Source organism: Vicia villosa, linkage group LG4, assembly GCF_029867415.1.
Source record: "Vicia villosa cultivar HV-30 ecotype Madison, WI linkage group LG4, Vvil1.0, whole genome shotgun sequence".
Taxonomy (NCBI): domain Eukaryota; kingdom Viridiplantae; phylum Streptophyta; class Magnoliopsida; order Fabales; family Fabaceae; genus Vicia; species Vicia villosa.
Window position 1 is genome coordinate 60,309,900 of NC_081183.1, and position 128,141 is coordinate 60,438,040.

The 128,141-nt window shown below is 36.4% G+C and overlaps 6 protein-coding genes across 8 annotated transcripts; 2 read left to right on the top strand and 4 right to left on the bottom strand.

Annotated features, from left to right (window-relative positions):
• The first annotated feature begins 8,691 nt into the window (after positions 1-8,691).
• On the top strand, positions 8,692-11,338 carry LOC131594847 (DELLA protein RGA-like). Its single transcript, XM_058867054.1, has one exon. The coding sequence runs from the start codon at positions 9,442-9,444 to the stop codon at positions 10,969-10,971; it is 1,530 nt and encodes a 509-aa protein (XP_058723037.1). The 5' UTR covers positions 8,692-9,441; the 3' UTR covers positions 10,972-11,338.
• A 12,467-nt stretch (positions 11,339-23,805) lies between these two features.
• LOC131594848 (probable ethanolamine kinase) lies at positions 23,806-33,894 on the bottom strand. The gene is made up of 11 exons (XM_058867055.1): positions 33,577-33,894; positions 33,358-33,449; positions 33,157-33,263; positions 32,647-32,752; positions 31,528-31,650; positions 30,910-31,001; positions 29,419-29,503; positions 25,092-25,197; positions 24,949-25,015; positions 24,196-24,288; positions 23,806-24,103 (listed from the first exon to the last, which is right to left on the bottom strand). Exons 1-11 carry the CDS (start codon positions 33,711-33,713, stop codon positions 23,978-23,980), a joined length of 1,134 nt encoding a protein of 377 aa, XP_058723038.1. The 5' UTR covers positions 33,714-33,894; the 3' UTR covers positions 23,806-23,977.
• Positions 33,895-40,412: 6,518 nt separating this feature from the next.
• Positions 40,413-41,960, bottom strand: LOC131597264 (uncharacterized). The gene has a single exon (XM_058869971.1). It carries the CDS (start codon positions 41,958-41,960, stop codon positions 40,413-40,415), a length of 1,548 nt encoding a protein of 515 aa, XP_058725954.1.
• A 9,785-nt stretch (positions 41,961-51,745) lies between these two features.
• Positions 51,746-53,095, bottom strand: LOC131597265 (uncharacterized). The gene has a single exon (XM_058869972.1). It carries the CDS (start codon positions 53,093-53,095, stop codon positions 51,746-51,748), a length of 1,350 nt encoding a protein of 449 aa, XP_058725955.1.
• Positions 53,096-62,120: 9,025 nt separating this feature from the next.
• LOC131599196 (uncharacterized) lies at positions 62,121-64,990 on the bottom strand. Of its 3 annotated transcripts, XM_058871645.1 has the most exons (3): positions 64,842-64,990; positions 62,928-64,224; positions 62,180-62,823 (listed from the first exon to the last, which is right to left on the bottom strand). In XM_058871645.1, exons 2-3 carry the CDS (start codon positions 64,173-64,175, stop codon positions 62,800-62,802), a joined length of 1,272 nt encoding a protein of 423 aa, XP_058727628.1. In that variant the 5' UTR covers positions 64,176-64,224; positions 64,842-64,990; the 3' UTR covers positions 62,180-62,799. The 3 variants fall into 3 exon arrangements, with proteins under 3 accessions (XP_058727627.1, XP_058727626.1, XP_058727628.1); XM_058871644.1 differs by lacking the exon at positions 64,842-64,990 and adding an exon at positions 64,479-64,833 and having other exon boundaries at positions 62,121-64,224; XM_058871643.1 differs by having other exon boundaries at positions 62,124-64,224.
• Positions 64,991-126,848: 61,858 nt separating this feature from the next.
• Positions 126,849-128,089, top strand: LOC131597266 (uncharacterized). Its single transcript, XM_058869973.1, has 2 exons — positions 126,849-127,070; positions 127,226-128,089. The coding sequence occupies exons 1-2, from the start codon at positions 126,849-126,851 to the stop codon at positions 128,087-128,089; spliced, it is 1,086 nt and encodes a 361-aa protein (XP_058725956.1).
• The last annotated feature ends 52 nt before the right edge of the window (positions 128,090-128,141 follow it).

The following is a 128,141-nucleotide window of genomic DNA, read 5'->3' on the forward strand; positions in this document are numbered from 1 at the left end:
CATTTCGCAGACGACATTCAAATGCAACTTCCAACATCTCTTCTGATCAAGGTAAGTTCAAATTTTCAGGGCATCTAAATATTCAATCATCTTCTACCTTCAGATTTCAGACAATCTCTTCAGGTTTAAGAAGATTGAATAGGGGCAACTGTTATACCCCAAAATTTGCCCGCATCTTTTTTCAAGAAAACTCCAATCTGAAAATTAAGAGTCTCATATAATCATGGATTTTTATTTCAACAAATATCCTGACATATGAAATACTTAGTTTTTAGAATTTTTCTTATACAGTAATTTGGCTTGCAGTTGAATTTATTCTTACGCAAACGCCAAATACTGTTTATTACTTCACACATGCTATTTATTTATTTACAGATAAATAGTACTGACACAATTGGTACAGAGTTAAATCTTTTTGCAGGCGCAGAATCAGGAAACTCAGACTGTACTGGTAACAAGTAGATTATTATTATCTTTTGTTTCCCACTAATTTTTGTACTATATTCCATTATTTTCAAAAATCTTTTCAAATCTCTTTTTCAAAAATCAAATCCTAACTTTATTCTCTACATCTCTCTTTTTCCCAACACTATCATACACTTTCTTTCAAATCTTACTTCCACTCAAATTTTCCTTTTGTACGGAATCACATCATTCCCCAACGTCTCTATCCTTCTTTCCACTCTATAAATACCTCTCATTTTTTCATAAAAATCTCACATCAAATTCTAATTCATCTCTCAAATTTCTACTTCATAATCCATCCTTTCTTCTTCCCCGAAAAAATGGCGAAGCGGTGGGAAACGTGTTTTCTTATGGTCATCACCATTGCTACGGTGATCATGTCTTTCTTCTGTCTACATAGCCCGGAACACTGTGGACCTGGGATGCTTATGCTCCCAATCATCTACATGTTACTATTTGTAGCATGGGTTATCAATCGTCATTCTTAAAATTTGCCGTATTTCTTATTTCTTAAATGTACCGTTTATTCGTACTGTTCAATATAGTATGTAATATTTGTACTGTCAGTATTAAATGTTGTACTATTTGTCATAATATTGCTTAATTACTCAGATAATATTTTATGTGTTTTCTGCCAGTCAAATATTCATTTTTCTGTGCATTAAATGATTTTCAGGGTTATTATCGGTAATTTTGCCCGCATACAGTAAATATTAGTTATTTATTATGTCTGTGTTTTTTTTAACAAGTCATGTAAATAAACTTTCATTTTTCACATAAAACAAAAACAAAAACAACAAAAAAGAAAATTAACTTTGACTGTTGATTTTTCACTCTAACTGCTACGTCAATACCTGAACAATCAGTTGACAGCCAAACTGCTGGCAGTACAATTCTCAGTGTTTTGTACCATCAATCAAATCAATCTTTTACAATTCAAAATTTCAAGATTTTTGTTCTAGAAGTCTTCAGAATATCACGCGATTAGCAGAGACTCAACACTGCACAAAAATCAGGTACGCTTAACTGTCTCCTACACAAAAAGTCCCTGACTAGGGTTTTCTTGTTTTTACAGGAGAAACAAGTTTTTGAGACCTCAAATGGATTTCATGCACATCCATATATCTCAAAGTACCATCATACAAATTTTCAAACTTCAATTCACTCAGACGCACCGTCAGCAACTCAAACAGTCAACAGACGACCCGTTTGACCAAAAAGTCAACAGACAGTCAAAAATGAAATTTTTTGTCAAAGTCCATATTTTGTCAAAGGATTCATCATTTGATCATTGGATGATCATAATTCATCAAGGAAAGATCAAAAATCAACAAAACCCTAAGATTCAAAATTATGGGTTTTGCCTGAAAAGTCAACTCAACTTTGACTGGTCATAACTCTCTCATCCTTCATCCAAAAAATTCAAACCAAAGCTCATTTTGAAGGAAATTCAATTATCTTTCAAATGCAATTGATCCCATGGTCATTGCATTCACCATTTGAAAAATATGACCAAAGACATTACAGGTCATTTTCAAAGTCAACAAAAAGACACTTTTTTCAAAAGGACACACAAGCAGCATCAAAAATCATTTTGACATGAGACCAAAAACATTGGTTAGAGGACTCTTTGATGTTTCCAAAAAGTGCCAGAACTCCTTCATATGACAAAAATTGAGGGATTTACACCTTGTTGAAGTTGGCTAAATTTTGGAAAATGCATAAAAACAACATTGCTCAAAAATGTATTTTTTCCAAATGGGGCCAAGTTTTCATGGTTCAAACATCATTTCCATAATATTATGGGCCTCCCACGACCAAGACAAAGCCCACACCATTTTTATCCATTTTTGGTTTAATTTTATTCTATTTTAAGATTAAATAAAAATGGCAAAGGGAAGGATAATGGATAGCTTATTTTCTAAGCTAAAGCCACCAAGGAATCTTCAATTATGCAGCAAGGAAGATACAAGGAAAGCTTGAAAGTTAAGCTTGAAAGTCAAAAATTCAACAAAGGCAACAAGATGCTTCTTAGCTTCAAATCTAAGCACAACATAGTCTATATAAAGGCTATAACACTTCACAATCAAAGGAGGACGAATTCAGAAGCATTCATAAGCATATATCACTCTTGTAACAACTTGTAATATTCAAAGAAACTTGAAATTCGAATTTTAAGTTTCAGTCAATTTCAATACAAACTAAACATTCAAACATCATCTCTGAGCTTCACTGAAACTATTCCAATCAATTGCAAGTCTTGAACCTCATTGAATCGAGCTACACAGGTCACGATTTGCTCAAACAAAAACCAACTCATATTTGATCATACACGCACATTTAACAAGATGTAGATATATATTTGTGTTTAGATTGGTGCTCTGGTCGTTTCTGGAGCTTTAATTAAGTTTTAATGACTGTTTGCACAAAACCACCATTTTAGGGTTTCTAAGCTCAAATTTAGGGTTCTTCATTAGAGCCAAAATTAAACCAAATTAAGGGCATGGTTACATTCAGTGGAACAAGACGAATTTAATGGGCCTATCGCGCCTGATTTCTATGCTTGTTTACACCTATTCGCTATTTTGCAGGGATGAGTTTAATCTATTACAGCGCTTCTAGCCAGAAAGCGCTGTTAAAAGTGGTGTCTGGAGGTTGAAGATGATGCGTGTCCTCACCCCATTGGCCAGCCAGCGCGCGCGTTCTTTTAAATTTTCCTCTAATCAAGTGTTTTGCAGGTATACTGATTGCCATGCGCCTCAAAATCTGAGCCTTCTGATCCACTTTCCATCCAATCCAACGCGCCAGATCATGCATGAACATCATACTCCCTCATAATCAACCACATCTGATTAGTATCCTTTTATTTTCTATTTTTATTTTTAATTTCTTTGCAAAATTAATTAAAAATAGTTTCAAAAATCCAAAAAATACACAAAAAATATTTTTAAGTTTCTAAAATAATATTTTATTTTCTGAAATAAAAATATTTTATTTTTCTTCATAATTTCAATATTTTGCATAATTAATTAGTATATATTTATATATTTGCTTTTTAATTATTCTAACCAATCAAAAAATCATAAAAAAATTGTTCTTTATATAAAATATTGTTTATATATTATAGACTAATTTTGTACATATTTTGAATAATCTTCTCTTTAAGTTTTAATTATTTGTATAATTATTTGTATAATTATGTATTAATTAGCTTAATCAATTTCAAATCAATTTCAAATCAATTTCAAAAATTCCAAAAAAATTAGTTTTGTTTTAAAATTAATTGACAAATACTTTGTACATATTTTAAACTTAATTTCTAGGTTTAAATCTATTTTCATCTTTTTTCTTCATTTTAATTTAATTAATCATGCATTAATTATAATTAAAATCAATCATAAAAAATCCAAAAATATGACTTTTATTTTTCTTGCAATTTAAATTCCTAGATAAATGTATAGGATGTCAAAATCATGTAAATAGGCTTAGTTTACATTTCCTGCACAATCGATGTAATAGCGTAGATTTACTTTCCGCACTTTACATTTCCGCATTTTAATTTCCAGCAAATATAAACTGCGTGTATGTCAAAGATAAAATTGAACCGTTAGATCACTAACTTCAAAGATAAAATATCTGAATCCAATCACAATCACACTTGCACCTCTTAAGGTAATCCCTTCTCATTCTTTTCAAAATCAAAGTCAAAATTCTACTGTTTCGAGTACAAAATCGAACCTTTTGTTTGTATCCGGTGAAAGGATAGATTTTTAAAGGAAATAGGATAAAGACCTTACAACTCAGGGTAGACCTCCTAGTTTGCTTGCTCAAATCAAAACAAACAAAATTCTCATACACTGTTGTTTTTCAAAACAAAACTTTCCAAAAAGACAATATTTTGTATACATCCAAACACGGATCATTACAAAGTTAACGTTCTTTTCAAAACATCTTTCGAAAGATAAACAAACATTTTGTATACATCCGCACAAGGATCATTACAAATTCAATTTACAAAGGTATTTGAAACCACATATGAGCATTCTAAAGCAATTGAAAAGTGATCGAAAAACAAGTGAGCTAAGCAAACTTAAGAGCCCATGGATAACCATGGATACAAAGGGTGCTAACACCTTCCCTTTGTATAACCTACCCCCTTACCCAGAATTTCTTAAAGGTCTTTTTTCTGTTTCTTTTATAAACCTTTCCTTAATTGGATAAAATAAAAGGTCGGTGGCGACTCTGTGAATTTTCAAAAAATGCGAAAGCATAAGCGATAAAAAAGAGTCAGTTCACGTATCTCTCCCGCTCAGAGGTATGGCCCGAAAAACGGAGGTCCACACACACTATATGGTATATTACTCACAATGAACGTTTTCACTAAAATTTGAACAAAAATTTGATTGAGTAATTTTATCGAACACTTGGTGATCGATATTTTACCTAACCTTAGTTTTTGTTCAACAATGGAAATAAACGAAAACGAATGGAAATACGATAAAGTAAAAGCAATAAGGAACATGATATTTGTTTAGGTAGTTCCTCTATCGTCCTCGCAGGAGTACGTCTGCCCCTAATTTCAAATGAAATTAGGAAATTTTATTAGATTGCAAAATGTTTAACAAGGATAGAAAGTATCAATCACCAACTACAATCATGCAGTAAAATTGAAATACAATTCGATCCTCCCCTTGATTCAAGTCGAATCAAGTCAATGTCTAAGATCTTCATGATCAAGACCCCGATCGTTCCTTTCTCAATCCTCCGGTTGTAGTAAGTTTGTTGAGTAGATCTTCAATCTCTCAAACCCTTATGCACGGCTGAATTGATTACCAAAGCGAATCGATCGTCAAAAACCTTCGAACAAAATCTTTGATGAGGAAGGAAAAACCCTAAGGTTTTATACAAGAAACACCCTCAACAATCTTCACTCGAACAAGATGAATGTCTACCGTCGAATCTCGAACAAGACAAAATCTATCGTCGAACCTTATCAACACACGTTCCTTACTTCGATCGAGAAAGACGATTATGTGTGATTCTCGATAAATAAGCGAAAGGTTGAAGATGAGAAGAAGCTGAGTCTATATTTCACGTTTCTTGTTAAATTGTTTGAGAATGATCACTTGAGTATTTATACCACATACAATGCATAGGCCAAAATGAAAACAGCAGAAAACCCAATTTATTAGCGACAGGTCGACTTGCTCTCTGCATAGGTCGACCTATTGAATGCTTTGCACCTGAAAAATGAGCCATGTGTGATACTTGCGTCGACCTGAAGGGTAGGCGTGCGCATACCCGTGGATTCCCCAAACGACCATGCATCGACCTAAGAAAGCAATGCGTCGACGCATTCTATTTTTGCACTTGAGCAGCCAAAGTTTGATGCGTCAACCTGAAGGGTCGGCGTGCGCATTCCCGTGAATTCCTCAAAATGCCAATGCGTCGACCTAAGAGGGTGATGCGTCGACGCATTCAGCCTTCACCTGAATTTTTTCATAAAGGTCTTGCAATAGGTTGATCTATGATGTGTGTGAGTCGACCTATTGGTGTTTTGTGGCAAAAAATGCTTGTCTTGGTTGCATGTGCTCGATTTCTATGATTCCACTTAAGTTGCGGTTGATTCACAATATTTTGACAGCATGAAAACAACACCTTGCCCTCACAGCTTTCTCTGCATTTAACATAGCAATCGGCGCGATTCATCACCTCTTCCATGTCGGAAGCCGGTTTTTGAGCTAACGACACGTTGAAGTGGTCGGCCCTTAGACCATTCTGGAAATCCCCCACGAACATTTCTTGATTCGGATGAGACACCTTAATTGTTTCCTCATTAAAATGTGCCATATACTCCCGGAAGGACTCGGCCCGCCCCTGACGCACGTTTAAAAGGCTGGTGGTGGACACCTTCCGATGTTTGCTGGCTGCAAAGTGTTGAACCATCTTGCGAGCCAAGTCGGAATACCCCAGGATAAATACTCTAGGAAAACTCATGTATCAACGTAATGCGACGTCCTTGAAGGTTCCTTCCATCAGTTTGTATTTCAGAGAGTCGGAGGCTCCAACTATGGCCATCTGATTATTGACAGCTATGATATGCTCCTGGGGGTAGCTCTTGTTGTCAAAGGAAGGCAATGGCAGGTGTTTGACGTTCTCTGACACCGTGTCTTCCCAGACGACCTCTGCCAAAGGTTGGAGGTCGAGGGGTTCTTCTGTAAATTCATCCTCTCGCATTGTTTGGGTTTGCATTGTTTGGACACTGTCCTAGAGGCTTTCATTCTGTTATCTTAATGCTTCCATCATTGTCAGTAGCTTGTCCATGTCAGGCGGAGGATCATCATTGTTCGGCAAAGGTTTGGACATCTTGAAAGTGAAGATGAGTGTGAGAAAATATGTGGCCTGAGAAAGTTTTACCTAGGCCCCACGGTGGGTGCCAAATGTTTCGGCAGAACATGTTTGGAATACCTCCCGGAAGTTAATATAGTAGGTCCTAACTGAATTGGTAGACTTAGCTTTTTAGGTATTTGAGCAATACAGTTTATGCAAGCTCAAGATGAAGCGTGTCTTTCTTATCCCTCATTCGGGAGTCCTATTTATGGTTTTGGAGTAAGGATTAACAACATTGATGGAGAGAACATTGGATTCCCTCCATAATGGCCAATATTCGTAACCTACATCGTCACCCATTTAAAGAGTCATAACTCCCATAACAGAAGCATCCCTTCGCATACGCGTAACCGTCGTGCCCGATTTGGATACGAGAATTCTGCCGAGCTGTAGGTAGACACCTGTCGATCTGGAGGATGAAACCTACCGAGCCAGAGGATAATTCATGTCGTACTGGAGGATATAAACGTGTTTAACCTGCTAAAGGGGTAACCTTCCAGGTTAAGGGTCTTTTGAATTAATCCTAATTCACTGTCCGCCCTGACCAACCTCGTAATCTCGTATCTTTGTGCCGACCTCCTAATCGGCCTAAAATATTTCAAATATGTATATATTAGTTGACTTTTCTTTATATCCAGAATTCATAATTAGACTCATAATTAAATCCAGAATAGTACTCCTTTTTCAAACTCATGATTTAACCTACGGTCATCTAAATCTCTTTAGCTCAACCCTGTCGAGCAATCGAACCTCCCTATGAAATCAATAAATATCTTTCCCTATTCTCTCTCTCTCTCCAAATAATTGTGTATATTTTAAATTCCAACGTTCATATTTTTTTATTCCCAAATTGTTGTAAGCTGAAATAGATCATACAAACTCTTAAATAGTTGTTTGGGAATGCACAACAAATTACTCTTGGCAACAATTAATAACGTAATTTTTTAGTCTTTACGTTTTTATGAGAACGATGGAGGGTAAGATAATTAGTTTCTTTGCTTAAATTTAGTTGAATTAGTCCTCCTCAATCTCATAATAAGAAATGTTTTTATATAGTACTAAAGCATTAAGTTGTAAATATCGCAATTAAATTATTATCTAATTAAACTCTTGTCGTCATTAAGCTAATAGAAGCAAATACTTTACTGTGACGTTACATTTAACTTTATATAAATCAAAATGGATGCTATAGTTTTAAAATGATTTATCAGCAATTATACCTTAAGATGCTTTGTTTGACACATGGTGAGAAGAATATTCTAGTTACAATGACGTTATACTTGAAGGAAATACTGTACTTTAAGTACTTAAGAATGCAAATTAATCTAACTTTTAAAATAAAATTAATTAAGTACTTAATGTTCAGAGCGATACACATATTGTCTTTATACAAAAACATATTATCACTTTACAAGCTTTTATAATGAGTAGTTAGATAATGCCACCTTAAACATTGAGTTCATTACACTCAAAAAATGGTTTCTCATATTTGGGCATGTGTTACATTTGTGCAAATTACTACTTAATTAAAACTCGTAATTATTTGTGGCAAAAGAGAGTGACAATGCTACTAATATTTCCACCTAATGAGTCTAGCATACTCTAATTAGTGAACCGCATGGAATTAGCATATGTAATAGATATTGTAGAAACTGGGAAATTAAATATGACCCATCATCAACCTTTCTGCTTCATTGGGTCGGGTATTGAAAATCACATGACCAAATTGAATTGTTATAGAATATGATAATTTTCTTTATGTGTAGGCTATATAGTACAGTTTATCTGCAGTATACCGTGGGTTCTAAATGAAGAAAAAAAAGAAAAACAAGCTCGTGAAAGCAAGGTGCTGTCAAGTGTGTCAGGGTTCTTTCTCATCTTTGAATTGAATACAAATTATCACCTGCTAGCTTAGCAGGTATAATATAAGAAGAAAGCAAATAAATTCAAAATCAATTTCAAGAGTAGCATAGCATGTGAAATAACAGTGTTCCAAAGTTGGAATTGAAGTAAATCGGATTCAAACAATTAACAACAGCAGTACAGTAATACTTTACATTTTTTTCACAGTTTGGAGTATTATTGTACTGTAGTTTCTGGACCCTGATAATAGTAATAAATCACAGCGGTTAATGGTGGTAGTGTGGTACTATATACTGATAGAAGCTGTAGACCCAAGAGGAACCACTTGTTGAACCCAAATCCCAATATTGGAGTAACAGCATCTAAATTATCAAAGGCTACTTTTGCTCTCTTTAGGCTACTAAAAATTGAAGCCGTGACAATAGGGTACCTTTAAAAAATAAAAAAGCTGAAAATTATATTAGTAGTGGTATGGTATCAATCAAATAGGATGTGCTAGCAGTGCAGATAGCTACTCAACACAAATTAGTAACCCATCATAGTCATACATTTTACAACCCAGCTTCCCCCTTAATTTCCTCAAACATCACTTTCTTTATTTCTTTCTCCTTTTTTCATCACTCCCAAGCCCACTCACTCTATCCTAGCTAAAACTTTATTATAAACACTCGCCTTCTTTGTGCATGTTTTCAAACTTCAACTTTGAATACATCTTAGTTTAATATGGAGATAGATTTAGTTTCTTCCCCCTCCAAGACAAAAGACATCGACGGCCTCCTCGCCGATGTCGGATACAAAGTCCGGTCTTCTGAGCTACATCAAGTAGCTCATAATATCGAACGGTTGGAGAACGCAATCGTGAATTCATCCAGCGACATTTCTCAATTCGCTTCTGATACTGTCCACTATGATCCTTCCGACATTGGCAATTGGGTGGACAATCTCCTCTCCGAATTCGACCACACAGCCTCTTTACCCTACGATTTTTCTGAACTTCCAGATCTCACAGCGCCGCTGCCGCTGCCACCGCCACAAGATCAACACTACCACCATCAATTAAAGGTGGTAACCACCGTTGAAGAAGACTCGGCGATAAAGCTGGTCCAGATGCTGATGACGTGTGCGGATTCCTTGCAACGTGGCAACTTACCATTGGCTGGCTCGTTAATTGAAGGCATGCAAGGGTTGTTAGCTGACATGAACACCAGCTGCGGCATTGGAAAAGTCGCCGGGTACTTCATTGATGCTTTGAACCGCCGTATATTCGGTATAAACAATGTTATCCATGTTTCTCCTCACGAGAACGATATCCTTTACCATCACTACTACGAAGCTTGTCCTTATCTCAAATTCGCTCACTTCACAGCGAATCAAGCTATACTGGAAGCTTTCAACGGCCACGATTGTGTTCATGTTATCGATTTCAACCTCATGCAAGGTCTTCAATGGCCGGCGCTGATTCAAGCTCTCGCTCTTCGTCCTGGTGGACCTCCATTTCTGCGGCTAACCGGCATTGGTCCGCCGTCGCCGGATGAGCGAGACAACCTCCGCGAAATCGGGCTGCGTCTCGCTGAGCTGGCTAGATCGGTAAACGTTAGATTCGCGTTTCGTGGAGTAGCGGCTTGGCGGCTTGAGGATGTGAAGCCGTGGATGCTTCAGGTTAGTTCTAAGGAAGTTGTTGCGGTTAACTCTATCATGCAACTTCATCGTCTTCTCGGATCTGGATCTGGATCTGAATCTGAATCTGATCCGATTTCTTCTGGTATTGAAATGGTTTTGGGTTGGATCCGAAGTTTGAACCCGAAAATCATGACGGTTGTGGAGCAGGAAGCGAACCATAACAAGGATGGGTTTATGGAGCGGTTCACGGAGGCACTGCATTATTACTCGACCGTTTTCGATTCCCTTGAAGCGTGTTCTGTTGAACCGGACAAGGCTATGGCTGAGATGTTTCTGCAAAGGGAGATATGCAATGTGGTGTGCTGCGAGGGATCGGCTCGGGTTGAGAGACATGAACCGCTAGTTAAGTGGAGGGAGCGGCTTGGTAAAGCCGGGTTCAGACCGTTACATTTGGGTTCTAACGCGTTTAAGCAAGCGAGTATGCTGTTGACTCTGTTTTCTGCGGAGGGTTATTGTGTGGAAGAGAACCAAGGGAGCTTGACTTTGGGTTGGCATAGCCGCCCTCTCATTGCGGCTTCGGCTTGGCAAGCAGTGCCTTTGCCACACGCTGAAACACTGCGTTTCGATCATTGAAGAAGGGAGAACTCATTAACCAGAAATGTATTAGCTCACATAACAATACTGTATATTTCTCCTTCTTCATTTAGTCTATTTTTGCCCTTAATCACTTTGTGTACTTAATTTCTCACTTGTTTTTCTATTCACTTATTAATATGGCCTTAAATTTTGAGGGTTTTAATTGTCACCAAACGAAACATGAGCATTTTTTCATATTTCTAATATGGTAAATTCATGCTTATAAATTGCTGTTACGATTCCTAGTGAACGATGTTACTTTGGCAAAATGCAACCAGACGTGGCTGATACAGTGTTAGTTGCCTAGCAATGCCAATATAGTAAACTTTAAATCCTATACTCTTCGGATACTTTTCCTTTCATACAATCTTATTCTGATTTGAATTTCAGCGGAATTTGAAGATTTATAACTATGTTTACTCTCTTTGAATGAAGATGACTCCTTCAACTTGTTGATTTCATATAAAATAACTGCTATTTGCACTTTGATTAAAAAATTTGGACCAAAATGATGCGATGAAGTAGAATCAGAGGTATTGGTGTCGATTACTTGAGAATTTCGAGTCAAGCCTCCAAATGTTACAGCTTGAGACGATTTAGACATGGCGACAAGAGGAAGAAGATGAAGTTTCAATTCTTGGAACTTGAGAAGATTGTAACAAAAAAGTTAGTTATACCCAATTCTTAGAACTTCAGTTCTTGGAACTTCAGAAGATTGTAACAAAAAAGTTAGTTATAACCGAATGAGATTTAGTTAAAGAGTGGAAGAGATCAAACGAGGTGAATGATACCATGATAAATGTGTGAACTTTATTAACATTGTGAATTAATGAGTTCCTTTCGAGGCGCCAAACTCAACTAACGTGACCATCGAAGCTTATTTTCCTTGAAAGCTCCGAAAATATTCTAAGTCTTTATCTTCGTTTCGATGATATTTTCTTCGATAGTATCTGACAAGATGAAAACTCTTCAAACACTTGATACTTTGAATGCTCTTCATGAGCTTGAATTTGCATCTACCTTCGAAATAACTCTTTTCTTCAAAATAACTCTTTTCTTCAATAATCTTCATCTCATTTTATTCGTCGAAATTCCCAGCTAATAGAAGGACATAGCCCTAACAGGGAGGTATGAATCTGATGAAGAATATTGTATTTAAGATCCATCCTTTGAAGAATTAAACTTCAGTTCTTGGAACTTCAGAAGATTGTAACAAAAAAGTTAGTTATAACCGAATGAGATTTAGTTAAAGAGTGGAAGAGATCAAACGAGGTGAATGATACCATGATAAATGTGTGAACTTTATTAACATTGTGAATTAATGAGTTCCTTTCGAGGCGCCAAACTCAACTAACGTGACCATCGAAGCTTATTTTCCTTGAAAGCTCCGAAAATATTCTAAGTCTTTATCTTCGTTTCGATGATATTTTCTTCGATAGTATCTGACAAGATGAAAACTCTTCAAACACTTGATACTTTGAATGCTCTTCATGAGCTTGAATTTGCATCTACCTTCGAAATAACTCTTTTCTTCAAAATAACTCTTTTCTTCAATAATCTTCATCTCATTTTATTCGTCGAAATTCCCAGCTAATAGAAGGACATAGCCCTAACAGGGAGGTATGAATCTGATGAAGAATATTGTATTTAAGATCCATCCTTTGAAGAATTAGTTGTCTCTTATAAAGAAATGTGAAAAGTAAGTGAAACACAGAAGAAAGTCTTGACTCAACTTCACGAAGAAAAAGAAAGACTCCTAGCCACAAATCTTGAGCTTCAAGATAAGGTAAATCTATTAACTTCCAAACTTGAAAGCTTAACTAGTAAATCTGGCATGGTAGATGAAACTATTTAAACTGGAGAAAGAGGTAGAAACTTCATTAGTATATGCTTTAACTATCAGTCTTTAAATAAAAAAGGAAAAGTCTATGTTACAAAAGATATCTCTAATGAAAAAAGGATGAATTAACAATGTCATGCCTAATGTTCCAACATCCAGCTCAGCCTCAAAAAGGTCAAACTAGAGTTAAGTCTAGATTGTGGAAGTGTAATTTCTGTGGAAAGTATGGTCACGTCAAACTGTTCTATTTCAGATTATATAGCTATCCAAGACATTCCCCTCATCACAGAGATAATCATGATAAAAACTGGCAAAGATGGAAAGAAAATAACTCTACTAGTAGACCTATAATTGATACCTCTTCAAAAAAAAAACATCTGAGGATGTTGTCTGCCTATTCACATGTTCAAAAATTGAAAATGATGGAATCAAAAAGGACAGACAGAATCTTGAGATTCAAAATCTAATATTGACTAGAAGCAAATGGAATCAAATTTCTAGGTCAAACATGTACGATGTCAAAATGAATGTCTTGACAACATAATATGAACATCATGTTACCAAGAAACAACGATCAAAACCCCCCCAACCGTCTTTTAAAAGTAGACTGTTATAAGAAAAAGTGTTTTAACCAATCGATGAGGCACGTTATTTTAGGCAAATTATTGCATTCACTGTATAATCCCTCTCAACATAACTTTATATCATCATTTACCCTTTGAATTTCCAAATCCTCTTCAATAAGGGAAACATCCAAGATGTCAAGCGACTCTATCTCCAGTATTGATTCCTTTGAGGCCATCCTGAATACGCATCCTCTTGCCTCTAGTCCTCCTGCTGGTCCAATAAAGATGAGGACCAAAACTGCTGTAGTCAGAATGGGTGCAACCTCTAGGGTAAAAAAATTCCCTTCATTTGTGTCCACGCCTAAGGAAAGTGCAAAAAATAACCCCACTCTAATGATAACATTAGGTCCTAAGAGCAACCCTAATACTATTAATATTGTCTCGATCGATCATACCATTCGTAGAATAGTCTCAAATGTATTGGGAACTAATCTTGATGATGTGTCGGATGTTGCAACATCCCTAGCACAACTTGGCAAATCTACTCAGGAACCAAACATCACAGGTGTCTCTGAGCCCTCTAAACAACCTCTGGAAGAAAGAATTATTGAAGACACTGAAGATAACGTAGTTGTGGAAGAAGACAAGACTCTTGATGATCATGAAATTCCTGCTGTAAATAAGGGTCAGATTACTGAGGTTGTCCTTTTTAATGATTCAGATACGGATGATGAATCTATTGTTCATACATTGATCCCTGGAATAGAAAAGAGGTTAAAAATAGAAAAGGCAAAGTTGTTGAACCCTCAAGCAAATCCTAAAAGACTCCTAAAAGAAGATTGGGTGCTGCTCCTAGAAAGAAGTGGAGCAAAGTGGAACTTCTACTTCTCACAAGAAGTCCCTGATAAGAAAAAAGGCATCTCCTAGTGACTCAGAGTACGAGGAGGATGTTGAACCAGATGTTAAAGACATCATTCCATCACTTAGAAAGATAGTTGTTGGAAACAAGGTTCGTGATAATATTCTAGAGGTAGCAACTGACAACATCTATTTTTACTCTACTAAAAACTTAATGAAATGGAAGTTTGTAAGCCATAGAAGGATAGCCTTAGAAAGAGAATTAGACAAGGATGCTCTTGAATACAAGGAAGTCATCAGCCTCATTAAGGAAGCAGGACTAATGAAGACTATTTTTTGTAATTGGTGAATGTTATGAAACTCTTGTGAAGAAATTCATAGTAAACATTTCTGGTGATTGTGTTAACAGAAAAAGTAGAGACTAAAAGAAGGTATTCGTAAGAGGAAAATGTGTGAATTTCTCTCCTAAAATAATTAATAGGTATCTAGGAAGATCTGAAGTGGAGAATAGTGAGGTAGAAGTAACTGACAATGATATTTGCAAGGAGATTATTGTAGGACAAGTGAATCAATAGCCAATGAAAAAGAAATTGTCTGTGAGATAGTTTAGTGTGAAGTATGTTGTGCTTAACTAATAGGAGCTGCCAACTAGGTTCCTAATAACCACACATCCTCAATAGCTACAGGGCTAGGCAAGTTCATTTATATTGTTTGCACTAAAATAAATTTTGATTATGGTACCTACATCTTTGAACAAACTATCAAGCATGCTCATTCCACTACTGTAAAAATGCCCATTGTTTTTCCTACTCTCATTTGTGGAATAATCCTCAACAAATATCCTTGGATTCTGAACAACTCAGATACAGTAAGCAAGAGGGAATCTCCTTTATCCCTACACTATAATTTTTTCAAAGGGACACATGTCCCAGACAATGTCAAACTTCTGGGAAGGAGGCTGCTGATCAAGCTTCAAAAGAGAGATTCATTGATGAGCTCCAAGAAACCTGTGATGAACTGACTGAAACCATCAAGAGGAGCACTAAGAAAAAAATCATATTGGAAACCCTGCTTAGATCATTGAAGGAAGACAAATGTGTGACTTAGAGATGAAGACATTAAATAAATTAAGGAAGAGCATAATGGAAGTAAAGAGACCAGTGAAGAAGGAGATCAGCTCTAGGTCTTGACTGAATGTTCTCAGTCATTTTCTTTTGTGTTTGTATGTTTTTGAAAACATTTTTGTAAGCGCTTATGTCCCGTGATATTTTGGGCTTTTGTATTATTGCTTTTGTAGTTCTGAACAATGTGCTTCCATGAATGAATGATTTGTGTGATTCCATTCGATTTGTGTGTGTTTCCATCTGTGTGTGTTGCTTGATTGCAATATTTATGTGCTTCCATTTGTTTACATTTACTCTAATTTTTTTCAAATTGTGGCTAAAAAGAGGGAATAAAATGTTAGTGTGTTTTTGTTTGTCTTGATGTTAAGACACATGTTCTTCCATGTTGATTAGCATACTGATAGGATTGTGCTACTGCTAAGGGAAGAGTAGCTATTATGGTTTCTTGCTAAATGCAACTATTTAGGGGGAGCATGATAGTCTGTCATGCTGGTTGATTGTGTTGCTGCTGGAACTGACGATTGGAGACTGGAGACTAAAGAGTGTGTGCAAGATGTTCTGATATCCTTCCTAATGTGAGGCTTTTTATTATTATCTTCTGCTGCACATGCCTCTGATGTGTGAACTTGAGTAGTTCATGTTCTGGTATCCCTTTGAGGGGGAGTACTGGTTCTGCATGACAAGAGGAGTAATGGACTTGTTTGTTTGTACAAGCCCCAAAGAGATTTGAAGAAGAAGATTTTTATGTAACTATTGTGCATCTATAATATATCTTTGCAGTTTGATGTAAATTTACATGCTATCATGTAAATGTGGTTTATCTCTAGGACTTAATGGTGTTTTGGTTGTTTTAGCCAAAATTTGCCAAAGGAGGGATTATTAGTTCCATGCTTTTGTGATTGGAATAATTTTTCTAAAACATGGTTCTTAACTAATTTTGAGCAAGATGTTGAAACATCTTGATCAAATGTCATAACTGGTTCAGGTGTTATGTGTTTTGACATATGTTTTACCAGATGTTGTGACATCCTACACTAGAACATTCAGACAATTCATACTAGATTTTTAATCCTTGAATATTTGATTGAAAAATATGAGAATCTGGAATATTCATATACTCATTACAGGCGCATCAAATCAAGGAGTTTTTATGACAAATGCATATTTGTTTTGGTTTTTAGAAATAGAATCTTTGAGTTTTTTTTTTAGAAAACTAAGATTTGATTTCCTTCCAGCTGTTTTAGAAAGGACAAGATTGAATTTATTTTAGAGTCCAAGCCCATACTACAAGAGTTTATAAATAAGGACTTGTTCAACCATGTTTTGCAAGAATTCACAAATAGAAACCGTGTGTGCAAAATAAGGGTTGGTGTTTTGGGAGTCCTTTAAGTTTTTCATGTGTTTTTTCTTTGTGTCACTCATGTATCTTGTGATACATTGAGGTGGACGTGTGTTCTCACACTTGAAGATTTTAAGCAAAATGGTTTAGTATTGTTCTTTATCAAAGCTTTTAAGCAAGATCAAGTATTTTTCTTGGTTAAGGTTTTTGACCAAGTATTTTGTATTTGAAAGTGTAAACTTTCTATTTGGTTCCTCTGGTCACGGGGTGTGTGACTGTTTGTTTATCAATGCGGTGATTGGGAGTGGGATGACAATTTCTAATATCTATTTGAGTTCTATGTAGAAGTTGCATTGGGTAGTGATTAGGAGAGAAGTTGTAAATTGGGACTGTTTAGCCTTTGAACTAGTACTGCTAATAGTAGATTTCCTTCCTAGCTTGATAGCCCCCATATTTGGTGTTGTTGCACTGATTTGGGTAAACAATTACTTGTTTTATTTATCATTCTGCAAGTTTATTTCAGTTTTGATAATTGTGTTGTCAGTCAGTAAATGTTATAACATTTGTTTTGACATTGTGTGTTGTTAGGACATATGTCTTGACATCTTTTGTGTAAGTGCCAGAATTTCAAAAACCATAAAAAATGTTCTTTTCTCATCCCATCAATATTTTGCACATAACTCATTTGTTTTAACACAAATTTTCAAAAAGGTTCTTGTGGATTACCATAAATGTGAGGGGTGCTAATACACTTCCCTTGCATAACAAACTCTCGCACCCTTTTCTCTTTGTATCATTAGTTTTGTTTTAAAATTTCTTTGGGTTTTATTCTCTCTTTTCTCTTTCCTTTAGAAATAATAAAGATCGATGGCGACTCTTGCTTTATTTGTGAGTTAAGTTAATCAATAGCTGAATCACTAATTTTCCCGCTGCGACAGACTTGCGACTCTGCTGGGGAGTAATACCTAAGTGGGTTAAGCCTATTTTTGTTTATCTGTTTATATTATTATTATCTGTTGTTATGTGATTTCACTGTTTGTCTATTTTTGGGTGCTTGATGATTCCTCTGTGGTGAGATAAGTCATATACCCGGACTTGAGTGCACAATAAGATAGGTTGGTGGTATAGTCATGCTTGGCTTATGTGAAGTTAATCCTTAATAAGCTAACTTGAGATCCCCGACTCAGTGGAGGTCTTTTTGAAGGTGGTAGTGCTGAACAACTCAATTGTAAAAGCATTATTACTTTCGACCTGAGAGTTTGAGAAGCTGAGGACCTTACAACCCCTTAACCCATCTTGGCCTTATTAGGACGTAGGGCGAAGACTATTTGGGTGTAGACTTGATTTAGTTGTTATGCGATACTACACTCAGATGAGTTTCTCTTGAGAATATTGATGGCTGACAAGTTAATTGAATTAGTCGGTAATATCCAAAAGATGGATCTATGACTCTGAGAACTTTATAGAACCTTTATTTATAGGTGATTACCCTTACTACATACCTTGTGGAATGTTTTGACCCATGGCTCCATGCTCGTGATGTTGAACATTTGAATCCTGTGTGATCTTGATTGTGATTGTTGCATTCATGCATCCATGCGCATTCATGAAAAAACTATTTCATTTGAGTTTCGAGGAACTTAGAATTTCTCTTTACAAATATCGCAGGTTTAGAGATTATAGAAACTGGAAGGAGGAATACCCATATGTACAGTTTCAAGGATCTTGACCTAAAAGAACTGAGGAAGTTGGCATCTTTGATGACCAATACTGAGGACTTCAGAAAACATTATGGAAGACTTCTTTATATACTATATATCAGAGTTGCATACGGACTTCTTAATACCTTAATTCAGCTCTATGAACCTGTTTATGTGTTTCATATTTCTCGATTATCAGTTGTTACCCACCTTGGAAGAGTATGCATACTTTAATGGTTTACCTGTTTCTGTTAAGGCTTTGTTTAGTGGTTTGGAAGAGATTCCTAAGGCTCAAGTACTTGTTGGTGTTCTTCATCTAAAGAAATATGATATAAAAGCTAACTTCATGGTCAAAAGATTATGTAGCCAAGGAGCCTTACACAAAATGGGGGAAGGAGAGAGAAATTGAGTTGAAGATGCCATATGCATTTGAGAGACCTTTGTCTTCCACATCATCAAGTCCCCCTATTGATCCTGTTGTTCCTATTACTCTTATTGAAGACTCATTAGATCATCATATTTCTCTAGACCAAGTGAAGCTTGAAAGAGATAAGTGGATCAGGAAATTCTATGCTTCTGATGTAGAGAAGATGGAATTGCTAAAGCTGTTGAAGGAAAAGGATAAGTTACTTCTTCAGAAAGATGCCCTGCTTCTCCAAAAAGATGATCAGTGCTCTAGTTGAGAAGGCAAACAAGAAGAGAATAGTGCAAGAGGATTCATTTTCCTCAAGTATTGTGCCACTTCATGAGTATTCAGACATTCCTCCTACATCTGGTGCTTGGAAAGGTGTTGTTGATAAGTTGATAATGGAGAAAGCTCAGATATAGAAGGACTATGACTCCAAGATTAGAAAGCTCAAGAAGATGTTGCAGACCGCTGTTAGGACTTCTTTAGATTTGGTTATTCAAGACCCTAGGACTTAGTATTCCTTTTCTTTTAGATAAGGGTTATCAAAACTATGTACTTTGATTGTAATCCTTCTTCTGTTAATAAAATGAGTTATTCAGTTATTTCAATTGTTTTCTTTTATGATGTTTTCAATTTGTTTATAATTATCTTAAAGTTCCTTGAAACTCAAATAATAAAAACAAACCATTTACATTACATCCCATGCATCATGCTGCGTTTTGGTCTTTCTTTCGAGAGTTTTGTGGAATCGTATTTAGTGTCTACTTCAAACAAAATCAAGTTGTCGCACCAGTAGTTGTGTGGGGTAGCTCAATTGGCACTTGCTAGTTGGGTAAAGGAAGCTGTTGGTTCAGGGTTCAATACCTGGCAGCAGCATTTATTTGTAAACAGGTTATTGATAATTTATAAATCAACAACTTTAAAAAAAATGTCGCACCGGTATAATACCAAAGCCAATTGCAAGAAGAAAATGAAAGGTCTTGAGCAAGAAAATGGGAGGTCTTGAGCAAGAAAATGGAGAGTCTCACTACTATAGTTGGATCTTTGATTACTGCTCAGGCTCAGGTTCAAACTCAAGCTTCTCCTCCACCTCCAATTCCTCTTTATTCTCAGTCTCAGAATCAGCCACATGTTAATACTACAATGATTTGTGAATTTGTCTCTGCTACAATTCCTACTATCTCGGTTGTTGCCACTACTAAGCAGATGCCCAATAGTTATCTCTGGGGCATGCCTTACAATTTCACTCCTGAGGGTTACCAAATTGCTGCTGAGGTGATTCCTCCTATTTCTCTTATTATGGTTATTGCACCTCTTATTGTGTACACTGCTCCTTATGCTGAAGAACTTAAATATCATGTTGTTGCGCCAAGTGGAAGTCTTAACCTCTATGATAGGATGGATAGTTTTCAAGATCAGTTTGAAGAACTTCAGAAAGAGATGAAGGCCCTTCGTGAAAAAGAATATTTAGGAAGAATGTGCATGACCTTTGCCTCGTCCCCAATGTTAAAGTGTCGGTTAAGTTCAAATTGCATGAGTTTGAAAAGTATAAAGGTAGTTTGTAACACCGTTTATTTTATTTAATTATTTAATTTTATGTTTGTGAATTCAAGGATGGATCTACTCTAGTAGCTCTGTGGGCAGCTGCCCCCACTATAACTCAACAATTGTTAAATATTGTATTATATGCATGCTAATCAAAGATTGCATAAGAGACAGCTATAATCTGTACAATTATATTTATATGTTGTAAATGTATCTATGCTAATCAAAGACAGCGATAGACATGAATTATATATATTTAACATGAAACAAATATATGTTGTAAATAATTGATTCGTTGCCTGTATGGATAGAACATTAAAAAATGTTTTTTCTAGAAAAAACCAACTAAATATATAAAATAAACATTGTTAATAAATATCAGCTTACTTATACATTGTAATTATTTTTCTTAATTAAATATTTAGTTGGTAATATATATTTTTATTAATTGATTCTATAATATAAAAATTTACTGAAACCAATAACAATATTTTTCACAATTTTAATCTAAAATTTTACGTGTTTCTTTTTACAAAAGAATCATGTTATTTTTTAATATTGTAAATTTATATAATTATTGCCCCCACACTCTAAATATTCTGGGTCCGTCCCTGTGAATTATTTGGTGAAATAGTGGTTTATTTGTGAATTATTGATAATTATGCTATTTTATTATAGTTGAATAATAATAATAATAATAATAATAATAATAATAATAATAATAATAATAATAATAATAATAATAATAATAATAATAATAATAATAGGATAATGGATTAATTAACAATTGGGCCTATTATGGTGTTATCATTAGAATAAGTGGGTGTGTGATGTTAAGCTCATTAGTAGAATAATAGTTAGTGAAGGATTAATAAAATAAGGTGAAAAGAGAGAATTAGAAAAATATAGAGAAGTTGGAGAAAACGTGAAAGAGGAGAAGAACTCAAGAGGCTAGGGCAAGACTCCGTTGAAAGAGTAGAGCACCTTCAATCCAAAGGTAAGGGTGAGGTTCTAACCATATAAAATTGGGTATGATGACTAGTAGATAGGAATGAGTTTGGATTTCTATGTTGATGTTTTAGGTTTTTCTTTGATTTCATCTTCTTTGTGCTTCGTATGGATTTTGCATATGAATGTTGTTGTTGACTTGGTATTGGTATGATGATAATCTTGATGAATGTATGATGTTAATCCCTCTAAATAGGTGTTATAGGCTGTTAAAAATGTTATATAATCGTAGGATTTTGAACTCTGAAACTGGGACTTTTTGCAGAATAGAATTCAGAGGTACGGAAAATCGCACTTTTGAGTTTGTCGTGTTGTCAGGCTCGCTGGGCGAGAGAGGCTTTGTCGGCTGAGAGAGGCTTCGCTGGGCAAGGGTTTCGAGAACGTTAGCTACTACCTTGCTTCGCCAAGCGTGTTGTCCCATTCTTCGGGCGAACCGAGTCAGAATTAGAATTTTGTAAAGGCCATAACTTGAGTTTTCAGCCTCCGTTTGATGCGTCGTTCGAAGCATTAGAAAGCTAACGCATTAAAAATCAAACTCGATATTTCCCGAATTTCCCGAATGTCATCACTTTAAGAACATACTAAAAGTGATGAAATTAATGCGAGAATCTCAAGAATTTTCGTAACACAGTTAAAGAGTGTGTATTAAAATACATTAATCATTGTTCTTACTAGTTTTGTTGCATGTTTAGCTAGGGTATTGTAGTTTGACAAGTTGCATATTTAGCTAGGGTATTGTAGTTTGACAAATTAATAATGTATCTTTATGTTGTTTCATGTATTTATGTCAAATTTTTACTTCTTTTGGTGTAACATTACTAATATGTTGGATACTTCAAACTGATCATTCTAGACACTATTATTTGGAATATCACAATTTTTTCTCTTCAAAACATTTAAATCTAAATAAGATATTTTATAATTTTATAACGTTTACATTATTTTAATAATTTTTCTTTCCAATTCACAACTAAACCTCGTCTAAATCTGATCTCTCAGGAGTGTCACCGCTTCTCAAATCGGCTTAATAATTACCAATTTTTGTTATTCAGTTTGATTTACTTGCAATTTTTAAAACTCCTCAGATTCGACACATTCTAATTTAATCTAATATATTATATATTAATAAATTTAATTACAGGTTCACTCAAAATACAGGTTCAGGAGATATATCTCCTCAGAAGTTGTATATCTGATTTTTAAATACAGGTTCACTCAAAATTTAATTAAAAATATATTATTAATAATCTAATCTAATATATTACTAATAATCTAATCTAATATATTATTAATAATTTACTAATATTATAAATTCCAAATATTATAAAAATATTAATGAATTTCATTCATAAAGCCATTCAACCCGTGCTAATAGAAATTAATTATTTAGTACTGTTTTGCTCAAAAATATAAATAGTCATAATATAATAAATGGACATTAAAAATTCTCTGTTATTCTCTTTTCATTATTACATTCCCTAAAAATATGAATGGAAATAAAATTATAATGGATTGGATGTATGAGAATTTTTGTCATTTACTTTAAGAGATTGCAAAAATTAAAACTATGCTTTAATGTATCATGTAAATGGAAGACGTTTTAACAAGTCTAAACATGAAGAATGTGAAGTGGCTTTCGTTGTTTGATCCACTGTCGCGCATAAATAAAAAAAACAAATTAATAAAAAAAAATGTAGTTTAAGGAAGTGACACAAGTCATATCGCAAGAACTTCACATTCAATTACTTAAAATTAGAAATGAAAAAAATTTATAAAGGTGGGTTTTCAAATTCTATGGATTATGAAAAAAATTGAAAATTTTGAATTTTAAATATCATTTCAAAATCATAAAATTTAACTTAGACCAAAATACTTCATAAAATTTCATCATTTTAACAATTTTTTTATCCAAACAATAAATATTGTCCCAATCATTTTAAATTCTCTCAACATTACACTCCCTCGTTAAAATAAATCAAAATTTGTCAATGTGAGTAAAGAAGCATAGAGTGTAATGAACAATCCTCTTAAATTCAATAGGATTGAAATGGTTAAATTATAAAAAGTGTTTTTCACTCAACTAATATAAGAACATAAAGTAATTGAAAATGAGATTCCTACTTAAATAGTCATATTTTGTGTAAATCATCTCGACAATCTTAAAACAGAGTAAATGATAAATTAAAAAAATAAATCTAGTTAGAACATATCAGTAATTAATAAGTATAATTTAGTAAAATCAAAACATATCAATAATTAATAAGAATAATTTAGTAAAATCACTATTCTCTCAATTATTTATCATATTTTCAGAATATGTGTAAAACTGTCTATATGATACTTATAGAAAGAATAGTAGATCAAAATACATGGAGAAAGAATGGTAGATCCATTTGAATGCCTAACTTCCAGTTAGGACTAAGGAGCTACGAGAGCTCTAACTAAATGCCTAAATTTTCCTTTATTGCAATGAAGGTCTACAAAATATATTTTACAACATTGAACTACATTTTTTTTTTATCAAGAAACATTTAACTATATGAATCAAGGTCTTGTGCTACAAACATGACATACAGCAACCCATGAGTGATTGATGAAGTGGAATCAATCTCTACTAACTCTTACATTCTGAAAGGTAGGATAGCGCCAACAATACAAATTTTTCTTTCTGCCTTTTGTACTCCTTGTATCGATCGAAAAAATAACTAAGATAATCAAAATCTATTGGGGACATCTTTGCCTGTTTGTCATAGAAAGAAATATCAATAGTCATGGATATAATTTTAATTTAATATGAAAGCAAAACAAGCACAAGAGAAGGAAATATATTACCTGAATTAGCCCCCACAAAGACCAGAAAAGGTGTGAGGCCAGTGCATATGTATTTGCCTCAACATACAAGGTTTTAAGATCATTCTCAGACACCTGTATTGTGAATTGGTATTAAAGATCTTATAGAGGAAAAAAACATATATTACTGAATTATATACCAATAATTTACATTTTCTCAAGTGCAACAAGGCAATCAAATCAAGTTCAAGTTGCAAAAGTGTGACTGTTGAGAATAAACGCGCTGAGGTTACAAAAAGATTATGGATTTATGTCACAGATACATCAGCCTCTTGACAAACTGCATAGTGAACCTAATAAAACTGATGCACAGAAGGACTGTAGCCTGGCTAGAAGTGATCAAACAATTTGCATAATGGAGTGACAAGTCACCACCACTAGCCAAATAAATTTCTTAAGTATCAGTTAGACATTTTCCATTCACAGCAAATAAAGAGATTAATCACAGATATATCACTAAATTTTGTAGCAAATATGAAAAAGAGTTGGCCAATGTGACCCCCCTCCGCCACCCAAAAATAAAAAATATACCTTATAAATAATAAACAGCACTGAACTTGTTTTTTTAATCTAGACATTACAAACCTAAATAAACATGCCTGACTGAAGATATTGAACATGGCCAACGGCGGTAGTTGATAGACTGTGCATCTCATTTTACTGATGATTGATTATTAGGAAACAATGAAATAAAATGCAATTTTAAATATTAATCCCCTTCACTATGATTATTACCTCTTGAGGTCTGTCCGGCTGTAAGTAATGCCTGAAGAAATGATATTGTTCATTCATATTTGGGTACCTGCATGATAAAATGTGAAATAAATAAAATTGATTGTGATCATGTAGAGCAAGAAAAGCAAGCATAAAGAACTTACAAGGAGTAGTCACATTCAAAACCGGCATATTCTGCAAAGTGATTCCCTATGTCATAGCCTCTGTAGTTGTATGATGCATATTCATAATCAATGAAGTAAAGTTTATCTGGACATTTGTCAGAACAAAATCAAAGATTAAAATCCCAGATGTATTATTAATAGGTCGGTTATCTAACCACTCTCTCTTGACATGAGAGACGTCTGTCTCCTTATGACTTTGTCATAAACTAATAGAATATTCACATTTATTGTATTTCTACTATATAAACCAGCACTAGGTTAGGGTTTTACTATAAAGCTTCCTACAACTAGCGGGGTTTGGGGTTTTACTGTAAAAAAATTCTGCTCGACCCGCTACACATACCCGTTTATCCCCCTATGGCGAATCAGAACAACAGGTAGTCTTCTCCATCACAGGCCTACACTGGATCCAACCATGGCGAACAACTACCACCTGAGTCGGACAGTGGCCGCGGTGACGGCGGTGGCCGTGCATTTCAACTTCTGCTCAAGGGCAACAAATCTCTTCGACTCAGTTTCCACTCACTACAGAACAACAAGACAAACTGTACAAACTCCTCGAGTCTCCAACTCCTTGCTCTATAGCAACAAAAGGTAATTATGCATTTTTTAGTGTCAGTCTCAATCATACTTGAATAGTAGATTAGTGTCAGTCTCAATCATACTTGAATAGTAGATTCAGGTGCCTCTGAAGACATGACAGGTGAATCTACTTTGTTCTCTTCATATAGTCCATGTGCAGGTAATCAAAAAATAAAAATCACAAATGACTATTTTTCAGCAATTGCAGGTAAAGGGTTTGCTGTGTTGTCTCAAGTGTTAACTCTTAAAAATGTTCTTCATGTTCCAAACGTATCATGTAATTTAATGTTCGTCAGTAAATTATCCCAAGATATGAATTGTCAAACTAATTTTTTTTCGATCTCACTTTGTCTATCAAGTTTTGAACTCGGGGAAGATGATTAGCAGCAAAGAGAGTGAAGGACTCTACTACCTTGACGTTGGATCTGCATCATAACCACCTTCAAAAACAATAAGTTCTTGGTTTGAGTCTTTTTCTGTTTTGAATAATAAAGATGACAACATTATGGTATGGCATTTAAGATTAGGTCATCCTAGTTTTCGTTACTTAAAACACTTGTTTTCTATGTTATTTCAAAATAAAAACTTTTCTTCGTTTAAATGTGAAGCATGTGAGTTTGCAAAGCATCATCGTTCTCAATTTTCAATAAAGCCTTATAAACCATCAAAATCGTTTTCTATTATTCAAAGTGATGTTTGGGGCCCTAACCGTACACGTACAGTCTCTCAAAAAATAGTTTATCACAATTATACAAGAATATGTTGGGTGTACTTGTTAAAGGGGAAATCAGATGTTTCTCAGGCTATAAAGAATATTTTTACAATGGTGCAGAACCAATTTCAAACAAATATCCAAGTCTAGAGAAGTCATAATGGCAAAGAATATTTTAACACTATCCTGGATGATTTTTTTCTAAAAAATGGGACTGTACATCAAAGTTCATGTCTTAATACTCCTCAACAAAATAGAGTTGCCGAAAGAAAAAATAGACATTTATTGGAGGTCGCTAGAGCTCTACTTTTCTCGAGTAAAGTACCAAACTATTTCCGGGGCGAAGCTGTTTTAACAGCTGCATATTTAATTAACAGAATGCCCTCCAAAATTCTCAATTTTCAAACTCCAATTAATACCTATTTTCCTAATAATCGTGTTTTAACTGATCTGACATCAAAAAATTTTGGTTGCACAGCTTTTGTTCATGAACATAAAAATATTAGAAAACTTGAACCACGTGCTATAAAGTGTGTTTTTGTTGGATACTCCCCAACCCAAAAAGGATATAAATGTTTTGATCCAAAAAACAAGAAAATGTTTGTCACTATGGACGTTACATTCTTTGGGAAAAAAACCTTTTTTTATGACACTCATCTTCAAGGAGGGGATATAAAGGAAGACTTGTTTCAAATAGAGGACATGAATTTTTTAAATAATTCCTCTTTGCATGTATCACAAAGTTTTGAAACTTATACTTATGCACCAACAAAAAATGGTCATGATTCTTTATCTGATCTTACTCCTGTTATAAGTAAGGAACTTTGTGAATCTAAGCCTACGTTTTCTCATGTAGAAAACAATGAGAATCCTAAAAACAATGATAATGATGATCTAATTCAAATGCCACAAAATAATGAGTCACTTTAAGAAAACATATTTGAATTAGTGAACGGGACTTGGAAGGGAAGGTTTTTGTGAAAAAGCACCACAAAGGAAGGGATGAGTCCACATCTCAACATTATCAGGAATCTGAACCGAGGAATGATCAACCTCCTAAGAATAGGAAAGGTAAGTCCATCTTTGTTTCTGAAAGTTGTATTTTGTATCATGATATAGATGATTATGCTGACATTAGAAAACCAATTAGATCTTGTACTAAACACCCCATGTCCAATTTTATATCATATTCAAATTTGTCTTCATCACTCTCTGTCTTTACCTCAAAATTGTCTAGGGTAGAAATTTCAAAAAATGTACAGGTTGCTCTAGAAATTTCAAAGTGGACGGAAGTTGTACTTGAGGAGATGAAAGCTCTTTAAAAGAACAAAATTTGGAGTGTTACGACACTACCAGATGGCAAGAAGACAGTTGGATGCAAATGGGTGTTTAATGTGAAGTATAATTCACATGGGTCAATTGAAAGGTATAAGGCTTGCTTGGTTACTAAAGGCTTTACTCAGACCTATGGTATAGACTACTCAGAGACATTTGCTCTTGTTGCAAAAATGAACACTGTCAGAAATTTTTTATCTCTTGTTGCAAACCTGGATTGGCCCCTACATCAGTTAGATTTAAAGAATGTTTTTCTTAATGGCGATCTAGAAGAAGTATAAATGGACATTCTTCCTAGTTTGGAAACTAATTTGGATCAAATGCATGCAAACTAAATAAGTCTTTGTATGGATTAAAGCAAAGCTTGGTTTGAAAAATTCACTCAGTTCATGAAAAAAGAAGGGTACATTCAAGGACATGCTGACCACACCTTGTTCACAAAGTTCTCCCACGATGGAAAATTTGTTTCCCTGATTATTTCTGTTGATGATATTGTCCTTATTGAAGATGATACAGTTGAAATGGCAAGAGTAAAAGCGAAATTATCAGTAGACTTTGAAATCAAGGACTTTTAGGATCCATGGGATATTTTCTTGGTATGGAGGTTGCTCGGTCAAAGATGGTATTATTGTTTCACAGCAGAAATACATTATAGACTTACTGAAAGAAACAGGAATGAATGGATGTCATCCTGCAGATACCCCTATGGATCCTAATGCTAAACTTTGGGAAGGTAATATGCCTGTTGATACTGGAAGATATCATAGATTGGTTGGGAAACTGGTTTATTTGTCACACACCGACCTGATATTGCTTTCTCAATTAGTGTAGTAAGTCACGTTATGCATTCTCCTTACGAGGAACATATTGAGGCAATCTACAGGATACTAAGATATTTGAAGGAAAATCCTGAAAAAGGCTTACATTTTAAGAAAACGAGAGAAGGGAATGTGTCTATCTTCACCGAGTTTAGAGCTATGTCTCAAGGTATTTGTGAAGGATTATGGATCCTTAAGAGTCCTAGAAGAACTTAAGATGAAAATTGAGCTTCCATTGAAATTATACTCTGACAGTAAATTTGTCATTAGCATAGCTCATAACTCAGTTCAACATGACAAAACCAAGCATATTGAGATTAATCGACACTTCATAAAGGAGAAGTTAGATGCAGGAATCATATATCTCCCTTTTGTGACTTCAAGTCAGCAAACTACGGATATCCTGACCAAAGTTTTGGCAAGACCTACCTTTGAGCATTTATAGACAAGTTGGGCATGATAGATATCTATGCATTAACTTGAGGGAGTGATGGAAAATATTTTATTTCCTTGTTTTATTGTTTCGTTTATTCTCCTTTATTCTATAGTAAGGAGTGAATTAATTATAATTATTGTATTTCTACTATATAAACCAGCCTAGAGCAGAGAAATAAAATCAGAATAGCATTTTATCACTCTTTTCAATACACATCATAAATTCCTGATATCAAACAAACCCAGTAAGCTTTAGAGCACCATTAATCTTGTATAATCCATTTTTCCTGCTTTAGATCTCCATTTTCAATACACATCTTTTATATATATATATATATATATATATATATATATATATATATATATATATATATATATATCAAGACAGAGGCATAATTATTCCATAATTGAGGTATGCGGATACCTTCTTCGTGATTAACCATTATGTTTCCAGAGAGCAAGTCATTGTGAGAAAAAACTACAGGAGATTTAAGACGATCACACAACACCTGCAGCAAATTTAGAAGTACAAGTATATGTCAAAAGAATTTTTTTTACAAATATAAAATGCATCAATCACTGTCACTATTTCACTTACAAAGAAGAATACCAAAGCTTATTCGTAAATTACAAATATTAAACTGGAAAGGAAGACGACCATATGTTATATCCCTAAGCTTGGACAATTGAGCATGATAAATCCACTTCATAAATGGATTTATAGTATGATTTTTTTAATCCAATTTCCATTCAATTGGTTTTCAATGAGATAGATTTCTTTGTTCTCTTGCAATCAAATTTTCACATTTTAACTGATGTAGGAATCACTTGAGACAGAGAAGACAGCAAATTGGAAGATGAAAGAAGCAAGTGTGGCCACAGAAGTCTTTCGTGTGGCAACATATTAAAAAGAAAAGGAACATTTCATTTTTTATACTGTTTATTAGAGATGTATTAGGATTAGCTTAGCTAAGAGCTTTGTATTCTAGCAAACTGACAACAACTGTCAGTCATCTTGTATTCTATCTGCTTATAGCAGGTCACCTGATTGGTACTATAAGTACAATTAGGTGGCAACTCGTGTAACTAACTTTTCTATTTCAATACATTTCAGTTTCAACTGAAAATGAAAAAAGTCATTACACTTTCTAATACTGTGCAAGTGGACAAAAGGCAAGTTAGCAGATGTGTGCACAAGAACCACTGTTTACCAATTGCAGATAGCGGAAAATAACAGATTGTAAAAATTCCACTATGCAATAGTGCTATAGCACCCCCATAGAGGCTATTGGATAATGTTCTCTTCTAATTAATAAATAGTATATTGCAGAACAATAGCGGATTGTCCAAATTCCGCTAGGCGATGGCAGTATAGTGCTGCTATAGCTGCTATTTAACAAAATTGTTAAGAACACAAGCAGGAATTTAAAAGAAACAACTTTTTGTAAGCCAATTGTAGAGTGAATATAATGCAACTAGTTCTTGATTCTCTCAAATCTATAGCTTAGGGATTTAGGACTCTCAATCTGAACTATATTTCTGATTTATCTGATTAAGTAGAATTTTTGTTTACAATCACTCTAGAATTTATAGTTGATAGTTGGAACCACAATCTCGTAGGAAGTAGGAACGAGAATCAACTCATCTACATTACTTGTACAATTTGGAGCACTTGGTAATTGCATTCGTCCGGGCACTTTCTGTCTTAGCCCAGTCCTTAGGTAGTTCGAATATTTAGTAAAATGATCGTAAATTTAACATGACAAAACATGACAAGAGCCGATCTTAAAATTTATAAGTTTTCACACTAGTGGTTAGCATTGGACTTATGGTGGTAAGTTATCTGATCATATATTTTACATAGAAAGAAAATACAAAGATAACATCAAACATACATATGAAAAAAAACAAGCACCTGGAGCTCATTAATTTCGTCTTGAACTTCCCTGAACGAAACTGTCTTGTAAGTCTTTTGCATTTCACTATCATCAAATTCTAGAACAGATGCTGCAAGTGAAAACAAAAAAAAAAACAAAAAACAAAAAAGTTGAGGCAGCTGAAATACTAATAATACAAACCTTTCAACCAACATACATTAACTCATGAGTCATGACAAACGAAATCTGCACGAGGTAACTCTATTGATAACCATTTTAATATTTTGATCAATCAGTTTTTGCATAGATAGGACTAGGGAGAAAGAATAACAATGTAAGGACCTTCTAAGCAAAATAAGTGGACACCAAATAAATGATTTCTAAGTCAATGAGGCCAACAATCCAAGAGATTCTTCACATAGCATAACAAACCATTATAGTATAAAAAAAAATATTTCTCTCAAACATGAAACCAGGGAAAGTGCTAAGAGTAAGACACAGCTAAAAATTTGGTCTAGGAGATATGGTTGAAATTCTACAACTCCGATCCACACAAGTCCAACTCACCTTAAACAAAATTACAGAAATAAAATAACTAAAACAAAAGAAAGAGAAGTGAACAAATATCACATTAGTTACGGGGAAGAAGAAAGAACCTTTCTCAAAAAACTTCCAGATATCATTCCATAACTGAGGTTCCTTAGAACCTGGAATTTCCACATGGTGAAATCTTTGAAACTGTTTGGCTATTTTAGGAACCAGTTTTGGGTCTCGCATATCTGCCATCAAGGAAAAACAATCATGATTCATTAATCAAGTTGTATTTCTGCAGGTTGTCAAAAGTATGTAACTGAATGAGGGCCAATACCATACTATAAGTTTATTCCAAATGATACTTAATTCAGACATTTCAAAGAAGCAATATTCTGTGTGTGTGTGTGTGTTATCGATGGCGGCTGGCGGAGAGCCAAAATCCGGCCATACCGGCCGATTTACGGCGCTGTTATAGCAAATTATGGCAGAAAACCCCGCAAAATCGGCCGATATTTACCATTGCGGCAATCCCAAAAAACCGCATGTATATCTTCCATTGGGGCCATGGTGCCGCTATTTGATAACACTGGTGTGGGGTGTGAGTGAACTTGGAAATGGATTTGAAAATATGGAGGAGAAGCTCCTTACAAGTAAAAGCACGAAACAAGATAAAAATCGCAACTCTAAAACTATTCCATACTACTCAATTATTTCCTTCCTTCCCTCTCCTTGACAACTGACAATGTACTTGCTGTTATAGCCTTCCCACTCACTTCCAAGTTCCAATAAACTGTTCCTTTTTACATTTCCTCTATGTTCTTCAACTCCTCTGTTGCATCTTCTTATAAAAGTTGGATAAAATAAAAAAATGTCATAATGCATACTAAGTTACTAATTAGTAAGAACGTCAGCTTAGAGCCTTATCACGGTTAATTGTTGGGAGAAAATAGCCCAAGGTTGGGGGAGACAAACCAAGCAATCCCAATTCCCAATACAATACAAGTTCATCCAGTAAGGAATCTATTTCAAGACAATGACATCCTAAGGTTAAAATCCAGTCACCAATTGGACATAAAATGAAAATGATGGAGAGGATAATTTTTGGTACAACTCTAAAAGCAATCCCTAATATTATCCCTACATGTGCTTAATTTTTTTTACAAATAATATCAATGACAGAAAAATGCTGGCAATCTAACAAAATCTATTAACGTTTATCAATTTGGAATTGTCATTTGTACCTGATGGTGTAAGAGTATGTGCATTGATAAAAGATTGCACTATGCCATTTCCAAATATTCCAAGCCACTTGGCACCAAATCCTGCAGCAGTGATGTATTTGATGGCCTAAACACGAGTTGACAAGGAATTATAATGAGGAAACTTCAAGTAAGCTATTGAGTATATTAAAAGACGCGATTAATCTATCCTACTGCCCGATTTAGTTTCAAGAACCAACTAAAATTAGATATTAGAATTCATATTTTTCTCCAATCAACTAAAGTTAGCCATTAGAATACATATTTGTTATGCCCCCTCCTCTAACCTTAACCACAAAAAGAAGGCTATAAAGATATATTAAATAAAAATAACAATAACAAGTATAATTAATAAAGGAAGGAATTGTTGTTACTATATGGGTTAGCACCATGAATAAAAAATACTACAATATCCTACTATGAATTATGTCAAATAATAATTCCAAATATCTACTTTATGGTTTGAGTTGAAGAAAACAAGGTTTGCTTAACCTGTAATTCTCGATGGCGATCAATAATATGCTCAGTGTTGGGTCCATACAATCTGATAGTTATAATATCATTTACAGAATCACCTTGTTGAACCGTAACCTTCAGTACTGAGAGATAATAACAAGTTCATGAAATATTATTCAGTTGTATATGTGAACAAGAAAATAGCATGGGAACGAGAAATGATGAGGAAAAACTGACATAAATTAGTAATGCCTCCAGAAATCTTGTCAACTTGAAAGCAAGAATCGTGTAAATTAGACCAATCCTTGAACATGTCCTTGCACAGATTACTGCATCGAATGAGAAAGTAAAAGAAAAATAAATAAATAAATAAATATCTGGAAAGAGACCCCAAAACCTAACGAGTTAAAATGTAAAGGAAATGAAGAGATAGAAGAAAGGTAAAGAGTTACAAACATGACGAGCGGTGTCATTTGAGCAAGGGAGAGAGAGGGGTCAATTGTAAGAAGAGAGGGAAAAATCTGCGAGGCGTAATCATTTTTGGCTTCTTCTGCGATTTCCACGGGATTCCAGATCTTAACCTTTCCACCCATTATTAAAGGAATTCGACCAGAAATGTAAAACGAAAAAATGTGAAAGACAAAGGGAATGGTGGATTGTGGTGCTGGGGATGGTGGTGACAATAATGCTTTTCGAATCGACCGCTGTCTTGGGAGGTTTTGTTTCTGTACTCCAATCGACACTTCTTTCTTTCTTTTTTATTCAAAAATAATTATTATTTGTTTCGAGATATTTTAACACATTTTATTTCTTTGTAACAAATTACTCTACGTGTCATCAATCAACTATCTACTAATAAAATAATATGTTTTGGAAAAATCTACGATACTTTTTTGGTTTAACCCAAAATTTGAATTTGTGTTTTAAAAGCCAAAAAATATCTTTTTGGCATGATAATTCGAAAAGCCAAAAAATATCTTTTTTGCTATTTATTATTAAGTATTCTCATTGGAAGAAATCAAATGAATGGCATGATATTTGGAAAAGCCAAAAAAATATTTTTTTTCTATTAAATTATAATTTTTATTTTCACTTTTTAAAATGTCTTTCAATAAATGTTGTGCATCCTATTCAATCTATTTTGTTTTTCAATGTACAACTTTCTAAATTTTAATTTAATTTTATGTGATTACGCGTGATATTGTTTTTTAAAATTCTAAATGCATTCCTCTCATTCTCCACATATTTTTCTCTTCATCAATCTCTTTATTCCTCTTCTCTTCTTCTCTCTTCCGCTTCCCCTTTCTTCTTATTTTTTTTCTTTCTTCATTTTCTTCGCTTTACCAAAAATGATACTTTTTAATCTTCTCTGTTTATATATACGAAACACCGATGATTATGTTATTATTGATTTTGTGTTGCAGGTCTAGATAAATTGGACCTGACAACGTCTCCAACCTACTGTAACTTGCCGGATTAGTTTCCGAAGTAGCTAAAATTTTATTTTGGCCTTTGATTGCATTATTTTTTGGGTTAGTTTTAGTGTTTAATTTTTCCTTTATCCCGATTTGGAGTAGGATATCATGAATACTAAGATTTTAATTGAAGTTTATGTCCCTACGAAAATGGAATTTTTATTTGAAGTTAAAACTCTCACTTGTTAATATATTATGATTTGTCTCTTTTAAATTTAATTTGTCCATTAGTATTTTCTCCTTCACTTTTTTCGTGAATCTAATCTTATTCTGGTTGTTTTTATTCTTTCCAAATTTAATCCAGATGTTTACGCATAACTAATTTGGCTATAAAAGAACTTATATATTGAAAATTTTAAAAATCTTGAAGGTTTGCAATATTTTTTGGTGTATGTTGTTTGATTTAGTTTATAAATCTTTTATTATAAATTTCATTAAATTCATTAATGTTGGTGAAAATTAAATTAGGTTCCAGTTATCTTAATATTTTAGTTGTTTTAGGTTTATTTGTAGGAGCGACTGAGGTTGCTATGTTGGAACATGGATATCGGATTTGAAAGATAGCAAAGGAACATGGAGTTTGAAAGATAGCAAAGGAACCTTAAGAATATAGCAAATTATTTTACTAAGGCTCTGTTTGGTAAAACTAGCTGGTAGCTGATAGCTGATAGATTTTAGCTGGTGACTGGTAGCTTTTAGCTGGTGACTGATAGCTGATAAGCTAACATGAGTGTTTGGTAAATTAGCTGTTTCATTAGCTGATAGATACAAAATGACATAAATGATCATTTTAATTAATAAGAATAATAATATTTTATTAAAGTAATAAGGGTATAAATGGAAAAAAAAGTCACAAGCTAAAAGCTACAAGTTCAAAAGCTACTTCAAATAGCTTTTGATAAAAAAGCTAAAAGCTAGTAAAAAAGCTACAAGCTAAAAGCTAAAATAGCATTACCAAACAGTGCTTTTTCATTAATGTTAGCTGAAAAGCTAAAAGCTAAAAGCTCTTTTTTGCGTCTTACCAAACAGACTCTAACTCATGAAAGTGTTGATATTGAAAATTTGGTAATTCGTTTTCAGTGTGTCTTATAATGTATTAGATTACATTTAATATTTTGTGAATGTTAATAGAAAAATGTAATGATTTTGTTTTTAATGGAGAAATGAAATAATATTTTTTCGATATAGTATTTATTTTTATAATTTTTAAATATTTAATTACAACTTTTATATATATATATATATATACTATAAATTTCAATTGTGAGATATTGGATCGAACTCTAGTATGGTCGAACGGTAGCTTCTTGGTTCGACAGGATTAAGCATGAAGTCGAATGTTGTTCAAATGCTTGTGTCGAATATGCTAGGGTTGTTAGCAAGTTAAATTAGGTTTTAGTGTTTAAACCCTAATTTGTTAAGTTAGCTTGTCTAATAAGTTGGCTTGTGTAATGGGTCTTGCGGTAAAAGCTCATTAGTTAGTATGTTAGGTTTTATTATAAATAGCATACTAGTCTCTCATCATTGCATACAGCAAATCTTAATTTAGGGTGAGCGAGGTTATTTGTTATTCTTGTAAACTTGTAATCTTGTTTTATAAGAGAAAGTAAAAGAATACAGTTATAACCAATTCTTATGTTCTTCTTCTTCCTTGTTCTTTATTCTTCCCTTGTATTATACTTTGTTCTTGGCATTGAATTCACAACAAATTGGTGCGGTGAGCATGGAGAAGATGCCTTCAAAGTATGAGATTGAAAATTTCACCGGAGTGAATGATTTCGGTCTGTGGCGCTTGAAGCAGGGTTGCTTGGAAGCGTTGAAGGGAGAGGCAGCCATGAATGCTGAATTAACGGCAAGGGAGAAGACGACTATGATCGAGAAAGCACACAGCACAATTTTGTTGAGCCTTGGTGATAAGGTTCTCACACAGGTATCAAAGGAGACGACGACATTAGGGTTATGGGTGAAACTTGAAAGTTTGTATATGACCAAAATCGCTGGTAAATCGACTCTACCTGAAGCAACCTTTGTATTCATTCAAGATGATTGAAGAAAAAGTGTTGGCTGAGTAGTTGGATATGTTCAACAAGCTGATTCTTGATCTTGAAAATATTAATGTGAAGATCGATGATGAAGATCAAGCGTTGTTACTATGGTGCGCTTTGCCTCGATCACATGCTCACTTCAGAGAGAACTCTCGTGTATGGAAGGGAGTCCCTGACCTTTGAAGAAGTTCAATAGGCCCTGTATTCTAAGGACTTGAACGAACGAAAGGAGCATAAATCTTCGACTGTTGGTGAAGGTTTGGCCGTTAAAGGAAAATTCCTGCGAAAGGATGGTAAGTTCGGCAAGAAGAAGGGCAAAGGCCAGTCGAAGTCTTACAGTGCCGAAGCATCCGGCATTTGATGCTATCATTGTAAGAAGGATGGTCATACAAGAAAGTTGTGCCCTGAACGCCTGAAAGATCATGGAGGTAAGGATAATGGCAATGCAGCCATTGTTCGAGATGATTTCGAATCATCTCATGTTCTTGTGGTTTCAAGTAGTGACTCGAGAGAGAGTGGATTATGGATTCAGGTTGCACTTGGCACATGACTCCAAACAAAGACTTGTTCGAGGAATTATGTGATCAAGATGGTGGATCAGTACTGCTGGGAAACAACAAAGCTTACAAGATTGCAGGTGTTGGATCTGTGAGATTCAAGCTCCATGATGAGTCAATAAGGTTGTTGACTGAAGTCAGGTATGTTCCTGATTTGAAGAGAAATCTGCTTTCTCTTGGTGAATTCGACAAGAAGGGATATGTTTTCCGAGGAGAGAAAAGTATCCTAAGAGTCATGAAGGGGTCGAAGGAAGTCTTGAGAGGCGTGAAGAAACAAGGTTTGTATACCCTTGAGGCTGAAGTTGTAAGTGGTTCGACAAATGTTGCATCCACGAAACCGTTGTCGAAGACAGAAATTTCGCACATGAGATTGGGCCATGTAAGTGAAAGGGGTCTGGTCGAATTAGGGAAACAAAATCTGCTTGGTGGAGACAAAGTCAAAAAGCTGAAGTTTTGTGAACCCTGTGTACTTGGAAAATCTTGTAGAGTGAAGTTCAACAAAGGCAAACAAAGAACACATGGATCCCTTGATTACATCCATGCTGATCTTTGGGGGCCTGCAGGGTGTCCGTCACATTCAGGAGCAAGGTATTTTCTATCCATAGTTGATGATTATTCCAGGAAGTTATGGGTATTCATCCAGAAGACTAAGGATGAAAATTTTGAGAATTTCAAAAGTTGGAAGACTCTGGTTGAAAATCAGATTGGCAGGAAGGTAAAGAGGTTGAGAACTGATAATGGCCTTAAATTTTGCAATGAGGCGTTCGACAGCTTTTGTGTTGCCTCTGGTATTGCAAGGCACAGAACTACTGCAGATACTCCACAGCAAAATGGTTTGGCCGAAAGGTTTAATCGAACTATTTTGGAGAGAGTCAGATGCATGTTGACTAGTGCTGGGTTATAGAAGGTGTTCTGGGCCGAGGCTGTTTCGACAGCAACATATCTGATAAACAGATGTCCTTCGACAGCGTTAGATATGAAGACACCTGAAGAAGTATTATGTTTCAAGTATTATGTTTCTCGTGAAATTTCATCCATACACCACTCAATACACACCAAGCAATGAATCTAAACTCATGATAATTATTCATAAATCGATAGCATGTAAACTCCCAAGCCAATTCAAGAAAATAAAAATGTTTCACTTCCAGCACATCCGTGCTACGCGCCTAGAAGCATGCACTAAGTGTGCTACCTTCTGTTAAGAAGTCTGCGTGCTTTTCATTAGCGCGCTACGCGCCCTGCACACACGCGACGCACGCACTGCGAATTCTGTAACATACTACTGCGATGACAACAATCTCCCTTCTCCCATTTTCACCCAAAATCAATCCCAGTTCATATTTTATCATGAATTTCATGCTTATATCATATATACATCACATATAGACAATGATAAACATCAATACATAACTCCTAAATCACTTTCATAAATTCTAGCATAATCTGCAAAGTTAGGGTTTCACAAAATCAACATACATTCATCAAATCATATGCTATCTTCATACCCGTTCATAGAATCATACATAGAATCATTATATCAAGTTAGGTTTCACACAATTTATAAATTAACATACCAATGATGGAATAAGGTGCGACACAACAAGGGGGGTTGGATTGTGTCCCTTTTAAAATTTATCTTAGTATTTAAAAAGGTTGCCTTTAATAAGAAGAAAGTGATTAGTAATGTCTTTAGAGGTTTAAATAATTAGTGTTAATGTGTGTGATAAAATATAGTGTATGAATAATATAAGAACAAGACAATAACTAAAGAACACAAGAAAACTTATCCTGGTTCACCAACTTGGCTAGTCCAGTCCCCACACCCTGTGAGATTATCCTTTATCAAATACTTCTTACAATGGCTTTTTCTTCTATGTATTCTTAGCCTCACCAGGCTTACACTTCTGAATGGTATAGCTTACAGATAGCTTACAAAATGATTGGTTTGTATATCTATGATATACTTTGTGATCTTAGTAGGTTTACAATAAGTTCCTAAATACTCTCCATATGGCAGTGAGTATTTAAATATAGAATGTGTATGATAACTCTTAATATATTTTGATCACTGTATGGTAGTGAGAGCTAAAGATAATATATAGAGAGTATGATTGCTTTGTGAATAAAGACTTTGGTTTTCTTTGTATGCTTGTGGATATTTTCGGTGCATGAGAATGAAGCATAAGTCTTGTATTTATAGAGCAAAGCAAAGTGAGAAGGAAGTGCCGAGAGTTTCTCATGAGAAGTGCTGGCAGCTTTGGACTTGGTCTTGGCTTGACTTGGTACTGCTGACAATCTGCAAGTTCTGACATTTGACCATTTCAACAAAGACTTATTCTTGGCAAAGTAAATCTGGAGGAGTAACTCTGGGACGAGTAACTCTGGGACAAGTAACTCTGGGACGAGTAACTCTGGGACGAGTAACTCTGGAACACGTAACTCTGGGACTAGTAACTCTGGGACCATGATTCTGGAGAGTAACTCTGGGGCCATAATTCTGGAGAGTAACTCTGGGACTAGTAACTCTGGAACACGTAACTCTGGGACTAGTAACTCTGGGACCATGATTCTGGAGAGTAACTCTGGGGCCATAATTCTGGAGAGTAACTTATTTAACTTCTGAGAATCCATATGTTCTTAAAGCTTTGTTCTTTGTCAGCACAGTCTTGAATCATCATTTTAACTCTTTGTTTGATAGAGACCATAAAATATTTAGATGATAAATTGATGAAATCACTTTGGAGTTTCTTTAGATAAAATAGTTTGTAATATTCAAAACATTAACAGAATATGTTTCAACATTCTCCCCCTTTTTGAATGGTGACAAACTTTTTATTTTAATTTCTTTGAGTAAGGACTTTGAAACTCCCCCTGAAAAGATGCATACTTTGAAAGGGCAAATGCTCCCCTCAATATTAGTTCATATATAGTAAATAAATTTATCAGCATTTGAAACACATGTTGATTAGATAGCAGTTTTTTATTAATGTTTGAGGAACAATATATTAATTGATTTACATCAATATTTTGATACACAAACACAAAAAAATCCTAGAGGATTACTGCTAAATATAATGCAAAGTCCTAGTGAACTAAAGATAAATAAAGTACAAAGAACTTAAACAAGACAAAGCTTTGGTCAAAGCTTGTTCTCCCCCTTTTGTCAAACATACAAAAAGAAAGGGGGCACCAAAAGATAGAGGACGAGAAGATTAAGAACCAGATTGTTCATCATCAGATGTTGCCTCAGAAGATAATGGCAGAAATGGAAACTGAATCTGAGAGGGATCCGGAGGAGGCATTCCTGGAAACCTCGGGCATACTTGTTCAGTGACATAATCAATCCAGAATTTTTGGTAAGCCATTAACTGCTTTTGGAGAGCTGTGTAGGATCGAAGGTTGACGCCCTGATGGGGGTTAACCGTTTCAGATGAGGTTGCAGATCGAGGATAAACGGGAGGACGATTACCAATGCTGGGGAAGTTGTTAAAAAATGAGGATGTGATGGAAGTGATGGGAATCTGAGGAAGGGTATTGGAATTATCGGTGGTGTTTCTAGGAGGTGATGAGTCATACCTCGGAGCAAGCAGTGTTTGAACATTGAAGGAGTTATCATCATCTTCCTTTGGAGAAGAAAATATTGGAGAGTTTGTTTGGAAGACATAAGGATCAGGTTGTGGAACAGAAGGCATGGCGTGTGATTCTATAGGATCATCTTGTTCAGATAGCTGAACGGAGTTATTAAAAAAAGCTTCAATCTGAGCAGTGAGATCATTGGAGTCTGTATGATTGATGGAGGAGAGTTGAATTCTTCTAGGAGAAGGTTCTTTGTAGGAATTTGGAGAGTTCAGAGGTGAGGTCGTGGAGAGAGGATTTGTTGTCATAGTAGGGGAAGTGTATGTGGCAACATGGGGAATAATTGAAGTTTGTTGATTTGAAGTGGGTGGAGTTAATAATTCAGCCTCAAGCATGGATATGAGTGAGGACAGCTGAGCTGAAGCAGGAGTGTGAGGAGATATTGGTGAGGGTGGTTGATGAGCTGAAGCACTAGGAGGACTTGAGAGAAGGTTTTCAAGAGCGAAAATGTTGATCATGTCAGTGTTAGAAGTCTCTAGGGTTGGAGGACTTGAAACATTTGAGAGAGTTTCAGTTTGGAGAGAAACTGGAGCTTGAGTGATGACAACTGTTTGTGGTGAGGATTCTACTGGGATTGGTGATGTAGATGTGAGGTCAATGCATTGTGTGATTACAGGAGATTGTTTATTTGTTTCCTTTGGGTTTGGAGATACGGATTTAGAGGCATGAGGAGAGATCGGTGAGGGGTCTTGTGGGGATTCTAGGTCAGCAGTGTTTGGAAGAGCCACAGATAATGGAATGGGAGAATTTGTGGTCAGGCTGTTTGGAGAGTTAGGAGATTCAGTACCTGTTGTTAAAGGTTCAGTTGGAGCATATTGCTTAACAAGACGCCTGCGCTTTGATTTGGCCTCAGGTTTAGGTGATGGTGCACGCTTGAGTGAAGGAATTTTCATGCGCTTCAACTTGGAGGCATCCAGGATTTTGTTGATCTCGAAGGAGTCCTCATCGTCCAGAGGAACATTAAAGTGCTTGAATATTTTGGTAAGAAGCATACCATAGGGGGCGCTTCTTGCTCTAAGACCAGTGTGTTTGATATAGTTGAGCACCAAATATCCTATATTGAGAGGAGTTTTCTTTGAGAAATGATAGATAACAAGGAGGTCTTTATCAGTGATTCGTTCCATACTGCCTTTTCTTGGAAGGATAGTGTGAATGCAGAAGTTATGAATGATATGGCTGAGGGGTTCAAGGTTGGCAGACACAAAACGGTCAGTTTGATGTTTGGTGATGGAGAGTCTGTAGGATTCAATGTCTAGGTCATAAGATGAGGGTCAGTCATCATTAAAGAGATGAAGTCCATTGTTTGGGACATGCAAAATGTCGCAAAGGAGCTCTGGAGTTAGGGTTATTTGACGACCCTTTACAGATGAGATTAGTTGTGTATCACTTTCAGAGGGTTTAATAGCAGCAAAAAAATTTCTAACTAGTCTAGGGTAGAAGACATTAGAGAGTTGGAGAAAGTTGGTCCAACCTGTGGCTATTGCGAGTTCGTTTATGTCGTAACCCCAGATAGAGTAACTATCCAAGTCGACGGTTTTTCCGGCAACAATAGGGAGTGAACGCCATTTTTCATTGTAGAGAGAGCGAACATCATTATCAGAGATGAATTCTTTTGTTGAGATTTCAGATGGATGGTCATAAGCTTGGAAAGACGAGGAGACGAGAGAGGTTCCTTCGCTTGATTGAGTGGAAACGTGTGAGGAGGATGGTTTGGTGGATTGAGGAGCAGAGACGATCTGGGTTGAGGGAAGAGGAAGATTAGGGTTTTGAGATTCTTCTGTAGTTTGCTCAGAGGGAGTTGGAACGTGAGAGATGTTTGCATGTCGTGCTGAGCGACGGGTGGGAGTGGTGGGTGTTGGTCAAGAGTCAGTGGTTTTCATGGTCGTTTTTTGTCGAGTGGTGGTGGTGCGACGCTTGGTGGGTGGTTTTTCCATGGAGAGGGTTTTCTGTGTTTTGGAAGGAAGAGAGAATATAGTATCAGCAAATGGAACAATGGTAGTTATAACTTTGAATACCATTTGAAAGATTTAAGAGAGATTAAGTTGAATCATTAGAGATCGTTGGGAAGAGCAAGGATTTGATGGGAAGTTGGTAGAAGGTGTGCTGATTTGATTGGTATGGGAAGAGGCAGCTTTTTTTGTAATGATGAAGAGATATAGAGAAACGAGAAAGACAATGAGAAACCACACGTGAATTTTTGAAAACTCTAATATAGGCAATATTTTGATTAATATAAAAATCTGATATATATATTACTAAGAGCAAAAATATATATATATATATATATATATATATATATATATATATATATATATATATATATATATATATATATATATATATATATATACTCAAGAAAAACACACGTGATATATTTTTTTTATTTATTATTTAATTTTTTTTTATTTTATTACCTAATATATAAAAAAATATTTACTTAGGTATTTTGATAATAGATAATTTTGATTTTAGAAAATTAAATCTATCTTCCACTAGAGGTTTGGTGAAAATATCTGCTAATTGGTTTTCTGTATCTACAAAAATGAGTTCTATATTTTCTTTCTGAACATGATCTCTAATAAAATGATGTTTTATTTCAATGTGTTTAGATCTCGAGTGTTGAATAGGATTTTTTGACAAGTTTATAGCACTAGTATTATCACAAAAAATTGATACCTTGGAGTATTGAAGTGAGTAGTCTTCTAGTTGATTTTTTATCCATAAAATTTGTGAGCAGCAATTTGCGGCAGACACATATTCTGCTTCAGTTGTTGATAGAGCAATTGTATTTTGTTTTCTGCAAGACCATGTAATAAGAGCTTGTCCTAGAAATTGACAGGCTCCACTTGTACTTTTTCTTTCTATTTTGTCTCCAGCATAGTCAGCATCACAGTAAGCTATTAAGTTGATGTGATTTCCTTTTTCATACCATAAACCAATGTCAGTGGTACCAACGAGATATCGAAAGATGCGTTTGACAGCAGTCAAATGTGATTCCTTAGGGTCAGTTTGAAAACGTGCACAAAGACCTACTGAAAAGACAATGTCAGGTCTACTGGCAGTTAAATATAATAATGAACCAATCATACCTCGATATTCTTTTTCTGATACGGATAGTCCTTGTTCATCTTTATCAAGATTAGAAGATGGATGCATAGGTGTTACCATAATTTTTGCTTCATTCATTCCAAATTTTTTTAATAAATCTTTAATGTATTTTTCTTGACATATGAAAATGCCATTTTTGAGTTGTTTTATTTGTAAACCCAGAAAGAAGTTGAGTTCACCCATCATACTCATTTCAAATTCACTTTGCATCAGTTTTGAAAAATCATCACACATTTTTTCATTGGTTGACCCAAATATGATGTCATCAACATAAACTTGAACTATTATTAAGTCGTTTTTGTGTGATTTTTTGAAAAGAGTTGTATCAATTTTTCCTCTGAGAAAATCATTTTTAATGAGAAAAATACTAAGTCTTTCATACCAAGCTCTAGGAGCTTGTTTAAGACCATATAATGCTTTTGTTAGTTTAAAAACGTGATTAGGATGAGAATGTTTTTCAAAACCAGGTGGTTGATGAACATATACTTCCTCGTTTAGGAACCCATTTAAAAATGCACTTTTTACATCCATTTGAAAGAGTTTAATATTTTTATGAGCAGCATATGCTAAAAGAATTCGAATAGCTTCTAACCTTGCCACGGGTGCATATGTTTCATCATAATCTATACCTTCTTGTTGATTATAACCTTGAGCTACGAGTCTAGCTTTGTTTCTGATTACTTTTCCATTTTCATCAAGTTTATTTCTGAACACCCATCTTGTACCAATAATAGTTTTATCTTGAGGGTAAGGAACTAGTTTCCAAACTTGGCTTTTCTCAAACTGAGATAATTCTTCTGTCATGGCTTCCATCCAAGATTCATCTTTTAATGCATCATTGATATTCTTTGGTTCTACCTGAGATATCATTGCCATGTTATTAGAGTTATCTTTAAAGAAATTTCTAGTTCTTACCTGATCAGAGGTGTCTCCTATTATTTGTTCATGAGGATGATCAATTACACTTTTCCATCCTTTTGGAGGATTTGTTGTAGGTTGTTCAGAGTTGTTTTTAGCTTCTTGGATAATGTTCATAGTGTTGCTTGTATCTGTTGGTTGAGTGTTAGGAATTGCTTCTAAATCGGTTACTTCATCCTCGTGAGAATTTTCTAAAGCTGCAACATTTAGTTCATCAAACATAACATGCATGCTTTCTTCTACACATTGATTTTTCAAATTGTAAATTCGGTAACCTTTTGATGTTGAGGAATAACCAAGAAAGATGCCTTTGTCAGATTTTGAATCAAATTTTCCTAGAGAATCTTTGTTGTTAAGAATATAGCAATAGCATCCAAAGATATGAAAATATGAAATATTTGGAGTTCTATTTTTCCATAGTTCATAAGGAGTTTTCTTCAAAATTTTCCTTATGGTTACTCCATTTAAAACATAGCAAGAAGTATTGATAGCTTCAGCCCAGAAATATTTTTCAACATTTGATTCATTTATCATAGTTCTAGCCATTTCTTGTAAATTTCTATTTTTCCTTTCTACAACACCATTTTGTTGAGGTGTTCTTGGACAGGAGAAATTGTGAGATATACCATTTTCATCAAAGAAGGTTTTAAAGGAAATATTTTCAAATTCTCCTCCATGATCACTTCTTACAGCAACAATATTTGAGTTTCTTTCATTTTGAACTTTTTTGCAAAAGATTTTGAATGCTTCAAAAGAGTCATCTTTATTTTTTAAGAAAAGTACCCATGTGTACCTTGAGAAATCATCAACAATGACAAAGCCATATCTTTTTCCACTTAGACTTGAAGTTTTTACAGGACCAAATAAATCAATATGAAGGAGTTCCAAAGGTTTGTGTGTTGACACAATATTTTTGAATGAAAACTACTTTTGACCTGTTTGCCTTTTATGCAAGCTTCACAAATTAAGTCTTTTTCAAAATTGAGTTTAGGAAGACCTCTAACAAGATCTAATTTTGAAAGTGTTGAAATATTTTTCATACTTGTATGACCACATCTTCTGTGCCATAGCCACTTATCCTTTTCCCTAGATAAAAGGCAAGATTCAGATGAAAGATCATCTAAATAAAATGTGTAAAGATTTTTGTGCCTTTTTCCTAGAAAAAGAATTTTGTCAGAAGATGGGATTTTTACAATGCATGAATTTTGATTAAAACTAACTTCATAGCCATCATCACATAGTTGACTAATGCTAAGAAGATTGTGTTTTAATCCTTCCACATATTGCACATTGTTTATAAAGATATTACCTTTTTTACCTATGGAACCAATACCTTTGATTTTTGCTTGTGAGATATTGGATCGAACTCTAGTATTGTCGAAGGGTAGCTTCTTGGTTCGACAGTTCGACAGAGTTAAGCATGAAGTCGAAGGATTGTTCACATGCTGGTGTCGAAGTGTGCATGCTGTAGTCGAAGATGGGTCTAGCATGCAGATGTCGAAGATGCTAGGGTTGTTAGCATGTTAAATTAGGTTTTAGTGTTTAAACCCTAATTTGTTAAGTTAGCTTGTTTATTAAGTTGGCTTGTGTAATGGGCCTTGCTGAAAAAGCCCATTAGTTAGTATGTTAGGTTTTATTATAAATAGCATACTAGTCTCTCATCATTGCTAAGCTGCAAATCCTAATTTAGGGTGAGAGAGGTTATTTGTTATTCTTGTAAACTTGTAATCTTGTTCTAAGAGAAAGTGAAAGAATAGCAGTTATAACCAATTCTTGTGTTCTTATTCTCTTCCATAATTCCCTATTATACTTTGTTATTAGTATCGTTTTTCACAACAAATTGGTGCGGTGAGCGTGGAGAAGATGCCTTCAACAAAGTATGAGATTGAAAAGTTCACCGGAGTGAATGATTTCGGTCTGTGGCGCTTGAAGATGAAAGCTCTACTGGTTCAGCAGGGTTGTTTGGAAGCGTTGAAGGGAGAGGCAGCCATGAATGCAGAATTGACGGCAGCGGAGAAGACGAATATGATCGAGAAAGCACACAGCGCAATTTTGTTGAGCCTTGGTGATAAGGTTCTCCGGCAGGTATCAAAGGAGACGACGGCATCAGGGTTATGGGTGAAACTTGAAAGTTTTTATATGACCAAATCGCTGGTAAATCGACTCTACCTGAAGCAAGCTTTGTATTCATTCAAGATGATTGAAGACAAAGTATTGGCTGAGCAGTTGGATATGTTCAACAAGCTGATTCTTGATCTTGAAAATATTGATGTGAAGATCGATGATGAAGATCAAGCGCTGTTACTATTGTGTTCTTTGCCTCGATCACATGCTCACTTCAAAGAAACTCTCTTGTATGGAAGGGAGTCCCTGACGTTTGAAGAAGTTCAATCAGCCTTGTACTCTAAGGACTTGAATGAACGAAAGGAGCATAAACCTTCGACTGTTGGCGAAGGTTTGGCCGTTAAAGGAAAACTCTTACGAAAGGATGGTAAGTTCGACAAGAAGAAAGGCAAAAGCCAGTCGAAGACTTACAGTGGCGAAGCATCTGGCATTCGATGCTACCATTGTAAGAAGGAGGGTCACACAAGAAAGGTGTGCCCTGAACGCTTGAAATATCATGGAGGTAAGGATAATGGCAACGCTGCCATTGTTCAAGATGATTTCGAATCATCTGATGTTCTTGTGGTTTCAAGCAGTGACTCTAATAAGGAGTGGATTATGGATTCAGGTTGCACTTGGCACATGACTCCAAACAAAGACTTGTTCGAGGAATTATGTGATCAAGATGGTGGATCAGTATTGCTGGGAAACAACAAGGCTTGCAAGATTGCAGGTGTTGGATCTGTGAGATTCAAGCTCCATGATGAGTCAATAAGGTTGTTGACTGAAGTCAGGTATGTTCCTGATTTGAAGAGAAATTTGCTTTCTCTTGGTGAATTCGACAAGAAAGGATATGTTTTCCAAGGAGAGAAAAGTATCCTAAGAGTCATGAAGGGTTCGAAGGAAGTCTTGAGAGGCGTGAAGAAACAAGACTTGTATACCCTTGAGGCTGAAGTTGTAAGTGGTTCGACAAATGTTGCATCCACGAAACCTTTGTCGAAAACAGAAATCTGGCACATGAGATTGGGCCATGTCAGTGAAAGGGGTCTGGTCGAGTTATGGAAACAAAATCTGCTTGGTGGAGACAAAGTCGAAAAGCTGAAGTTTTGTGAACCCTGTGTACTTGGAAAATCTTGCAGAGTGAAGTTCAACAAAGGCAAACAAAGAACACATGGATCCCTTGATTACATCCATGCTGATCTTTGGGGGCCTGCAAGGTGTCCATCACATTCAGGAGCAAGGTATTTTCTATCCATAGTAGATGATTATTCCAGAAAATTATGGGTATTCATCCAGAAGACTAAGGATGAAACTTTTGAGAATTTCAAAAGTTGGAAGACTCTGGTTGAAAATCAGACTGGCAGAAAGGTCAAGAGGTTGAGAACCGACAATGGCCTTAAATTTTGCAATGAAGCATTCGACAGTTTTTGTGCTGTCTCTGGTATTGCAAGGCATAGAACTACTGCAGGTACTCCACAGCAAAATGGTTTGGCTGAAAGGTTTAATCGAACTATTTTGGAGAGAGTCAGATGCATGTTGACTAGTGCGGGGTTAACAAAGGTGTTCTGGGCTGAGGCTGTTTCGACAACAACATATCTGATAAACAGATGTCCTTCGACAGTGTTAGATATGAAGACACCTGAAGAAGTTTGGTCGGGACATCCACCAGATCTCGACAAACTGAGAGTATTTGGCTGCGTAGCCTATGCTCACATTAGGCAAGACAAGGTCGAACCTAGAGCTCTGAAATGCATGTTCATGGGATACCCTGAAGGAGTCAAAGCTTATAGGCTATGGTGCCTAGAGCCAGGTCACAGGAGGTGTATCACCAGTCGAGATGTAGTTTTCAATGAAGCTGAAATGGCTTTTAAGAAAACTAATGATGTTGGTCAAAGTACAGAAACATCTGACGAAGAGCTGGAACAGGTAGAGATTCCTGTTGAGGTGGAGCATGTTGATGCTGAATTGCATATCCCAGATGAAGTCGAAGAAGAAGCAGAAGATGCTGAAGTTGAGGAAACTGACGATGACTACCTATTGTCGAGAGATAGGTCGAGAAGAGTCATCAAGCCACCTCAGAGACTTGGATATGCAGATCTTATAGCTTATGCCTTAATCTCTGCAAGTGAGGTTCTAGACGAAGAACCTAGAGACTATAAGGAAGTTATGAGGAGTCGAAATAAGACTGAATGGCTGAAGGCCATGGATGATGAGATGAAATCTCTTCATGATAATCATACTTGGGAACTGATCAAGAAACCTGTTGGGGCAAGGTTAGTGAGCTGTAAATGGATTTTCAAAGTTAAGGAAGGAATTGAAGGAGTGACGTCGAAAAGATACAAGGCAAGGTTAGTTGCAAGGGGTTTCACTCAGAAAGAAGGTGTCGACTTCAATGATGTGTTTTCTCCTGTTGTGAAGCATAGGTCCATTCGAATGTTGCTTGCCATGGTGGCACAGTTCGATCTTGAACTGGAACAGATGGATGTGAAGACTGCGTTCTTGTATGGTGATCTAGATGAAACGATCCTGATGAGGCAACCTGAAGGGTATGTCGAAAAGGGGAAGGAAGATTATGTGTGCAAGTTAAAGAGATCTTTGTATGGGCTGAAACAATCTCCTCGACAGTGGAATAGGAGATTCGACAAGTTCATGGCACGCATAAGTTTCATTAGAAGTCAGTTCGACCACTGCGTTTACTTCAGATTTCGACCTGGTAATTCATTTGTTATTTTGTTGCTTTATGTGGATGATATTCTCATAGCAAGCAACAATGTTGAAGATGTGATGAGGGTGAAGGCTGAACTCAATAAGGAGTTCGATATGAAGGATCTGGGAGCTGCTTCCAGGATTCTTGGAATTGACATTCGAAGAGATAGAAAGAAGTCGAAGTTATGTCTATCTCAAGAGGCATATCTACGGAAGATTCTTGAAAAGTTTGGTATGTCGAATTCGAAGTCAGTTGTGACTCCAACAAACCCTCAATTCAAGCTGAGTATTGATCAGTGTCCCAGTACTGATGTCGAAAGAGCCTATATGAATAGCATCCCATATGCTAATATAGTTGGTTCTTTGATGTATGTTATGGTCTGTACTAGACCCGACATAGCATACGCAGTAAGTCTTGTAAGCAGGTACATGGCGAATCCTGGAAAGGCTCACTGGCAAGCATTGAAGTGGATTCTAAGGTACATAAATGGATCTCTAAACAGAGTCTTAATTTATGGTGGAGCCTTGGGTGAAGATAGTAAAGCAGCAATAGAAGGATATGTCGACTCTGATTATGCAGGTTGTATGGATTCTAGAAAGTCTATTTCTGGATATGTTTTCACTATGTTTGGCACAGCAATTAGTTGGAAAGCAACTCTTCAGAAGGTTGTTGCTCTATCAACCACTGAAGCGGAATATATTGCTCTCACTGAAGCTGTGAAAGAAGCATTGTGGCTTGAAGGTTTTGCGAAAGAGCTGAAACTTCAAGGTCGAGGTATCACTGTTAAATGTGATAGTCAAAGTGCAATACACCTGTCAAAGAATTCAGCCTATCATGAGCGAACTAAGCACATTGATGTGAGGTTGCATTTCGTCAGAGGAGTAATCGAGCGTGGAGAAGTCCAGGTGCTGAAGGTTTCGACTGAAGACAATGTTGCTGATATGATCACCAAGACATTGCCGAGTTGCAAGTTTTTCCACTGTATGCAGTTGATAAAGCTGCATGAAGAAAGCTAGTCTGTTCCTTGACGTTGTAGAGTTAGGTCCAAGGTGGAGATTTGTGAGATATTGGATCGAACTCTAGTATTGTCGAAGGGTAGCTTCTTGGTTCGACAGTTCGACAGAGTTAAGCATGAAGTCGAAGGATTGTTCACATGCTGGTGTCGAAGTGTGCATGCTGTAGTCGAAGATGGGTCTAGCATGCAGATGTCGAAGATGCTAGGGTTGTTAGCATGTTAAATTAGGTTTTAGTGTTTAAACCCTAATTTGTTAAGTTAGCTTGTTTATTAAGTTGGCTTGTGTAATGGGCCTTGCTGAAAAAGCCCATTAGTTAGTATGTTAGGTTTTATTATAAATAGCATACTAGTCTCTCATCATTGCTAAGCTGCAAATCCTAATTTAGGGTGAGAGAGGTTATTTGTTATTCTTGTAAACTTGTAATCTTGTTCTAAGAGAAAGTGAAAGAATAGCAGTTATAACCAATTCTTGTGTTCTTATTCTCTTCCATAATTCCCTATTATACTTTGTTATTGGTATCGTTTTTCACAACATTGCTTTATCATTGTTTCCAAAGGTTACAGTTCCTCCTTCTTTATTTTTGAAAGAGACAAAACTTTCCCTATCTCCAGTCATATGTCTTGAGCAGCCACTGTCCAAGTACCAAGGCTTTTTCTTGAGGGTCAGAAGACATTCCTGCATTATGTGTTAGTAATCTTTTAGGTACCCATATTTCTTTGGGTCCTTTGTTGTTAGAAATATGATAATTTGATATATTGGTTTTCTTTTTGAAATAACAATGTTTTTCAAGATGATTGGTTTTCTTGCAATAACAACATTTTGGTTTGATAATGTTTTTCTCCTGTAAAATAGTTTTTTCTTTTGTTTGAGTCTTGGTTCTATTTTTATTTGGAAGAAAAAAATTCTCATAAATCATTTGATTTTCAGATTGTTTAAATCCTAATCCAGCTTTATCAAAGACCCCTGATTGAGATCCCATTATTTTTTGAAATGTTTCAGTAGATTTTACAAAGGAGGTTATATCTTTGGTGAGAGTTTCTACTTGATTTTCAAGACTTTAAATTTTATCTTGATTGTTAAGAGGTTTGATTTTTTCATTAATAACTTTCTGATGTAATGACAAATAAGAATATGCCTTTTGTAACTCCTTAATGGTTTCTAAATGTTTTAAGTTAGATTTTATTAGATCTTCTTTTTCAGTTTTAAGAGTATGAATTTGTTCTTTTTGAAATAAGCATTTTTGAGTTAAGATATTTGAATCTTCTAATAGGTTGTCAAATAAAATTCCTATATCTTTGCAAGTATAACAGGAGTTTAGTGTACTTACCTCTTCAGAATCGGAGTTAGTCATCAGGCATAGGTTAGCTTCCTCATCTTCAGCTTCAGAGTTAGAGTTCTCTGAGTCATCCCATTGTGCAAGCATAGATTTCTTTTTAGAGGAAAAATTCCTATGAGTTTTGAGTGGGCATTCTGTTTTGAAGTGTCCAAGTTTGTTGCATCCATAACATGTAATCTTGCTTTTATCAATCTCAGGTTTCTGGTAATCTTTCCTGGGTTGAAATGACTTTCTGTTTTGATTTCTTTTTAAAATCATTTGTTGAATTCTTCTAGAGATTAAAGCCAAATCATTTTCATCCTCAGATAGAAATCCGGTCTCTTCTTCAGTTATTCCTTGTGAGGTGGAGATTTGAGATGCAGAATTATGAGAGGTTTTAAGAGCTATCATTTTACCTTTTCTTTGTGGTTTATCTTCATTGAGGATACTTTCATGAGCACGAAGAGATCCTATAAGTTCTTCAACTTGTAGAATCTTTAGATCTTTTGCTTGTGAGATAGCTGTTACCATAGGTCTCCAAATCTTTGGGAGACATCTTAGAATTTTTCTAATTCTTTCATGAGCAGAATAAGCTTTTCCCAGTGATCTTAGTTCATTGACAATTATAGTGAATCTAGAGAACATTTCATCTATGGTTTCTTCTTCCTTCATCTCAAAGGTTTCAAATTTCCTGACTCCTAGATCAATTCTTTCTTCTTTAACATGATTTGTTCCTTCATGATGTATTTTGAGAGCATCCCAGATTTCTTTGGCAGTTGTGCATTCTTCTATCCGGTCGTATTCTTCCCTGCTAAGAGCACATGATAATATAAATTGAGCTTTAGATTTTAGTAGTACCTTGTCGTTTTCTTCTTTTGTCCATTGTGACTGAATTTTTGGAACTGACGCAACTGTGTCTGTTGCAGTAGTCATTGGTGTGTAGTTGCCATTTTCAACCATAGACCACATGTTGTTATCTTGAGATAGTAGAAACAATCTCATCTTACCTTTCCAGTAGTAGTAGTCAGAACCATTAAAGTAAGGAGGCCTATGTGATGATCCTCCTTCAGCTATAAACTTTGTATCAGCCATTTCCTGTTTGATCGATTAACTCTAACACGGTTAAGTGTTCTGTATATTCAGAGCCCGGAGCTCTGATACCAATTGATGGAATAAGGTGCGACACAACAAGGGGGGTTGGATTGTGTCCCTTTTAAAATTTATCTTAGTATTTAAAAAGGTTGCCTTTAATAAGAAGAAAGTGATTAGTAATGTCTTTAGAGGTTTAAATAATTAGTGTTAATGTGTGTGATAAAATATATTGTATGAATAATATAAGAACAAGACAATAACTAAAGAACACAAGAAAACTTATCCTGGTTCACCAACTTGGCTAGTCCAGTCCCCACACCCTGTGAGATTATCCTTTATCAAATACTTCTTACAATGGCTTTTTCTTCTATGTATTCTTAGCCTCACCAGGCTTACACTTCTGAATGGTATAGCTTACAGATAGCTTACAAAATGATTGGTTTGTATATCTATGATATACTTTGTGATCTTAGTAGGTTTACAATAAGTTCCTAAATACTCTCCATATGGCAGTGAGTATTTAAATATAGAATGTGTATGATAACTCTTAATATATTTTGATCACTGTATGGTAGTGAGAGCTAAAGATAATATATAGAGAGTATGATTGCTTTGTGAATAAAGACTTTGGTTTTCTTTGTATGCTTGTGGATATTTTCGGTGCATGAGAATGAAGCATAAGTCTTGTATTTATAGAGCAAAGCAAAGTGAGAAGGAAGTGCCGAGAGTTTCTCATGAGAAGTGCTGGCAGCTTTGGACTTGGTCTTGGCTTGACTTGGTACTGCTGACAATCTGCAAGTTCTGACATTTGACCATTTCAACAAAGACTTATTCTTGGCAAAGTAAATCTGGAGGAGTAACTCTGGGACGAGTAACTCTGGGACAAGTAACTCTGGGACGAGTAACTCTGGGACGAGTAACTCTGGAACACGTAACTCTGGTACTAGTAACTCTGGGACCATGATTCTGGAGAGTAACTCTGGGGCCATAATTCTGGAGAGTAACTCTGGGACTAGTAACTCTGGGACGAGTAACTCTGGAACACGTAACTCTGGGACTAGTAACTCTGGGACCATGATTCTGAAGAGTAACTCTGGGGCCATAATTCTGGAGAGTAACTTATTTAACTTCTGAGAATCCATATGTTCTTAAAGCTTTGTTCTTTGTCAGCACAGTCTTGAATCATCATTTTAACTCTTTGTTTGATAGAGACCATAAAATATTTAGATGATAAATTGATGAAATCACTTTGGAGTTTCTTTAGATAAAATAGTTTGTAATATTCAAAACATTAACAGAATATGTTTCAACAACCAATTCCACAACAAAACTCATGAATAGTAATCTCCCAACCTAAAATCATGCATTTTCTAACCCCACATACATTACCCAATTATATCTATCTATAATCACTTGGATTCACACCCTTACCTTGAATCTCTAGTCCTTCCTCTTCAAGAATCTCCAATTTCCTTTCCTTTCTCTTCTTTCTTCTATTCCCTTTCTCTCTAGCCTCTTTTTTTTTTCTCAAAAAATTGTTATGTATCTAAAAACCTAATTTTCCTTACTAACTCATTTTAACATATTGGGCTTAATCCACCTAATTCTATATTCTAATTAATTAGGCTCATTACTAGATATATATACTAGCATTCACATACTCACTTAATTAATTAAATAACACACATATTCAAATAATCACCAAAACATAACAAATAATTACTTATCACACACATAATAATTAATAACATAAACGTCAAATAATTAAATAAGGAAATAAAAATCGGGTCGTTACAGCACATCTCGTCTACACTAGACTGTGCTTATGGGGAAACTATTTCAACCCAGTCCGCAACCATTATCTCGACCTAAAGAGGTTTGAAGCCCAATAAAATAATTGACATTCATACTAATATATCCTAATGGTGTTAGACCAATGACAGTTGGGTATAAAATACTATATCCATAGATGTAAATCAAAGGAATTTTCTAGGACCTTAAGAACAAGCTAGACCTCCTTTAGAAAAGCACATGATATGGGCAACTGATTGAAGAAGGGCTATCAGATGACAAAACTAAATAAATTCTAACATCTATCTATTCGTTCAAAGATTGATGGCCTCCAAAAACTCTAGAAACCCCATACGTTAAATCAAGGTACACAAAAACTACTAACCTAAATACCTTTCACTTTTGATAGTCTAATCACTAACCTTTTGCATTGGAGTATTTGCAGGTACCCTTCTTCATGCTAATAGCGATAGATCATAGAGGGTCCATATTCCCGAAGTTGTTTGTAGTTGACAGTATTCCCGATAAAAAAGTGATTGATTCCTGACTAGAAGGATCACACACGAAATTGAGAAGCACCAGCCTCCATGAAAATCTTCTTCAAACAACCAAGTACACCAAATCTTTTATTGATTCTTGATCAATCCTATCGTTTAAATTTCCAAAGCATTAGAAAGCCAAATCGTATCATAGAAATGTGCCGCTGAGTAAGTTTTTCAAGTAGTTATGTTATGATTCATTCTAAAATTCTTGGCCTTTATTATTGAGTAAAATTATTATTTAGTAAAAATAAAAATAAAATTAATATTAATATTAAAAATATTATTTATGAGTTGTGTGGTTTATATTAAAATTATGAAAAATGATATCCTTACACCAATTTCATACACCTACATCCAATACACTGTTCACAAATACATGAACAGTGTTTTTTATTATTATTTTAACTTTTTAATTTATTTTCTTATTTTTTAAAAATTACTCTGGTTAATGAAATATCAAAACTTGGTTAATACAATTTAGAGTTTGGTTAATATATATTATGACATAACCAAATAGTTTTAAGTTATATAGTGAAGTTGGTTAATTGAGTGTTATAAATTGGTTAATATAATTCATAATTTGGTTATCAAGTGTTCTGATATCAAAGATTAAATCTTACGTAGTAAACTAACTTTGGTTAATATTATGTATAGAGTTAAAAGGTAGTGCACTGACAATGTAAAATAATTTTATAGTGTCATCCAATAAAATATCATAAATGTGTCATGTCATTAATTATTTTTAAATAAAAAAATGGTTTAATTAAATACATGGGTGGTGATTGGTTGACAGTGTAAAAATATTTTACACTGTCAGTGCATCACCCCTTTTTTCTTATGTATAAAGTTGGTTAATACAATTCATAATTTGGTTAATGAGTTCTCCAACATAAAAAAAATTAAAGAGTAAAATAAAGTTGGTTAATACATTTATAATTTAGTGTCAGAATATGGTTAATAGTATCTTTACTTGCTTGGACACTTTATGTATTTTATTTCTCATCATTATGTATTTAATATTATTTTTATTATTTATGTTTTTTAAAATTTACTATATTTTTATATATTAATTATAATTGAATTAATTAATTTAATAGATTCAAAATGTTGTGTAAATAAAATAATATAAATCGGTGGAGTCAAATATATATATATATATATATATATATATATATATATATATATATATATATATATATATATATATATATATATATATATATATATATATATATATATATATATATATATATATATATATATATATATATATATATATATATATATATATATATATATGGAACATATTAAGTGAGAGTTTTTTAAATGAGAGATGAGAGTAAGAAATATCAACCATTCGATTCATCAAGAGAGAGAATGTTAATACATTAATGAGGCTATTAATTTCTCTCTCTTGATAAATTCAATGATTGATATTTCTTTCCCTCTTCTCTCATTTAAAAATGCTCTCACTTGATATGCTCCATATATATATATATATATATATATATATATATATATATATATATATATATATATATATATATATATATATATATATATATATATATATATATATATATATATATATATATATATATATATATATATATATATATATATATATATATATATATATATATATATCTTATTTACAATTATTAGGAGCAAAAATAATTGAAATTTAGGCCCACAAAATGACATAACTTAAACAACCAAAATCAGTCCTCTCATCGGAGATGCTACAAGCCAAAGTGCTATAGGATAACAATTCTATAAGATGTCATATAAAGAGGTGCAACACAACTTTTCAGGTCATTCAGTAATTGATGTAGGAAGGCTGGCCACGCGTATTGAAGAAGAAATCGCGTGACGGAAAGTATTTTAATATTTAAGAATTTTCTTATTTTAATATTTCAGCAATTTATTTTTTATTATTTGTTTTATTAAATTTCTGTTTTGGATTAAAAGCTCATAAGGCCCATTAGGATTTATTTTATTTCCTGTATTTAAAGACCTTTGGCATGGCCATAAGGATTATCTTTCATTATAATAGAATCCAAAGTTTTCTTTATTCTTGGTGGACTCCAGAGCTTATCTATAGGTTTGCGCTTGCAACCCTGTTTTCATTCAAGGTTTAGCGCTTGCTATTCCTTTAGGGCTTCCGACTGCGTTAGTTGGCATCAGAGCATGTTTTCTCATGTTCTTTTCGTAACTTGACAACTATGGCGGATCAACCGGTGACCAAAGAAGATCTTCAAGGAATTACCACGACTTTTACCGCGGCTCTAATTGCTTTGATTGAACAAATGGCGAATTTAGCAAATCAGGCGAACAACGCCAACAATAATGGGAATCGGCGAAGAGACAAGAGAGAGGAACCAATTAGTGTTCTATGGGGTGGAAACTGTGTCGATGATTCGAGTTCTGATGAAGAAGAACCTTACGATGAAGAGGATAATCGTGGAAATCTACAAAACAATCATGACTATCGAGTGAAGGCTGATATTCCATTGTTCTACAGAACGATGAGAGTGGAGGAGTTTCTTGATTGGCAGATCGATGTCGACAGGTTCTTCGACGTTATGGGTGTCCCTGAGAACAAGCAAGTCAAGATGGTTGCAATCAGGCTTAAGAGTACTGCAGTTGTCTGGTGGGATAAACTTGTTGTTCAAAGGCAGAGGCAAAGAAAGGGGCCAGTCAGAACTTGACGAAGAATGAAACAATTGATGCTGGAGCGGTTTTTACCGGAAGATTATGAACATATTCTTTATAAGATGTACATTGAGTGTGTTCAGGGAAAGAGAAACGTGACTGAATACACAGCTAAGTTCCTTAGGTTTTCTGAGCGAAATGAATTGGGAGAATCAGAGAATCAGAAAGTGGCTCGATACACCAGTGGCCTAAAGGGGTCCTTATAGGAGAAGATGGGTTTACAGACTGTATGGACTGTAGCTGAAGCATCCAGTTTAGCTTTGAAGGCAGAATTGATGGAGAAATCTCCTCGAAATTTCTCGTCTATTAGAAGGTACTCACCCCAAAGTAACTTTGATTCAGCAGGTGATAAGGAAAAGAATGCAACATCCCGGGATTCCAACCTTGGGAATAAGGGGGCTAGCAGTTCTAGCGCTGTGCAGCAGGGAAAAACACCAATTCATAGGCAAAATAATCCATATGCTAGACCCTCGATAGACACATGTTATCATTGTAACAGGAGAGGCCACAAATCGAATGTTTGTCCAACAAGGAGAGTCGCTGTTGTTGTGGAAGAGAGGGAGGAAGATGAGGAAAGAGAAGATCTTACAGTTGAGAACGATGAATATGCCGATGTTGAATTTGCAGAAGAAGAATCTGATGAGAGGGTAAATTTTGTGTTGCAGAGAATGTTACTAGCATCCAAAGATGAAGGACAACGCAAGAATTTGTTTAAAACAGATTATTCTATCAAGAATAAATTATGTAATCTGATTGTGGATAATGGCAGCACAGAGAATCTGGTGTCGCAGAAATTGGTAGAATATTTAAAGTTGTCCACATAACCCCATGAGAAGCCGTACACTCTCGGTTGGGTAAGCAAGGGCTCCCAAGTTCGAGTAACACTAGCCTGCAAAGTTCTTATCTCCATCGGAAAATATTATAAAGAAGAGGTACTATGTGATGTTCTTGATATGGATGTATGTCATATTTTACTCGGTAGACCTTGGCAGTTTGATAATGATATCACTTATCGAGGACGAGATAATGTGATGATGTTAACATGGGGCACACATAAAATTGCCATGGCTTCTGTTTTAGACTTTGATAAGAATCCAGGAGGAAAAAAGTCTAGTTTCTTGGTGATGACGAAGAGTGAAAAGGAGCTTGAGGAGGCTGTAAAAGAAACTGAATGTTTATGTCCAGTGGTGATCAAAGGGTTGATGAATGCTGTAAAGAAGGAAACAACGATTCTAGAAGAAGTACAAGAGATCCTTGAGGATTCCAAGGAGTTGACTACAGAGGAATTACCAGATAATTTGCCTCCCATGCGAGATATTCAACATCAAATTGACCTCATCCCGGGGTCTAGCTTGCCAAACCTTCCTCACTATCGCATGAGCCCCAAGGAGAATGAGATTTTAAGGGAGCAGATTGAGGATTTGTTGAAGAAAGGATTTATTCGTGAGAGCATGAGTCCATGTGCAGTACCAGTCCTTTTAGTCCCTAAGAAAGGAAATCAGTGGAGGATGTGTGTTGACAGTCGAGCCATTAATAAGATAACTATCAAGTATCGATTCCCAATTCCCCGTTTGGAAGACATGCTTGACGAGTTGGCCAGTTCTAAGGTATTCTCGAAGATAGATTTGCGCAGTGGCTATCATCAGATCAGAATCAGACCTGGCGATGAATGGAAAACCGCTTTCAAGAGCAAAGAGGGATTGTATGAGTGGTTGGTGATGCCTTTTGGTTTGTCAAACGCCCCTAGCACCTTCATGTGGTTGATGAATCAAGTTCTGCGCCCGTTTACCGGTTCTTTTGTAGTAGTTTATTTTGATGATATTATGATTTATAGTAAGACCAAGACAGAGCATTTGCAGCATGTAAGGCAAGTGTTACAAGTCTTACAGGAGAACCATTTGTACATTAATCTGAAAAAAATGTACATTCAGCGCCAATAAGTTACTTTTTCTAGGCTTTGTTGTTGGAGAAGAAGGGATTCAGGTTGATGAAGATAAGGTGAGTGCTATAAGGGAGTGGATTGCACCTAAATCCATGACTGAGGTTCGTAGCTTTCATGGTCTGGCCACCTTCTATAGGCGATTTATCAAAGATTTCAATACTATCACTGCACCTATTATTGAATGTTTGAAGAAAGGGAAGTTCAATTGGGGGTTTGAGCAAGAGCAGAGTTTTGCACTAATTAAGGAGAAGCTATGTACCGCACCAGTATTAGCACTTCCCAATTTTGACAAGTTGTTCCAAATTGAATGTGATGCTAGTGGTGTGGGAATAAGAGCTGTGTTATCTCAGGAGAAGAAACCTGTAGCCTTTTTCAACGAGAAATTAAGCGATGCCCGCCAGAAATGGAGTACTTATGATCAGGAATTATATGCTGTCTTTAGAGCCCTACGTAAGTGGGAACATTATTTGGTTCAAAGGGAGTTCATTCTATTCACTGACAATCAAGATTTAAAGTTTCTCCATAGCCAGAAAGTGATATACAAGATGCATGCTCGATGGGTGAGTTTTCTGCAAAAATTTCCTTTTATTATTCAACATAAGTCAGGGGCTCTTAACAAGGTAGCAGATGCATTAAGTAGGAGGGCTTCTTTGCTAATTACCTTAGCGCAGGAGATAATAGGTTTTAAGTGCCTGAAAGAGCTGTATGAAAGTGATGTTGAGTTCAAGGAGTTATGGGCCAAGTGTAGTGGGAAACATCCTTGTGCAGATTTTCATATTCGAGATGGCTATTTTTTAAAGGGGATCGACTATGCATTCCTTGCTCCTCTTTAAGAGAGAAGCTGATTCGAGACCTGCATGGTGATGGTCTTAGCGGTCATCTTGGTAGAGACAAGACCATTGCTAGCCTGGAGGAGAGATATTATTGGCCACACTTGAGGAGGGACGCTAGTACTATAGTCGGGAGGTGTTATACTTGTCAGGTTACTAAGGGTCAGTCTCAAAATACTGGTCTTTATATGCCTTTACCTATTCCTGATGATATTTGGCAAGGCTTAGCCAATGATTTTGTGTTGGGTTTGCCTCGTACACAGAGAGGTGTAGATTCTGTGTTTGTTGTAGTAGACAGATTATCCAAGATGACCCACTTCATTGCTTGTAAGAAGACTGCTGATGCGTCCAACATAGCCAAACTGTTTTTAGGGAGGTTGTGCGTCTTCACGGGGTTCCTAAGTCAATTACTTCAGACAGGGACACCAAATTTCTTAGTCATTTTTGGATTACTTTTTGAAGATTGTTTGGAACTGCGCTGAACCGGAGTTCTACAACTCATCCTCAAACAGATGGACAAACTGAGGTAATCAACAGAACTTTGGGAAATATGATTCGGAGTGTTTGTGGTGATAAGCCGAAACAGTGAGATTTAGTTTTGCCTCAGGTCGAATTTGCCTACAATAGCGCTGTGCATTCAGCTACAGGGAAATCACCATTCTCCTTGGTCTATACCTCTGTTCCTAAGCATGTAGTTGATTTGGTTAAGTTGCCTAAGGCGCCTGGAGTTAGTGCGGCGACTGAGAATATGGCCGAGGAAATGGTGACTGTTAAAGAAGCCGTCAAGGCTAAGTTAGAGGCTATTGGGCAGAAGAATAAAGCAGTTGCTGACAAACGCAGAAGAGTCAAAGTTTTCAATGTAGGAGACGATGTGATGGTGTTTCTGCGCAAAGAGAGGTTCCCGGTTGGTACTTACAGCAAACTGCAGCCATGCAAATATGGCATGTTCAAAGTGATCCGAAAGATCAATGATAATGCTGATGTGGTAGCTCTCCCAGATGCCATGAATATATCTAATACCTTTAATGTTGCTGACATTCATGAGTATCAACCAGATCAGGCTCTTTATCAAGAAGAGAACTCGGGGTCGAGTTCTTCAGAGGTGGAAGAGACTGATGTAGGAAGGCTGGCCGCGCGTATTGAAGAAGAAATCACGCGACGGAAAGTATTTTAATATTTAAGAATTTTCTTATTTTAATATTTCAGCAATTTCTTTTTTATTATTTGTTTTATTAAATTTCTGTTTTGGATTAAAAGCCCATAAGGCCCATTAGGATTTCTTTTGTTTCCTGTATTTAAAGATCTTTGGCATGGCCATAAGGATTATCTTTCATTATAATAGAATCCAAAGTTTTCTTTATTCCTGGTGAACTCCAGAGCTTATCTATAGGTTTGCGCTTGCTATTCCTTTAGGGCTTCCGACTGCGTGACTAATCTTGCCATGAACTCAAATGACATTTGACATGTAGATCGTTGTTCGGATAATTTATATGCTTGACAAAATTATGCTGAAGAAGAAATTTGAGTAACTGTTCTGTCACAATCTAATACTTTTGTTGAGAATTAGCTAAAGAAGCAATGAAACTAGGTTGAGAAATCCCATAAACATTTCTCTAAGTACACAGAAAAATCCTGGAGTTGAAGGCACTCAATTATTTGAGTCCATTTCAAACAAGGAAAACATGAAACTTTATTAATTTATAACTACAAGACATTCAAATTGCCTACATAGAGAGCCTAATGTAAAACATGTCTGTATGGAAATGTATACATTTTTCAATTATAAAATTCAAATCACAACATAAATCTGTGGGTAGAGAAAGCATATGATGCAGTGCACTGAGTTGATCGGTCGCCTGAGGTGGTCATTAAGCAGTTATTTGATCAAATCCAAAAGTGCACCATTGCCTGTTCATATAATTAGTTAATCATTAGTTCCTTGTATTTTCTATAAAAAAATCATGCATGTGATCAATGGGAATTTATGTTCTGTTTCTCAACCACCACATTACCTCTTGGAGAAAACCGAAAGCCACAGCATCATCCACAGGGGTGTTATTTTTGGTTTTCAAGCTTCTCATCTCTGACTGTATTAGTTTCAGTTCACTTTTTATTTCCCTCAAAAGCCGCAACTGCTCTTCATTATCCCCTAATTCAAATCCAGAGGTAACCTCCTGATACCTTCTACTGGTTTTCTGCCTCTGAAGCCTTGCAATTTTTTGATGAATTTCAGCTTGAGAATTACAATCCACACCCATCCTTTCTTTCTGCTGGCCAACAATTGTCACTGTGCCCTTTTGCTTGTCTGCATCATGTTTAAAAGGCGATTCAATCATTCCCTCAGAAACAGATTTTGGTTTAGTTAGTATAATATCTGCCAAAGAATTCCATTTCTCATGCCTTCTTCTGACCTCATGCTTTACTGTGGCTTCTGGGACTTGAAATAAATCGTGCGCATTAGTCGAACAAGGACGACTGGTGAGTGTTTTACTGTCGTGTGCAAGTTGACAACGATTTACTACTTCAGTAGAATTGGCAGAGTTCATTCTATGTGTTTGGCCACACTCACAGACTTTTGACAGTGTTGAACATGACCTCCCTCCTCTACTTTTCAAGTTTTCTCCTATGTTATTACAATCTGAAATCAGTCCCGCTTGTGCATGCAGCATTTTTATCTTGTTCCAGTATGAATTAATAGTTCCACTTGCGCACACCAAGCTAGGTTCCTGGTCAGTTGAAACAGGCGCTGGACTTTCAGTTTTGTGAGCATTACTCTCACTGAGGGTCACGGTCTTTTTAATCGGAGTTGAGGGAAATGACTTTAGCCTTCTCATAACCTTAATGCTACTTTGGTCACTTGTATTTGGGTGCACGTACTGAAACTCACTTGCATTGAGATCACATCCTAAGCTCACAAGTTTGTTTTTGTAAGCCTGCAATTGAAACTTGAGAGATGCAGTTTCCATCTCCTTGTCATACATAAGTTGTTCGTAAGCTTCAAAGGTTGCTTCGGCGTGGTCTATCATCTCTTCTGTCATTCTCTTGAACTGACTCGCCTCCATCTCCACCATAGCCTTCTCTCCCTGTAGACGCAGTATCATATCCATTGCTTCTATGGCTGCTGTGGCTGATGCTTCCCTTTCTTCATCCAACTCAGCATACAACTTCTGCAGAAGTTGCCCTTGAGAACCAAGTGTCTCTGTCGCGCCTAACACCGTTACTTCACTTCTAGTTCGACCTATCAATGTTGTTTGTGCCATGCTGCTTTGCCTTGTTATTGAATTAAATAATCACCAATCAGTCTTCAAGCTGCAAAACAAAGTTTAATGAGTAAAGACCATAAAAATCAATCTCAATATATGAAGTTAATATAGCAAACGAAACCAAGAAGTTAACTACTAATGAGGTGTTTGGAAAGCCAGTTTTGAAGAACCCATCATACTACTAAGTAGTAGTCCTGGACCGAGTCAAGGCCCAATCCAGGTGCGAATAAGATCATTGAAAAACAAGCTACGGACTGCCTTAATGGCACAGTATAGCAAGCCAATTGAATGCATCAATACCACGTGAGATCGAGATCAAACGATGATCTGGAAATGACGCTGGATCCTACTCAACCATTTCAACAGAACTAACTAACTTGACCGTTTAAGTGTATGGGAGACAACCTGGAGTCCTCTGCTGCACTATCTAGATCCACGGCGGATCTGGATACATTCACGTCAAAATGAATAGAACTAAAATAAATCTTTGGAAAAAAAACTCTAAATCTCACGTTCAAATTAGAACTCATACTCAGGAGACTCAGATATCCAAATCAGTTTGCTCGTACAAAAAAGTGAAATCAAAACATGCACTAACTACTCTGTCGATTAGCTGTGAAAATTATATATGAAAATAAAGTGAAATCCAGTAATGTTACGTACCTTCCGAAACGAGTGCAAAATTGTGAATAAGAATAAGACGACCATGAAAATATCGCTGTTTCTGCGTCAAAATGAAATGGGGAATCCGCACGCGGTTTGCGCTCCAAAACATTAAATTACTACTAAGATATTATACTTTTAAGATTTTTTTTCTTTCTATATATACTCCTTCCGCTTTAATGATAAATTAAAACCAGTAAGAAACGTGTGCGAGGATTCATATTCAATAGCTGTTTTCTGTTGGATAATATTAATACAATTATAATTAAATATTCACCTAATTTCAATTATATACTAATAATATATATCCACCACCACAGGTGGGCCACTAATCCGGCTCGTGCGGAGAGGCATGCGCACTGGCCAAGCAAGATTGTTCCGCCTGGGAATCGAACTCGGTATTCCCCGAGTACGTCCTTGGACGGGGCTCCTTGCCAATGGAGCTCAACCACTTGGTTACCATTTTTAAAACTTTAAATATATAAAACAACAACAAAAAAAATAGTTAAAAGACAGACGTTAAAATGATCCATTAATAGTTGGTATCTCATAGATATGTTCACGTCATCGATAGTTAACTCTAAAAATTTATTAAACCTATTTTACATATTTACCCATTTTTTCAAACATACCATGTATGACAGTTTTCCGTCAAAGTTCAGTTTTAAAACTTTCTTAAAATTGTAATATAGCTTTTTATATTTTATATAAACCAAGTATTTTGACAAAAAAAAATTATTAAACCTATTTTAAATGTACTTTGGTAGGCAGTGTTAATGAATTAGAAGTAGAATCGTCTTAAGTTTTTAGAGGTCCTGTGTTATTTATTCATAATTTAACTATGGCAAAACAAATAGAGGCCCTATTTAATCATAATTTAACTTAACAAATATTTTACGAGATCCTATTTAATTATAATTTAACCTAGATAATTTTGAGACCCTGTACGATAGTCTTTCTTACAGCCTTAAAGACGACCCTAATTAAAAATATGGAAAGTTGTGTGACCTCTCATTCTTCAAGCAAAGTCAAATCAAGGTGATAATGTTTTCCACTTAAAATGACATTATCAATGGCTGCTCAATTAACCAAAATGATTTAGAGAGTGATATTTAATATAAATAAAAATTTTAAACTTTATTAGTCCAACTAATAATGGAACTATATATATTATGCAAAAGTAATATTTCAAACATGTAATAAATATTACTTCCAAACAGTACCGTATAACATAGAAGACACAGGAGAAATGCTAAGATAGCATATGTTAAATTAGAAACTAAGTTTAAATTTGAGTCTAACATGGCTCCATTATATCACTACACAAAGTGATTCAGATAACAGACAAATCAAACCAAACTCACATGCAAAATTGTGAGGGATTTATATTAAACTATAGAATTGAATATTCTCTCTTCCTTAGAAACAAAATTTACTCTCAAATAAACTCCCCTTCAAAACATGGTTTAGAGTGTTAATATTTTTGATTGAAGTGACTAGAAGATTGAGACACTATTTAACATAATGTCATTTTTAGATCATACATTCATGTAGTTGTTCACGTGTTTAAAACAGTAGCATATGTTTTAAACTCATGTATTGTTTCTATAAAATAACATGATCTAAAATTGTCACTTACATAAGTTATAAATGAGTAAGTTTATAGATATATTTTACTATCAAATCATCATCACTCAAACTTGAAGTGAAATACTAAGATTTGTATAAAAAAATATTTGTCTTATGTTACACAACATATTTGTGTTACCGCCAAAGTTACGACTAATATATTTCATCGAATGTCAAAATAAAATTACAAAATGATAACTAACATAAATGTTTCCAGTAGGAAACAACATCATATCAAAGATAATACATAAACAACATTACCAACTTATTCAAATTGTGTATAGAAATTAAGATTATGTATAAAAATAAAGATTACTCACAACTGAGCTAATACATAAACAACATTATCAACTAACTAAAATTGATTCATATTAAGTATTTAAAAAAAATCAATTTTTTTAAAATTATATATCTATTAATCAAAAGAAGAGGTAGAATAAGAAATTAAACAATATATATATATATATATATATATATATATATATATATATATATATATATATATATATATATATATATATATATATATATATATATATATATATATATATATATATATTGATTATCTCCTAATCAACCAACTAAATCAATTTCAAGAACTTCTTTAAGCCCTTAACTCAAGTAAGTTCAAAATGATTATCTCACATCAAAGACATAAACTTTAGTTTTCAACAACAAAAAAAAAACTCTTCAAACCCTTAAAAACCATACCTTTATCTTTGTATCTCTTGTAAAGTTTAGTTAACTGGGTATAACTGAGATTCGTAAATCCCATGTAAACCCAATAAAAAATTACGTAAATTAGCTAAACCCCGTAAAAATTAAATAAGAAAGATTGAATTTTGATTCTAAAAACATGAAGAAAATAGAAATAGAGAAAGTGGGGTTGAACCATTTTGAAGCGATGTTAATTATAAGAAGAACTTTCCCTTTGTATAAGTTGAGGTTCACATTTTTCCCCTTAGCATCCTGAGGCAACCATGAAAAGCAAAATTTTAAGATATTTTGATAATGATGAAAAAAAAGGTTTTTCTGAAGAGTTTTAGGGTTTGAGAAAAAGTGGATTATCTTAAGTGTGAAATCAAAGATAAATTTTTCAGAGAGCGATTGTGAAGCATCCATTTGTTTTTCTTGGGTTTTGGTTTGGTTCAAGATGTGAATAATCTTGGGAAAGGGTGGTTGCCCATGAAAATTGTGTACCTTATTACATGATCCCGCCATTAAACCTATCAACATCATAAATTTATCGTCATTGATAGAAGTGCTGGAGAAAGAGGGATACCTAAAATTCTCGATTGTTTTGGGACAATATCAGCGAAGAATTCTATTTTGATTCTACTGACGGGTATGTTTCAGATGATAACATCGAAGAAGAAGATTGGGTTTTTAGGAAGAGTGAATATTATAGGGGTTGAAATGTATTGTTGCATATTAATATGAAACCCATATTGCAGAATTGAAGAATGTAGAAAGAACCGCTTGGGGAATGAAGAGATACATAATCGTATATTTATGATTGGATTGGAAACTACCAAAAGTTGAAAAGGTATGAATAACTCCATGTTAGAAGTTGCGTTGTTTATGGTTGCACATAAATTGTTGGGTCTTTGAATCGTAACTGGAATTGTAAATAGGAGGATATAGGGTTTAACAATTGAAGTATGAGTAATGGAAGGGTTTTGGAGTAGTGGAGCATTAAAGAATAAAACAAATAAATAAAATATCTAACAAAATATGTAGTGATGACAAATCAGTAAAATTTATTACCAAAACAATGTGGTGAGGGTGGTTAAAAAACTTTGATGTCTTCGTAATTAGTCTAAATTAATTTTGGATTAGTGAGGTTAAACTTGGTTATTTCAGGTACTTAGATTTTTATAGATTTATATTAGATAAATAAAAAACGTTCATATTAATATTAATTTATCAAGAATAAAATATTAAGTTTTTTTAATTTCAATGTGGTTTTTTGTGTTGACTCCTTTATATTTAATGTTAAAGAAAATTGTAAACTTTTTTTTAAAAAATTATTCCTGATTTGTAAATATCAATTATTTATTATATTAATATTAAAATATGAATAGATCATGTCACCTAATATTCAAAGGTTGCAAAGGAAAAAAAAAAGATAAAACAAAATATTAGAATTTTCATTGATATTTAACATTACAACTAAAATACTTAGATTTATGGGCTTGGACCACTTTTAGAAAAACATCATAAACTATTATAATAATAATAATAATAATAATAATAATAAAAAACAATAATAATAATAATAATAATAATAATAATAATAATAATAATAATAATAATAATAATAATAATAATAATAATAATAATAATAATAATAATAATAATAATATAGAGGCGATTACTAATGCACCCCCTGTAATACTAAATGCAATTTCCAAGTCAATTGAGCTTTTTGTGTTACATTTGAGCCTATGATCTGATCTTCTAACAATACTCTTGGGCCTAGTAGGAACCTTGTCCTAAAGGTTCAACTCCATAGTGACATGTGACAGCTTGGTAGTGGTTGAATGAAAAAGATATTTTTTTTAATATATTTTAGTTAGTGTATTCAGTTGTTTTTTAGAAGAGTGATAGAGTTTTGGTGGAAATGGTTGATCCAATGGTTGTGACAAATTTGGGTAAAATGGTATTTGATCATGTGGTTGAGGATTGTGTGAAGAAATAAAGTTGGTATTAGTAAGGGGTGTTAGATGCGTATTGAGACTTGGTGGTATGGGAAAGTTGTAACATCCCAATTTTTCTATTTTATTTATCTAATAGTTATTTTATTATTAGTATAATTACTTACTTATTATTTTGGGTGATAATTATTTAAATGTGTATTGTTGTGTTAATTTGGCGTATTGAGTTATTATAATTGCTGGTGGAATAATGAAATAATAGCTAATGGGCCTAATTAGTTGAGATAGAATGGGTAGCTAAGCCCATTAGAGAGAAAGGAGATAGTAAGAGTTGAATTAGGTCATTTCATAACATTAACATTTGGTAAGAAGAGAAGAGAAAGAGGGAGGAAGAGCAAATTGGGGGAAATCTTGAAGAAGAAGGATTTTGATTTGAGGTAAGGGGGAGAATTTTCATTATCTTGAATGTATAAGTATGCAATGAGTAGTGGTATACTAGGTATTTCATTTCTCTTCATTTCATAGATTTTCACATGTTAGGGTTTATGTTGAATCCATGGAATTTATGGTAGTAATCATGTTTGATGATGTTTGTATGTGAATCCATGGTTAGAAATATGTTTAGGAATGAAGAGATACCTATCCTAAGTTTAATTTTTCTGTTCTTTAAGACTTTTGTTTGAAAGGGCTATCCATACCATAAAGAGGGCAGATAGTCCTTTCATTGGATTTGAAAAGGGTCATCGTGGATTATCGTTTGCCACGAGAATGTCTCTACCATAAAGAGGAAAGGTAGTCTTTAGGGGAGGATACAGAGGTCATTTTAGGCAATCAGTAAGGATACCTTAGCAATCGAAAGAGACTATCATCATTAATCATAGGCAACATCGAGGGGCAAGATCATTTTGGTTTAGGCAACTTCGAAGGGACTTATGATCTTTTTATGATGATAATGAATTGAGGGAAACATTTATAAGGCATCCTCGTTGTTATACCCCAATATTTGCCCGCATCTTTTTTCAAGAAAACTCCAATCTAAAAATTAAGAGTCTCATATAATCATGGATTTTTATTTCAATAAATATCCTGACATGTGAAATACTTAGTTTTTAGAATTTTTCTTATACAGTATTTTGGCTTGCAGTTGAATTTATTCTTACGCAAACGCCAAATACTGTTTATTACTTCACACATGCTATTTATTTATTTACAGATAAATAGTACTGACACAATTGGTACAGAGTTAAATCTTTTGCAGGCGCAGAATCAAGAAACTCAGACTGTACTGGTAACAAGTAGATTATTATTATCTTTTGTTTCCCATTAATTTTTGTACTATATTCCATTATTTTCAAAATCTTTTCAAATCTCTTTTTCAAAAAATCAAATCCTAACTTTATTCTATACATCTCTCTTTTTCCAACACTATCATACACTTTCTTTCAAATCTTACTTCCACTCAAATTTTCCTTTTGTACGGAATCACTTCATTCCCCAACGTCTCTATCCTTCTTTCCATTCTATAAATACCTCTCATTTTTTCATAAAAATCTCACATCAAATTCTAACTCATCACTCAAATTTCTACTTCATATCCATCCTTTCTTCTTCCCCGACAAAATGGCGAAGTGGTGGGAAACGTGTTTTCTTATGGTCATCACCATTGCTACGGTGATCATGTCTTTTTTCTGTCTACATAGCCCGGAACACTGTGGACCTGGGATGCTTGCACTCCCAATCATCTACATGTTATCATTTGTAGCATGGGTTATTAATCGTCATTCTTAAAATTTGCCGTATTTCTTATTTCTTAAATGTACCGTTTATTTGTCGTACTGTTCAATATAGTATGTAATATTTGTATTGTCAGTATTAAATGTTGTACTATTTGTCATAATGTTGCTTAATTATTCAGATAATATTTTGTGTGTTTTCTGCCAGTCAAATATTCATTTTTCTGTGCATTAAATAATTTTCAGGGTTATTATCGGTAATTTTGCCCGCGTACAGTAAATATTAGTTATTTATTATGTCTGTGTTTTTAACAAGTCATGTAAATAAAATTTAATTTTTCACATAAAACAAAAAACAACAAAAAGAAAATTAACTTTGACTGTTGATTTTTCACTCTAACTGCTACATTAATACCTGAACAGTCAGTTGACAGTCAAACTGCTGGCAGTACAATTCTCAGTGTTTTATACCATCAATCAAATCAATCTTTTACAATTCAAAATTCCAAGATTTTTGTCCTAGAAGTCTTCTGAATATCACATGATTAGCAGAGACTCAACATTGCACAAAAATCAGGTACGCTTAACTGTCTCCTACACAAACAGTCCCTGACTAGGGTTTTCTTGTTTTTACAGGAGAAACAAGTTTTTTAGACCTCAAATGGATTTTATGGACATCCATATATCTCAAAGTACCATCACACAAATTTTCAGACTTCAATTCACTCAGACGCACCGTCAGCAGCTCAAACAGTCAACAGCCGACCCGTTTGACCAAAAAAGTCAACAGACAGTCAAAAATGAAATTTTTTGTCAACATCCATATTTTGTCAAAAGATTCATCATTTGATCATTGGATGATCATAATTCATCAAGGAAAGATCAAAAATCAACAAAACCCTAAGATTCAAAATTAGGTTTTTCTCCTAAAAGTCAACTGAACTTTGACTGGCCATAACTCTCTCATCCTTCATCCAAAAAATTCAAACCAAAGCTCATTTTGAAGGAAATTCAATTATATTTCAAATTCAATTGATCCCATGGTCATTACATTCACCATTTGAAAAATATGAACAAAGACATTACAGGTCATTTTCAAAGTCAACAAAAAGACACTTTTTTCAAAAGGACACACAAGGAGCATCAAAAATCATTTTGACATGAGACCAAAGACATTGGTTAGAGGACTCTTTTAGGTTTCCAAAAAGTGCAAGATCTCCTTCATATGACAAAAATTGAGGTATTTACACTTTGTTGAAGTTGGCTAAATTTTGGGAAAATGCATAAAACCAACATTGCTCAAAAATGTATTTTTTCCAAATGGGGCCAAGTTTTCATGGTTCAAACATGTTTGCCATGATATTATGGGCCTCCCACGACCAAGACAAAGCCCACACCATTTTTATCCATTTTTGGCTTAATGGATAGCTTAGTTTCTAAGCATGAGTCATCCAAGAATCTTCAATTTTCTGCAGAAGATTGAGGTACAAGGCAAGAGCATTGAAGAGAAGCAAGACTTGGTCAACAATTCAAAGGTTTTAATATAAAAAAATCAAGAATTCAACAAAGGCAACTAAAGGCTTCTTGGCTTCAATTCTAAGCACAACATAGCCTATATAAAGGCTATAACACTTCACAAATGATAGAGCACGAAATTAGAGCCAAACTTCTGCTTGTAACACACTTGTAATCACTTAATTTTTTCAAAGAAACTTGAAATTCTAATTTTAAGTTTAAGTCATTTTCAATACAAACTAAGCATTCAAACATCTTCCTCAAGCATCACTGAACATATTCCAATCATTTCCAAGTCTTGAAACTCACTGAACCAAGTACTACAGGTCACAATTGGTTCGAACTAGAATCAACTTGTATCTCGTAATCCACGCATGCTTAGCAAGATGTAGACATATATTTGAACTTAGTTTGATGTGTAGATCATTTCTGGAAGTTTAATTGAGTTTTGGATGCTTGAACACGAATCTACCATTTTAGGGTTTTCTAGTTCAAATTTAGGGTTTTTAGTTAGAGCCAAAATTAGAACAAATTAAGGGCATGGTTGAATTCAGTGGAACAAGACGAATTGAATGGACCTATCGCGCCTAATTTCTATGCACGTTTACCCCTGTTCGCTATTTTTGCAGATTTAGGGTTCATCAATTACAGCGCTTTTGCATAAAAGCGCTGTTAAAAGTGGTGTCTGGAGGTTGAAGACGAAGACGTGTCCTCACCCCATTGGTTCACACGCGCGCGTTTTTTTAAATTTAATTTTTCTAATCCAGTGTGCTGCAGGTATATCACGTGTCACACGCCTTCAGGCCTTCCACCATCTGATTTCATTAATCTCCTCATCCAACGCTCTAGCCTTGCCAGTCCATGCTATAGACTCTATAACCCACCACATCTGATCACTGCTTATTTATTTTTTCTATTTTATTTTAATTTTCTTGCAAAATTAATTAAAAATAGTTTCAAAAATCCAAAAAATACACAAAAAATATTTTTAAGTTTCTAAAATAATATTTTATTTTCTAACATAAAAATATTTTATTTTTCTTCATAATTTCAATATTTTGCATAATTAATTAGTTTATATTGATATATTTGCTTTTTAATTATTTTAACCAATCAAAAAATCATAAAAAATTTGTTCTTCATATTAAATATTGTTTATATATTATAAGCTAATTTTGTACATATTTTGAATAATTTTCTCTTTAAGTTTTAATTATTTGTGTAATTATTTGCATAATTATGTGTTAATTAACTTAATAAATTTCAAATCAATTTCAAAAATTCAAAAAAAAAATAGTTTTGTTTTAAAATTAATTAGCAAACATTTTGAACATATTTTGAAATTAATTTTTAGGTTTAAATTTTATTTCCACCTTTTCCTCATTTTAATTAAATTAATCATGCATTAATCATAATTAAAATAAATCATAAAAAATCCAAAAACATTTCTTTATTTTCTTGCTATTTAAATTCCTAGATAAATGTATAGGTTGTCAAATCTATGTAAATAGGCGTAGTTTACATTTCCTGCAAATCGATGTAATAGCGTAGATTTACTTTCCGCATTTTACATTTCCGCATTTTAAATTCCAGCACATATAAACTGCGTGTATGTCAAAGATAAAATTGAACCGTTAGATCACTAACTCCAAAAGATAAAATATCTGAATTCAAACACAATCACACTTGCACCTCCTAAGGTAATCCCTTCTCATTCTTTTCAAAATCAAAGTCAAAATTCTACTGTTTCGAGTACAAAATCGAACCTTTTGTTTGTATCCGATGAAAGGATAGATTTTTAAAGGAAATATGATAAAGACCTTACAACTCAGGGTAGACCTCCTAATTTGCTTGCTCAAATCAAAACAAACAAAATTCTCATACACTGTTGTTTTTCAAAATAAAACTTTCCAAAAAGGCAATACTTTGTATATATCTAAACAAGGATCATTACGAAGTTAACGTTCTTTTTTTCAAAAAAAACATCTTTTGAAAGATAAAAAACACTTTGTATACATCCGCACAAGGATCATTACAAATTCAATTTACAAAGGTATTTGAAACCACATATGAGCATTTTAAAGCAATTGAAAAGTGATCGAAAACAAGTGAGCTAAGCAAACTAAAGAGCCCATGGATAACCATGGATACAAAGGGTGCTAACACCTTCCCTTTGTATAACCTACCCCCTTACCCAGAATTTCTTAAAGGTCTTTTTTCTGTTTCTTTTATAAACCTTTCCTTAATTGGATAAAATAAAAGGTCGGTGGCGACTCTCTGAATTTACAAAATGCGAAAGCAGAAACAATAAAAAGAGTCAGTTCACGTATCTCTCCGCGAACGTGCACGAAAATGCAATTAAACATCCAGAATCATTCAAAGCATCATCACAAACCATAATATGCAATCAAGTTATGCAATAGATACATGAACTATCGTAATCGATTTCAAAAAAAGTGGCATATCGTGAGCTTATTGGAGATAATTTTGGAGGTGCTGATCGCGTGTGAGGACTTGGTAAGCTTCAAAAACCTCCAAGGAACGTGTTGCAATCTTCAGAATGCTTTGAATCTTTTCCAAACTCCAAAACCGATTCCAAGAAATTTGTGAGAAAATTGCACTTGAATAGAGTCCTTTTGCCAGCAGATTTTCGCCCCCTTGTGTCTTGTGCAAGTTATGTACTTATAGGAGATGGAATTAGGGTAACAAATTTGTACAAAATCTCTTTGAATCATGATATTGGAAATTGATGAAATTTGATTTTTCAATCTTACTAAAACTAGTCAATTTGTTCTTTCTTGTACCAATCTCAATCTCCATGAAATTAAATCAAATATTTTGTTTAATTGATGATTGAATTTGATAAAAAAATATATCCTAATCAAAATCTTTGATTTTTATTTGATTTACATGAGTTATATTACATTTTAAATGAATAAAAATCCATATAAAACTAAATAAAACTCATTAATTCGTGGCAACTGGATTAGATACTTTGGATAACTTGAGGATCAAGATTTAAGAAAAAAGGGATTGGGCCCATTTGTAAGAAAACTCATTTTGAACCATATTTGTTTCACATTTTTCACCCAAATTTGTCCAACTTTGACAAGGCATATCTCCCTCAATTTTTAAGATATGGGAGGGTTCCAGGACTTTTTGGAAACCTCAAGATGTCCTCTACAAGCCACTTTGGAATCTTTTTTGCATTTGAGGATTTTATCTTGATGATATTGGCTTTGACAAAAAACTGATTTTGATTGACTTTCAAAAAGGACCTATAATGTTTTGGCTTACATCTCCCAAATGATGCATTTTTGGCCTTGGCTTTAGAGAGACAAAGTTGTAGAGAATTCAATTTTCTTTAAAAGAGAATTTGGTTGGGAAAAGATTTATGATCCATGTGAAAGTTATGGTTGGTCAAAGTTCAGTTGACTTTTAGGTCAAAAACCCTAATTTAGAAACTTTGAGCTTTGTTGATTTCTGAACTTTCCTTGATGAATCATGATCAACCCTTGATCAAATGATGAATATGACCTAAAAATCTTGATGTTGACCAAAAATCAGAAATTTTGACTGTATTTTGACCACAATTGGCTTTTAGGTCAAACTAGTCGACTGTTGACTTTCTGAGCTTTTGACTGAGCAATCTTGGGAATTGAAGCTTAAGTTTTTTCATAGGGATAATTTGAAACCTAATAAGTTATATGAAGTGCATCGGAGGTCTTGATTCATCAATTTTCCTTCAAGGAATTCAAAACCCTAATTTAGAAGCCTTTGATTAGGAGAGTGTGTACTTAGTCAAGCCTTGAACCTTTGATACTTGGATGTGTTCAAAAGAAAAAATGTGATGGGTAAATTTTGGGGTATGAGAACAGGAATTCATGGGGAGATTGTACTCCGGTTGGCTTTGATCCTTGTGTGGAAACATAAGCGGCTTTGTTCCTTTTGTGGATTCGGAAGCGGTGAACTATATGTTCATATTTTGAGGGCTTTGATCTTGTCCGGATCCGAAGCGTGGCTCTGGTTTTTAATCCGGAGCAGTGAGCTTGATACTCACATGGTACCACATGCGTGAGACACATTAATTTTCATCTTGAGTCACATTGTTGATATGTGTATGTTTGAATTGATGTATTTACTTGTGTGATAATTGTATTGGTATGATGTGCAATATTTGTGAACTTGTTCAAATTATGAAGTGTGATGAATGATTATGCTATGGTATGGTATGCTCATTGTACATATATTATGCATTCATTATGATGTGAATTCTCACCCTTCTGTTTGAATGATGTTCATTGTGACATTGTGCAGGTTCCGACGAGTAGCGTGCTTGCACTAGGATTTAGCCGAGGAGTCTTTCAGTTTTATCGTTTTGATTAGGTAGTGAGTCAAATGCTCTTATAATGTAATGTTAGTTCCAAGATTTTAGGATTGGCTTAATTTTTGTAAAACAAATAATAACAGCAATAATGTAGTGTAAAAACATGCTAAGAACAGGTACAACAAAGAGTCCCACTAGAATGCTAGAATACGTTGTGTTGAACTATTTCAAAATCTGGAATAACATGTCACATGGGATGTCATGACATCATGCCTGAACTGAAGAGAAGAGTTTTAGTTAAATCAGTTACGATTTAACTACTACAGAAGAGCGTAGAATATTCCTGAATGTTGTGCAAATCATATACGACATGATTTATTTAACAGGTCTAAAGAATCAAGAAGAATATTGAAGAAAAAAGACTTTCTATAATTGGATACAATTTAGAATGATTTGATTGAAGACCTATTTTTTAGCATATTTTACTGATTTGTAATAGCAAATATACTGCGAGTAGAAGCCCAAGTCCAGTTGGGTATAAGTTATGTTTAGGTTATAAATATAACAGGTTGTAACCTAGGTCGATAACGACTGAAGATGTAGAATCCTAGGGCTTGGAAGGGTGAACCTCCCGGGTTGTGGGAAGGTCACCATGTCTGTCTCAAAGCTATGAAGCAAGAAACATATTGTAATCCTCGAAGCTTGTAGGTAAGAGGTGTATTGTTCTTGGAGGAAGCTTTGAAGTAACTCCAAGTTTTTGTTCATAGTCAAGAGTCTTAGCTAGGGATTGTCATGGAAGTGTGTCTTCCAAACTGTTTGTCTGTGTGATAAGAATGTTGGGTATTAGGTCGTTGCTACAGCTCCTGGGACTGCAGAACTGTACAACGTCACTGCAGTGTTAGGAAGTGGGATGGGTATATCCCATATCTAGAAAGGATCTAGGTAGAAGGGTCATTGGGTAGGGATTAAGTGAAGGGTTGTAAACGGGGATAATTTAACTCTGAATTATTATTGCTGATAGTGGACTTCATTTCTGGCTTGGTATGCCCCTAGAGTAGGTGTGTTTGTCATCAAACTAGGTCAACAATTATTGGTGTCATTTATCTTTCAGTTTGGCAAAAATCTGTGTATATACCTTACTAATGTTTCTTGGCAGATCAAATGTCTCAACATCTTTCAAGACATCTGGGTCTATTATACCAGAATTTCAATTGGTATCAGAGAAGACATCCTGTTATGTCTCTGGATGAGATCCTGGGAGGATACTTTTTGGTTTGGCAAGAAAAACTCTTACTGAAATGAGGTATGAACTTGGACAATTCATACTGCTATACGGGTGATCCCTTGGCAATGATCACTGGTTATCTAGAGCAGAAGTTGTTCCTATTTGGTTGCCTTCAGACCTGTAGCTTGGTGGAAAGCTACTGTATGTAGGGTTGATTTATTTTCAACCCTATGTTAACATGCTTATATTGGATTGGTGGTATAAGCACTATGTGTGAATAGTGGTGAGGAGCACGTTCTTTCCGCTGCATGGTATCTGATATAACCCTGAAAGTATGGGAAAGATACTAGTGTTGATGTCCTTAACAGAGTATATGCCAGTTGTCTTAACAGATTCATTGGAAGTGTCAAAGATACTTGAGATCTCTCTTAAGTCCACTCATGAATACATTTATCAAGAAGGTTGATGAGAATATATTAATACTCATGTACATCCATCCACATATGGTTTGAAGACCTTGAAGTTTTTCAAGGATGGTGTAATGTTCTATGGAAAGTTAGAACATTATTTCAATAGGTATGCAGCTACCCGTTGAAGGACAGATATTTTGTGTGCTGAACAAAATACCTTTGTTTGGAACCTACTCCTGATCTGGAACAGGAGACATCTGACTGGTGAAGGTTGATCTCATCTGTTGTTGCAAGGGTTAGAACATTGTCATACCCCAAATTTGTCCTACCCTATTCATACGGCTTATGATTCATGTACATACATCACTTAGGTCATAACTCTCACTCATGCATTCATATCATGGGTGCTATTCGAAGGCTAGCAAGAAAAAGCTCTGTTGCAAAGAATTTTGATCAGAGAATAAGGAGACTGAGGTATAATCATGTGGTTCTATGTTCAAGGAAGTCCTCCTGGATTGGGGTTCCTCTCTGTCCCAAGTCAAGGCATTGGTTGAAGGATACTGGCTTGCAAATCACCCGGTTCTTTAAATCAGGGTTTCTTTGACCAAAGTCAACCAGTTGACTTTCTGGTCAACATCTAATCAGGAATGGTTTCTATGTGTGAAAAGCTCCTCACACCGACTATGTGGATGTGTTTGTTTGACTGGATTTGACTGGAAGAGATTTAATCGGGAATTTCACCAGTAGTCGGAAAATCAGAACAATTGACTTTCGGGTCAAAATCAGAAGAATTATTCAAATATTGACTTTTGGTGGAAAATCGGTCAAGAAAAGTCAAAGAATGAATAAAATCGAGAGTTTGACAAAATTTGCCCAAAATAGGAAAAATCAAAAAAAAGAAGGTTTTTATACTTAGAAAATTTTTTGATCCTCAAAAGCTTGATGAACAGTCCACTTCACCATCAAATTACACGTGTCAAAAGTCCTTATTTCAGAAAATTCCCGACATCAAAAATGTTCAGATCACGGCATGCTACAACTCTCTAGTTGGGAGTTTTTCCATTTGAAGCTTGATTCAAGAGTTATATTAGTTTGAAGTTAGAGGAAATGCATTTGTTCAAGTCATTCAGCTAGGCAGATTTCTGGTCACGCGCGAAGCATTGTGTCAAACACCCGGCGTACCACATTTGAAGTCAATTCTAGAACAATTCAGGAATCCTACAAATGCAAACATGGCATGAATCCACTCTTTGCCATGCCCTTTACACAATAAAACAAGAATTAATCCATTTGGGTAAGTTTTGAACCAATTATGAGTCTGCAAAGTCGTGCCCTCGCAAAGCCCATATCACGCGTTCAGTCAAGCCAGGATTCCAGGTCACGCGCAGCATTTACACAAACAGGTGGTGTGCCATAATGGAAGTCAGTTTTAGAGGAATTCAAGGGTCCATGGACTTCTAACGTGATACTATTCCCTTCATCTCCATTTCCTCTTTCCAATAATACCAAAATCATGGGAATTAGACGTGTATCGAGTGAGTTACGAAGCCTTAAAGTCATGTCCTCACAAAACTCCATTTTTGATTAAGGCACGGGCCAACTTTCATGCCACGCACGCGCCAGAAGCAATTGTGTGTAACCATACTTGTAAACAATTTTCTTAGACCTCCAGGAATTGTTTCAAGCAACTCCCAACATCAATCTTCCTTCAGTCCACTCCTCCTCCTCATAGAACTTGAAAATGGAGCAATTGATGAGCCATAGTGGGAGCTATGTGTACACAAAGTAAGCCTCATGGACATTCATAAGGTAAAACTGTGGTCTGAATTTCCGGGGCAAAGATGTTGAGTAGAGCTGCAGCATGCACACGTGATTGTCCCATACTACACTGTATCACTCCACACCATCGGCTCAACACCACACCACACCATGATACGATGCAACGCACACCACTATAACTCCCATACAACCCATGCACAATATATAGAGCCACACACGCTACACACTTTTCACGCTCTCAAAAAAAAACCTCTCATCATTCTCTCACCCTCACTTCACGATTCTCTTCACTCTCTCTACAAAAGAAAGAAAGTTTGTTACACTTTGTAACAAACTTCTTCATCTCAAAACCACCACCTTCATCTTCTTCTTCCACCTTCAACCATTACCGATCAGCATCATCACAAATCAACCTCCTAACCACCTTCATCACCTTTCAACCTCCATCATCGATCATCTTGACCTCACTGCCTCTGCATCCACATTTTCCTTATCGTCGCACTACAAGTCTTACGAATAGCAATGAATTGAGTTCACTTCGCGTTGGAAGATATATCCTGAAGCATCATCACCATCTTCATTGAGAAAGATCCTCGGTTTTCAGGCATCAGAAAGAAGATCTCAGGGAATCAGGTCCACTCCATAATTGTTCATCACTGGCGACAAGGAGCTTGAAGAGTGTGAAATACTCCCTCGGCGATTAATCCAAGATCTTCCTCAGGTAAGATCTGAAACTCGTTATATCTCATGTAGCTTACCGTAGATGCATACACATTTGAGATTCAGTTTTTGTTTGACTTCGGTTTGCATAAAACCGTTGGTATTTTGACTGTTTGAATGAGGTATGTGAGTTCTAAACATTGTGAGAATCGTTTCTGTACCACTAGCTTGCGTTTTCACTATGCTCATAGAAGTTAGGTTTTTTGTTTTGGCTTCTGTTATGATGCTAGAGAAAGAATTAGAGGTTTGTAATGAAAGATTTGGAATCAGCAGCAGATTCCGAGTTGATTGACATTGATTTCGTGTATTTCTGGGCACGGTGAGTTTGCGCCACCATGGGACTCGCCGGAGAAGACGACCGGAGTTTGTCTCCGGCGTCTGTGCATAGGCCAAGGGTTTATCCCGTTTTGGCTGACGTGGCAGTAATTCAGTGGTTTAGGCCTCGTTATTTTGTTCCGTTTTTGTCTTTTATGCAATGATTGGAAGCGTGTGGTGTACGCCTGTGATTGGCCAGGGTACGTTTTTGTCTTATCTGACTTGAATAGAAGGTGACCAATTGATGCAGGTTCTCCTAATTACCATATCACGTTCCACATAGATAACATTCCACATGCATGAATAAGAATAAATGCTGAAGCAAAAAACAACTAAAACAAGTGAAATAAAAATGATATTTGGGCCTTGCGCTTCACTTTTCACACCCCCTATTTTGGGCCCTGTATTTTGCTCACAACTAATTTTAATTCATTTGAAAATGCTAGTGCACCCCCTGGTAGTTTAGTTCTAGTTTTCATTTTAATTTTTTGTTTTCTTTTATTTTTGCTTCTTAAAATTTTTTAAATTCTAATAAAAGTACATAAAAGTTGTTCATAGATATTTTAGGGTATGTAAATAATTGTCATGATTTTTGTTTTAACCCTTTTAACAAATCTTTTTCTTCACAATATATTTGAATTTTCTTCGTATCGATACTCCCTTGTAAATAAAACTTGTTAATAGACTTAGGAATTAATTTTAGTCTTGCTTTTTTATAGAACTAATTGATATAGGTGTGTTTGTGAATACCGTTTGTTTGCTATAATTCTCAATTTTATTTGTCGCATATTGATTTTCCTTTACCTATCTCATGTATAGTTTTTGTTAATAAATTGTATAGTTTTTTTATTTTAATCCCCATGTGTAGACAACTTAGACTAGATTTAGAAATAGTTCCCTTCTTTCATTCTTTTCCCTTTCAACTTTTAAAATACTTAATAAATATCGATGAAGATCATACCGTTACTATATTTCATAGTATGAAGGAAATGATTGGGGTGTAGGCCCCGATGTATGTTCTTTCCTACTTAGCAGAGAAGAAATGATTGAAGTGTGAAGCTTCGATGTATTTCTTAACCGTTGTTTAGAGAAACGATCGTGGTGTAGGCCTCGATGTGCATTCTCTAAATATTCACAAAAAAACTCTTTTTGTACCTCCTTTACTTAGCGGAGAAGAAATGATTGAGGTGTGAAACCTCGATGTATTTCTTAACCGTTATTTAGAGAAACGATTGTGGCGTAGGCCTCGATGTGCGTTCTCTAAATATGCAAAACAAAACTCTTTTTGGTATGATCTAAGTCACAAAGTTAAAATCCCCTAAAAAACACCAACCAAAAACACTTCAAAAAAAACACTAATAAATGGTCAGATTTAAAACAAAGTAAGGAAGTGATGCGAAGCCTTGTAGTAGGTTCTCGTCATCATGGAATTACCCTTAAAAGATACAAACCAATTCTCTCTCTCTTCCCTCTTTTCTTAAGGGCAAGTTATCTCCGCTCCATTGCATCCTAGGCGATCCCTTATGCATGAGCGTGAGCGTTAACGCCGCCCAACTAAAAAACACAAAACAAACAGAAAATCTTTAGCCGAGCTACGGTAACTCTGATTCCTGAAAAGGATACGTAGGCAGCGGGGTAGGGCCCGTGCGAGTATAATTCTTTATTTTCCCTACATTTTGCATTCATTTCGCATTTAGACATAGACATAGTACACACCCTTTAGATAGAAACAAACATAGGTGGATACCATCGAGTACGATGGGCGTGAGGGGTGCTAATACCTTCCCCTCGCGTAACCGACTCCCGTACCTTGATTCTCTGGTCGCAAGACCTTGTTCCTTCCTTTGTTAGGTTTCCTGATATTCCTTTCCCTTATGGGATAAATATATTGGTGGCGACTCTGTTCATTTTTCGCGAGCGTGCGACAGCTGGCGACTCTGCTGGGGATGTTGCTAGACCTGTTGCTGGTCCATCCATAGCGAGTCGATCCTAGCCTGCGTTTGTTTGTTTATTTACTGGGTGTTTATTTGTTTTTATGTCTATACCTTGTATATATGTTTGCATGTTTATTTTTCTGCTTGCATATCATGTTTATTTCTGTTTGCACATCACGCATATGGATTATATTCTGTGTTCCTTGGGGTCTTCTGTTCTGTTTTGCAGGTTGGGTGGGATGTTCTATGAGGTAAAAGGCCCAATACCCAGGCCATGAGTGATACCTTAGGAACTAGGAATAGAGTGGCCATGACGGACAGAAGACGTATGTCTGATTGATCCGATCATGTATCCACGGACAGAGCTTGGTTGAAAGAGGCAATATCGTATGATTACGCCTACTTTCAATCCTCTGTTGGCTTTTTTGACCTACCCTGACCTAGATTCACCTGTGAGTGGGGAGGGATATACATGACAGGTACCGTTGGTGACCGTTCTGTTCTGTTGGTGACTTGTGTTCTTAATGGTTTCACTGTGCCTGTGCCGGACCTTTGATCCTGCAACGTCCGATCTCATTCAGAGGCCACACACACTTCTCCTATGTGGGGAAACCTCCATTGCATCATTTACATCATGGCATGTTTACCTTTCAAAAAAAAAAGAAAAGAAAAGAAAGAAAAGATGTAATAAAAAAGAGAAAGAAAAAAGAAAAGAAGAAAAATAGTATTATTTCTCATATGCATGCCATTTTTCAGGGTATCCGAGGCTATTACCTTTCATCCAGGATGGCTAACAACGTGACCGCTACCAGAGAAGCTACAAGGCGTACTCACACTTACAGTTTCCATCGCGAAGGCTTGATTCAGTTGGGGTAATTGGGTGGATTGATCACTGGTCATAATAAAACTGTGTTCACTGAGAATTATGGAAACATCTTGACTCTTTTGGACTCACACGTCGACGAATGGGGTTTGTCTACTCTTCTCCAGTTCTATGATCCTGACTTGCATTGTTTCACCTTCTCAGGCTATCAGTTGGCTCCCACTCTCGAGGAGTACTCTCACTTTCTCAATATCAAGATTCAACACAAGGTTCCTTTCGTGTGTGTCCCAGAGAAACCTGATTTGAACAACATTGCCAACGCTCTTTATTTGAGCATAGAAGACGTTCTTGGGAATTGGAAGAAGAATGGTAACACTCATGGTTTCTATATGAGTTTCTTGGTTGAGAAGGCCCAAGAGTTGGCCAACAAAAATATGTGGGAGGCTTTCAACGCCCTTCTGGCCGTTTTGGTCTATGGGATCGTGATGTTCCCTAACATTCACAAGTTCGTTGATCTGGCCGCTATATGTCTTTTCGTGGATAGGAATCCGATCCCTACTTTGCTAGCCGATACGTACTATTCCATTCACTCTCGATATGGGAAAGGAGGAGCCATAAGAAATTGTTTGCCGTTGTTATACACCTGGTTTAAGTCCCACCTACCTACAAGTGGTCCTTTCATTACTTCTACTCAGAAATGGCCTCAAAGGATCATGGGGCTTACCGGAAATGACATTGTCTGGTGTCCCACTGGAATGGACGTGGAGAAAGTTATAACTAGCTGTGGTACTTTTGACAACGTTCCTCTCATAGGAACAAAAGGTGTTATCAATTATAATCCTAAGCTAGCGTTGCGTCAGTTGGGTTTTGCACTTGAAGACAAGCCTTTGGACAAAGAGATATTCGAATCCGTTTGCTTTGAAAAGGGAACCAATCCAAAGGGTCTAGAAAAGGTGAGGAGTGCTTGGAATAGCATCCATATAGATGATCAGACTTCTCTAGGTGAAAAGAATGCCGTTGCCAAACAAGCCTACACGGATTGGGTTGAGGATAGAGTTAAAGATCGTCTGTTGCCTTTCCCGAAGGTTAATCCATTGTACAAGCAACCACCTAAAGTTCCAATTGCCATTATGCCTGCTGAGAATTGCATCCCAGTAAATATGGAAAGCACCCAATTGCACGAAAAGAAGTCGGATGTGCAACCGAAACATTGTCTTGTGGACCAGAAAAGAGTTGAGTTGACACACGAAGCCAAAATGCTGAAGGGAGGATCTTCCAGAGTTCAAAAGAGGGCTAGAACGGAAAAAGGTGAAAGAGACACTACTGGTATTGTCGAGGATCACCAGAAGATCCTAAAAAGGGCCATGAAAGAGGCAGAAGAGAAACTCAAGCGAGAGTACCGAGAAGACTTGAAAGCTTATAAGCTCAAGATAGAAAGGGATGCTAGAGTTGAAGTGAAGAATCTGAAAAAGAAACTGGAAGAAAAGACCAGTAAAAGAATGGCAATTGAGACTCAACTGAAAGGAAGTCACCTCCGTAACGCTCGACTAACAGAAGAAAATGCCAAGCTCAGAGACCGAATGATGGGTATGGAGGACGTATCTGAAAAGGATTATCTCCCAGAATGCAAAGGATGTGACGAACTCAGGGAGTGCTGCAAGAAGCTAGATGGGCATTTGTTTCGCAAAGATGAGGTGATCCAAAGCCTTCTTAAAGGAAGAGATCGAGAAGCAACCAAGAAACTGTTTGATGAAACTAAGAAGTGGAGCGATGAGCACTTCAGACAAGGAGGACCTCTGTTTTATATTCAGATGGATTGATGTTTAAGTCTGTATGTTTCGACCACCACCAGACTTGTTGGATGGGGTCTTTATTTCCCTTGTTGAACTATCTTGTTGATGTATGGCTTGCCCAAGTTTAAATTTCTGTTATGAATAAAAAAGAACTAGTTTCTCTTGATACTTATCTTTTGTCACATTGTTAGCTATTCTGGATCAATATTGAATCTTGGATACTCTGAAAATGGCACATCACGTCATACGCACACATGCACTCATACATTCACATTATCACATTGCATTTTTCAGGTTATTATACAAGAAACTAATTGGGGTCCCTTTCAGCAACAGATTTCTGCTTCAACAACAAAGCTGACTTCCTTACATCCTTACCGCACCAGAAACAACGAGAAGAGAATCATGGAACAATTCGAACAGAATCAAGCTGCCCTCCGTAGGGATATGGATGTTATGGGGGAAAGAATGGCCCAACTTATGGAGACTCTCCATGCCGTTGTTCAAGGACAGGATGAACTCAGAAAGAGTGTCGCTAGTTTGGTCAAAGATACTCCTACCAATTCTGCTGACGGAGGGGTGAAAACTAAAGAGACTCCTATTAATGAGACACTTAAAGTGGTGGACGACCACCATGAGGTTATTGATCTTGAACATGATCTCACTGCTGAGTTGACCGAGACTGCTAAGATGTACCAAGCTCTTGAAGAACGTCTTAAGGCTGTCGAGGTTGCTAAAACTTCAAGCTTCGACACCGCTGCTATGTGCTTGGTACCTGGGATTGTTATTCCCCCGAAGTTCAAGGTGCCAGATTTTGATAAGTACAAGGGAGTTACCTGCCCAGAGACTCACATTCGTTCCTACTGCCGTAAGATGGCCGCTCACGCTGAGAACGAACCTCTGCTTATGCACTTCTTCCAGGATAGTCTCACTGGAGCCCCGTTGGAGTGGTATATGAAACTCGAGAGGTCTAATGTCAGTACTTGGGGAGAACTCGTTGATGCCTTCTTGAAACAATACCACTACAATACTGCTATGGCCCCTAGCCGTGCCCAGCTGCAGAATATGTCACAGAAATCCGAAGAGTCCTTTAAGGAATACGCCCAGAGATGGCGCGAACTTGCTGCTCGAGTTCAACCCCCCTTATTGGACCGAGAATTGATTAATCTGTTTATGGGAACTCTGAAAGGGCCGTATCTTCAGCACATGGTTAGTAATACTTCTCCTTCCTTTTCGGATGTGGTCATCATTGGTGAGAGGGTTGAGAACTGTGTCAAAGCTGGTACCATTCAAGGTGTTACTAATCCTGGCAACTCAAGTGGTAATGGTAAGAAGCCGTATTCTGGGTTTGTGAAGAAGAAGGAAGGTGAGACTAGCACCGCTTCTGTTGACCAAGGCCGAGCTCCTGCATATTCTGCTGTTCCACCTCCTTATTATCCGATGCCTTATGCTGTTCCTAGCCCATATGTCCCTCAGGCATATGCTGCTGCTCTTCCACAACCATGGATGGCACCCCAACAGCCTTTCGTACCACAACAACAAGCTGCTGCTCCTCAGAATCGTCAACAGAACCCTAGGCCTCAAGGTCAAAGGGGCCCGCAAAGAACAAGATTCCAAGATAGGCGTATCGATCCAGTTCCGATGTCATATGCTCAGCTTCTCCCTCAGTTGCTTGCTGGTCAATTGGTACAACTCCGTGAACTTGGACCTCCACCTAGTCCTCTCCCTCCCGGTTATGATGTTAATGCTCGATGTGAATTTCATTCAGGGGCTCCAGGCCATACTATCAAAAAGTGTAGAGCATTCAAATTGAAGGTTCAGGATCTCCTTGACGACAAGCTTATCTCGTTCGCTCCTACTGGTCCTAATGTGCAGAATAATCCTATGCCTCCTCATGCTGGTACGACCAATGCTATTGAGTTATGTGATGATCAGATCCTGGTAAATGATGTTAATGAGGTTAGGATGCCGCTAGCAGTTGTCAGAGAGTATCTTATGCAACAAAAGGTTTTGTGTGAACTACATGACTACTGTTTGCAATGTTCTTCTAATCCTGAGGAATGCACTAGGTTGAGAGAAGAAATCCAGAAACTGATGGATGAAGGTGTTCTTAGAGTGGAAAGGGTCGTTCCTGTCGAAGATGTGGCTACTTTAGAGATCCCTTATTACCCTGCTGAGATATCAAAGACTCAGGACACTTCTTTGGTCATTCATGCTCCGAGTACTCCTTTGGTCATCCAGGCTCCGAGGACTCCGTTGGTTATTCAGGTCCCAAATGTTCCTTCAACTCCTTCAACCTCGTCTCTTGTTCCCTCTCCTGTGAATGATTCTAAGGCTGTTCCTTGGAGTTATAATGCCGTGTATATTCGAGGGAAGAAGTTTGACTGTCCTCCAGTGGGTAATTCTAGCATCACTAATATTACTGGCACTAGTGGCATTACTCGCAGTGGGCGGATCTTTGTTGCCCCTCCTCCGCCTCCTAAAGAGACCAACAAAGAGGCTAGTACACAAGCAAAAGGAAAGCAAGTTGCTGTTGATCCTCCTGTAACACGTAATGCCCAAGATGCCGAGCAACTCTTGAAAATCATTAAGAAAAGTGATTACAAAGTGATTGACCAACTTGATCAGACCCAAGCCAAGATCTCCATCTTGTCTCTCTTGGTACATTCTGAAGCTCATCGTGATGCTCTGATGAAAGTTCTGGCTTCCGCTCACGTGACTCAAGACATTACCGTGCCTCAGTTTGAAGGGGTTGTGACCAACATTGCTGCTGGTAATTGTTTGGGTTTTTCTGATGATGAACTTCCACCTGAGGGTAGAGCACACAACAAAGCATTGCATATCTCCGTCAAGTGTCTGGATGCTGTGTTGTCTCGAGTTCTGATTGATACAGGTTCTTCTCTTAATGTGATGCCCAAGGCCACTTTGTTTAAGCTGAGTATGGATGGGATTATGATGAGACCATGCACTATGAGTGTTAGAGCATTTGATGGTTCTAGAAGGTCCGTAGAAGGAGAAATTGATCTGCCTGTCTTGATTGGTCCTCACATGTTCTACATTGCCTTCTACGTTATGGATATAAACCCTTCATACACTTGCCTCTTGGGTCGTCCTTGGATTCATGCTGCTGGAGCTGTGACATCTACTCTCCACCAGTGTTTGAAATTTGTTGTGAATGACAAGATTGTTGTGATCACTGGTGAAGAGGATTTGATAGTCAATAATCTGGCATCATACCGTTATGTTGAAGTGGAGGGAGAGATACAAGAGACACCTTTTCAAGCCTTAGAGATTGTGTCAGTTGACAAACTCCCTGTGGTCGAGAATAAGAAGGAACTCAGAGCGCCCCTCTCGTCTTTAAATGATGCTAAGGCTTTCTTAGAAGCTGGTACTCCCCATAGTGCCTGGGGCAAGCTGATTGACGTTCAAGAGAAGCGAGACAAGTATGGCCTTGGGTATCAACCATCTTCTTCTACTCAGCTCAGCATAATTCCTGGAAAGAAGGTGATTCCCCCCATTTCTCAAGTGTTCGTCAGTGCAAGCACCAGTTCTGGAAGTCAAGTTCTCGCCGTGGATGATGATGATGAAGAAGATCTCTCCAAATTCATTTGCCATGCTGCGCCTGGACAGGAACTCAACAATTGGACTATCTTGGACATCCCTAGAGTCACTTTTATGGAGATGTAATTTTCTTGTTTCGATGAGTCATGTGCTTCGCCCTAAGCATTTTGACCACTTGTATAAAGAAGGGCCCCCATGTTGTTTCAATTTGTTTAATATTGAATGAAAATCATATCTTCGCATGCAATTACTGTTCCATTTCTTTCATTTTTGTTTTTACTAAAAAAAAAAACTTTTTCAAAAATGGCAAAGATTTCCTTTTTTCCCTTTTTATGTGTTGCATTCTAAGGCATAAATCGTCCATCGTGCAGATCCGGCTCGAACTCCATCAAAAATGATAATGTTACAGTTCCACGTCTTGATATCTTTGAGAATCCAATTGACCAAGCTGATGAGGATAGTGGGGAAGATTGTGAAGTCCCCGAGGAATTGGCAAGACTTTTGAGACAAGAGGAGAAATCTATTCAGCCACATCAAGAAGCCATAGAAATCATCGACCTCGGTACAGAAGAAGCAAAGAGAGAAGTCAAGATAGGGGCTGCTTTGCAAAGTGATGTAAGGAGAAGGTTGATTGAGCTGCTTCGAGAGTATGTTGACATCTTCGCCTGGTCATACGAAGACATGCCTGGTTTAGACACGGATATAGTTATGCACAGGTTACCGCTCAAACCAGAATGTCCGCCTGTAAAGCAAAAACCACGAAGAACACGACCTGATATGGCTTTGAAAATCAAGGAAGAAGTTGAAAAACAGTTGAAGGCTGGTTTCTTATCTGTGTGTGAGTATCCTCCTTGGATTGCAAACATAGTACCTGTTCCTAAGAAGGACGGAAAGGTACGCATGTGTGTTGACTACCGAGATTTGAATAGGGCAAGCCCGAAGGATGATTTCCCTCTGCCTCATATTGATGTGCTAGTCGACAACACTGCTCAGTATTCGGTGTTCTCTTTCATGGATGGTTTTTCTGGCTATAATCAAATAAAGATGGCTCCTGAAGATATGACCAAGACTACTTTTACCACTCCGTGGGGTACATATTGTTATAAGGTGATGCCTTTTGGTCTTAAGAATGCTGGTGCAACATATCAACGAGCAATGGTAACCCTCTTCCATGACATGATCCATAAAGAGATTGAGGTGTACGTCGATGATATGATTGCAAAATCCCAAACTGAGGAGGAACACTTGGTATATCTTGAGAAACTGTTTGCTCGTTTGCGTAAATTCAAGTTGAGGCTTAATCCAAACAAGTGCACTTTTGGAGTGCGATCTGGAAAGTTACTTGGATTCATTGTGAGCCAACGAGGGATTGAGGTCGACCCTGATAAAGTAAGAGCAATACAGAACATGCCAGCACCGAAGAATGAAAAAGAAGTTCGAGGGTTCCTTGGAAGATTGAATTACATAGCCAGGTTCATTTCTCATCTCACTGACACTTGTGAACCCATCTTCAAACTGCTGCGCAAAAATCAAGATATCCGTTGGGATGATCGTTGTCAGGAAGCCTTCGAAAAGATCAAGCAGTATCTCCAAGAGCCACCAATTCTCATGCCTCCGGTTCCTGGGAGGACGCTTCTTATGTACTTAACTGTGCTTGAAGGATCTATGGGGTGTGTGCTGGGCCAACATGACGAGTCCGGTCGAAAAGAGTGCGCCATTTATTACCTGAGCAAAAAGTTTACCGATTGTGAATCCCGCTACTCACTACTCGAGAAAACTTGCTGTGCTTTGGTATGGGCTGCTCGCCGACTGAGACAGTATATGCTGACCCACACCACTCTATTGATCTCCAAAATGGACCCGATAAAGTACATCTTTGAAAAACCGGCCCTTACAGGAAGACTAGCCCGATGGCAAATGCTTTTATCAGAATACGACATCCAGTATGTCACACAGAAGGCCATCAAAGGAAGTGTCCTTGCAGATCATCTTGCTCATCAGCCATTAGAAGAGTATCAGTCAATGAAGTTTGACTTTCCTGATGAAGATATCATGAAACTGGATGATAATGAAGGACCCGAACCAGGAGAGCGATGGACTTTCACGTTCGATGGTGCATCAAATGCTATGGGCCATGGTATTGGGGCAGTTTTGACTTCTCCTCGTCAAACCCACATCCCTTTCACAGCTAGAATATGCTTTGATTGCACAAACAATGTCGCAGAGTACGAAGCTTGCATAATGGGCCTCGAAGCAGCCATTGATATGAGGATCAAGATCCTTAAGGTTTATGGGGATTCTGCATTGGTCATACATCAAGTAAGAGGTGATTGGGAAACACGACACCCCAATTTAGTTCCTTATAAGGACTATATCTTAGAGTTGTTGCCCGCTTTCGAGGAAATCACTTTCGATCATATCCCACGAGAGGAAAATCAATTGGCAGACGCTTTGGCTACTTCGGCAGCTATGTTCAGAGTTAGCTCCCCTAAAGAAGTGCCAGACATAAGGATCCTCCGTTACAAAGAGCCTGCCCATGTGTTCCCTGCTCATTGTCTCACTACTGAAGATGTGTATGACGAAAAGCCATGGTATCACGACATCAAGAGGTATGTTGAGAAGCAAGAGTATCCCGAAGATGCTACGATTGGTGATAAGCGAACGCTTCGAAGGTTAGCATCCAAATTCTTCTTGTCAGGAGACGTCCTGTACAAAAGAAACTATGATTCGGTTTTGCTCAGATGCGTGGATAGACACGAAGCAGAATTGATCATGCGGGAAATTCATGAAGGATCTTTTGGAACTCATTCCAACGGACATTCTATGGCCAAAAAGATCTTGCGAGCAGGGTATTATTGGATGACAATCGAAAGTGATTGTTATGTGTACGTGAAGAAATGTCACAAATGTCAAGTGTATGCTGACAGAATTCATGTTCCTCCGACTCCTCTGAATGTCCTGACATCGCCTTGGCCCTTTGCTATGTGGGGCATAGACATGATCGGACGGATAGAGCCACAAGCTTCAAATGGACACAGATTTATTCTTGTTGCTATCGACTACTTCACCAAATGGGTTGAAGCTGCTTCTTACAAGAACGTAACCAAGCAAGTCGTTACTCGCTTCATCAAGAAAGAGATCATATGCCGATATGGGGTTCCAAATAAGATCATCACTGATAATGGGTCCAATCTTAATAACAAGATGATGGCAGAGTTGTGTGAAGAGTTCAAGATTGAACATCACAATTCGTCACCCTATCGGCCAAAGATGAACGGCGCAGTCGAAGCCGCTAACAAGAATATAAAGAAGATTGTCCAGAAAATGGTTAGAACGTATAAAGATTGGCATGAGATGTTGCCATTTGCTTTGCATGGCTATAGAACTTCGGTTCGTACTTCAACTGGGGCAACTCCCTTCTCTCTTGTCTACGGTACGGGGGCCGTACTACCTGTCGAAGTGGAAATTCCTTCGTTGAGAGTCTTGATGGACACCAAACTCGATGAAAATGAATGGGTTCAAACGAGGCTTGATCATCTCAATCTAATTGAGGAGAAACGCTTATCTGCTATCTGCCATGGCCAGTTGTACCAAAAGAGGATCAAGAAAGCGTATGACAAGAAGATTCGGCCTCGAGAATTCCACACAGGTGACCTAGTCGTAAGGAAGATCTTGCCAATTCATACCGACCCGAGGGGCAAATGGACTCCCAACTATGAGGGACCATACATTGTGAAGAAAGCATTTTCAGGTGGTGCTTTAATCCTGACAAAGATGGATGGGGAAGACGTTCCGCTTCCAGTCAATTCAGACTCAGTCAAAAAATACTACGCATAAAAGACCCGCTAGGTCGACGTACCTAGGAAAAAATAAGGGCATCCCGGCAAACCAAAAGGGTTTGGGCAAAAATTAGGGATAGAACAAAAAAGAATAACCCGCTAAGTTGAAAACCCGAAAGGGCGACTTAGGCAAAAAGGGGCATCCCGCTGGATTGAAAACCCGAAAGGGCGATCCAGGCAAAAGTTAGGGATCAAAAGCGAGAGGCTGCAGTCTGAATATCTTTCACGAAGACCCCTATACGCCCTTGGCAGAACGGACAGATCAATCCAACCGTTACCCTTCTGAAGCAAAGCATTGAGAGGATCGAGGATATGGGAATTGTAGCAATATCAGTTTTAATGGAAATTCGAGCATTTCTCTTTGCCATTTTGCTTTTTGCATTTTATTTTCCTTTCGCAACTACCTCATTTAGGAGTTGCTTCCTTGTACAGAAGCCTATTCACAGGCATTCCATCAATAAAATGATCTTTTGATAAGGAGTGTTCTTTCCTGCTTTTCATTTTTTTCGCATGCGAGGTGTGATTTAATTCGTTATTAAACATTGCATTGAAAACATGGGGAATAATAATCACAAAATCAAAACGAAACATGATGTTACATAAACATAAAAGTGCTCTAAGGGGCACCATTTGCGTCCAAACGTTGTTTTCCGTGCAGGTTGCAGGTTCTAGTCGTCATCTTGGCTTACGACATGCCACAAAGGTCGTCATCATCCCGCGTGAAAGTTCAAGCGTATAATTCATCAGTACTGGTAAGCACAAGACACCGGAAGAAATCCATGTCTCTCCCCTACACGGCAGACAAATAAGTGTCCATCAGAACCCACGTTTCCCCAAGCAGTATAAGATGTAAGGAAAGTCGAGCAAAGTCACTTCCTCCCCAACAGAGTTATGTTCTAATCCTCCACACAGTTGCCAATCATCTTTGGCACTATGAGGTTTTCAACGCCCACCCACAATGGCGTCTCAAGATCACAAGCAACGGACCCCAATGATCCTACTCCTCTGTCCCACCAAGGGCCTTTATTTGGCACTCTCTGCATATAGAATCCATTGCATATAGCATTGCATCCTCGAAAGCGTAGCATATCCATTACAGTGGATCATTACGCCATAAAAACTCAAACATTCATACGGTGCATAAGCCAGATAATACAAATCCGCACCCAGTCAAGACAATAATACATCCCCACACAAAAGGTTGTCCTTACAAATTCCGATTGATATCTGCCACTACATTTCAAATCTCTTCCAACCACGGTGCCGATGCGAGGTATCTTCAATCTCTGATGAGTGTCTGACACAATGTCTTCTTTGGTCCCTCGATGTCGAGTCGATGTTGAGTCATAAGATCGCCACGAGATCTTATCCCTTTCCAAAGTGTGGAAAATCGCACGAGATTTTCTTTCGATGTTGAGTCATAAGATCGCCACGAGATCTTATTCCTTTCCAAAGTGTGGAAAATCGCACGAGATTTTCTTTCGATGTTGAGTCATAAGATCGCCACGAGATCTTATCCCTTTCCAAAGTGTGGAAAATCGCCACGAGATCTTATTCCCTTTTCTTCTGTTGACGAGTTGATTGCCACGAGATCTTCTTTCGATGTTGATTCATAGGTCGCACGAGATCCATCCCCTTTTCGTCCTGAAGGTCGTACGAGATCTTCTCTTGATGTTGAGTCGTAGATCGAACGAGATCTTTCTCCCTTGGTCCTGAAGGTCGTACGAGATCTTCTCTTGATGTTGAGTCATAGGTCGCACGAGGTCTTCTCCCAATGATAGGTCATAAGGTCGCACGAGATCTTTTCCTTACCTCTCCTGTTGTCGAGTCGATGTTGAGTCATAGATCGCACGAGATCTTCTCCCTTCTGCCCTGAAGATCGTACGAGATCCTCTCCTGATGTCGAGTCGATATTGAGTCTTAGATCGCACGAAATCCCTTTTGTTTCAGTCCTGAAGATCGTACGAGATCTTTTCTTTCCTCTCCTGATGTCGAGTCGATGTTGAGTCTTAGATCGCACGAGATCCCTTTTGTTTCAGTCCTGAAGATCGTACGAGATCTTTTCTTTCCTCTCCTGTTGTCGAGTCGATGTTGAGTCGTGGATCGCACGAGATCTATTTCCTTTCAGTCATTGTTTCATGAAACATTTCTTTTGGGAACCTTGTATTGGCACCTTAGGCTACGTTACAAGCTATCACCCTTCTTCCAATTACTCACTGTAAATATGTCCATCAGAAAAACAAATTTCTCTTTCCCCAGCAGATATCAAAACAAAAATAATAAAAGAATAAAGATCATACCATCTTTTCAGGACAAATTTCAGGTCTTGGTATTTAATCTTCTTCTATCTCGAATATTCGAAAGGCTAGCGCCAATCTCATTTTCGAGTATAAGACGATTAAATAGGGGCAGCTGTCATACCCCAAATTTGTCCTACCCTATTCATACGGCTTATGATTCATGTACATACATCACTTAGGTCATAACTCTCACTCATGCATTCATATCATGGGTGCTATTCGAAGGCTAGCAAGAAAAAGCTCTGTTGCAAAGAATTTTGATCAGAGAATAAGGAGACTGAGGTATAATCATGTGGTTCTATGTTCAAGGAAGTCCTCCTGGATTGGGGTTCCTCTCTGTCCCAAGTCAAGGCATTGGTTGAAGGATACTGGCTTGCAAATCATCCGGTTCTTTAAATCAGGGTTTCTTTGACCAAAGTCAACCAGTTGACTTTCTGGTCAACATCTAATCAGGAATGGTTTCTATGTGTGAAAAGCTCCTCACACTGACTATGTGGATGTGTTTGTTTGACTGGATTTGACTGGAAGAGATTTAATCGGGAATTTCACCAGTAGTCGGAAAATCAGAACAGTTGACTTTCGGGTCAAAATCAGAAGAATTATTCAAATATTGACTTTTGGTGGAAAATCGGTCAAGAAAAGTCAAAGAATGAATAAAATCGAGAGTTTGACAAAATTTGCCCAAAATAGGAAAAATCAAAAAAAAGAAGGTTTTTATACTTAGAAAATTTTTTGATCCTCAAAAGCTTGATGAACAGTCCACTTCACCATCAAATTACACGTGTCAAAAGTCCTTATTTCAGAAAATTCCCGACATAAAAAATGTTCAGATCACGGCATGCTACAACTCTCTAGTTGGGAGTTTTTCCATTTGAAGCTTGATTCAAGAGTTATATTAGTTTGAAGTTAGAGGAAATGCATTTGTTCAAGTCATTCAGCTAGGCAGATTTCTGGTCACGCGCGAAGCATTGTGTCAAACACCCGGCGTACCACATTTGAAGTCAATTCTAGAACAATTCAGGAATCCTACAAATGCAAACATGGCATGAATCCACTCTTTGCCATGCCCTTTACACAATAAAACAAGAATTAATCCATTTGGGTAAGTTTTGAACCAATTATGAGTCTGCAAAGTCGTGCCCTCGCAAAGCCCATATCACGCGTTCAGTCAAGCCAGGATTCCAGGTCACGCGCAGCATTTACACAAACAGGTGGTGTGCCATAATGGAAGTCAGTTTTAGAGGAATTCAAGGGTCCATGGACTTCTAACGTGATACTATTCCCTTCATCTCCATTTCCTCTTTCCAATAATACCAAAATCATGGGAATTAGACGTGTATCGAGTGAGTTACGAAGCCTTAAAGTCATGTCCTCACAAAATTCCATTTTTGATTAAGGCACGGGCCAACTTTCATGCCACGCACGCGCCAGAAGCAATTGTGTGTAACCATACTTGTAAACAATTTTCTTAGACCTCCAGGAATTGTTTCAAGCAACTCCCAACATCAATCTTCCTTCAGTCCACCCCTCCTCCTCATAGAACTTGAAAATGGAGCAATTGATGAGCCATAGTGGGAGCTATGTGTACACAAAGTAAGCCTCATGGACATTCATAAGGTAAAACTGTGGTCTGAATTTCCGGGGCAAAGATGTTGAGTAGAGCTGCAGCATGCACACGTGAATGTCCCATACTACACTGTATCACTCCACACCATCGGCTCAACACCACACCACACCATGATACGATGCAACGCACACCACTATAACTCCCATACAACCCATGCACAATATATAGAGCCACACACGCTACACACTTTTCACGCTCTCAAAAAAAAAAACTCTCATCATTCTCTCCACCCTCACTTCACGATTCTCTTCACTCTCTCTACAAAAGAAAGAAAGTTTGTTACACTTTGTAACAAACTTCTTCATCTCAAAACCACCACCTTCATCTTCTTCTTCCACCTTCAACCATTACCGATCAGCATCATCACAAATCAACCTCCTAACCACCTTCATCACCTTTCAACCTCCATCATCGATCATCTTGACCTCACTGCCTCTGCATCCACATTTTCCTTATCGTCGCACTACAAGTCTTACGAATAGCAATGAACTGAGTTCACTTCGCGTTGGAAGATATATCCTGAAGCATCATCACCATCTTCATTGAGAAAGATCCTCTGTTTTCAGGCATCAGAAAGAAGATCTCAGGGAATCAGGTCCACTCCATAATTGTTCATCACTGGCGACAAGGAGCTTGAAGAGTGTGAAATACTCCCTCGGCGATTAATCCAAGATCTTCCTCAGGTAAGATCTGAAACTCGTTATATCTCATGTAGCTTACCGTAGATGCATACACATTTGAGATTCAGTTTTTGTTTGACTTCGGTTTGCATAAAACCGTTGGTATTTTGACTGTTTGAATGAGGTATGTGAGTTCTAAACATTGTGAGAATCGTTTCTGTACCACTAGCTTGCGTTTTCACTATGCTCATAGAAGTTAGGTTTTTTGTTTTGGCTTCTGTTATGATGCTAGAGAAAGAATTAGAGGTTTGTAATGAAAGATTTGGAATCAGCATCAGATTCCGAGTTGATTGACATTGATTTCGTGTATTTCTGGGCACGGTGAGTTTGCGCCACCATGGGACTCGCCGGAGAAGACGACCGGAGTTTGTCTCCGGCGTCTGTGCATAGGCCAAGGGTTTATCCCGTTTTGGCTGACGTGGCAGTAATTCAGTGGTTTAGACCTCGTTATTTTGTTCCGTTTTTGTCTTTTATGCAATGATTGGAAGCGTGTGGTGTACGCCTGTGATTGGCCAGGGTACGTTTTTGTCTTATCTGACTTGAATAAAAGGTGACCAATTGATGCAGGTTCTCCTAATTACCATATCACGTTCCACATAGATAACATTCCACATGCATGAATAAGAATAAATGCTGAAGCAAAAAACAACTAAAACAAGTGAAATAAAAATGATATTTGGGCCTTGCGCTTCACTTTTCACACCCCCTATTTTGGGCCCTGTATTTTGCTCACAACTAATTTTAATTCATTTGAAAATGCTAGTGCACCCCCTGGTAGTTTAGTTCTAGTTTTCATTTTAATTTTTTGTTTTCTTTTATTTTTGCTTCTTAAAATTTTTTAAATTCTAATAAAAGTACATAAAAGTTGTTCATAGATATTTTAGGGTATGTAAATAATTGTCATGATTTTTGTTTTAACCCTTTTAACAAATCTTTTTCTTCACAATATATTTGAATTTTCTTCGTATCGATACTCCCTTGTAAATAAAACTTGTTAATAGACTTAGGAATTAATTTTAGTCTTGCTTTTTTATAGAACTAATTGATATAGGTGTGTTTGTGAATACCGTTTGTTTGCTATAATTCTCAATTTTATTTGTCGCATATTGATTTTCCTTTACCTATCTCATGTATAGTTTTTGTTAATAAATTGTATAGTTTTTTTATTTTAATCCCCATGTGTAGACAACTTAGACTAGATTTAGAAATAGTTCCCTTCTTTCATTCTTTTCCCTTTCAACTTTTAAAATACTTAATAAATATCGATGAAGATCATACCGTTACTATATTTCATAGTATGAAGGAAATGATTGGGGTGTAGGCCCCGATGTATGTTCTTTCCTACTTAGCGGAGAAGAAATGATTGAAGTGTGAAGCTTCGATGTATTTCTTAACCGTTGTTTAGAGAAACGATCGTGGTGTAGGCCTCGATGTGCATTCTCTAAATATTCACAAAAAAACTCTTTTTGTACCTCCTTTACTTAGCGGAGAAGAAATGATTGAGGTGTGAAACCTCGATGTATTTCTTAACCGTTATTTAGAGAAACGATTGTGGCGTAGGCCTCGATGTGCGTTCTCTAAATATGCAAAACAAAACTCTTTTTGGTATGATCTAAGTCACAAAGTTAAAATCCCCTAAAAAACACCAACCAAAAACACTTCAAAAAAAAACACTAATAAATGGTCAGATTTAAAACAAAGTAAGGAAGTGATGCGAAGCCTTGTAGTAGGTTCTCGTCATCATGGAATTACCCTTAAAAGATACAAACCAATTCTCTCTCTCTTCCCTCTTTTCTTAAGGGCAAGTTATCTCCGCTCCATTGCATCCTAGGCGATCCCTTATGCATGAGCGTGAGCGTTAACGCCGCCCAACTAAAAAACACAAAACAAACAGAAAATCTTTAGCCGAGCTACGGTAACTCTGATTCCTGAAAAGGATACGTAGGCAGCGGGGTTGGGCCCGTGCGAGTATAATTCTTTATTTTCCCTACATTTTGCATTCATTTCGCATTTAGACATAGACATAGTACACACCCTTTAGATAGAAACAAACATAGGTGGATACCATCGAGTACGATGGGCGTGAGGGGTGCTAATACCTTCCCCTCGCGTAACCGACTCCCGTACCTTGATTCTCTGGTCGCAAGACCTTGTTCCTTCTTTTGTTAGGTTTCCTGATATTCCTTTCCCTTATGGGATAAATATATTGGTGGCGACTCTGTTCATTTTTCGCGAGCGTGCGACAAACATGTGAAAGTTTTTACATAAAGACACCTGAGATGAGGTGTTGAGGAGCTGTTGATGTAGTTCGGCTGCATGGTATCGCTTGTAAACCTGGTTGTCTTGGCATTAGGGTTTGATTACCTCAAGAACTGTTTTAAGTTACTAATGATACTTGAGTTATGGCTTAAAGTCCACTCATAAAGGCACTTTAGTACAGTTAGTGGTTGCTTCTTCAAGGAGTATGGAGGAAGATCGAAATCATTTATTCTGGTTTCAAATAGAGTCTTCATATTTCTTGATCCCCTTCAGGAAGTAACTCTGAATTTGGCTATTGTTGGTGAAGTTGGGTTGTCTGTTTTAAAGTTGATCTAGAAGCTTTTGAGACTGCTGTAGCCACCTGCCCTAAAAATTAGATTATTTAGAGTCGCCACCTATTCTGAAGGGCGAATAGGAAACCCTACGCAGTTTAGAGATCGGGGTAAGTTATTATAATCAGGTCGAGGGAAGGTGTTAGGCACCCTCAACCCTTTCCTAAGGTTTTATGTTCAAAATAAAGGTTCATGGCTAAATATTGAGGTTTAATAGCTAAAGAAGTGAATAGGGTGAAAATTGAGATTTGAACGAATTGAGGTTTTGGGGAAGGGGACTCGCCTTGGTTATCCAAGTGCCTACGTATCTCCTTAGGGAGAATCAGAGTCAACGTAGTTCGGGCACAAGGTTGTACGCCTTTGAATTGATTATGGAGGTATTTAGAGGCTTTTTGAATGGCCTGTCGTAGTTTTGGAAGTTGTGATTTGAAAGGCATTTTGAATTGCCTGATTGAAAAGGATGAAAATCCGTAGTATCGTGGTTTAGTGTGTTTTGAATATTTGGGCGTACAACCCTGATTTAGTAGGTCATCGTTAGATGCGATGATCAATAGATTTGATCAGTATAACTAACGGATTAATGGGCATTGCTGGCATAATTTAGTAATGGGCTCAACACTTAACACTCCCTCATTACTAAATACTCCACTTGGCCCAAAGACCAATACTCAATAATTCTTCTAATTAGTTCAACGAAAATACCAATTAATTCCAAATAATAATTTAATTTCCGATTAAATTCAAATTAGAAAATATGGGGTGTTACACTACTATTATTCAGAGAAGATGGCTTGGATAGGTGTGCGTCTTGGCTCAGTCTACTTTTGATCTAGTGTGACATTGAAGGTCTCTGAAGAGGTGTGAGACATAATGTCTTAACATCATGGCCTCGAGGATTTATTTTCCTCAAAGGTTTGTTGCAGATGATGGTTCGTTAATAGAATAGAGGTTGCCTACTCAAACTTGACTCCCTGGTCAAGTCTATGAGAGCATTGAACTCTTGTTATGTTGATGGATGTTGCTCTTCCAAAAGAATCATCTATTGTATCTTGGTGTCAACCTGAGATAAGTGGTTGATGGGTGTCTGCAAAGCTGGAGTGTCATCTGAGTCACTTAGGATGAGTATTTTAGTCCTTTATCTAGAGTAAGGAGGAGTGGTTGCTTGAGTTATCTTGTTGAAAGAATCTATTCTATAGGTGCAGAAGGCAGTTGTGTGCTCAAAGATCACAAAATCAAACTTGATGTTAGAAGACCGTTGAGATATTATGGAACCCCTGAAGGAGTTGTTTGATGGTGGGCTCAATGTTGCAACATCACCTCAATGTGTTCTGTCTCTCAGTCAAGGTAGTTGAATATCTCTGATGAATTATGAGAGATTTTCTCTAATTCAGCCTGAGTAGTATGTGGTACAGCTGGAAATCATGTATGTTTATCCTGAAGAAGAATCAGCAAAGTAATTGCATGCTGATGAGAAAGGTCAGACAAAAGGTTCTACCTTGTGTGAGAAGGTAACTGTAATACGCTTAACTGACTTTATTTGAAATGTCGCGGTAAGCAAGAGTCGCCACCGACTTTTATTTTATCCAAATTAAATAGAAAGGCTAAAAGAACAGGAAAAACCTTTTAAATGAAAACATCGAGGGGTAATTTATACAAAGGGAAGGTGTAAGGCACCCTTTGCATCCATGGTTTTCCATTGGATCTTAATTGCTTTGCTCTTTCAGAAACTAAAAATTTAGAAATGTAGAAGAAGAAGAAACAAGGACTTTAGCTCGTAAATGAGCGTAGCCTTGTGAGTTTTATAGAAAAGAGAAGAAAAATAAGTTTTTAAACCAGAGCATGCAATTAAGGGCAAATTACCTGGTTAGATGAAAAATGTTCTTTTATCCTTTCAGGGCTATCCATACCATAGGAGGGTGGGGAAGTCCTTTTATTTGGAGGTTAAAGGGTCGTCGAATCATCGTTCACCATAAGACTGTCCCTGCCATAAAGGGGCAGGTAGTCTAAGGGAAGGATCAGAATAGCCATTGTTAGGCAACCAGAGGACACCTCAGCATTTCATAGGCAACTTCGAGGGGCGAGATCATATTAGCGAATCGAAGGCAGCATCATTGGGACTTACGATCTTTAGAATGAACCGAGGGCAACATTGCTGAGGTATCCTCGTATTCGAGGGACTTGGCTATTCTGCACTGAAAAAACAAGGCAACAAGGAAACAGGCAACAAGAGAGGTTACCATAAAACATGTGTGGATGCAAAAATCACGTGACCAGATTCAGTTATATTATCTTGTAATTAGGTGATTCTAGATTCAGTTCGAGGTTATCACTCCCTAGGATTACTAACCACGCAGTTTATATATACAGTGTTAAGTGCCTTAAAGGCCAAGCAATACAAACCAGAAGCAGTTACATGATAAGTTATGGGGCAGGGGAAAAAGCAATAATAAAACATAAACCCCAACAACGCAAATAAGTCTAACACAAGTAATAAAAGAGAACAAGTTTTAGGGTTACCGAACATCTGAGCTTTGACTGGTTGGTTAACCCTGATAATTGGAAAAGGAAAAATAAACAACAAAGGGTGAGTGTAGTGATAGTTCATTGGCATTTAAGATAAACTCTAATTTAATCAGAAGAAGTAAAATACCAAATATTTAAATAAATACAGAATCAGGACTTAGCTTTTGATCTGATATGGCGCGTAGGCGGAAGAACTCTGACGGCAACCCTGAAAAACTGCACAAAGAAAAAAGGAAAATTTTTAGTGTAGGAATAATCCTCGAAAACCCTGATTATGGCACAAGTCAACCATGGTTAATAGAATAAATAAAATCAGGTTAATTAATTATTGGTTTTTTTACCTAATTAATTAAATCGGTGAAAATAAGGTTTCGATTAAATTTTCTAACCCTAACATGTATTTTTTATCAATTAATAAAAATTAATTAACTGATTTAACAATTAAATCAATTTAAAGAAACAAATAAAATGGTTAATAATTAAAATAAATAGTGAAAAAAAAATTATTAATAAAATCGAACTTTCGATAAAAATAAATAATTATAATTTTATTATAAAAACCTAATTGTTGAGATAAATAAAAATAATAAAACAAAGGAATTGTAATAAAAAGAAAAGGGAAATAAACAAATGTGTATAATGTAATTAAAAAGAAAAAATTAGAAAACTCAGCTGTTGATTCAGTGTGATACTGGGCTGAGGGTCCATGGTGGACTGGCGTCTTTACGCGCGTTGGATTGGAAGGCGTTGTGATCTGAGGGTTGCGATCCAAGGGTGTACCATAGTCTTGTGTACTGTCGCTAGCGCGAAAAATGGAATCAGAGTCGTCACTAATATATTTATCCCATAAGGGAAAGGAATACTAGGAAACCTCACTCAGAATAAGAACAAAGGTCTTTCGACCAGAGAATAGGGTACGGGAGTCGGTTACGCAAGGGGAAGGTGCTAGCACCCCTCACGCCCATCGTACTCGATGGTATCCACCTATGTTTGTTTCTATCTAAAGGGTGTATCTATGTCTAAAACCTAAATGCGAATGAATGAAAAATAAACACGGGGAAAAGAAGGAATTATTTACAAGTGTGCTTGCTTAGGCCCCGCGACCCAATGCCTACGTATCCCTTACAAGGAATCAGAGCTACCGTAGTTCGGCTCCATAGTTTCCATTTGTTTTGTGTTTTTTAGTTGAACAGCGGTTAAGGTCACAATCCACGATGCTCGACCTTTGGAGACTTATACGCCTAATTTTGGAATGGACTTAACTTGTTCTTAAGGAGAAAAGAATCTTGGGTTTGTGTTTTTTATGTAACTACATGATGAACAAAACCCAATACAAGGTTTCGCACCACTTCATTACTTTGTTTTAATTTGAGCCTTTATTAGGTGTTTTAAGTGTTTTTGGTTGGGTATTTTTTAAGGGGATTTTATTTGCGATTTGAATCACATAAGAATGTATAATGGTAGAGAAACAGATTAGGGAATGAATCTCACTCATTTCTCTCCCCATTATATAATGATCGAGAAACAGATTAGGGAATAAATCCCACTCATTTCTCTCCCACTAAGTGAGTGAGAAACAGATTAGGGAATAAATCCCACTCATTTCTCTCTCACTTTTAGTAAGGTGTGATTCGCATCTTTATTTATTAGTGTTTTAATGTTGAAAGAAAAAAGGAATGAAAGAGGGGAGACTAACATATTTTCTAGCCTAATTGTTATTCTAATACCTAATTAAGATCTAAACTAAAATCTAAAGGGAGTTAACTAAGAAGAAAGTTGTTTAAGTTGACTAAAGTCAACTTTAACAACTAGGGGTATTTTAGACATTTTTCAAAATATGAAAACATTTACAAAAAGAAATGATTAAAATCTAAACTAACCATGAAAATATTCACAAGCAATTTTTATATTTTATTCATGTTAAAACTATTTTTTGAATTAAAACTAACAAAAACTAGTATTTTTATTATTATGTACCAATCACAATTTGAAGAAAAATAACAAACAAATCAATTAAATCCTAAAAATAAAATCTAATACATTCTAAAAATCCTAATTGGTTAGAAACATATTTTTTATCATTTTTATTTTTTAAGCAAAATCAATTAACATGGAACAAAATAAAAAGAACTATTTTTATGTATTTTCCATTTATCAACAGGGGGTGCATCAACATCTTTTTATTGAATTGAAAACAGTTAATGGCGTATTGGGCTCGGAACTGGGGGTACAGAAGAGGAAATTGGCGCTAGGCCCAATCAACACGCATGGCCCATGTTATTTTTATTGCTTCATTTTAAGTCCATTATTCCAACTCAGCATGTGATAATATTTGGTTTTAATATATGGCTTACATGGAAAAAGAAAAGATTGCTCAAAACTTAGACGCCAGAGATGCTCTCCGGTCGTCATCTCCGACCAACACACGGCGGAGATAAACCATTTTTTCCAGAAATATAAAAAGTCCACACCTTTCCACTCGAAAATCAGCGTAGTATCCGAATATGGCCTGGATTTCTCTTGATCTTTCCTCTAACTCCATAACCGAAGCCATTATTAAAACCCTAACTTGAACAAGATCTACCTAAACGTGTTAATCTGATTCTAAGCGCTCACAGAACATAAACATAAGATTCAAACACATAAGCAAACTTCATATCCCTCAGAACGAATCAAATCAAGAACAAAAACTTCATATCAATGGAGCACATGATATTGCACACATAACAGATTAGCTCCTGATGCATACGACCTATTACGTGTAACTAACATGATGAGAGAGTTCTTTAGGTTTACCTGAAACAAATTCTTGAATTAGCAGAAAGAGAGAACTCGGCAGCGATAGTAGCTCTGGTTGAATGGTACAAGTCTTGTGAGAAATGAACTCAAAAGCTCGCGGAGAGTGTCACGTAATCCTGTGGTGATGATGATGAGGTCGCTACGGATCCATGGAAATAAGACTTGGTGGAAGCTTGATGAGGAATAACAATGGAATCTTGAAGCTTCGATGATGATGGTGATGATTGCGTGGTGATGATGTTCAAGGTGAATGGAGGCTGAGGATGGTGGTGGTGGTTGCATGGTGATGATGAAGTAGAGAGTGGAGGGAGAAGGTTGTTATGGTAGTTATGAAACGGTTAGGGTGGTTGCGGTGGTGAGAGAGAGCGATGAGAGGAGAGTTTGTTATGGAGGTGAGAGAAAGTGAAGATGAGAGAGGGTGGAGTAGAGAGAAGAGAGTGATGAGAATCTGAAAAATGTAGAAATGAATCGTGGGTCCTTGGATTTGTGAAGGGTGGCTTGTATTTATAGGATGAGGTGAGAGTGTATGGTGTTGTGGTGGAGATGATGTAGCATAGCTCTTCTCCAATCTTAATGCACAAGTAGTGTATATTTGTGGTAAGTCTTTGGTATGTTTTTTTTGCATAACAGTCTTGTGCATGGCTCAATGAGAAAAAAGCTGATGGTGGTGTGTTAATGTTATCAAGCCTGCTGCAGAATTTGACAATGCCTCATGCTAAGCAAAATGCCCAAAGTACCTTCTTCGCATGCGCATATCTCTCACCATTGTTCACCAATTGATTAACTCTTACGATCAATGCAAAGAGGGCGTGAAGCTAAGGAGTTTTCATCTTAGGGTTATCATGAAATAATGCTTGAACTGATAAGAAATATGGCCTTGAACATAATGATGCAATCATGTAGGGGATGCGCGCGCGTGTCCTCTCCTAGGCCAGAGGTTCTTTTCCAAAACGAGCCTTTGCGAGGGCACCACTTTGGGTATTCTTATCTCAGTCCAAGCAAGTTCAATGGTTACAATCTATGACTCATTGGAAAGAGGCCATGGCAGGGAATATATTTATACCTAGCTTGACCCAGACAGAGATTTGTAGAGCTTTAAAAATGACTTTGAATTCAGCACGCCATGTGTTTGATAGAATGCGTGCGTGTGACTTAAGGTTCTGACTCAGCCTTATGCCATGAAATGTTTTGCGTGATCACCACTTTGAGGCCTTGTAATTTGTTCCACACTTATCCAAATGACCTGATTCTTGCTTCAATGGGTATAAGACATTTAGTAGAAGAGATTCACCCCAAGTTTACACTTTATGGACCTTTATATTTCTCTAAAACCATCCTAAAAGTCAGCACGCCACATGCTTGATGAAATGTGTTACGCTGCCCAGAATTTTGCCTTGCCATTATGACTTGAAACAATTTGAAACCTCGAACTTCAAACCTCAATATCTCTTGATCCAAGCTTCAAATGCAAAAACTTCCAACTACAAACTTGTAGAGGGTCATGATTTGAACAACTTTGATGTTGAAATATTTTCCAGAAAGTGCCTCTAGCCACATGTAAATTGGTCATAAAGTATGCTGATCAATCATTCTAAAAACTCAAAATATTTTCTAAGTTTTAGAACTTTCCTCTTTTGGAATTTCCTATTTTAACCAACTTCCAAAAATGGCAACTTTTGATTATTTCTTGATTTTCCACATTTCTTTGACTTTTCTGATTTTATTTCCACCAAGAGTCAACATTTGATAGTTGACCTTGACCTTGACCAAAAAGTCAACTTTTCCCGATTTTTCTGATTCCAGGTGAACTTCCGATTAATCCGTTTCCGATCTAATTCTCAATCAACTTTCAACAAAAGGAGTTCCAGTGAATGATATTTCTTCAAGGCAACTATATTTCACATTCAAAATTATCTCCTGATTAAATTCTGACCAAAAAGTCAACAGGGTTGACTTTGGTCAAAACCCTAGTCTGAAAACCCTGAATTTGAGGAGAACTTCAATGGAAATGAGGCCATATAATCAAACTTCAAACCTTCTCTTATTTCTGATCAGGAATTTCTTCTGCAGAAGCACTTTTCTTGTCAATTCTGGATAGTAACCATGATATGGATGAATGTAATGGATGAATGGCCTAAATGAGGTATGCACATGAATGTAATGTGAAGGCCAATTGGGGAATAAATAAATGGGCAAATTTTGGGGTGCAACAGCTGCCCCTATTCAATCTTCTTGGACCTGAATGTACGAACATATTGGGTTTCGAACATTTAAGGTGCGAGTGGATTGAATACCCAAAAGTACCATCAAAATTTGCATTTCATGAATATTATCAAAGGATACAAACCGAAGGTGGATCTTAAACAAATTGCTAACCTTAGTTAGACTTGAAAGAAACATAACCGCAAAGTGGCTCTTAAGAAAGAAATCATCCGTAGACGACTCTTCCAAACTGCTAACCTTAGTTAGACTTTGAAAAAGAGACACAACCGTGGCGTGGCTCCACAAGGAAGAAACCATCCGTAGATGACTCTACCAAAATGCTAACCTTAGTTAGACTTTGAAAAAGAGACACAACCGTAGCGTGGCTCCACAAGGAAGAAACCATTCGTAGATGACTCCACCAAATTGCTAACCTTAGTTAGACTTTGAAAAAGATGCACAACCGTAGCGTGGCTCCGCAAGGAAGAAACAATCCGTAGACGACTCCACCAAATTGCTAACCTTAGTTAGACTTTGAAAAAGAGACACAACCGTAGCGTGGCTCCACAAGGAAGAAACCATCCGTAGACGACTCCACCAAATTGCTAACCTTAGTTAGACTTTGAAAAATAGACACAACCGTAGAGTGACTCTAGAACTGAAAAGGTATGCCAATAATCACTGGAATTTATTGAACTCAGCAAGTGGAAAATAACCAAAGAGACAATGATCTCGATGAAGACTAGCTTTGTATCCAATCCACACTGGGGAAGGAAAGTGAGACTTCTTCTGGGGTTGTATATCAATTTGTCAGTGTAACATATGTGAACTTGGCTTATGCATTGATGCATGTTTGAATTTTTCCATGGCGTAATACTCCATATTTATGGAAATGCTACGCGTTTTTATAGATGCAATGATTTCTATATGCAAGAGAGGATGGATGAACATCGGAGAGAGCCTTTTATCTAAAGGACTCTGTGGGGATTCCTCTCGATGTCTTAACTTTGTAAGGCCGCACCAGATGGTTTCTGGATTATCCTCAGTATGTAACTTTTGTAGGGGAATAACTCGCACCAGAAGACTTGTGAGGAAGAAGGCATGATGGCATTTTTGAGATACATCAGCATCATCATGCTTGGAAACTTGAAGATTGCACTTCCCCCTTTGAACTTCCACATCTTTGTTGAAGGATAAGAGAATCTAGTCAGCACTGCGTAGAATCTGAGTCACGGATGAGAGCTCCAAAAAGAAATAAACTCCGAATTCTAAAAAAATGAAACCCTTGGGTTCCATCTTAAAGGGATATTCCCAGTTGACCTTTCTTGAAGCGTAGGTACTGGCATCTGACTGTGCTGAATGATCGGAGATTCCTGCAAAACAAATCAAACAAATATGCCCCAGGTACGATGGCTCGACCTCGTCCACCTTCCCAAGTACTCAACGTCTTAAGCAATTCTATCTGCTTTAGATCATGTTCCTTTTGTAGGACCTCAATGTTAGAAATGCAATGCTTACCAAAATAACTGGGCCACCGAAAAGGAAAACAAACAGCATTTACAAACATGGCAACGTAAGAAAAAGATTCCGTTGGGTTCCAATCTTGCTATGCCTTGTAGACCCTCGACGTTCCTTCTGCTTTGCTTTCTGAAATGGATGAATGGATTGATCTTTACCCTTTTGAGTCCTCCAATTATGGTGACTAGCCGTGCTCAAAGATCTAATGCACGACGCAGTCATTCGCTTTTTGTCCCTCTTTTGCCTGGACCGCCCTTTCGGGTTTTTGACCCACCGGGACCCCTTTTTTGCCTAAGTCGCCCTTTCGGGTTTTCAACTTAGTGGGTGTACTTTATTTCTTTTTCATTCTTTTGCCTGATCTTTTCCTTTTCTTTTATTTTATTTTGATCAGATCTATGCGAAGTATTTTTTAATTGCGTCGGCATTCACGGGAAGTGGGAAGTCTTCACCATCCATAGTTGAGAGGATCATGGCGCCACCTGAGAAGACTTTCTTTACGACATAAGGTCCTTCGTAATTTGGAGTCCATTTGCCCCTAGGATCATTGTGAATAGGCAGGATCTTCTTGAGTACAAGGTCACCAACCTGAAAGTGTCGAGGGCGAATCTTTTTGTCGAAGGCTTTCTTCATCTTTTTTTGACAGGCTTGCCCATGGCATATGGCCGCTAATCTCTTTTCATCAATGAGGTTTAGTTGATCAAATCCGGTTTGAACCCAATCAGCTTCACTGAGCTTCACATCTGTCAACACCCTTAATGAAGGAATCTCAACCTCAACCGGGAGGATTGCTTCCATGCCATATACTAATGAGAAGGGAGTCGCCCCTGTGGAAGTACGCACCGAGGTACGATAATCATGTAAAGCAAAAGGCAACATCTCATGCCAGTCTTTGTATGTGACCACCATCTTTTGCACAATCTTCTTGATATTCTTATTGGCCGCTTCAATTGCGCCATTCATCTTTGGCCTGTACGGGGAGGAGTTATGATGCGTAATCTTGAAGTTCTCGCATAATTCCTTCATCATCTTGTTATTGAGGTTGGATCCATTATCAGTGATAATCTTCTCAGGAGCCCCATAACGACAGATTATATTGTGTTTGATGAAACGAGTCACTACTTGCTTAGAGACATTTGCATAAGAAGCAGCTTCAACCCACTTGGTGAAGTAGTCAATAGCAACGAGGATGAAACGATGCCCATTGGAAGCGGTAGGCTTAATTTCTCCAATCATATCGATGCCCCACATAGCAAACAACCAAGGAGATGTCAACACATTCAGAGGAACTGGAGGTACATGAACCCTATCTGCATACACTTGACATTTGTAACATACCACCACATGGCTGAAACAATCATGCTCCATGGTCGACCAATAATAACCTGCTCTCAATATTTTTCTAGCCATGGTGTGTCCACTCGCATGTGTACCAAAGGATCCTTCATGCACCTCTTGTATAATCTTTGCTACTTCGTGTCTATCCACGCATCTGAGCAACACAGAATCAAAATTCCTCTTGTACAACACCCCTCCCGCAAGGAAGAACTTGGAAGATAATCTCTTTAGAGTCTTCCTATCCATAAGGGAAGCACCCTTAGGATACTCTTGGTTCTCCAGAAATTTCTTAATGTCATAAAACCATGGTTTCTCATCAGGCACATTATCAACAACGCCACATAATGCGGGCTCATCCAATCTTTTGATCACAATTGAAGGTGCTTCGTTGTCCCATTTAACTCTGAACATGGATGCTAAAGTGGCTAAAGCATCAGCCAAATGATTTTCCTCTCGAGGGATATGATCAAAAGTGGTCTCATTGAAATATTGAGCCAGTTTCACAACATGTTCTCTATAGGGAATCAAGTTGGGGTGGCGTGTTTCCCAATCTCCATTGATCTGAGTAATCACCAAAGCAGAATCTCCATAAACTGCGAGATTTTTAATCCTTAGATCAATGGCAGCCTCAATATCGTATATGCAAGTCTCATATTCAGCTGTAGGAACCTGCCTAAAAATTTAATGTTTAGAGTCGCCACCTATTCTACCAAGGCGAATAGGGAACCTACGCAATTAAGAGATCAGGGTAAGATACTATATTCAGGTCGAGGGAAGGTGTTAGGCACCCTTAACCCTTTCCTAAAGTTTGCATTATAAAGCTAAGGTTTATGGCTAACATAAAGAAAGATGACAAACAGTTAATAGGGTTAAGGCAAATAATATTAATATTAAAGGTTTGCAATTCAAAGAAATAAAAATCGGGACAAAATGAGATTTATGGGGGAGGGGACTCGCCTTGGTTATCTAAATGCCTACGTATCTCCTTATGGAGAATCAGAGTCAACGTAGTTCGGGGAAGGGTTGTACGCCCTTAGAGTTGAAATTTGATTTGAGATGGTTGGAAGGCTTTTTGAATGGCCTATCGTAGTTTTGAATAAGGATGAAAATCCGTAGTTTGATTTGAAGTGTTTTGAGTGTTTTAGATTTGGGAGGTGTTTTAGGATTTGGGCGTACAACCCCGATTTTAATTTGTACTTAACCGCGATAATCGATTGATTCAATTACCATAGTTAACAGATTAATAGTTGTATCATTACCAATTCTAATTGATTGATTCAATTATCACTAATAATGAATTATAGTATTTTTAATAATTTTTATGAATTAATTTGTACCATTATCCCTCGTAATCGATTGGTTCGATTAAAAATAATAATGAATTTAAATGGGAAGATAGGCTAATCATCGCAACCAATAAAATGATTGAAACCATTTAGCCAAATAAAACTATTTATTTTAATTAAATAAATATTTAAGAAAAATCGATTATTGCCCATCACGATTAATAGATTTAATCGAAACGAACAATAAATTAATGATTTACTTATTTATAATACATTTAATTTATTTGTAAAAATAATCTATTATTATATAAGTAAATATCTAAAAAGAATTAAGTAAAATGTATAAATTAATTGAAATAGATTTAGTTTATTAGGGTTTTGATTCAGCGTGGTTGCCATTAGGGTCCATGGTATAGAGAACTAAATCTGAGGCGTAAGATCTAGGTGGATTGATGATCCTATGTTCAGATATGGGGGACCATGGTAAACTTAAAGATCAGCGCAGCATATGATTAAGGAACAAAGTCTTTTCATAAAAAATAATAGGGAGCGAGGGATCGAACCCTCGTCCCTTTGCTCACATGCGCGCAATCTTACCACTCCAGCTACGTTGTTCAGTTGTTTAAGCAATACAGTCAATATAATATATGGATAATCAATAAAACACACAACAAAACGAGCGCGAAATTCAAACGCGCCTATCGGATCATGACACATCGTCATCTTCTTCAGCAAAACCTGCACAGATTCTTTTATAGCGCTTTTACACATAGGTTGTAAAAGACCATATATACTACACCTGTCCCACATGAAAATCACGCAAACGCACACCAAAATCAAAATTAAAACCACAGTCAATCTCGTCTTGCCCAGACGAAACCAACCATGTCCGTTTTGGACCCTAATTCTCATCAAATCGTGCGACCCTAAATTTCCTATCAAGAACCCTAATACGGCAAATCCGTGGCAAACGCACACCAAAATTCAATTAAACCACCAGAATCAGTCAACATATCACCCTGATCAATAATATGCAAACGAAATTCAATAAGCATGCATAGTTTGTTGTACCCGACCTCAAATTTTTCGTGACATACCTGGGCTTTAACGGAGGTTATTTGGGGGTGTTGAAGTCGTGCAATGGTCTCAATCAATTCAGAATGCTAGAAGGAACGTGTGGCAACGCTTAAATCCCTCTGAAACTCCTCCAATCTTCTAAACCGAAATTGAATTTTCTTGAAGAGTTTTGTGTTCTTGCAAGCTCTGTTCGGATCCAAATTTCTAACCCATCATGCCTTGAATCATGTTCTATACTTATAGTGGAACAAATAGGTCAACAAACTTTGCCCAAAATCTCTTTAAATCCATTATTAAAAAATTGAGAAATTTGCTTCATGGAACTTTCTAAATTTGATCAATCTTGCTCCAATTATCCAATCAACATTTATGCACGAAATTACCTTGCCAATATTCAATAAATATTGATTGAAATTGGCCATTATGATTCCTATATTCAATATTTGATTTTTCTTTGGTTTATATAACTTTAAATCATTATTTAAATGAATAAAAAAATCATATAAATCAAATAAAAATACTATAATTTGTGGAAAACGAATTTTATAGCTTAGATAACTTGTGGACCAAGATCAAGTTATAAAAATATAGGCCCGCTTGCAAAAAATTCCATTTTGAACCCCTTTATTTCACATTTTGTCCTCTAAAATTACCCAACTTTGACCAAGCATATCTCACTCAATTTTTTAAGCTATGAGGGAGTTCTAGGACTTTTTGGAAACCTCAAGATATCCTCTATAAGCCACTTTGGAACATATTTTTCATTTGGAGCTTTTATCTTGATCATATCCTCTTTGACAAAAACTGCTTTTGAAGGATGTTTGAAAAGGACCTGTAATCTTTTGTATCATATCTTCCAAATGAAGCATTTCTAGCCTTGGCTTGTGGGAGACAAAGTTGTAGAGAATCCAATTTCCTTCAAAATAGGCTTTGAGTGGGTAATTTTTGATGTTCCATGTGAGAGTTATGGCCAGTCAAAGTTGAGTTGAGTTTCTCCTAAAGAAACCCTAATTTGAACCTTTTTGTATTTGTTCATCTCTGAGTTTCTATTGATGGATCATGATCAACCTTTGATCAAATGATGGATATAACCTCACATACTTAATGTTGGCCAAAATTGAGAGGTTTTGACTGTGCTTTGATTATGGTTGACTTTTAGGTCAAACCAGTTGACTGTGGATCATCTCAGCTTTTGAATGAGTAATCTTTGGAATTGGGTTTTGACTTTTGACATAGAAGTGTCTTAGTTTATAATAGGCCATGGAGAACTTCATTAGAGGCCTTGTTTTTCTAATTCCCTCAGGAGAGTACCAAACCTTAACCTTAGGAGACTCTTGCTCAAGAGAATGACTGGATGAATCTCTTGAATCTTGAATCATTGTGAATGGAATATGGAAGGCAAATTTTAGGGTATGACAACTACCCCTGTTCAATCTTCTTAAACCTGAAGAGGTAGATTGGCTTGTTCGCCTATCGCGATCTGATGGTGGAAGAGGATTGAACACTGGAATACCCAAAAATTTGCGGTTGTCGGTGTAGGAAATAGTTTTTGAGATGGGCTTAAAGATGCCATCCATTTGCTTGACAAGATACTTGTCTAAAGCATATGCTTTTCAGACATGGATCATTTGATTGCATCTGATGAGATGTGAAGTAACGTCTTACATAAGACTACTTGAAGAGGTTCCTGAATAGGGTATACCAAAGGTTGATGCGAAGAAGCTTAGGCTTTGAACAATGCTTAGGAAGAATGTCTTGGAGAAGACTAACTAAGGAGTTTTTTTAAAAGAACTAGTCATGTCTTAGAAAAGATTGGGTGAACATTCTAAGAAGGCTACCTAAAAAGGCACGATATGTCTTAAATAAGGCTCACCTAGAAAGGCTTCTAAAAAGATATGAAACCTGGAGAGGTTTTTGGAAAGCATATGGAATGTCTTAAAAATATTACCTAGAAAGGCTATGGTGCATATTTAGAGAAGACTATCTATGAAGGTTCCTAAAGGGGTATGATATATCTTAACAAGACTGCCTAGAAAGGTTCCTAGAAAGGACATGAAACGTCTTAAACAGGACTACCTACACAGGTTCCTATAAAGAATACGAAACGTCTTAAACATGACTACCTAGACAGGTTCCTATAAAGGATACGAAACGTCTTAAACAGGACTACTTAGACATGTTAGGATACGTCTTACTCAAGACTAACCCAGAAAGGTTCCCAGGAATGATACGATACGCCTTAAATAAGACTAGAAGGTTAACTTAGATATGTCTCACACAAGACTGACCTAAAAAGGCTCCTGGAGAGGATAAGGAGGGATTGGATACATGTTTGAAGAAGATTATCTAGAAAGGTATGATATGTCCTAAACAAGACTAACCTAGAAAAGTTTTTGGAAAGGATGTGATACGTCTTACACAAGACTCACCTGGAAAGGCTCTTAGACAGGCTACGAGATACCTTAAACAAGACTTACCTAGAAAGGCTCCTAGACAAGACACGATACGTTTTAAACAAAACTACCTAGAAAGGTCCCTATAAAGGGCACGATACATTTTAAACAAAACTACCTAGAAAGGTTCCTATAAAGGTCACGATACGTTCTAAACAAAACTATCTAGAAAGGTTCCTATAAAGGGCACGATACGTTTTAAACAAAACTACCTAGAGAGGTTCCTATAAAGGATATGGAAAGTTTTAAACAAGACTACCTGGAAAGGATAGGGTACGTCTTAAACAAGACTGCCTAGAAAGGTCAAGGAGGGTCTTAGAGAAGACTGCCTGAGAAGGTTAATAATTGTTTTGGACAAGACTACCTGGAAAGGTAAGAAATTCTTTGATTTCTTCTGGATTGTCTTTGAAGAAAGACTTGGAATGAGGTATTAGAATTGTGTCTGTTAAGATTGAATCATCGATACGATCGTATTTGCACTGTAATTGGATGATAACATCCTTTTGATTATGAAGTGACCTGAAAAGGCAGCGTTAGTTTTATGCAATGTCATGATGCATGTGTCATGTAATGAGATTCTCAAAATAAATGAGAATTATGTATGTATGACGATCCCACGTTGCAGGTCGTAGATAATACAGGCGTGGAAAGACCAATTATGCAACAATGCTTCTAGTGTGATTTCCCCAATATCAGAAATTTTGAGAGACATGCCCCTTAATCTGAAGGAGGGATCTTTAGAGGGAACTCGAATTTTACCATGTCATACCACGAACCTGATATGTACTGCCCCAGTATTTGAATTCTTGAAAGATATGCCCCCTAGTCAATAGGATCCTTGATGCTAAGTATTGATTTGAATGTGAAGCAGATGCTTTTCAGAGTGAGTCATGCGTTTCGGTCGCATCCGACGGACAGTGATTAGCTGAGTACTCAGAATGAGATGATGTTTTCTATAAGATTACCTGAAGAGGTCCTTGGAAAGAATGGGAAATTGTCTTAAACAAGACTGTGTTTTAAATAAAACTCAAGGTGAAATGTTTGTGAAGAGAGTCAAAAGATTCCTATAAAGGATAAAGACTGTTTTATGGAATGTGGCGTTTTAAACAAAACTTAGGAAAAGACATCTTGAAGAAGATTAACCTAGAAAGGGTAGGAGACCGTCTTAGAGAAGACTCTGTACTCTGAACAAAGTTTGACAAGGTTATCGGAAGCATAAGAGAAATTCGAACGTGTTTTAAGAAAGACTAACTGAAAAAGTGAAGAGGTGTCTTACAGAAGACTACCTAGAAAAGGTTCTTAGAAAGGAATATGTCTTGGAGAAGACTATCTGAAAAAATTCAAAAATAGAAAGGACGAGAAGATGTGTCTTAGAGAAGACTTTCTGAACATGGCTCCTAGAAAGGATAAGAGATTTTTGAACCTGTCTTGAATAAGACTACCTGAAGAGGTTAAGAGACGTATTTAACGAAAAACTACCTAGAACGGCTTCTGGAAAGGGTGTGAGAATGAAATTGACACCATCTGATACTGAGTGACCTTTGCAACTTGCCCCCAGGTAATGGGCGTGCCCCATGGGCTATTCAGCGTCTTCGAGAAATTCTATGGATCTTGATTAGATTTGTCCCATGTAAATGGTATAATGACGAGTTATGCCATGTGTACACATTAGCCATCCCAATCATGCGTAAGAGATGTTTCTTCTTTTGATAAGCTTTTCAAAGCTATTTCGCCTGTCGGTAGGATTTTTTTAGTCATTAGCCATGCCTCATGCAACTTCTCCCTGATGCTTAAACATTTGAATCCACATAGACAAGTGTACTTTATAATGAAATTCATAAGATGCGAATGCATATGTCTGTCTTGAAAGTTAAAAAACATTTTTTTTGAGTAAAACGAAGTTTTTTTTTGTAAGAAAGTGATATCAACTCAAGAGTTGTAGTAGACCTTAAGGAGTCGGGATACCTTTTGGTAACAGTATGCTTTCGAACTAACCATGTTTCAGTTAGGGCTTTTAAGGGTTGTAACGTGGCCTGGTTCACGGTTTTAAGAAACAAAGGATAGTGGCTCAAAGTTTATTTGTACCCATCCCCATCTTCGTGATGTTCTCCAGTCCTATGCTCAGTTAACTATGTGTTTAAGCTCCAAAAGACTTTGGGAATACTGATATTCATGATGGTTTAAAAACCAAAGGTTTATTTGCAAAGGCAGTCATCTTCCTTTCTTGTAATATTTTCCTTTTGTCGAGGGTATATAGTGACCTCTTTTCGTCATTGTTATCCCTAACTTTTGCCTGAACTGTTCGTTCTAAAACTATAGTCACCGGGATGCCCCAATTTTGCCTAAGTCTCCTTAATAGGTTTTGACTTAGCAGGCCCTTGCATTGCTTTCTTTTTTCCTTTGCGGCTATTGACTGACGGACTTAATGATGACGGGGCACCATCGGTGATTATGTTCACAGGAACAGTTTGGAACAATTAAGTTAACTGAGCAGCTACCCTACCCCAGGTTATGCATTAAGGGTTTTATTTTATATGAAGGAAAACTCCTACTTCTTTAGGCTCAAAGGGGTTGACGAGGGATTAACATCCTTATATCTCCATTATTTAGGAATTGAAACAATGCCTGTACATCGTCAACACAGTCTGTTCGAAAGCGTAATGTATGAAATTATGGTATCGTTTTCGTCATTCTCCCTATAAAGGTGTACGGCTTTAACGAGAGTTGAATATCACAGAGAAGAAAACCAAGTAAAACACAATTTTAAATATAGTGAGAACACTAGGAATAAATCAAGACAAACGTAAGCAATGCATTAATGATTATTGTAAAGTACACAGCATATGTCGTAAGACTAATGTTTAAACAAACGGAAAGAAATTGCGAATGAAAACAAAACTAATGATCTAAAAAATCCTCCTTCTATCCACCTATGGTATTAGACTTGCGAGGATCTTTGAACTCAATGAGCCCTTCTTCAATCAAATCTTGGATCTTGTGCTTCAACGGCCCACAATCCTCTGTATCATGACTAGGACTATCTGAATGATAAGCGCACCTAGCATGATGCTTGTACCCAGGAGCGGGGTTAGCTGGAGCTGAGTATAGAGGTAGCAGAGTTACCAAGTTTTGACTGAGCAGACGTTGCAAAGCTTGAGAAAGTGGCATGTACAACGGGGTGAATGATCGTTTTGGCTTGGACCTCCAGGTGCGTTGGCCACCCTGTTGATTTTGCTGATCCCTTCGCTGTAATACTGGGGTCTGATTACCCAGGATTGCCCCCACAGTGTTGGATTCCTTTTTTCCGTCATATGAATTCTTTGTGTGATAGGAACCCGAGGGTGCCCCTTGTATCTTCCCATTTTTGATTCCATCTTCAATTCTCTCACCAATGACTACCATGTCCGAGAACCCTGAAGATATGCTTCCGACCATCTTGTCGTAGTATGGTCCTTGCAAAGTGCTCATAAATATGTCCACCAGTTCTTTTTCCATCAGGGGAGGTTGGACTCGAGAAGCCATTTCCCTCCACCTTTGGGCATACTCCTTGAATGATTCATCCTTCTTCGGTGACATATTTTGTAATTGCATTCGATTGGGTGCCATGTCCAGGTTGTACTTGTATTGCTTCAAGAATGTGTTAGCAAGATCATTCCAGCTTCGGATATAGGATTTCTCCAATTGCATGTACCAGTCAACAGATGCTCCGCTTAAGCTATCTTGGAAGAAGTGTATCATCAGCTTTTGATCGTGAGCATAAGCAGCCATTTTTCGCACATACATGCGCAAGTGATTCCTCGGACATGTGAGTCCTTTGTATTTCTTGAAGTCGGGAATCTTGAATTTGTATGGGATAGTCAAGTCTGAGACCAAGCTCATTTCGAAGGTATCTACGTCGAAGACATCATATCCTTCTACCACTTTTAATCTCTCTTCTAGCGCCTTGATTTGTTCACTGTCCTTGGAGTCTTCCCCAGAGTTAGGAATAGACTGTTGTGTCTGAGGTGCTTGGTCTGTGTTGTCCACCTCGTGTACTCCGTATTGTAGATCCAGGTAATCATCATCCTTAGGGACATTATTAGCAGGAATGCGAACTGTGCGGATTTCCCATTTCGTTTGTGGAGGAGGGACAAACCCTTATTGAGAGGTCTCTCCTTTCTCTTGGAATTGGATAGCTCTCCTAACAGATCGAACCTGAGGTCTGTCCTTAGCCGGGCCAAAGCCTGAAACAAATCCTAGCAGCGGGTTTTCGTCGTTGGGGATCTCATCCTGAACCAGGGTATCCCTAGACTGAACCTCTATTGCCTTTTCTTGTTTATCTAAGAGGGCCTTCATGAATCCTAGCATCTGATTCATACCTCCTTTAACTTCTTCCATACTAACCTTTAGTTGATCCACCTCCTCACGAAGCGCGGCTTGATTCTGTTCTAGCTGATCCATTGATTTCTTTTGCTGAAATCTTGTTTGGTAAGACGATCGGGATGTTAGGTTATCCTTCCCAATGATCCCTTGCTCTGAAGATAAAAAGAGAAATCTTCTCTCAATGCCATGAAAATGCCGTGCATGCCATGAATGATATGATTTATTCGTATTTATGTCTTATCCACATTTATGGATTAAATATAATAAATCTTTTTTTTATCTCTCTTTTTTCGAATAAGACATGATGCAAGGATGCACATGATGCATGATGAATGGAAAAAAAAAATAACAAACAAATAATAAACAACATATATATGTAGTACATGCCCTAGGTTCATAGGTTCGACGTAGCGGCTTTTAGGGAGCCTACCCATTCCATTGGTATGTCCTAGACACGGGTCTCATGGGGTCGTTCGTAGCCTCCGATACTTTTTGTCTCTTCGGATTTTAGAACAACTCATTTTATCCAATGAGGTTCAAATTTTTGGGGTAGGTTCTCGGAGAGATCAGCTGACTACCAAGTCCTGCCCTTAACAAGGTCAAGCCTCGTATTGGACATTTCCGGATATTGAACCCACTCCGAGTGGAGTTATCAATGAGACTCGTAGGCAATTCAAGTCCCCCCTGATCTCAAGGATAACTCCCACACTTAGGTTTTAACACGACATAATATACCCCACAGTGCATATAAAAATATAACAACCAGGCAATTAAATATAAATATATTAACATAAACAATTAAATATTTTTTGACAAAAATAAACAAATAAACAAATTTTAAAAATAAAAAAATAATTACAAACCCTAAAAATGGCAAATTAGCCAAACCCTAAAAATTTTTGCCAAACCTAAACCCTGCAAAAACCTAAAACTATAGGAGCATAGTATTCACCATAATTGTGTATCCCCAGCAGAGTCGCTAGCTGTAGCAACCTGCCTAAAAATTTAATGTTTAGAGTCGCCACCTATTCTACCAAGGCGAATAGGAAACCTACGCAGTTAAGAGATCAGGGTAAGATACTATATTCAGGCCGAGGGAAGGTGTTAGGCACCCTCAACCCTTTCCTAAGGTTTGCATTATAAAGTTAAGGTTTATGGCTAACATAAAGAAAGATGACAAACAGTTAATTGGGTTAAGGCAAATAATATTAATATTAAAGGTTTGCAATTCAAAGAAATAAAAATCGGGACAAAATGAGATTTATGGGGGAGGGGACTCGCCTTGGTTATCCAAGTGCCTACGTATCTCCTTATGGAGAATCAGAGTCAACGTAGTTCGGGGAAGGGTTGTACGCCCTTAGAGTTGAAATTTGATTTGAGATGGTTGGAAGGCTTTTTGAATGGCCTATCGTAGTATTGAATAAGGATGAAAATCCGTAGTTTGATTTGAAGTGTTTTGAGTGTTTTAGATTTGGGAGGTGTTTTAGGATTTGGACGTACAACCCCGATTTTAATTTGTACTATTGTTATACCCCAAAATTTGCCCACTTCTTTTTTCAGGAAAGTTTCAATATGAAAATTAAGAGTCTCATATAAACATGGATTTTTTCAAAATATCCTGACATATGAAGAACTTGGTTTTCAGAATTTTTCTTACACAGTAACTTGGCTTACAGTGGAATTTATTCTTACGCAAACGCCAAATACTGTTCTTTACTTCACAAATACTATTTATTTATTTTACAGATAAATAGTACTAACACAGTTCATGCAGGGTTAAATCTTTTTGCAGGCGCAAAAGCAGGAAACTCACACTGTACTGGTAACAATTGTTTTTGTTTTCCCACTAACTTTTGTGCTATATTCCATTATTTTCAAAATCTTTTCAAATCTATCCTTTCAAATTCAAATCTCAACTTTATTCTATCCATCTCTCTTTTCCCAACAATACCTTACACTTTCTTTCAAATCTCACTACCACTCAAATTTCCTTTTGTACGGAATCACATCATTCCCCAACGTCTCTATCATCTTTCCATTCTATAAATACCTCTCATTCTTCCCACAAATCTCACATCAAATTCTAAATCATCTTTCAAATTTCTACTTCATCATCCATTTTCTTTCTTCTTTCCTAGCAAGAATGGCAAAATGGATAGAGACACTGTTTCTTACAGTCATCACCATTGCTACGGTGATCATGACTTTCTTCTGCCTACACAGTCCTGAGAAGTGTGGACCTGCAATGGTTGCATTCCCAATCCTCTACATGTTATTGATCATAGCATGGTTCATCAACCGTCATTTTTAAAGTTTGCCGTGTTTCTTATTTTCTTAAACGTACCGTCTATTCATCGTACTGTTCAATAGTATGTAATATTTATACTGTCAGTATTAAATGTTGTACTATTTGTCATAATATTGCTTAATTACTAAGATAATATTTTGTGTGTTTCTGCCAGTCAAATATTTCTATTTCTGTGCATTTAACAATTTTCAGGTTATTATCGGTAATTTTGCCCGCATACCGTAAATATCAGTTATTTATTATGTTTCTGTTTTCTAACAAGTCATGTAAATAAATTTTCATGCTTCACACCAAACAAAAACAAAAATAACAACAAAAAAAAAAAAAAAAAAAAAAAGAAAATTAACTTTGACGGTTGATTTTTCACTTTAACTGCTGCTTCAGTACACGAACAGTCGGTTGACAGACAAACTGCAGACAGTACAATTCACAGTGATTTGTACAATCAATCAAATCAATCATTCACAATTCAAATTTCCAAGATTTTTGTGTTAGAAGTCTTCTGAATATCACATGATTAGCAGAAACTCAACACTGCACAAAAATCAGGTACGCTTAACTGCCTCCTATACAGACAGTCCCTAATCAGGGTTTTTCTTGTTTTAACAGGAGCAACAAGTTTTGAGAGCTCAAATGGATTTCATATACATCCATACATCTCAAAGTACCATCATACAAATTTTCAAACTTCAATTCACTCAGACGCACCGTCAGCAGCTCAAACAGTCAACAGACGACCCGTTTGACCAAAAAAGTCAACTGACAGTCAAAAATGAAATTTTTTGTCAAAGTCCATATTTTGTCAAAGGATTCAACATTTGATCATTGGATGATCATAATTCATCAAGGAAAGATCAAAAATCAACAAAACCCTAAGATTCAAAATTAGGGTTTTTGCCTGAAAAGTCAACTCAACTTTGACTGATCATAACTCTCTCATCCTTCATCCAAAAAATGTCAACCAAAGCTCATTTTGAAGGAAATTCAATTATCTTTCAAATGCAATTGATCCCATGGTCATAGCATTCACCATTTGAAAAATATGGCCAAAGACATTACAGGTCATTTTCAAAGTCAACAAAAAGACACTTTTTTCAAATGGACACACAAGGAGAACCAAAAATCATTTTGATATGAGACCAAAGACATTGGTTAGAGGACTCTTTGAGGTTTCCAAAAAGTGCAAGATCTCCTTCATATGACAAAAATTGAAGGATTTACACCTTGTTGAAGTTGGCTAAATTTTGGGAAAATGCATGAAATCAACATTGCTCAAAAATGTTTTTTTTCCAAATGAGTCCAAGTTTTTATGGTCCAAACATCTTTGCCATGTTACTATGGGCCTCCCACGACCAAGACAAAGCCCACATCTTTATTGGCCATTTTTTGCATAATTTTATCTTACTTTAAGATTAAAATTAAAAGGAAAATGCATGGATAATGGTTGCTTGGCCTCCAAGTATGACTCACTTCAAGGAATCTTCATTTTTTTTCTGCAAGAATTGAAGAGCAAGACAAGAGCATTGAATGGAGTCAAGCTTGGTCAACAATTCAAAGATTTTTAATATTTTAAAAATCAAACTTTCAACAAAGACAACAAAGCTTCTTAGCTTGAGTTCCAAGCAACTTTGGGCTATAAAAGAAGCATCATACTTCAGCAAAAGGGGGGACACACGAAATAGGGCAAGAGTATAGCAAGAAATATCACAAAAATTCTCAAAATTTGCATATACTTTGTAATTTTCAAATTCAAATTTCCAATCAATATCAATACCAATAAACACTTCTAATCATCTCCTCAAACATTATAGAGTAAGATTGAGCTCTAAATATAGACATATGAGAGTCGTATAAAGCACTTAAAGCTCTTCATGTACATATGAGTTTTATTTTCGTTTTTGTATATGCAACTAATTTCACTGCAAACTAACCACCCTAACATCCTTATGGGGACCTATATGTGTGATCTGGGCCTTAGCATGAGTGTTCCAACGTGAGGATCAGGCTCCACCATTAAAACGAGTCCATGAGTGTTTAAGCTTCATCTTCTTCGTATCCATAGCTAGGAGCTTCAAACCTTAAAACAAATGACATATTTGGATTCAGGACACTCTAATTAGTGGATCTGGGTCACTTGTTTCTATTGCTAACTCGTATTTTTTGCAGGTTCATAGGTTGTTAAAAAACTGGAATTTTAACGTCCAAATAGGGGAGGTTAAAAACCCCCGCTATTTGAAGCTGAAAACCTCACTTCTGGAGGTTGAAGACGACCACGCGTCCAAGCGTGGTTCGTCTGACTTTTCAGCGCGCCAAGGTGGCCCTTCCCTCAAATCTTATTCGCTGGTCAATCCAGCGTGGGCCCCTGCAAAGACTTTGAATCCCCTTGGATTCAGTGTACACCATCATACCATGCACCTACAAATCTGTGCCCTTGGATCAATCTCAAAGCCAATCCAACGCCTCACACATGCAAGCTCACCATGCTCCTTCATTAATTGCCACACCAGATCAGTATCCTTATATTTTTAATTTTATTTTCTATTTTTATTTTAGTTTCTTTGATAAATTAATTAAAAATAGTTAAAAACTTCCAAAAATTCCACAAAAAATATTTTAAACTTCTAAAATAATATATTATTTTATGAAACAAAAATATTTTATTTTTCTTCAAAATTTCAATATTTTTCATAATTAATTAGTATGTATTTGTATATTTGCTTATTAATTATTTTAATTAGTCAAAAAATCATAAAAAAAATTGTTCTTTGTGTTAAATATTGTTTATATATCATAAACTAATTTTGTACATATTTAGGATAATTTTCTCTTTAAGTTTTAATTATTTGTGTAATTATTTGCATAATTATGTTTTGATTAACTTAAAATATCCAAAAACAAATTTCAAAAATTCCAAAAAAATTAGTTTTTGTTCTAAAATCAATTAACAAACATTTTGTACATATTTTTAAACTTATTTGCTAGGTTTAATCATATTTCCATCTTTTCTTTATTTTAAATTAATTCATAATGCATTAATTATATTTAAAATAAATCACAAAAATACAAAAATATGCCTTTTATTTCTTGCAATTTAAAATTCCTAGATAAATGTATAGGATGTCAAATTCATGTAAATAGGCTAGTTTACATTTCCCGCACAATCGATGTAATAGCGTAGATTTACTTTCTGCACTTTACATTTCCGCATTTTAATTTCCAGCACCCATATAAACTGCGTGTATGTCAAAGATAAAACTGAACCGTCAGATCACTAACTTCAAAGATAAATATCTGAATTCAATCACAATCACATTTGCACCTCCTAGGGTAACCCCTTTTCACTCTTTTCAAAATCAAAGTTACATTTCTACTGTTTCGAGTACAAAATCGAACCTTTTGTTTATATCCGACGAATGGATAGATTTTTAAGGGGAACAAGGATAAAGACCTCCTAACTCAGGGTAGACCCTCCTAGTTTGCTTGCTCAAAATCAAAACAAACAAAATTCTCATACACTGTTGTTTTTTTAAAACGAATTTTCCAAAAGACAATATTTTGTAATACATCCAAACACGGATCATTACAAAATTAACGATCTTTTCAAAACATCTTTCGAAAGATAAACAAGCATTTGTATATATCCGCACAAGGATCATTACAAATTCTATTTGCAAAGGTATTTCAAAAAACACAGGTAAAGCATTCCGAATCAATTGAAAAGTAAAGCAAATGAGCTAAGCAAAACTAAAGAGCCCATGGATAACCATGGATACAAAGGGTGCTAACACCTTCCCTTTGTATAACCTACCCCCTTACCCAGAATCTCTCAAAGGTCTTTTTTCTGTTTCTTTTATAAACCTTTCCTTCATTGGATAAAATAAAAGGTCGGTGGCGACTCTGTAAACTTTTTCAAAAGTGACGCGAAAGCGTCCGATCGACAAAAAAGAGTCAGTTCACGTATCCCACCCACGGAGGGGTATGGCCCGAAAGGACGGTCCACACGTATTATTTAATAGACTGAGAAATCGTCGATTAAACCATAAGGTGAGAAATCTCAACAAACGTTTAGACATGAACTTTGTTGTGAGCAATACGTGATGATAATGAAACAAGCATAAATTGTGTATAACTGATCCGAGATTTTCATATTGAATTGGTGGATGAAAGCCAATTCCCAACAAGTCTATTCCTTTGAAACTTTTATTTCCTTATTTACGCATTTTTTACTTTCCGTAACTTTAAACCAAACAAACTTGAAACTTATGCTTAGAGATATAGAAACTGTTGAACGGTTTTGATATCGCCCCAATCCCTGTGGATACGATAATATAAAATACTTACATTTGACTTGTACTTTCTACAACATCAAATTGGCGCCGTTGCCGGGGATTAGCATTTAAGATATTAAAACATCACAATCGTTTCTATACTTTTAAGCTTTGTGCATTTGTTTATATATTGTATATATTTTTCTGTTTGTTGCAAATGTTTGCTCAAGTGTTTGGATAGGTGAAGAAATTTCTGTTTATGCTTCGAGGAAAAAGTTTGAAGGAGCAACTTCTTTTTGATCCCGAGATCGAAAGAACAATCCGAAAGAACAAGAAGCAAACGAAGAAACAAAAATCCAAACAGAAAAGAAAAGGAGCATCTACATCAACTTCCTCATCAAATTCATCAAAAGAAATAATGGCTGAAGTTGTTAATGGTCCTTGTGAAAGTAGCCAAAGGCGGTTCGCCCATCTCACCAACAATCCAGCCGCAAGACGAGCTGAGATGAAAACAGGACTGCTACAAATTATTTATGCTAATCCTTTTGCAGGTTTGGATCATGAAGATCCATACACTCACATCACCCGATTCTACGAATTAGCTGGTACATTAGGTGCACCAGAAGCTGAAGAGGAAGCCGTTTTCATGAAATTATTCCCGCACTCTTTGATCAGCAAGCAAAGGATTGGTACCCTCGATCAATCAACGGAAACCATGACCAATTGGAATGTGTTAGACAGAAACTTCCTTAGCAGATTCTTTTCTCACAAACCGATTCATGGATGCAAATACAGCTATTGCCACGTTCACACCAATTTTCAAATGAAACTTTGTGTGAAGCCTGGGAACGCTATAAATCCATGCTACGAAAGTGTCCAAACCACGGTTTCGATGACATGTCACAAATCCACATTTTCCATAATGGATTATTACCTCAACCGAAGCTTTTACTTGACGCAACAGCTGGAGGTTCCTTGATAGCAAAAAGTGCAGCAGAAGCAATTTCAATCATTGATAGGATGGCTCTCACAGATCACCAAGTTCAACACAATCGAGGTACCGTCCAAAAGAAGCCTGGAGTTTTGGAATTGGGTACAAATGATGCAATCCTAGCACAAAACAAACTGCTCACTCAAACCGTAGAGGAATTGACAAAACAGCTGTCCAAGCTTCCTCAACAACTCAAAGATGTGCACGGTTCATCAAACGCATCACAACAAGTAGCTTTTTGTGAACTTTGTACGGGTGATCATCCAACTGGTTTCTGTCCCCCCGATCAACGAAGAGGTAAAATATATGGGAAATCAACAACAAAGGCAAGTTCCGTAAATCAAGGTTATCCATACAACAACAACGCAAGCTATGGCCAAAATCGACCGAATCAGTACCAAAGTTACACGCAACCAGATAAGCTTTCAAAGATCAAGGATACCTTGAATCAATTCATGCAATTGTCCATGGCAAACCAGAAAAACACTGATGCGTCAATTAGAAATCTTGAAACGCAAGTTGGGCAAATTGCGAAGCAACTAAGTGAGCAACAAAGAGTACGTTTTCTGCCACCACTCAAGTTAATCCCAAGGAAAGTTGTAACGCAATCACGACAAAAGGTAGTGACATTGTTCAAGACAAAGTTGGGGAGAATTCAAAAGGTATAGTTGTGGAGAAAAATCAAGAAAAAGGAAAACATATGGAGGAGGAAGAAAACAA

Excerpts from the sequence above, each read along its gene's own strand:
- LOC131594847 (XM_058867054.1), top strand. The coding sequence starts at position 9,442 with ATGGAGATAGATTTAGTTTCTTCCCCCTCCAAGACAAAAGACATCGAC.
- LOC131594848 (XM_058867055.1), bottom strand. The coding sequence starts at position 33,713 with ATGGGTGGAAAGGTTAAGATCTGGAATCCCGTGGAAATCGCAGAAGAA. Across the intron at positions 31,651-32,646 it reads ACATACTCTTACACCATCAG|ATATGCGAGACCCAAAACTG; the intron begins GTACAAATGACA and ends CCTTGATGGCAG. Across the intron at positions 24,104-24,195 it reads CTTTGTGGGGGCTAATTCAG|GCAAAGATGTCCCCAATAGA; the intron begins GTAATATATTTC and ends TATGACAAACAG.
- LOC131597264 (XM_058869971.1), bottom strand. The coding sequence starts at position 41,960 with ATGGAACGAATCACTGATAAAGACCTCCTTGTTATCTATCATTTCTCA.
- LOC131597265 (XM_058869972.1), bottom strand. The coding sequence starts at position 53,095 with ATGGCTGATACAAAGTTTATAGCTGAAGGAGGATCATCACATAGGCCT.
- LOC131599196 (XM_058871644.1), bottom strand. The coding sequence starts at position 64,175 with ATGGCACAAACAACATTGATAGGTCGAACTAGAAGTGAAGTAACGGTG.
- LOC131597266 (XM_058869973.1), top strand. The coding sequence starts at position 126,849 with ATGGCTGAAGTTGTTAATGGTCCTTGTGAAAGTAGCCAAAGGCGGTTC. Across the intron at positions 127,071-127,225 it reads CAGAAGCTGAAGAGGAAGCC|CTATTGCCACGTTCACACCA; the intron begins GTTTTCATGAAA and ends ATGCAAATACAG.